Source organism: Coturnix japonica, chromosome Z (genome assembly GCF_054131305.1).
Source record: "Coturnix japonica strain WE chromosome Z, WE-NBRP24, whole genome shotgun sequence".
Classification (NCBI taxonomy): Eukaryota; Metazoa; Chordata; class Aves; order Galliformes; family Phasianidae; genus Coturnix; species Coturnix japonica.
In genome coordinates, this window is record NC_140702.1 from 12,305,218 (window position 1) to 12,427,113 (window position 121,896).

General features: G+C 42.3%; 1 protein-coding gene across 8 annotated transcripts; it reads left to right on the forward strand.

Annotated features, from left to right (window-relative positions):
* The first annotated feature begins 58,760 nt into the window (after nucleotides 1-58,760).
* On the forward strand, nucleotides 58,761-120,316 carry LPAR1 (lysophosphatidic acid receptor 1). 8 transcript variants are annotated; one of them, XM_085529266.1, is made up of 5 exons: nucleotides 59,623-59,690; nucleotides 69,004-69,061; nucleotides 81,446-81,614; nucleotides 92,612-93,359; nucleotides 117,223-120,316. In XM_085529266.1, the coding sequence occupies exons 3-5, from the start codon at nucleotides 81,555-81,557 to the stop codon at nucleotides 117,522-117,524; spliced, it is 1,110 nt and encodes a 369-aa protein (XP_085385392.1). In that variant the 5' UTR covers nucleotides 59,623-59,690; nucleotides 69,004-69,061; nucleotides 81,446-81,554; the 3' UTR covers nucleotides 117,525-120,316. The 8 variants fall into 8 exon arrangements, with proteins under 8 accessions (XP_015705364.1, XP_085385392.1, XP_085385393.1 ...); XM_085529267.1 differs by lacking the exon at nucleotides 69,004-69,061 and adding an exon at nucleotides 71,993-72,090; XM_015849877.3 differs by lacking the exons at nucleotides 59,623-59,690; nucleotides 69,004-69,061 and adding exons at nucleotides 70,878-70,977; nucleotides 71,993-72,090.
* The last annotated feature ends 1,580 nt before the right edge of the window (nucleotides 120,317-121,896 follow it).

Genomic DNA, 121,896 nt, shown 5'->3' on the forward strand with positions numbered 1-121,896 from the left:
TTACTGATAGTGTTACTTCACAAAACTCTCAATGTCTTTATGTTGAAAACCAGTAAAGATGGCCCCACAGTCCCATCTGACCTTCAGAATCCACGGGTTTTCCACCCTGCCTTCTGCAGCAAGTGCTGCTAGGCCAGTTCTAATGATTTGTAATTATCTTCTGCAGTGTACAATGGCTCGTTATGCGTGAGCCGAGGTCACAAAGCTCCCTTGGTGCATCCTCACACCCTGGTGCTGCGATGTCCCTCTCTGTGCCTTCCACCGAGGGCAGACAGAAGGAAACCCGTGGGCTGCTCCGACTCCTGCTGCCCAGATGGGATCCCTGTGCCAAAAGGCTGTGGGACAGAAGCTCTTTTTACTGAGGGGAAGCACGTGGTATTAACGAGATGTGCAGTAATGCATTTTCAGTTCCAAAGCTATTCCAGAGGGAGGTGCTTCAGGGATTAATGGAAAGCAAAACACTGGTTATCTTGTTAAAATTGCATTTATGCTACTTCTTATCAGGACTTAGAAATATGAAGGATACTGATGTTTCCAGGGTGAACAATATTTCATTCTGTGGCACGTTTGTGCTTGTAAATTCTGCTTGATAAAGTAGAAGGCAAAAGCTAACAAAAAGGTGAAAAGCTTTTGACTTAACCTTCAGGACCTCATTCTCATGTACTGGGGAGGGCTGAGAACATGCAAGAACGATGGAGTCCTCCTTTAGCAGAAGGGAAGGCACTGGGTAGTTTATTTGTAAAGCACAGGAGGTTTAGCCCTGCATTTCTGGAGTGCTCTGGAATTGTTCCCCAATTCTGGATCAGCCAAACAGAGAATGAAAGAGACTCACATCTCAACTGCCTGCAGATTTCTATCTTTTCCATGGGCAATTTCATATCCTCTGTAATACCAGGTCAGATAACATCTAAAAACATGCCCCAAAGCCTTCACACATTTTAGAGGACTTTTTCCCCCCCCCCCCCCCCCCATCCTTGCTACTGGCTTCAGGCTTCAATGTAGGGGAAAAAGATTTAAAAGAATATTATTATTAATTATATATATATATATATATATATATATATATATATATATATTATTTTTTGTAATTAAATATTTTACCAGTTTTCAAGTTGACTCTTCTGGAAGCATACAACTTGAAAATGTAGTACACAGGAATGTAGGGAGTATCCACTGCTCTTCTTCAAATAGTGTCCGAAGGAGAAATCTGACAAAAATCAACCTTTTCATGCAGATGGAAACAGTTTCGTTCTGTGAGAAGACACAGAGGCCCAAGGGCATTCTCAGTAACGGGAAAATTACTTGCAGTCGGTCAGACAAGCTGTCTGACTCAGGTAATCTACAGTTCATCGGGTCACTTGGTTGAAACTGAAGTCCAAGATGAGACGCTATGTTCAGATGAAGGGGATTGCGGTGGTTTTGTGTGCGTGCACATGCCTGCCTTTGTGCGCCTGTGAGAATCTGGGGTTATTTGCTGTACGTGTGCTAAGGTGTCTGCAAAGCTTTTGGACAGCAGCAGAGCAAAGTCAGGAACAAAGCGGACATTTCATTCATCAATTTACTTCATAGGGAGAAAAGAAAGGAAGGAGAAACTATGTCAAGAAAGAAGACACAGATGTTCTGCATTAAAAAACAAGGGAATTGGGTGAAATATCCCTTCAGCAGATGAACCAGCGTCAAAGTACCCAGCAGAGTGAGATTCAAATTCTTACTGATGATCAAAGTCACCAAATGCCTCTCCTGACAGAGGATGAGGTGTGTTCAGCATTCTTTTTGGTGGTCAACAGGTGATGTCCCAGCGTGTCCTAGTCAGCAAGCAGTCTCCTTGCCTTTGCTTGACTCAGTGAGAGGAGAAATTAAAACTGCTTGCTGATACCATAAGCACAAGCTGCAGTTCCCTGGTGTAAACCCAAGCTGTGTTAAGCTGTACCAGCGCACAACTGTAGATCATCCCTGTCTAGAGACAGTGAGAATCAGAAGCAAAGAAAAGGGAAGAGCTTTGTCCCTGTTGATGTCCTGTCCTGAGGTCTCTCAATGTCAGCTTGTCTAGTTGCACAGATACTGAGACAAAGAAAACTGCGTACATCCACTTTAAACGCCATATTAAGTTGTGCTGGAAAATACTGTCTCGTAGCAAGTCAGCAAAGCCATCTTTTACACCAAAAACAAATGACGCATTGTGTCCTCAGAAATGCCCAGTGCCACAACACACATCTAGCTGGTGCTGGGTTGTTATTCTCCCTGGTAGCAGATCACAGCACAGCACTGCGAATACACAGAGGGCAGGTTCTTAGTCTGAGTGACTTTTCTTACCTCTCTCCTCCAGTCTGGCAGTATCCCCATACTATTGCCTACAGGAACATTTGTTGATCTATGGTTAATGTCTACATATGCTTCTGATTGTCTTTTCCTCCTCCTCCTTCCCCATCTGTTACAAGCTGAGCCTTGTGTGCAGCTCGGAGAGCAGTGAGGTGAAGTAGAAGGCTGCCTTTGGGACCACTGAGTGTCTCCAGTTGGCTCTGGCTGTGGCCTGACTGAACAGTTCTTCAGACTTGATAACCTGTAGGCAAACTTTGCTCAGCACTTCTTCCTGGACAGGAGATCATCCACAGCAGGAGAAAGAAATATGTTTATAGCAATATCATTATCTTTTGAAGTACCTCCTTCCATCCCATAGCTAGAGAACCATGGGTGTATAAGCCCTAGCTTGCAGACCACAGGTGTGAGCATCACTGGGATTTCAGTACTGAGGCTGAGTATGGGGATTCTTGTCACACAGAGAGCTGGGATTTTGCTTCACCATGGCATCAGCAATAAGCAAAGATTTTAAGGACACAAGTGGCACTTTGTACTGTCTTACACCAACCATTTGTGTAGGGGTTCTTCTCTCCAGAAAGTAAAAAAGAAGCTTGGAGAGTGAAGCAAGATTTGCCCAGAAACCAAGTCCAACGGGAAATTATTCTGTGCTTAGAACAAGAGATAGAACAGTCACTAGAGTGGTGGTGGTGTCTTTGTGTGACCCATACTTTAAATTGTGAAAGTCACAAGGAGCAGCTGAAGAGTGAAGTGATGGATACTAAAATGCCATTTCCAGTCTTCATTTCTGCCACATTGGGACCATTGAGTTGTGATAGGCCCATTAGTAGCTGGTCCTCTTGTTGCACAGCCAGGATCCTACAAATGTTCTTTATGGCCAGGCCCACCACATCAAATGGGTTTGCTTGGATATAGCCTCCAACTGGAGCAGCACATCTCTGTACAGCTGGACCGGAAAATTCTGTGTTGAAAAGAACTTACTTGTATTTTAACAGCATTTTATAATATATTATAGAAACACCTGGGAGTCCCATCCAACATAAGTGCCTCACTGAATTGTTTGCATGGGTTGGAAGAGTCTGCCCTGTGGAGTTTAAAGCCTTTTTGCAAACAAGACAAAATGCACTGATCAGAGACCAGAAAACATTTCTCATAGTATCCTGATGGGAAAAATTTCATTTGATGTTTTGACTTCATTAGAAGCAAGGATATCAGTAAGTGTTCCTAATCCACATTACAAATTTTTTGAGTACTGTCAACCACCAATAACACAAGTTGGCTGGGAAGTTTCCCTGGGAGAAAGCAGCTGCTGAATGATATGAAATCATTATTATTTTTTATTTCTTCATTTTTGAATATATGTATATATCTGCTGACGTTTTTCCATGGGACTGAAATACCCAAATCAGAAATTTTACTCATTTACACTGAAGTAAGTCAAAGTGCATAATTTTTGCAAAGGCAAGAACTGCTGCAGCCTGCCCATAGGGATGAAGAAGTGTGAACAGGAGTGGTACAGAACACACAGAGCTTGCTGTGCCACTCACTCCTTTGCTGACACAGAATTACTAAGCACTGCTTTCCTTGCCAAGTGAAGCAGAGCTTCCAGACAGACCCACACAGGACCCATTATGGCATGTCAGCATCTGCTAGCAGTGACTGCATGGGATGTGCCTGATGCCTGTGGTCTGGGGTCAGCACCCCGGAGCTGCTTCTGTGCCACAGTAATACCAACTGGTACCAAAAGCTGGGATCTCTGAAGATGCCATAGATCTGTGATCCAAAAATGGATCCTCACGAATGGCCCCGTAAAACTTTTTATTATCTGAAGTGAAGCCATTGTAGAGTGGACAGAGCCAGAACTTATGGTGTTGTAGAATTGTGTCTCAATGTTAGAAGAGTAAAGTAAGAAGGTGGGTTGGTCTGAGCACCTGAAGTCTACCTGCAGCTTGGCAGTGTGTTTGAAGAGCTCACATATACCATGTGCAACTCATTTAGCATCAGCTGGAGTTACTTGGCCACAAGGAATGGAAGGAAGAAGAGAGGGAATAATATTTCCAGCTTTGGAAAAATTATCTCTGATTACTCAATTTGAGCCAAGTGATCAGGGGTAGGAAACATTCACATGAAGGAAAATGTCGTAGTCAGTTGCTTCAAACTATTACATTTACTCAGTGGTGAGTGGCAGCTGTTCAAAATTTGGGAAAATGTATAGACGTGGATGGCTGTTATCAGCTGAGTTAGAACCTGGAGCACAACTGATAATGGATTCAACCTTCTAATTTAAAACACAGCCCATCTTGTTTGGGATACTGACCTGCCTGTGCCTCTCCATCCTGTTTTTGTAGTTGATGAATTGCAAACAATGACTGGCTTTGCATAAAGCAACTGGAAATTGTGTTGAGCCAGACACAAGCAGATTACATGGATTTTGCTCCTTGAATTCCTGGCTCCCTGTGGTGACCACGGTAGCTGTTGTCAGCAGCATGACTTCGAAGTTCTCCATAGTTCCACAGAGCTGAGAGAAAATTAATACTGGAAAGGTCAGGTTACAACAACAAACGAACATTCAAATTCTGTTAAATAGAAGAGGCTGGGTCATTAAGAAAGACGGGCTGCTGTATTCAGTCTGAGGATGACATAAGGACCCAGGCTACATCTCATCTGTTGAATGCTGCCTTCCTTTACACTCCTAATGCTTTTTTTTTTTCTTGACAGTAGTAGGTAAGGTAGTTTTGGCAGTGCTAGTGTTGGCAGAGGCCTGTGAAAGTTAAGTGCAACTCATCTTCCTAAATAATAAAGGTGATAATATGCACTTGTTTATATATCACAAAGCAAGATGATGACATCTCAGTAGCAGGTTTTTGATAGTTTGTAGGAATTTGACAGCTGCTACACCAACAGAAAGCTTTCTGGTAGAAGTTGTTTGAACACCATGAAAGCCCTAAGGGGAAGCCCAGCTGGAGAAGGAGATGAACACTTTGTGTGGTGTGATCTCCTGCTAATCACATTGACCACTGTTCTCTTATTTTTCTTTCCAGCCATCTTTACCTCATCTCAAGTTTAACTTTCCACTTTGTCAGGTGCAGAATCTGTGTTGAGACAATCAGAAGTAGCTAGAAGCACTGGAGCTAATCTCCATCAGCATCCATCAATTGCTTGAATTCTATTAGAACTGTCGTACAGTTCCTGCCAGATGAAATGCCAGCATCAGCATGGGATACTGGTGTTATTCACGACTTGTCTGAAGAAAAGCCTGAAACTGATCTTAAGCCTTATTAGACGCATGAAAATCCAGGACACAAGATATCAACAGATAAAATGTGATTTCTGCTTATTTTTTTCTGGTCATGTGGGATGCTCAGAGCAGGTGTATGCTGATGACTCCCTCTCCAAGAGGGTGTGCAGAGTGAGTCACGCTTTTTCTCTTAACAAAGGCAGTAGTAAAACTCTCTTGCTTCTACCTTCTTCCTCTTTTCATGAAGCATGAATGGCGACACCCCTCTTTCAATCCAGATGAGGTGTAACAAGTTTAAAAGGTGCCACAGGATGAAAACAGCCATCCCACTATTCCCATCATGCAGTGAAGGGAAGTGCATGGCTGCATGCAACAAAATAGGGAAACCAATAAGTAAAGGGTACCCTGCTTGTTGAGAACATCTCTTACTCATGCTAAAATAATTTAGGTTGAAATGTTGGAGGATGGAATTGGAAATTTTCCCAAAAGTGAGACCTGTGGAAACAGCATTATTTTTGTCCACCTCTTTAATAGAAATTAAGTTCTTTCAGAGAAGCTGCTCTTACAGTGCATAATAGTACAGTACGTAGTTCTTGGCCTTCATTATTCAGGCCTGACATTGTGGTTTTAGGCAAAAATAAAAGCTGAGGACACAGTACAACAAGGGCTGCTCAAGAATTCAGATTTTAAAACAAACTCGCTTTGTCTGTCTCCAACTCCCCATTGTATTAGTAAATATTTTAAGCCCCTATTTGGCAAAAGACTTAAGGACGAGCCTAAAGAGCAGATATGTTTACTTCCCAGTAAAAGCCTCGTTGCTTTTTAGACTTGTTTACCGTTCAGTGTGGACATGACCACTGCCATGAGTGAGGGGCCTGAAAGCCTTTCCAAAACCTGGTGGAGTTAATTGAAGGGGTTATGGGACATTCACAGCTTTGAATCAGACCCTGTTCAAGGCAGCCTTGCTACCACCATTTGGAAACTCGCCAGGAGGAGACTTCGAACTCTGTAAGCAAATTGCAAGTGTCAAACAAATATTTTAGCATGAATGATTCGCCTGGCTCCAATCAAGGGTATGTTTCTATGAGAATGGCAGACCAGATCCTCATCTGTTTTTTATCAGACAGACTGCATGAACTTCAGAGGAGCTATTCATAACTAGAATAGCCAAAGGACCAGTCTATTACGTGCAATATTTCTGCTAGAATGAACTGCACTCCTGAGACTTCTTAACAGAGTAATCAATGGAAAACTGTCTTTTTGTGTGCAGATATGGACCAGTACCTACCTCGAATCAGTGCCCAGCACACAGCCCTGAACTCCAGATCATCCAAAATCTCTGAGCTTCTGTGTGGAGCTGGAGGCCTGAGTGGGGATTAGACTTCAGAAAGAGTTCTGTGCCTGCTGGGCTTTGCCATCTGATGATCCTAAAGAGGTGGAGCTAGACCAGAGCACAGGATTAGTGGAAAGCCCAGTCCTTGTATCCTACAAATCGATAAACAGATTACACTTTCTTTGCTATAGAGTCAATCCACTAGAGTGCAGGCTTTATCCGCAGCTGAAATAAAGAAACAATCAGGACCTGCTCCTGCTCCCCTGTTGCTTTCTGAGCAGCCCAGAATTGCTCCACCATCCTACCTGCATGGCACAGAGAAGTGGGAAACAGTATTCTCCAGGCTCCAGGGTGATGCTGTTGCCACTCATGTGCCAGAGGAGCAGCTTCAGTGTGCAGCCATAAGAAAGAAATAAAAAGAATTGAACTTCCAAATTCTGTTCAGTTTTCAAAAAAAACTATACTTTCAGAAAATAAAATAAAATAATAAAATAAAATAAATAAAATAAAATAAAATAAATAAAATAAAATAAAATAAAATAAAATAAAATAAAATAAAATAATAAAATAAAATAAAATAAATGTGGCACTGAGTGAGATGGCTTAGTGGGCATGGTGGTAATGGGTTAATGGTTGGATTAGATGATGTAAGTGCTCTTTCCCAACCTTAATGATTATATGATTCTATGAATTCTTTCTCTCCCTTCACTCTTTTAAGAAAACCTCCTGAGTAATGAAGCAAAGAGCACTGACATCCAAGGAGAGGGGCTGGGCATTGGGTAGAAAACACCTCCACCTCTCTTCCTTTCCTCTCCCCTCCATGTCCCTTTGACCTCCCTCTTCCCCCAGGATGAGCACCATGGCCTCATGTATGTTTTTCATTTAAACCACCTTCAAAGGAGCCATACTGAGCTTTCCTTGTGCCCTGTGCAGCAGTGCAGATGTGCAACCACCTCACCAACACACTGCCAGCACCTTGTGTCCCTGCACAGCACTGTAGCACTGCATTCCCAAGGTGAGTGCAATGCTTTTATTTGCAGCACCTCCTTTTATTTGGAGGTGTCCGCACCATATGCAAAGTGGGGATAGCTCCTGGTAGAACATGGGGTTGTATGTAGTCTCCTGGGTTTTTATGTAGGGTATCCTTATCCTGCTCCCATCATCCTTGAGATAAGGGGCAGATGCCCCCCCTGTGGGATTGCAACTAGACAATCTCCAGAGGTCCCTTCCAATCCCTAGAGTTTGGTGATTCTGTTTATATAAGGTTCTTGTTCCACCTACACTCACTGATGAAGCTCCACATGAATGGAGAGTCCATTTTAATCAGAAGTTGCCAGCTTCTGGTGTCGACATCTTGTTTTCCACGCAAAACCAATGAACAAGGTGCAAAGAACTGTGGGTGAAGGGCTGGAACAGGGCATGGTGGCACAACAGAGCTGCCTTGATGTCTGTGACAGCAGAAGTAATTTATCATAGGGCAATTTATGTAATTACGGGGTAATTTCATTTGAGAGCTATTTCCAAGAGCACTAAAATATTGGGGGGAAGAAATAAAAACATTTATCAGACACAAACACACTGGTTTTGTGAAATACAAGCCCCTGAAGAGATGATCTGCAAGAGGGCTGTGCCCAACTATTTGAATTTTATATCTTCTTTTTAATGTTCATGTACAGAATGCATGCAGGACATGGCTGAGCTGCCAGTCAGCTTCTTTGATTATTCCCCATTATCCTTATTTTCTGTACTTCCCAGGAGCTTACAAATCTTCCAGGTGTTCTTTGAGCTCTGTACCAACGGGCTGCACTATGGGGTTATTTTCAAGAGGGAGACATGGTTTCAGAGACAGGATTAATGAACTGCTTGCATCTACCTAATTTATATCATGAATTTCCCAACATTTTGTCTCCCAATGCAGATTAGTGGGTGCAGATGGCAGTACCTAGACATCAGCTTCCCAACCTACCTGAGTGGTAGCACTGAGACCTGGAGCTGGCAACTGTGAGTGCAGTGCTGCCTTTTACCTTACAAACCTCACCATGAGCAGGTGCCAGCGCATATCTGCTGTGTCAGAAGCTGCACACAAATGCAACATAATGCTGTCTTAAGTTGATCTAAAAGACCTTGAGAGTGCTGTAGGCCTCAGGTACCCACAGTGTTAGGATGAGTGTGTTGAAGGTTGCCTCCATGCACCTCCAGCTGCACTTGGTGCACTGACACAGCTGAGAACCTGCTAAAAATGCAACCTAGCATTTATCTCAGACTTAAAGCCTGCTGAAAATGGCAGTAAGAATATTTTTGCTTGCTGATTCTAGGGAGGTTTCCACGGTTAGAATACACATAAAAGTGTTTCATTGTTTAATTTTATTCTACATTTGGCCACAGAAGAGCGTAAAAAAGAGAAGGATATTAAAAGACTGCATATTGCTTTTTCAACTATCATTATTTTTATCACACGCTGTATCATTTCTGGCCAAGCCCATCTGGCTAACAATCGTGCAAAAGAAATGTCTTCTGGTATTCTGTCATAGAAATTCCATACATTGTCCAGTGGCTGCTCCTTAACTTTGGGACTTATGGTGCCATTTTCTGCATTACTGCTGCACACTTTTCCAGTGGAGACTCAGAAAAGTCAAGAGTTCTGTTTCCTCCACAAACACAAAGCTGATGTAGGGCTCTCCAAACTCCTGACCATGCTTGGGGAAAAGAGTAGGAAAGGAAGCAGAGTCAAAAGAGATGTGCTGGGTGTTGCATCTTTAGAAGATACTGTCCCCATTGGGAGACACAAATATAAATGGAAAAGCTAATGTATGGGAAGCCTGTGCTGCAGACAGATCTTTTTGTTTTACTTTTTTGAATGTAGGATGCCTGTTCTCTGACCCTTCCCACAACACGAGAATGGCTGCAAGAGGCTGAAAATGACCAGCAGGGCGTAAGTAGAAAGGTAAAAGAAGGATGTTAAAAAAAGAAAGAGGAAGGAGGGAAAGCCTGCCTCTATTTCAAAGCAAACTTCCCTCTGACATTGAGGAAAGGTTGGTGTGCCTGAGCATACTCTGTAATTTGCTGAAACTCATGTCCTGTAATTTAGCCACTAGGTGTGTTTGTATGGAAATAAAGAACTAAAAGCAATTCAGAGTATGTCAGGAAGTTGAAATGGGAGTATGCATTTCTTGGGACTCTTTGTTCAGTTGAAGAACCCTTAACCTGCTTGGGAATGTAGGCTTGGCAGAAAGCATTAGCAGAAAAAGGAAAAATTACTATTTTCCTTTCAGAGCTTCTCAGTCACAAGGGAGCTGTACTGGCAGTGTTAATGTACTGCTGTTTCAGAAGCTTGTTCAGGACCTGCACCAAAATGTGGTGACTGGAAAGCCATAAAAAGACAATTTTCAATCTAGGAATACTCACTAGGTGTACTGAGATATCCCTACCTTGTAGCAGGGTGTGTAGTCATTTGCCTGGGATTTTTGTTCATGGTGTTTTGTTGTTTTTTTTTTTTTTCTTCTTCAGAAGCAATTCTTATACTTCCTTATTAAACTTAATGTTTTTGGTGGGGCAGCCAGCTGACTTCCACCTCCTGTTGCAGTCAGGATGGAAACCAAGGCCATCATCTGCTCAAATCTGACACTGATTTTTTCAGAGCTTGGCAGTGTCTACAGTTGGCAGAGTTGTTGATCTGATATTTCTGTTGTGTGTATAGAACTTGTGAGCCAGATGCACACTGTGCAAGGTTCTTGGTAAAGCATGAAGCAAAAGTCAAGGCTAATAGATTATGATGGAAGTACTAGACAAGAAGCAAGAAACAGAAAGGGAAATATAGCAAGTCAGTGAGATTGCACTGGTCAGATCAGTGTGTAATGTTTACCTCTTCACCTTGTGTCCACTGACATTTCCATCTCAGTGCATCCACTGGTGCTGCAGGTGTCTGCGGACATGCTTAAGATTTAAAGTAATAATAACAAAATAATAAAATAAAATGATGTCACTTACAGTAGTCATTAGCATCCTGATCAATCTAGTCCATCCAGAGTGGGTAAGGCAGTTCATTTAAAGACAGTTGGCTTAAAGAGATCACCCAAACCAGAATCAAGCTTCGAGTGGCTTATTGTTTGAGGGGAAGTTGGTGTACTAATGCTGTGGAGACTTTCCAGTTATGTGTGTACACAGGCATGGCATGTTTAACCAAAAATAAAAGTGAAATTTTATTGTGACTGGAACTGTTCCTTCACTGATCACTTTTCCTGGTGATTATGAGAGGACAGTGTTAAAAAGCTGCAGCTTGTGGGAAGTTTTGAAGGATTTGAACCCAAAGCCCACTCAGTGTATCTGCTGAGACAGAAATAAACTGATTCTAAACAATTGTTAATATAGTTAAAACATTAGTCCAAAATTCATTGTTAATAGTTATTGTATGGTTTATAGACTCTGGTCCTTAGTATCATCAGTACAGTAGCCAATAGCTAATGAACAGCTGCTGTTGTTGTACTACCTGTTAATGCCATGGGAACATCTGTAAATAATAAAGCAATTTTACCATTTGGTCTGGAGCAAATATAGATATCTGTCACCTGATGAACTGGAATGGAATAGCCACTGCACTCCCAAGAATACGGACTAATGAAGACAACAGGTGAAGAGAAAACTGAAGTGATTCCATGAAGAAGCTCTTTTTGGCTGTTGTCCCTAATTTTCACAGCTTCCTAACATGCTGAAAGGCAATTAGCTGCTGCTGTGTACTTTCTGAAACCTGTGTTGACCCCCTGATCATCAAAGACACTTATCTCACATTTAACAGCTGAGGGTCACAGCTGTGGTCACTTGTCAGAGTTTTTGATCAGAGTTGTGGATGGACTGGAGTCTGTTGCAAGGTGACTGACAATCCTGAGCTCCTGCAGAAGGGGCAGACCTGGCAAGTGTTATGATCTGGGGTCTGGAGTCTGAGCACAGCCCTTAAAATGCAAGTTACAAGTACTTCTGTGCTAGCAACAGTGACTAATAACAGGAATTTGAAACTATAGATGTGGCAACACTGGGTGTTGCTCACCCTTACTTTCACACATAAGGATGAAAAAGGATTTATGCCCTTCAGAAGGCACAATAAGCATTACTGCATGCAAAACAAAACCAAAAATACTAGCGAAGGCTTTGATGAATACAGAGCTCTGAGGTCGTAGGGGATAGGAAGGAGCTTTCAAACTCAACAGCGCTGTGATTTAAGGGGGAACCACTTCAGTAGGTGTAGAGGAGATGATAATTTCTGGCAGATGTTAATGAAGTTAATCTGGGTACACTTTATGAGCAGGGTTCATGCAGGTAGCTAAGCTGGGGCTGGTGGTAGGATCTACATTTTTGTTGAGAAAATCAAGGCTCCATTCCCAAGATTGCTCAGCCATCTTGAGGCCAAGCTGCAGTGTCTCTGACTTCCTCAGGGAGACCTGGCTCAAATACTAAAATCCAAACTGCACTGAGTCATGTATCCTGGTCACATCCACACACCCATAGATGCAAAGGCCTGCCCTGAGTGCATTGTGAACTAAGCAGCTGCTCTTCCCTGCGAGCCCACAAGGAGCTTTCCTTTGTTGGTTGGCACCTTCCCCACGTTTCCTGGGGTTGAGAGGGGATTTGATTTACACTGAGATTCAAACTAAGCATATTGACATCAAAGAAACGGAAATCAGGCCCCAGTAAGTGGTTTATAAATGCAGCCTAAGTGTTTTGAATGAAAATAGTTACTTCAGTAAAGTTGGTGGGGTACTTCTGTCATCCTTATCATTTTTAGTTTCTGTCTCAAAAACACAGTGAAGTCACTGACACTGAAACCACTCTGGGGATCCTTAGAAAAGAAAGCTTTTATTCCTGAGTGAAGTCATTTTTATTTTTATTTTTTTTCAGGTTTTCCCATTCTTTTTTAGCATTAGAGGATAGTAACTTAACCCAGTGAGAAATGTACAGGCTATCTCAGAGAAATGCCCTGTGGGTTGTGCTGTACAACATCAGGAAAAGGATTCTCACTTCATGCACGATTTTTTCATCCCAGATGGAGAAGGCAAAGCTTGCTCTGCAGCCTTTGCAAACAGCCTGGAGACTGTTTCAGCCCACTGAACAGAGCTTATCCAGAGGCATCCAGTGAGGACCAGATGTCTGACTCATAAAGTACTTAGCTAAAATGACAAAGATATATTGGTTTGGTGGATGTTTCTTTTAGCAAATGTGCTCGTATCTTTAAGATGGCAATGACTAAATTTCCTTTCAAATCTGGAAGAACTATGTCTTTTTGTAGTGCTGGCACATCTACTGGCTGCACAGGATAGCATAAAATAAACAAAATGTTAGAAGAAAGAAAGAAGAAAAATCCAATGGCTTTTGGAATAAGCCTTTTGTGTTGCTGAGCATCTGAAACTTCTTGGAGCACGTGCGTATAAGCATCTTACACAAAAAGAGAAATAAGGCTTGAGTAAATATTTTGTACTGCAGTCTGCCCAAACGGAGTAATTGTTTGAAAGCCACTCTTTATTCAGGCTTGACTTTTACAAACAGATCTTAGACACCTGATCAGCTGAGCTACAACGGGATGTCAGCACTGCTGTCGCATCAGAACTCAGGCACTAGAGAGTATGAGAGAATTCCTGCACCTCAGTCCAATCTTGTCTTCTATCTGAATGTACCTGAAATGATTGTGTAATTTGGTGATGTCACCCTGTTATCAGTAAGGCCAGTAACAAAAATATAAAAATCCTGAAGGAAAATTTTATATTTGTATAAAATGAGGTAAAGATTGAAGTCCAAAATCATGGGGATTCTTGTTTCCCACTGAAATCTCAGTGAGCTGGTCCTTGATGTTTTATTCTATGTAGAGGAGCCTAAATGAAGCCTTCATGGTCAAGTGTGTACCAGGCTGACTGGCAGCCTTGAGGACAGATGTCTGCTGAACAGTGATCAACAGAGAGCCACACAGATACTTGGGTTTCTGTTTCATCCAATACCAGTGTCTTCATTTTTCACTCTTACCCAAAATTTATTTACAAAAGATTCTCCAAACAGAAAATAAAGAAAAGAAACCTTTTATCAGGCATCACTGAAAATCTTCCTTCTATCAGTGTAACTATTAAGAACTGCTTTTCTTTAACAGGAATAGGCATTACCACAACCTTTTTACTCTTATTGAATACAGCGGGTAAACTGTAACTCAAACATGAAGTAAGCTGAACTGAATAAATATCCTGCAAATTACTCTTCACAATGAGGGGTCTGTCTAAGCAAAAGCTTCTGTTATTTTCCAGACAATATAGAGAACTTTTTAGCACTGATACTAGAAAAAACATATTGCCCTGCCCAAATTCAAACATGAGCATGCTAAGTGTGGTAAATGAAAGTAAACCATGGGTGCTTTCCTTTCATTAGACTTTCTCCCTGACCTCTGGATGACAAGGGCATAGGAAAAGGAAGTAATTTTTCTTCTGTCCTGGGGGAAAGAACATTTGAAAGAGATTTCCTGTGACTGGACTACATCACCACACCAGTGCCTGTTCTGAAAATCTGGAAGACCACCTTTTCTGAGGATCGAATACAAAAGCATATTTGATTTTCCCCTCGCAGTAACTTGTGGCAGATTCACAAAAGCTATAGGTGAATATGGATGTTGACAATTTGAGAAGACGATACCTTTTCTACTTCAGTTTATATCAATTTATATTGTCACATGCACCACAAGAATAATATCTCTTGTGTGTTTGCAGTCGTTTTGAGCTGTGGCCTGTTTAGTTATGTCAAGGTCACGTGTCAGACCAATGTTCTCAGAGCTACAGATTCCCAGGGGCAGTTGGCTATGGCCAGCAATCCAGAGACTTGTGCTGGATCTCAGGACTTCTCTCTGTGGCACTGTAGTATCCACATATGGGCTATTTCATTGTCCAGATTTCTGACCAAGAAGGTCTTTCTGATATGTGGCAGAGCTTTCCTTTTGTTCCAGCTGGATGAATAGGGTGTCTCAGTCTTCTATCCTTGTCTTTTCACTTCATGCCAGTACTGTACAGAAACACCCACAAAGAGTATCACGGCTTACAAAAATGATTTATATGGGTCATATCAACATTATCATGTTTATGAGGGGTCCCACTCACACAAGGAGAAACACACTGAGCAAGATGGAATCCACAAGTAGGGGTACTGCAGATTAGCACATACTATGTTTGGGGCTGTTCCTTGAATGCGACCTAAGAGTACATTTGCATTTTGGGTTTCACCTTGTCATAATTTTCTGGAATTACTTTTTGGAGTTAGGAACGTATGGAGAAATGGGAAATTCAGAGTAGAGCACCTCCTTGTGCTGAGAGCTGGCATCATATTGGATTTACATTTTGTTTTTTAGAAAATCACCAGTATTATAGGATAATGACCAGGCATCCAAGTGGGATTTGGGCATCAAGAAATCAGTGATCACCTCTGATGTGGATATTCAAAGCAAGTTTCCAAATGAAGCTGAGGGAAAATAGGCATCAGTTACATGGCTACTTATAGATATTCTAATTTTAGTGGCTCATAAAGTAAGTCTAGGGTTATAATTAGGCTTCGAGAAGATAAGAACGGAGGTGATAAGAGTATTACAACTAGTGGAAAGTCGTGGTTTTGTCTTTGATGCTTATACTGAAGTTATGATCAAGAAAAGGGCACTAAAATTTAAAGCAAAAATGTGATTTAGAATTGCCAGATAATCTTGCATTGTTTCTGGTGGCTGTCATATCTGATTCCACAGCCTCCCTTAAATCTGAGTTTCATGGGTTTTATGTGTCTTAGATTGAAAGCTGTATTACATATTGGCTCAGGTAAATAAATGGGTAGAGGAATAAAGTCAAAGTAGATCACCAAATATGCTGAAGGATAGTATTATCATTATTTTCAAGACGTTTAAAGGTGAGGCTCACAGGTATCAGTAGGCTGGGGTTCAGATATATAATGATGATGGTGTTAGAATTATCTTCACAGTACATGAAGGCAGAAACCAGGAATGATATTCAGTTATGTCACTCAGCTCGAGTTTCATTTTCTAAAAGTCCTCAGCACTGGATGATATGGAGGTTTGGTTTTCGCAGATACACAAGGGCTATGATTAAGTCTGGAGTTAAGCTGGGAAACAAAAAATAGAAAGAAAAAAAAAAAAGAAAAATAGAAAGAAAAAAAAAAAAAAACCAGAAGAACCCAGCAGCCTAAGTTAGAACCTTGAGTGGCTTTCTGTATGTTTTTAGACCTAAGGTTTGTGGGATGGGTGAGGTTTGAGCTAAGGCTGTCTCTTAGATTATTGGTGATAACATTCTTAGAAAAAAAGGAAGGGAGAATATGAATGGCAACAAAAGCCACAATTGGAAATGCAAAGAGATGTGGTTGAGCTTGTGGATAGTATTTCTCCCTGACATACTGGCTTTGCTTATTTCATTCTCCTACTCTGAACCCTAACCCTGAATACTCAGCAACACCCTTGTAGCCTCTCCCCGGCTCCCTTGTGTTGCTTGTGGAGTGAACAGAATGCGAGTTATAGTGAAGGGCTGTGCCTTCCCAAGAGTTGCTGTGAGGCTGGTGTCATGCTAACCCGCAGCTCGAAGTGTGCCTTGAGATATACCCCTAGATTTGCAGTGGTGATGCTAGCTATCCCTATATATTTTCCAGTTTGCCGTTTTTTTCCAGCCCAAAATCTAACTCCATTTTCAGTAAGTACTGTGGATCCAGAGTCCAACAGAAAACTAGAAGAGAAAACTTAACCAGTTAATTTCTTAGGCTGACCATATGTTTGGAATATGCTCTTCACTACTGCACACCTCCAGTCAGGCTACTGCTGCTAGCCCAGGATCTTAGCTATAATTGTGTTCCATTTTACAAGCAATTGATCACAGGGTAAGGTGGTATTTATGCTGAACTTACTTATAAGCATAGCTCATATGTCTCTTGTGACCCTGACTGAAGTCTTTCCTAACCTCAAGCTATCCCTGTCCTGCTGTGTCTGAAGACTCTCAGGAAACCATAAGATGATCTTGCACTCAGGTCTCTTGCACATATGTGGTGCATATATTTTCCGATTCTCTCCAATCTTTCTTCCCATCACTGTATCATCTTAACCATAAACCAGATGCTAAAAGAGCCTCTTGATCTATAACACTTTATGGGCTGAAAGCAGTAAGGAGATTAACTTTTGTACTTTTCCATAATTCAGACTAATGATGCACTTTGGATTTCTAAGTCGAGCTGAACATTTTGTTTCGATTTCTGATCCTGTCTGCAAGCTCTCTATTCCAGCATTAACTTAAAGGTTTGTAAAATGACCCAAAGACAAGTGCTGAAGCAGTTTTTAAATAATTTCAACTATCTTCATTTGTGATACTCATTGGATTTTGGAATTTTGCTTTTTGTAGCAGTAAACTGACCTATAGCTCTCATACAGCTAGATACAGCTTTGTTCTTAAGACAGCTGGGAAATATAACAGGGAGCTATGTGGACATTAGTCCTCAAATTCTCATCATAGACTAGTTAACACATTCTTGCTGTCAGAGCTTTTTAATAAGCTGAACAATGTTCTGAACTCCAGACTTGATTTAATGGCAATGAAGTGTTGAGATCTCAGTGTTTTAAAGCAAGTACTGGGAAAAGCACTCACCTGAACCTGGTGGACCATGTCAGAAGCTTCTTAAAACCAAATAGCAATTCTGAACCTAAGATTTATCAAACTAATGTCAAATATAAAATTGAACTTCTAGCAGTTAGTCACAAATTTTCTACATCCAGACACTAGTCCCTGTCTGGATCTCACAACATTAACAGACCAGCATCTCACCAGATCTCACAACATCTCACCAGACCAGCATCGCTTGTCCTTAGGCCGGGAAGTCGCACACTGTATTGAGCAGGCTCTCTGCATCTCTGTGACAAGCCGCATTCCTGCCTGGATTACTCATACTCCGATGGCTGCTGGTTTTCTTCATGTGCACTCATTTGCAAGCACTTCAACAAGGGACACAAAGCTGTCCATAAAATTAGGTTACGTGTGTTGCTCTGTGAAGCCTTTGAGTTTGCCAAAACCCAGATTTTCTACCCCTCCCCCTTGCTGAAACCTGTGCTACCGTGCAATAATGATGACATTCATATACACAAATGTATCCTACGACATTTTTTCCTCTGGGATATGGAAGTGGTGTCCTTCAGGTTGACATTTAACTCATCACGGGCAGATGTTTCTTTCCACATTTAACTCAGTCTTCTATCAGCTCAGCTGTATGTGAAAACTCAACTCCATTTTAGACAGAATTCTATTTTTGTCTAGCGGCATCTCTTTCTTTCATCTTCTGGACTGAACATGAAGTGGATGTCAGGATCAGAGAGCAGATAAGAACTGACTCAAAACAGATGACAAATAGGCCAGCTGCTGAAGTTCAGCCAGGACCCCTGAGCTGGGACATTCAGCACTTTTCCACCACATGAACTGAGCATCATTCCAGTGCCTGGGACTGTGACAACCCTTGGGGAAAATCCTTCTGGTTCAGGGGGGAAAGAAAGGCTATTCCCTGAGGAAGGCTGATCTGAAAGGGAAGCCAGGGAAATATAAGCTTGTAAAAAGGATGTTGTTGGAATATTTCTGTTAGAAAGCTAAAGTCTATAGCACCACGATCCCCTGATAATGAGAGAACCCCAGGCAATTTGGACAAAAGCATTGCTACAGAAGTAGCGAAGTGGAAGGGGGGAAGTGAGGTGAGCAAGAGGGCAGACATAAGCCACCCACAGGAGCTTTCCCACTGGGTTGGAAGAGCAACTTCAAAACAACAGCATCCTTGCCATACTCAGCATTGATCCTGGTTTCACTAGAATTTGCATGTCAGTCAGATGCTCATGGGACACAAAACTTTTTTACACTCCACTTCGTGTTGCTGTCATCAGGCAGCAGGAAGATCAGAACAGATGCATGGAGGGAGCAGTAGGCCAGAAATTAAGACAAAAGTAGTTTTTTGCACTTATACAAGACAGAAAAACTCTGAGTCTACTTTTCTCTGACCTATCATGTACAACTTCTGTGCTCAGAATGATTAACATCACAAAATCATTTTTAAGAGGAACAGGACAGATCTTCTTCAGTGTTAGTTGTGCTCAACTGTAAGATGCATTCTTATGGTTGTGCAGTGAAGCCTCTCATTTTCTGGTTGGTGAGTGATTGTTCTGGAGTATCTTTTCTACAGTACAACCAGAAAAGGAATACAAACTGCGTAGCAAGCAGGTCCATGAGTGATTTATTCTTCCTTTTTGTGGCACAGCTTCCTAGCTTCAGGGACTACTGAATGAGCATACTGACAGGGTCTCCATTGTATGTGTATTGTGGGAACTCACAGCAGACTTTTTCACATGAGTCTGGGCCAGAGAACAATCACGAGCAGAATTCATCTTAAATCTAAGAAGATGATTGTATAGTCCCAAGAGAGAATCAGCTTCTTGAAAACTGAGCTGCAGTTTGGATCCCAGTTGTACAGGTGAAAACCCTCACAGCAACTCTCCAGTGACCAGATGAAGGTCAGCACTATCAGTTCAGTGCCACTCCTAAAGGAGGAGCATGCCTTCCCAGCAAAGCATGGCAGTGACTAAGCAGGAACTGCATCCCAAGAAATAGTCTGCTCTGAGTGCAATTTTAATAATAATAATGTTTTTTGCCTTCATGTATCAAATAGATTTCACAGAATCAGAGAATGGCATAGGTTGGAAGGGACCTCGAGGATCATGAATTTCCAACCTCCCTGCTACAGACAGGGCCACCGACCTCTACATTTATTATCAGACCAGGCTCCCCCATCCAGCCTGTCCCTGAACACCTCCAGGGATGGGACATCCACAGCCTGACTGGGCAGCTGTTCCAGCACCCCACCGCTCTTATACTGAAGAACTTGCCCCTGATGTTCAACCTAAATCTTCCCTCCTTCAACATGAAACTATTTCCCCTTCTCCTGTTGTTATCTGCCCCTTCAAAGAGTTGACTCCCCTCCTGTTTATAGGCTCCTTTTAAGTACTGAAAGGCCGCAATGAGGTCTTCCACAGCCTTCTCTTTTCCAAGCTGATCAAGCCCAGCTTCCTCACCCTGTTCTCATTGGAGAGGTGCTTCAGTTGTCTGATCATCTCTGTGACCCTCCTCTGGCCCTGACTCCAGACCTGGACGCAGTACTCCAGATGGAGCCTCACAAGGGTAGAATAGAGAGGGACAGTCGCCTCCCTGTCCCTGCTGGCCACCCCTCTCCTGATGGAGCCCAGGATACCATTTGCTTTGCGAACTGCAAGAGCACACTGCTGGCTCATGTTAAGATTTTCATCCACCAGGACCCCCAGGTCCTTCTCTGCAGGGTTACTCTCAAGGATTGCTCCTTGCAGTCTGTATGTATGCCTCAGATTCCTCTGGCCCAAGTGCAAAACCTTGCACTTTGCTGTGTTGAAACTCATTAGGCTCATCTGGGTCCACCTCTCAAGTCTGTTGAGGTCCTTCTGAATGGCATCCCTTCCTTCCACTGCATCAGACACATCACTCAGCTTGGTGTCATCAGCAAACTTGCTGGGGGTGCACTCAATTCCATCATCGAGGTTACTGATAAAGATGTTAAAGAGCACCAGTCCCAAGACAGACCCCTGGGGGATGCTGCTTGTTACCAGCCTCCACCTGGACATAGAACCATTGATCAGCACCCTCTCTCTGTAGCCTTTCAACCAAGTCCTCATTCACTGGGTGATCCACCCATCAAATCCACATCCCTCCAATTTGGAAATAAGGATGTGGTGGGAGACCATGTCAAAGGCCTTTCTTGAGTCCAGATAAATGACATTGGTCACCTTCCCTTTATCCACCAATACCATCACTCCATCATAGAAGGCTACCATATTAGTTAAGCATGACCTCCCCCCAGTGTCACTGTACTGGCTGTCTCAGATCACACTCTCATTCATCACATAATCAAGCATGTCATCCAGGAGGATCTGTTCCATGATCTTTCCAGGTACAGAGGTGACACTCACCAGCCTGTAGTTCCCTGGGTTCTCCTTGCTCCCTTTATTATAAATGGGAGTGATGTGACCCTTTCTCCAGTCATCTGGGACCTCACCTGACAGTCACAGCTTTTTGAATATGATGGAGAGCAGCTCAGCAATCACCTCAGCCAGCTCCTTCAGAACCCTGGGATGCACGCCATCTGGCCCTGTAGACTTGAATGCATTCTGTCTCATGAGGTGGTCTTGGACTTGCTCTGCCCTTACAGTGGGAAGGAATTTACTCCTCCAGTCCCCACCTAGAAGTTTAGGGATGCAGGGCTCAGGGACATGAAAAATATTAGAATCCTGTCTCCAGTGAAGACTGAGGCAAAGAACTCACTCAGTATTATCTCAGCCTTCACTTTGTCCATTGAGGCCAGTTCTCCTTTTACATTTACCGAAGGAGTGCACTTGTTTTGGCCTGTCTGTTTCAGCCAATGTACCTGTGGAATGTCTTCATATTGTTTTTCACATTCCTTGCCAAGTTCAGTTCTGCCTGTGCCTTGGCTTTCTTGATCCCATGTCCACAAGTCCAGACAGCATCTCTGTATTCCTCCCAGGTGATATGCCCCTGTTTCCAGAGCTTGTACGCACCTTTCTTTGCCCTCAGTTTCTCCCGCAGGTCCTTTTTCTGAGCCATGTCAGTTTCCTGCCTTCTCTGCTCACTTTCTTATTCAGAGGGACAGAGAGCTCTTGTGCTCTCAGAAAGGCACCCTTGAAGAGCAGCCAGCTCTCCTCAACATTTTTGTCTTTAAGGACAGCACCCCACGAGATCTTGGCCAATAATTCCTTGAACAGTTTGAAGTTTGCTCTTCCAAAGTACAGGGTCCTAACCCCTCTGGTAGGGGCAGCTCCAAATGAGATAACCTCAGTGATCTTCTTTTATAAGGTAGAAACAGTACTGCAAATTTCCTGTCTGACTATGTTAACCCTGCTCTGCCTCCACTATTGGCTATGTTGTCTGGGCATAATAAATTTCAACTACTGCAGCCCTGCTTCCTCTGTTGATGCTGAAGTTACAACAGGAATGAACTTGAGCTTGCATTTTCAGTAATATTTCTAAAATTTCCATATTATTTGGGCAGCTGGGACTGCAGGGATCATAATAGAAATCTCATTTTCTCATTGATAATTCTTTCTTAGCTTTCCTTTTCCAGGCAGGAGTTTGGGGTGGGGAACCATCTGGCAGGGCTGACCTGACTCACTCTGTCCAAAACATTGTAGAGGGAGAGCCAGGTACCTAAACAATACCTCTGCATACCTGAAATATCACTGCTATTGCTCTAGTTTGTCAGGCAGATAACTCCTCTGGCTCTGACATGTATGTGTGATCCTGGGAGAATCACACACTCCTTGCCTTTTGTCCTCAGTTCCTGTTTTGCAGAACTGGGCTTTGGTAGCCTCAGTGTTCTTTACTAAAGATGCTTAAAGATTTCTGTTCAACCATCACACAGCTATTCTTTCTCCCAGGAGATGCTTTTCCTTATCTCACAGATCTATGGCAAGGGTCATCCTCCCCTGCCTCCAAATATTAGACAACAGTAACTTGTTTTCTAAGAATGGAGGAGTCTGGAGGAAATGCTTGTGTGTTTCCTAGAAATCTGATAATGAGATTAGCTGCTAAGGATGAAAACACATATGGCCTTAGACATCGTTGTGGAATATCTCACGGATATTAAGCACAGCTGCTGACCCCAGATTTTATGTATTCAGAGCACTTCTTATGGGCCATAACCTTTCTTGGCAGTGGTTATGCAGGTTATCTTACAGTTCCTGTGTTGCTTACTAAAAGGCTGGATGTGTAATTAAAATAAAACCATAGATTCATGGAGAATAAAGCAATCTCATGAACACAGAACCTTGGGAATGTGGATGACCTTCCTCATCATCTTATGTCTCTTTTATTTGTTCAGAAATCTTACTGCTTAATGCTGTTTCATCTTGATATAATAGGAGATCTGCTTCTGATGTCAATGGGAACAATATCAAACCTCGTATTAGGAAGAGCAAGTTTTCAGGTAGAAAATATTTCTCACAGAATAACAAAGTTTTGTTGTTAGTGAGATTAGCCTTTAAAAGAAAAAATCAGGTTTTGAGCAAAGAATTATGGAATACAATTAAAATGTACTTGTTTGCTTCACTTCTCATTTTTGTTTTTTGTTTAGGCTGAGTATAACTCTGTGTTACTGCTCTGTGTCTAGATGTCATACAGGGAATGGTGGCTCAAAACAATGTCCATGGTTTCATCTTCAAAAACTGATAGCCATACCAGGAATGATACAGTCTTTCTAGGAGAAGACTGAAGAAACTTATTTGCTTTGAAGTTTGTGCTTTGGTACCTAAGCAGTGATTTTGAGAATGGCTGTAAGCATTAGGGTCTTCTTCCAAAACTATCCCAGAGAAAAAGATTGATCATTAGTCGTTTGCATCTGATAGCATGTGTCTGACATTGCATACACTCTTGAGTGCTGAAAATAGCCACAGCTCAGAACAGAGCTGTAACTTTGTACTTGGAAAGCCTGCTGGAGAGACCCTAAGGAAGGAATAGATGGAGGGAATAAAGCAAAATGTTCATGGGGAAAAGTACTAGACTAGAAAGAATCTCAGAAGTGGCGCAAAGAATGCATCAACTATGATGGAGATTTCAGAAGGAAGTGAGTTACAACATCTGCTCCAGCATTCTTTAGATAGTCTACATTATTTGAGAAGGGATACATTGAAAGTATTTATTTTAATTAAAAATAATAAGATTCCAGTGGGGAAAAAAAACTTACAGCATCAGCAAAATAAGGAAAAATATAGGGAGGAGGGAGTATGCCAAGACGAAGTTTAATATGCAGTATAGCCTAGGGCTTGTTTACATTCATGGAAGACTGAACAGAAGATAATGTAGTGTGTGTAATAGCTATTTTAAGTTTTTGTTCAATAGTGGGTTTGGAATAAAAAATAATCATAGAACATCCCAAGTTGGAAAGGACCCATAAGGATCATCAAGTCCAACATATGGAAATACAATAAGACTTTGAAGATAACATATCTAGGTGAACAACTGAATGCACTGAATTCTTTTTTTTTTTTTTTTTTACATTTGGGCCCCACTGCACACCAAGTGCACAGAAATACTCCATTCTGTTGCTATCAACTAAATCTTTGCTTATGCTAGGTGCTTCTGCACCCCTCAGAAGCTCAGGCCATTGCCACTGAACTCCTTTGCAAGGACCAGGTTTTCATATCAGATCCGTGAGTAGCAGTTCCCATTGGTTCTGCACACCACCCCATAAAGGCATTATTTCACTGATGGATACTGAGGGGATGGTTCTCATCCAGGCTGGTTCCTGGCCTTTGTAAAGACAGCAGGTATTATATCCCAGCTATCTGGATATGAGATATGTGATTTCAACCCATGTCCACACAGTTCAAATACCTCTAGTGTTTTACCATAGCGAACTGGTACAGCTAGTTGAATGAAGAGAAAGAAAACCTACTCCAGACTTCATCTCCAACTCACATAGAAGTCTTCAGTGCTCTTGGGGCTATTGTTTATCTTCTACTGAGGTGAGGATGATCATGGGATCAGATTTTGCAGAGCTCAATAATAATTTCTCACTCATGGGAAGGAGTGATCAACACTGTGACTCAAGAAAAGTCCCAGACCAGAAATCTCTATGACTGGAAGTGGATATGGAGCAAAGGATGCTTTCCACTGTATGGAAAACCCTAGGACCAAGTTTTTAAAACAATTGTTATTGAATATTGTATCAGTGTTCTGGAAGTTTGTGGCTCATAACTGGAGCCCAGTGTTGGACAATTCCTGTTTTATCTCATTCTGCAATATCCCCTGGCTACAGCTGAGCTATGCTAACTTTACTGGCTCTGGCTTGAGTCCAGGATCCAGCCATATACCTTTTCTTTCATGCTCGAGTGACACATAGCAGGCTGCTTGCATGGCCTGGAGTCTTCACTTCCACAGAGCCCATACTCATGAGGACAGGGATCTCTTCTGCTCCCAAGTAAGCCTACTCAAACCTCACAGCAGGGGTCTGGAAAACATCTCTTCCCTCTTCTCCATTAATTACTTAGAAGGAGACAGTGCTAGAACTAACAGCTTGAGGTAATCCACCTAATTCATACCTGGCCTGCACCATCATGATCTGTGTTTGAACTCAGAAGTTGCTAAGTCCTCTTTAAGTGGCACAGTTTGCGTGGAAGGCTGCAGTGATACTGGATGGTGTAGAGTGTAGAGTAGCTCTGGGCTCATGACATCAAAACTGCAGGGAAAAATGCAATCTGCAGGCTCAGTGAACTAAATTGAAACATCTTTGGAGACCAGCCCCACAAGAAGCATGTTGTACACAGTGGAGGGCATAGAAATGTGCAGTAGCATCATGAAAAGGACCTTTCAAACTGTGAGTGATTACAGATGATGCTGCTCAATGGCAGGTAAGACAGCATTCCAGTTAATAATCTCCAGAAGTCATCATCTCCCCACTTTTTCTCATAGGTCAAAGTGAAACCATAGTGAGATGCTGCCCATCTTACCAAGCATCCCAAATCCAGGAGATGGCTGAATTCATCTTAGGGGAAAGGACCTCGAGCAACCACTTTGGCCACTCTGTAGTGACTTCCCTTCTCTTCAATTTATGACTGTGAAGTACATAGCAATTACTTCTCTCACATTTTTTAGCTTTTCTCCACCACTGAGCAGTAGAAACTCTGGGGGGAAAAAAAAAGAAAAAAATGCATTTCCTGGAGCTTCATTCATGTTCATTCATTCAGTGTAGCCTCAAGCAAAAGGCTGAATGGGACACAGGATGAGCAAGATAAATGCAACTAATTGTTGGGGGGAAAAAAAAAACAGAGGAAAAGCCCATATCTATGCAAAAAATGATATCTCTCTTTCCACTATTAACCAGAATTTTGGAAATAACTTTTTAACCACTTTTGCATCTTCTGCATGTCATTCTGGAAGCACAATGACATCTGCAGTCTTGTGCTGCGGCTGGTGCCAAGTTCCAGAAACAGTTTAGCAGGCAGAGAGCGGTTCACAGGTGAGTGTTGTGCTCCAGAAAATGCAACAAACTAACTTTTGTGATGACAGGGTTGGGGTTGTATTGCCATTTTGATGCATCAATTTAACCAAGTTCATTTCTTGTTGTGTTGAAACAGGTTTAACTGCTTTGTGTGATGTTTAACTTTTGCTGAGTGTATCTAAATCAAGCCCTCAAAAGGATGCAGTCTTGGTTTGGATTAATTTTTTTGGACATGCCCTAAGAACTGCTGACTTTCCTGAAAAATGGTTTTATCAATTGAGTTGAGTTTTGATCGCCTGGTTGCTGGTTTGGCATGACATTGATATCTCCTGATTTTTCTTGTCACTAGTAGTTCATATTCATTGTTAGGTTCTGAAATCACAGAATTGCTGTAGTTATGTGTTCAAAATTATAGGATTTTTATTTATTTATTTATTTATTTATTTTTAGTGAATGTTGAATTTGGTGGTAAATTCCTTTGAAAGCTTTGGTTTACACAAGGACTATCATGATTATTTTGCTACTCAATGCCAGGTTTGCTGTTCCCTTAGCTCATTTGATCTTAATGAGGTCCACATTGCAAAAACCCCATGCAGTCTGTAGGGAATATATACAACCTTGCATGTTTATTTAATGTTGCTTATTTCGAGACCACTTAGGATGAGGAGAAAGAAGAAGGCTTGATTCCTGAATGTGCAAAAGTAAAGGCAGATACAAGCTGTGTCAGGAAATTAGGGGCACACTTGGAATTAATTAGTTTCTGTATTGCTTTGAGAATATTATATGCTGGGCTTGAGGAGCACTGCTGATGTCATCTGCCATGAAAGCACAGCTGGAGCACAGCATGAAGGCAGCAAATCCCTGAGATAGAATCACACTCTTGGTATTTAAGCCACAGCTAAGTGCAGTTTTCTGGGAAGTGATGCTGTCTTGCAGACAAGAAATTTGGTATGGAAGCTGAGCATCAGAACTGTCCCACAGGCAGGAAAGATTCCTGCCTGAAGGCAGGATAGCCTCCAGACTTAGTGTGGCACAGCCATCCACTGCGTCCCAAACACTTGTCCAATCCTGCACTAGATGGCCTGCTCAAAATGAGGCATGGAAGGTATTTCTCACATCATGGAGAAGTCTCACATACCTGACCAGAACAATTCCTGCAAAGCACTTGGAGCACTAGAGTGGAACTGACAGAAGAAACCCAATTTAGGAGTGGAAAGGGAAAGCTTTGACCAAAGCAACATCGTCCAGTCTTCCATAGTTCAGGTAGAACTGAACCAAGGAACACGGAGAAAGGTTTGGTTGAAATGCAGGCTGACCATATTCTAATTTTCCATGTGTTGTTGTAATGTAAACTTGGAAAAACAGAAGGAAGGAGCAAGTTTTAGGTCAGGCAGAGCTCAGTATAAATCAGAATTTAAAAGGGCATTAGTTCAATGCAAAACTATGACTTTTAACTGCAGAACAGTTTTTGCTGCTGCCAACTTACATACTATTGATGTACAATGTACACCTTCCCTTCCCCATTTGCTGTGATATGGCTGAACCCTTACTCACTGTCATGTCAAACCCATCACTGTAAGGCTGGAGTCCTTCTGACCTCAAGGACAACAAGAAGATCCTGGACAGGATGAAGTGGTCTTTGCATAAGTGGAGGCCATTTCTCCTCCCTTTTTGTTTGATGGAACTGCAACTGCCTTTACTGATATAGACAGAGCTTGGCCTTCCCTTCACCCTTTCCCTTTTGCAACAGAAAAGCATTTCATGTGCATTTTCCACTCAGTAAATGCACCATCTTCTTTCAGTTGAAATTTGGCTGGACTGCGAATTGTTTTGCTCTCTTTCCTACGCAGCTGGAAATGAAACCCTCTCCACTCTTTTGGGATGTGATGAAGAGTGGAGAGAGAGAGAGAGAGAAATAGAAGCTGTCAAGGAAAATGTTTGTTTCAGATAGAGTAATGTAAGGTGAAGTTAAACAAGGCAGTGTCACCTCCTCAAGGCTAAGCTGATGCTTGTATCAGCCCTGGGCTGGTGGGTAGCATCTGAAGGAGGGGAGAAGAAGTGAGAAATGTTCATCATTCAGGAAGATAAGTGACTGCTGACCATTGGTTTGGGCACAGGTCTGTGAAGAAGGCATGCTTTCTCAGAAAGAAATTATCCTGTTTTGTTATGAAAACTATGGCTGACCCCAGCGTATGTTCATCAGCCGTGGTGAAGTTGCATCTGGGTGTACCAGTGCAGTCCCTTTTGAACCTCCCTGGGAACATGGGAAAAATTACTGCCCCAAAAACCATCTGACATAACTGCAAGTGCTGAGGGCATGTCTCTTGAAGTGAAGCTGTCATGCACAAGGCTCCCACTGAACCACAGCTTGACACTGCAAACAGCTCAGAGCATGACTCAGCCCCATGACTCCTCCCTACTACCACCAGGACAGCAATTAGGGCTGCAGGAGAGGCTCTGCAAGCAGTGGTCATAGAGTCACCTTCTCCCCTGAGTTTCATGACTCTTGCAGAGCAGAAAAGGTCAGATTGTGAAGACAGAGAGGTTTTGTCTGGGTTTTGCTTTCAGAAAATGTACTGTGGTTTTCAGTCAGGCTTGAAGTTTTTCCACAAGTCATCCTGACAGCCTGCCTGCTGCCTACTTCCACTATGCTGCTCACTGCAGATATCAGCTTGAATGTGCGTTCTGCTACCACCTCAGGAAACCTAAGATTTCCTGCAAACAACTTACAAGCAGCTGCAATAATTGAGTGTGCACCTAAGGCCAGACCAGAGAGCAAGAAGCACTGGCCTAATTAAGCTGAAGATGTTTAGAGTGTTGCTAAGTGACACCAGTTGTGAAGCTTCATGAAGATTAATCACCTAGCTTCTAATTGCTCTGATATTCTTCATCTTCCCTGCAAGGAAATTAATCTCATCAAGGGCTGATAGAAAGAAGAGTGAGGGAAGGAAAGGAAAACAGGACTGAGTTTCTTTTAAAACAACAAATTGTAAAAAACATGTAGCTTTTGGAAATAATGATGCAATAATAAACAGAAAATTACTGAGATTCCAGGGAGCTCAACTTAGACTTTTAGATAGAAAACTGGTACTGCCTTCTGTTTGTCAGCATATTACATTTTTATCAAGACAACAATATAATAAACATAAAGGTGCTTTAATTTTAGTTTGATGTTAAATAGGAAAATGTAATACAACTGTTTGCTCATGCAGCAGATCTTTAGACTGGAGTTGTTCTGTTTGCAGCGAATACTTGCTTTGGGATTGCTACAAGTTCACAGTGCCTCCTAAAGTTGCTGGCATGCATGGCACACCAAGCAAAGGAAACCAAAACCCCTGCAAGTTTGAATCTGTGGATGATTACTTCACCCTAGAATGCCTCCGAACTAATTTTCCCTCTCTATTCAACAGCCAAATTTGCTTAGGCTAACTTTGTAGCACTATTCATAACTTCATCCACATTCTCCATTATTTTTTCCCAAACAGGTTTGCTTCCTTCTTTCCTAGAGCTCTCAAGAAAGGCTGTCTTGCAACAGCAGACAGGCTGGCATAACCACAAATCAATACAGTAATGCAGTGATAAGTATAACTTAGAGGAGAGCTGGCAGTCGGTGGTGAGTCTGTGATAGCAGGCTCCTGAATCCCACCTCAGCAAAAAAAGCAGAGGTACTCCTGTTAGTCACCAACATGTGACTGCCCCTCCTATCACTTAGGGACAGATGAAACCAATCCACACTGCATCACAGAATGTAGAAATGACAATGTGATTTTTTTAATTCTTTCCCCACGGTTTGCTGTCTTAAAATCTTCACAACAGAACTTCAGGCTTACAGGCTGCTTCAGTTCTTGTACTGTCACCCAAAATAGTGGTTTTACTGGTAAAACTACTTAGCAGTCACAAAAGCAGAAAATAAGCATGGTCACCCATGCACACGCAAGGAAATATTTTTATGCCAGTTAAGCGTGCTTCCAGTTTGCTGAGGCTGTACAAGTGTCACCAGACCCATTCCCAGCAGAGGGCAGAAACAGACATGAGGTTCACCAAGCACCAGTTTGAGGTACTTGCTTATTTTCCAAGATCAAGATTTCACATCTGAAGGAAATTTAAGACCATTCAGTACTGCTTTTGAGACTAAATTCAGAGTTTGCAGCATTTTTAATACTCACGTGGAAAATTCTGTATCCAAACATGACCAGCCATCAGGAATACTCAGTTCACAGTTTGAATTTGACCCATGTCACTTAAGCCTCCTTCAGCTTTACAGTTTCTCACTTCCAAAGATGTGAAAACTCATTCTGTTTTAAAGAATGCTTCTCATTATGCCTAGCACTCATTAAATTTCTTAGACTAAATGCCTTCATATGATCTGCAGAGCACACTGTTCTGTGTCAATTGTAAAGGCGGTGGCATTGGTGGCACATAGTGAGACTCATGAAAAGAAGGAGAAATTCTGTTTTATAATATAATGCTTATGCATAGCAGGTGATAACAGGAAAAAAGCATTTCTTCCAAATGGAGCATCCTAGAATGTGAAGTTAAAATATATACATGAGAACTTCTATCTTGGGTATGGGGTGTATTTTGAAAGCTCTCTCTTCTCTTTTCCCCTTTTGGACCTTTTTCCATGTATCCCTGCCACTGTGTTCTGCCTACTTTTGGTGTTTCTGTCAGCTTTGCATAAAAAGGACAACAAAGACCCATAGAAGATGCTAGTCTTACTTCTCCAGAAGTAGAAGATGATGGTTTCAGAGTTGCCAAGGAACCTCATGACGTAATTAATTTTCTCACACTGTTTCCTGAAAAATGTTTTTGCTATTATCTGTCTGGAAAATACAAAGGTGGAGAGGTAACTTGTAAGTCATATGTCAAAAAGCACAATCCTGTAAGCAGTTTATATCCCTAAAGATGATCATCATGTTTTAAATAGTGAATTGCTTTTCTCAGCATTATAGGCAATCAAGACACTCTATGGTGCTTGGTTTTACCTTCCTTGTGACCTCAGACTTGCAGGCTTCTTTTCATAAGAGCACACTCTTGTTTGAGACTGCCAAAATACAGGATAAAACTGTAACCCATGCATTTGCTTTAATTTGGTGGAAGCCTTGCTGTATCCATTTAGTTGTGGTAATGGTGGCTAATCACAAAACCATTAGCTGAATATTTTCAGCAGCCAAAGCAAAAAGAATATCTTCATACAGGAAAGAAAAAAATCTAAAATGTGATTTAGTGTCCCTCCCAAAATAAGGATTAAAACGTTTTTCTGTTCAGGAGTATATATTGGTTCCCTTGGGGAAAATAAGGAGGAAACATCACAACCTTCAGTACAAGTTATTTCTCTTTATTTACAGTAGCTTTTTGTTTCTTGCATTCACATAGCTACTTGCTGAGTATCAGCAGCTGCTATCACATCCATGTGTAAGAAGGGAACTACAATTCACTTCAGCACCTTGGAAGGAAGATCAGGAAGGAAGATGTTGTCCTTCAGCTGTGTTTCAACAGCCAAAAGCTGATTTCTGAAAACCACAATTGGCAGCAGGGTGTGGACTGAGGGCTGCCCCTTCTGAAGGATTTTGCAGCCCTGAGGAGAGCAGCCTTTTTGGAGAGAGCTGCAAAGGGAGAGGCAGGGAGGGGTCTGCCTCTCACATCACAGCCCTCCCATCTGCAGCCACAGCTCAGTAAATGAAACATCTGGTTTTACCACAAAAACTGCTTCCACCAGGTCAAGCAGTCACAGGCAAGCAGGGAGGAACAATTCACCCACACGAATTAACCTTTTTTTTCCTACTGGTCTGCACAACTGAGAGTGATGTTCAAGGTCACAGCTGCAAGCATGGCTGCCCTGAGAGAAGGGCCCACAGAAGCAACGTTTGCAGAAGAGCCGATAACTGGTGTGACCCGAGCCCCTGAGGGCTCCAGTGCACAAGGCTGCCTTGTGTGGTGTGAGGTCCTGCAGGGCGTGCAGCTCCGTGTGTGGGAAGTCCGTGCTGGGCTTGCAATAACCACAAGCAATTGCTGAGCCATACCTCATTTTGCAAATGAAAGCCATTTTTGTTCTCTGGTGTTAGTAAGCAAATGGGATGGCAGGTAATTTGATGGATGATGCAAAAACACTTGGAAACTCAAAATAGCTTACAGAGGCTGAGAAAACATGCAAAATTCATGGCCCTGGCAGTAAAAGAGAGTTACATGATCTTAGGTGTCCCCACCTACTGGACTTGAACTCTTACTTCCTTCCTTTTCTGATGAAAGTCAGATTTGCTTAGTATCCTACACATAATCATTTCTCTGCTTTGCACTCTGTGCTAACCTGGCCTGTCCAGAGCTACACTGCTGCCTTCTCCCCATGTTTCTCTGCTCCTACAGATGTGCTTCATCCAAAACCTGGTCCTTCTACAAGACGTGGATCTCCACACAAGCAGGAAGTTCATAAATGACTTCAGGATTTGTCCTGCACAGACATCTGGCAAGACTGTAGCGTGTCATTTCAGGCAGCAAGAGCAAGTGTGTACCCTCATTTTTGTTGTGACCGCCTGGTTTCTGGGACAATTAGTACTGCACTGAGGGCAATTGTGAGGGTGTGCTTCTTACAGTGCTGGAGTGAGCTTCAGTAGGGTCAGGCTTGATGACAGCAACCTCAAGATGTCTGAAATACCACAGGGATCCTCTAATGGGATTCAGGAATGCCTTCATCCTCATTTACTGACTACAACTGGAAAGACATATGATTTTAATTTTAGCTAGCTCTCTGTCATTTGAGAGGGATATTTACAAGAGAACAAACTGACAAGAGAACAGCTCTGCAGTTCATTGAGTGTGCATTTTTTTTAATGGCAATGTAAGTGGATTTGTGCCTCTATCAAACAACCCATGGAAGGTAGTCACTGGGCTAGGCACCCGATAGTCTTCATTATTTAGAACCAGATAAGCTGCTTTTCCTCTGATCATTTTGTTTGATCCTGTAACAGATACTTTATTTACTTACTAATTTATTCATTAGATCTTCCTTTTCCTGTTTTAACTGTTCTTATTTTAGAGTGCCACAGGATTCGAGGCAAAAGAAATAATATTTACATGTAGGATGGACAAATAAATAAATGGATACATACAGGAAAGTGTCCGCAGTGTTGCAAAGCTGAAGGTTTCTGAGTACGATAATGACAGCAAGAGATGAAGTAATTAAATCTGGTAGAAATAAGAGAAGGAGCCCAGCTTGGAAGAAATTAGTCTTATTGCATTAGCAGAACAAGTGTGGTGATGTGTCAGGAAGCCTGTAGAAACCCTCAGGGACAGTTCTGCATAGGAGTAACTCTTGGTGTTCAGAGAACCAAGGATACAAAATGCTTTGTGATTTCAACCTTGCTAACATCCTTTAGCAAGGCATGGAAAGGAAAGAGCCGAAGACCTATCAGACGTTTTCATATTTTACTTCATTTTATTATTTTAATGAGCTGTATTTTGTCTATGTAGCCAAAAGCTACAAAACCAATAAAGATTGTTTTTAAATAATGTGTTGAAAGCACCAGTCAGGTCCTTCACTGTAGGGGTTTCCAGGCTTTCAGTCAGATGGCTGTTGCATGTGTAAATACGGTACAGCTTGTTTGTTAGGAAATTGTTTTCTAAATAAATTCTAGATGTTCCAAACCTGACACTGGAGGAAGGCAGAACTCCAGGAAGAAGAGGCAACTCAGCCCTAAAAACTTACACCAGAGGAGGACAACTTGGGACAATGCCTCTGGCTGCTATCTTATTGTTTGTAAAATCTTTAAACTGCCCTTGTCTATTTTATTGTGAAGAATATCTTGAAACTGTGATTAGGAGAGAAGAATATAGCAGGAGGAGACTTTGTCCTTGTATCCATTTTATAACCCAGTGCTTTATTTAAAAAATAAATAAATAAGTAAATAAATGTAGGGATAAGGTGGGTTTTTTTTTCAATTGATCCTAAACTGTAAAACACTCTTTATTTATTCTCAAAGCCAGCCTTGTCAGCATGCAGGCCTTTCTTACTTTGTGTGTGCCCAGATAGAAGAGGGAAAAGAAGCATCTAGCTTCCTCCTGATGTTTTTGCAATCAAGCACATCCCCAGCCCAGGCTTAGTCACTGCAGCAAAACTTGACCTGATATATGCTCTTTCACTTCATGCTGCTGCACTAGTCCTGAGTATCCATGCAGCACCTGGAAAAGGTGACATGTCCACTGTGCGCCGACAAGAGTCTTGTCTGCATGGTGAAGTCCTACCTTAGGGATATGCATGTGACTCAAGGCAGGACTTTTGCCCCCAGGACCCTGCTCAGACCTGTGCAGGACATGCTGCATTGATGCATGAGAATTGTGCAGCAAGTGCCCACATAGTCATAGGAGCACTCAACCCCCATGTTGATAGACAACACAGTGCTCCATTCAGCTCAGCTAAGATGAAAATTATATTGGAAACTTCACAAAGATAGGGATAAACTCATTAACAGCTGCAAGATGCTTAGTGATATGATACCCAGTGTCATATCCCTGCCAAAAAAGAAGAGGCAAAATGTGAAAATTCTCCTTGACAAGTGACAACACTTCTGAGCTGGAATCTGTAATCCACTTGGGATGCTTGCTGTGTTACTGCTGTTTGTGTTTTTGTTTTAATGTGAAGGCTGATTTGTTCTCACAGGTGCATGTTTGCATTCAGGAATATACCTGTGTGTATATATTTGGGTCTTGTCCAGCCTGCAAGTACAGCAGTCATACTGGAGGCTTTGCTGCCTGCTTGCATGGTTTACTTTCACTTCACATTTAGGCAAATTTATCTTCCCAAACTGCTTCTGCAAAAGTCAACAGGGATGTCAGGGGTTATGTTAGCTCACGCTCTTTCAAAGCATTATTTGTCACAATGCAGCACAGAACAGATGGTTTCCTCTCCAAGTCCAATAGTGCTAAACATTGCCCAGGAAAAGATAGCAGGCTGACTGCATACAGGTTTCTATTTGCAATATTGGTAATGCTTCAGCCAGATAATGCCTTATCTCAGCAGTTAAACTGCTGTGTTGCCTGAACACCAACCACTGCTTAAATACCCAAAGACAAATCCACTCAAAGCTTTCAGCACGCAGCAGTGTTGGGATTAGCCATAGCTATTTGGTACCATCAATTGAAGGTAAAACCAGCAGCATCAGTTCTCATGATAATGATTGTCTGTGTGCATAGGGCTGGCAGTAAGACATATTCCTGCAGCAGTGAATTGGCTTGTCAAAGGAAAGCACAGTCTGAAAAAAGTGGAAAAGTTGGTTCTTTATGTTTCTTCCTATTGCTGGGGCCACTTTTGCCAGTTGTCCCTGTCATTCAAGCAGAGGAGCTCATGAGTCCCATGCAGCAGACATCTAGAATGAGGGGAGAGGGAGTGGCTGAAGGAACTGGGATTGCTTAGTCTGGCAAAGAGGAGGCACAGGGGATAATTTATCCCTCTCCACAGCTCTCAGAAAGGAGGCTGTAGTGAGCTGGAGGAGTCTCTTCTCCCAGGTAACAGAGATTACACAAGAAGCAGTGCCCTTAAGTTACACCAGGGGAGTTTCAGGTTGGATATTTGGAAAAATTCCTTCTCATGGGGGTGAAGCATTGACACAGATATCCCAGGGATGTGGGAGAGTCACTGTCCCTGGAAGCATTCAAGAGAAAGGTAGATGGGGCACTGAGAGATGTGGCTCAGAGGGCAAGGTGGGGGTGTGCTGGACTTGGTGGTCTTAGTAGTATTTTCCAAACTTAAAGACCCTATAATTCTATGAACTTTTGGCAATGGCATAAGCTTCCTAAGTAACCAGGGTAAAGCAATTTGAGTCTCAGAACAGTAGTACAGCATCTCACAGGAGTGCAGAATAAATCAAATCAGTGTTCAGGTGTACAGTGAAAATGTGAAGAGGCAAGAGTTACAGCAGGAGTGGTCATCATCCATGAGGGCAAAGTCACCAAAGTATGGCTGGATCAAAGAATTTGTGCAGCTGGAAAATATCATTTTGGGCACATGCCTGAAGATGTTAACTAGAACATTTGTAAAAGCTATTCCATGCATTGTCACAAGAACAGGGTTTATGGCTAAAGTATTACATTTATGGCTTCATAAAGTAGAAGTTCTACAGTAAGAATTAGGCTGATTGGATAATGGACCTCAAGTGAGGACTGTGTCTATGAAATATTTCAGGGAGAAAATGAGGAACATTGTTTAGAGTCTGTAAAAAGCACCCAGGAGCCTGAGGCTTGGAAACAGAGGAACAAGGAGAGCTCCTCAGTTACAACTGTCCATTGAACAAAGTTGTACTGATTTGGGTAAGCACTAAACACACACACATACACAAAGTGGGGTAAACACAGATCCATCCCTTCAAGGGATAAAAAGAAAGAAAGAAAGAAAGAAAGAAAGAAAGAAAGAAAGAAAGAAAGAAAGAAAGAAAGAAAGAAAGAAAGAAAGAAAGAAAGAAAGAAAGAAAGAAAGAAAGAAAGAAAGAAAGAAAGAAAGAAAGAAAGAAAGAAAGAAAGAAAGAAAGAAAGAAAGAAAGAAAGAAAGAAAGAAAAGAAAAGAAAAGAAAAGAAAAGAAAAGAAAAGAAAAGAAAAGAAAAGAAAAGAAAAGAAAAGAAAAGAAAAGAAAAGAAAAGAAAAGAAAAGAAAAAAGATGGAAAAAAAAAAGAAAAACTAAGCACAGTCACCTGTGATAACAAGAGTCAATAAAGGTGATTTAACAATGGAAAATCACCTCTCTGTCCTCAGTCTCATGGCATGCTGAGTTTCTTACTAGCAGGTACAGAGACCCCTGTATCCTTTCAGCAAGGGGGAAGGATACAGCTGTAGAAAGACTGGGAATCTTTCTTGATAGACCACTAGGAGTCTGAGTATTGAGGCTCAGTATATAAAACAATATTTCCTGACTATTTTTTTCATTAAATATTAGTGTTAAGTAACTGCATTAATTCCATTGTATTCACAAGTTGTATTTCCCAGTAAAGAATACCATTATTTAAGTTGCTGCTGGATGCTCTCCATGTCTGGAATGAAGTTTGTAGTTTGGAAAGGTGGGGGCTTTGAAACAACAGGAAGTGCCACAGCAAATGAGATCCAAATTAAGTTTATGTGAACAGTCACTATGTTTGACAGTGAAAAATGACAGAGTTAACTCCATACTCTGTCTCCATAACAAGCATAAATTCAGGAAAGTAAACATGGAGTAGGAATAAGCATGCCATTCAGGGGACACATAGAATGATCTTAGAAGAGTACAGTTGCAAGGTCTCTCAATAACAGTTAGGATCTGTAGTAGAAATTCCATTTGAAAGCTTCAACATTATATTAGGAGAGAATAAAATAAATGTATCATGCAGCTGCTTGACTTTAAGAAAGGAACTATATAAAATGAAGCTAACAGTAAAAACATCACAAAACATCAAAGGCATAAGGGTGAAAAAAAGGAACCACAGGGCCTTTAAAAATACCATTACAGACGTTGTGTGCTACAACACAAAAAGAAGACAAAAGAAACCTAATTCTTCACAGTTCACAGAAATCAAGGATCTAGCAGAACAAAAACATCAGCGTTTAATTAAAGATAAATAAATAAATTAATAAATAAGTGTTCTTGAAATGAAATGAACAGAATTGCTTAAGAATGCATTGGAACAAATTTGTGGATGGCAAGCCTATGAGCCACAGGGAAGTGCTGTCTAACACCCATGACAAAAGTGCTGCTAGGTTAGCGTAAGCTATATGAGCTGAAGAGCCCAGTCAGGCATGCATGCTTTTTCCAAACAATGTTTCCTTATTTTCTGGTTTTCAGGACCAAAACCCACTGATCTGAACAGGTAGCATATTCCTTAAATTCTTGCTTTACCCTAATTTAGCTTTCCCTTTTAGCTGAAATAATATCTACCAACTCTAACTGGAAAAACAAAAGGAAATAGGCTGTGGAGTTTTTTCAGTGTGGAATCGCATTCCAACAGCATAATAAATCTCATCCTGATAACCAAAAAGGCTGGGGTGAGAAAATTTGTTTCCTAAAGCAGAAGTTTAAGATACACAGTAACAGTGTATTTTTTAGACACTCCCTACCCGAAGATGTTTAGGACAAAAGATACGTACAGTTACTAAGAATCTTATTGTAGCTTTCTGTTCCCTAGTGTGGACAAGGATTAAGATTAGGGTGACAGCAAAGGTAGGGAGTGTATTCACTGGGGCTCTCTGAGCTGCCCTGAGCAAACTTAACATCTGATTGCTTTGTTGGTGGTAGAGTGGGAATGTCATTTTATGGGCATTATTGAGGCAAGCCTGAACCTTAACAAGATGCTGTAGTTTGATTTCATGCTTAATGTTTGCCAGGTGAAAGCAGAGTCCAGATTCATTCAAGATGGGGACAACAGCCACAGATCTTCTCAGTAATAAGATTAAGAAAGGATTTCCCTATTAGCCCCCAAAATTTAGTCCTGACTCAAGGCTGTGCATCTTGAGTGGGAGTGCAAAAAAACAACCCTAAATGCCAAGGGAAAACTGTGAGTACATTTGCAAGTGTAGGCCCCAGTAAAAGTAGACTTCTTGCCTAGGGGTCCCTAAAGCAGGACACTTAGAAACTTCATTCTTCAGGGTACCACTGTGACTTGTGTGATGGACATTTTCTGTTTAAGCAGAGTGGGATTGAAAGAGCTACAGAAGTGGAGAGGAGCAAGCAGTAAATTCAGTAAAACTGTTTTTAAATTCCAAGAGACAAGTTCCAATGGGTACTCCTGACAGAAGCCTAAGTCTAGGGTTAGTCCAGGTAGACTTAAATAGAGGCAGAAAAGCAATACTAGAGATGTCAAAGGCAGACAACTACCATTCATAGCATGTTCCCAGCTACTGTCAGAATGTACTTGTTTTTGACATAGTGGATTTGAATTTGAATTGTAAAAATTAAAGAAGATATTTTGAGAAATCCACAAGATTCAGCTGTGGCAGATTCCTTTATGGTGTATTTATGTTTGAGAAGGATCACAGTTTGCTGTGAGCCATTAAAGGAAGTGAAAACTCATGAAGTAACAAAGAGTTGTCTTAACTCACAATCTTCTTGTTAATAACATATATGGGACACAATGATTGTTGTGAAACATCTCTTGGACACACTCTGTGCTATGTGCATCATAAAGAGCATATCTGCTTGTCCTATTAGTCTCCATAGACCCTCACAGTACTTCTTAACTGCAAAGGGACTTACTCCAGAAGAACGAAATTTATCCCATAGTGAATTACATGGTTGATAATGGGAAAATGCTACAGAGCTTCACAGAGAAAAAAAAAAAAAATGGCAACATTCCCAAAAGACCTGGCTCTAATATTTGCTTTATTATTCCTAAATCTGTCTTCACCCTCCAAAGCAAACACGATTAAGATGGTTATGATGTGTCTGTACAGAATTTGCAAAGCAAAATGCTCTCAGTGGCCTCTGCCAATCTGTGACCTCAAAAGGTTGGCCTACCTTTACTCTTAGCTAAGAAATGAAAGCTCAGTTACACTTATCTCTGAGCCAAACTTGCTATTTTTGTAAGGGAAATGAAAGGAAAATCAAATCAACTCTGCATTAGTTGTATGTATCCTGGAGGGTGGGAATGAAAAGAAGATGCATTAACTACCTTTACTGTTAGCATGAGTGAAGATTGCTGGTATCCTCATCTTTAAATACCCGGGGAAACTGGATGGGCCAAATATTCCAATGTGGCTTGCTCAATATAGACTTTTAGTTTTGAACTTTATTTGGCTTAATTTTGTGTTTTGTTGTTTTGGTTTTTTAGCTTTTCTCCTCATGATACGTAGTGAATATGAGTTGGTCCATCCCCTTTATGTTTATTTCCTTTCATTTTTTCTTGATATTGAAGGAAAAATTTCCTCCAGAAATTAGGAAGGAATGGTTGTACTTTCATTTTAAGCAAGAGATTCCCTGACTGTTTGCCTCTGGAATCTACGCAAGCTTTGGTTTGTCCAAAGCTTTTTGGTGTTGTAGAAAATATTTCTGTTAAAAATATCTATCCAAAACATGCTGTGAAAGAGAATTAAAAAAGGTTTTTATTTTCTAAAGAACTCTTTTTTTCCCGTTCATTTTCTTTTCATCTCTTTGACAAAAGAGATCAATCCTATGTAGCAGTCACATTGATTCTTGGAGTCCCTCCTAAGCATCACTCAGCAGAAAGTCACATGGAAGTTGCTTTGAACTCTTTCCAGACCATAAAGATTAAGTTCTGCTCAAATGCTGACGTAACTTAGCAGGCAATGGTTTACTCCATATGTCTTGGGAGTTCTCTCACATCCATTTGTTCTGTGCAGAGTTTAATTGCAGAATTAATTTCTTTCTCTCGCAACAAAACAGTTAGAAGCTCACTTGTGTGACTTTAATCACGTGCTAAATGGAAACTATCTACTGAGTGTTTCCATTTAGCCTAGCATGAATCATTTCTCAGAGGTTGGTTCCACAAGGGTTTGAATTCAAGTAACACCCAGTAGATGAGGACAGAAGATTAAGATGGGAAGCCAGACTAGCATGGAAACAATCCTGTACTGTACTGTAATAAGAAAAATTGGTTTTGCAGAAATTTAAATAGCTTTCCTGAGAGGGATAATACAAAAGCTCATCCTCTCTATCCTGTTATCTCTTCACTTATATCTCACAATTTTTATTCTGCCTTCTGCTTCTTTGTTTCTTAAATCTTCTCCTTTTTAATTTACTTTTTAAAAATTTCCTTGTGGTCCTGCCTCGAACTGAGTAGTACTGCTCACTGTGTCTGTTCAATTGCCAGATAAAATTCATCTACGAAAAGCTTTTGGTATTAACAAAAGCAACATCATGTAAAATCATCTGATGTGACTTTAACTCCAGATCTTATTTCTTTACAGCTACATGAGCAGCAAAGAAATATATTATAAGCCATTAGTCATGAAGCTATTTAGTTGTGGTTTGTGAGTGAGTATATTTCCGAGGTGATTTCTGTACTAGCAGCATTCCCAGAACTCTCTATCTGAAGTTCCTTGGATAGAGGCTACAATTACATGCTCCTACTGTATCTCATACTCTGCAAGACTTTGACATGACTTTTGGAAGAAAAGAAGACAAAGAAGTAAAGATAAATTTGGACTCCTAATAGAAGTACAAATGAAATACTCTCAAAGGAGAAACCTTACATGATGTAAATATGGAATTCCCCCAACATTTTCTGAGCTTTTTGTGTCATTTCAAGCTGGGGATATGGAGACAGAAAAGGAAGTTATTTCTGTCAGATGGGAGCACTTTACACTTCCAGCCATATTATTTTGATAGAAAATCCTTAAAAAGAAGGTCATTTATATTCATTTATATTCTCTAACCAAGTCCTACAGGATGAAAAGATCTATTAAAGATCTTTGTGATTTATTGAATCAAACTCAAACATGATGAGCATGACTGTTATTTCAGGTTATACATAAATTGGTACTGAACTCAGAGACAAACCTTCTGCACTCACCTGTTGTCCAGTATTTAACAGTGAGATTTTAAATGGTGTGAAAAGCACTTGTGAAACTGTGGTTTGCCTTGCTTGTTACAGCTGATCTGCCTGAAATTCAGTGTTGAAGGCAACAGGCTCACTACATTCATGACCCTCTCATGTGGCACAGGTCTACTCTGTTCTGTATTTACTTGCATGAATCTTACATATTCTCACTGCTTTAAAGCTGTTAAAGGCCAAATTCACAATCACAGTTCCTACATCACATTTCCTACAAGTCATCTTGTCCCTTGCTGACCATTCATAGTATGAAGATTATTCCATCTTTCCTTTGCCTGGAATGTGACCTTACTCTGAAATATGAAAAATGTGTCACCTCCATTCCTTACTGTTCTGTTCCTGATCTGAACTTAGAGTCATGTCTGAATGCATTAGTGACAAAACTTATTTTTTGTTGGCTTTTATTCCAGCCTGCACTCAAAAGCCATCCGGGGTAACAGAGAAGGAGCCATCTTCAATTATTTTCTCTACTTTGCTGCACAATAGAAGTAGTGTACATTAGCCAAAGTTCTGTTACTTTGCTCATGAAATCAATCAGATTCATACCAAAGTGACTGCATCACTGAGACAAACAATATCCAGAGAAGCAGACTTCTAGATTTTTTGTGCATGAAAAAATTTGGGCTTGCTTTAGTCTTCCCTCTTCTGAGAATACTGAGACAATTTTGGCTAACATACATGCTCTTTAAAATACTATCCCTCTTAGTCGATGAAAGAAAGAAAAAGGAATGGCTGCTCTGCTGGAGGAAAATGGCATATGACATAAAGAAAGATGTGCAGCAATCTGTTTGTTACAACAGTTCTTCATGCTAATGACTGGCAGCCTCTCTCTAACCTTTCCAGCTTCTGACTGAATATAGTAAGTATTACTAAGGCACTTGGGCAGTTTTCATTTTTTATAGTGTCTTGGGAGTCCCATTTCAATCCAGTTATGGCACAGACTTTCAGAAGCAGCTGAGGTCATGTGATTATATAAGAAATGCATGTAACAGACATTTTAGTTCAGCTTGCAGTAGCTGTTCCCTTCAAGGTGAAGATCAAGGAAGAAAGAAGAGATTCCTTCTTCAAGCACAGGGTGAGCCAGAGAAGTCGAATAAATTATGTACACACTATGTTTAATACAGAGTCATGGGTGGCAGAGTATGGACTCCCATGATGCTGTTCACATGAAGGAAAAGCAGACAGGTTCCTTACGTGATTTCAGCTTGTTAACAGCAAGGCTTTCTTCATTGGAGAAACTGGGTATTGGAAGATACAAGGAGATGCTGAGAGATTCAGAACACATTCTAAGCAAGAATTTCCTTCCGCTGCTGACTGATTAAATACAATGGTTAAATCTGGCATCCCAACTGTACAGAGTTCTAAGGATTGCAGGGATTTAATTAAATTTGGGATAATAAGTTATACAACTGCAGTGCATGAGTGATGATTAGTCCCTGGCAAAAAGCAATGGTGCAAAACAGGAGGAGTTCCCCTTCTTTCTCTTTCTGCTGCCTAAGTTTCCACAAAGTGACAAAACTCAAAGCCAAGGAAATGTTCATTAAAAATACTGACTGCCTTTCCTTGTGATTCTACATTTATCTTTCTAAAGCCAGCCTGTGGCCTATGGCTGTTGGCAATGCAAGAGCTTTGCAGGTTGCTCCAGTGTGTGCAGAGCTTGCTCTCCTAAGCACAGCAGAATCTCTGCAGAGCCTGCTGTCTGCGTCACAACAATCTGATGGAAGAAAAACACCCAACACAGGAAAAAAAAAAAAAACAAAACAACCAAACCCTACATCCACATGTTCACCCACGTATTTCCCTGTTGCACCCTTTGAATATTGTGCTGGGAGTATCTGTAAATGCTTTCTGTCCATATTGTAGGAGGCAGCCTTGAATCAAAACCCATTGATTGAGAATCTCTCCCTGCTCCTGACTTAGGATCCAGTGATAGGCAGCATGAGGGGAAGGGTTCAGGTAACCTTTTCCTTCCTCTGTGGACCCTGGTATGATTCTCAATATGTGTGTAAGAACTTGGGTACTCCGGTGTACTGAAGCAATTGCAGAACGAGTAGGAAAACATGTGCATCATATCCCAAATCTGCTCTGGGGAACTACCAAAAAATCAGCCAGAGTAGGAGTGCATCCATCCCTATACTACCATGTAAGTTAAACAACTGAGCGGCAGTGAAGGTTGAGTGCCATGCTGTAGAGTGACCATGAAGGTATGAATGCTCACCTGCCAGTTGCTAGTGGTGAAAATATCAAGGAGGTCCATTAGGGTGTCCTCCATGAGAAGCAGTAGACTCCTACCTGCTTGTGATTGAGTGAAGCACACAGTGCAGTCAGCTAACAATAGCTGCAATGTAAATGTCATCTGGATCTGGTTTTATATTACAACTGAAAAATTAATCTGCTATGTGAATAAGGAGCAGTCACAGAACTCCCAGCAGAAGTAGCAACATGGGGTGTTCTGAGTCCTAGGTTGAATGTATCCAGCCTATCCTAAAGTGGCCTGGGGGGAAAAAAAGTGGACAGAAAGGGGTAACTTGCATGTGTTATTCTGGTGTTGGTCTCCTGCAGCTTTTTCCAGAGCCCTCCGAAAGTGTGCAGGAAGAAATTACTTCTGCACGTGTTGTGCAGTCAATTTACAGTTGCACAGTGGACTACATCCTTCAGATAAGTCCTGGACATGTCAAGTACATAAAAAGAGGTGTGATCATGGATCACAGCCCATGTAATGTAACAGCTGCCTTCCATTATCTGTCCAGAAAGCCTTGAGATTTCTTCTCTAAAGCATAGTTCTTTTTATCTCTTCCAAAGAACAATCTTTGGAGGCTCATGAGATCCACGCAGTCATGCAAAGACAGAGCCTTTACTTTTTTCCAGTGAAGTCCTGAAAACCTGGACCCTGTATGGCAGTTCGTTGCACACAGGGACATCTGCGCTGTCAGGAGTGGATTAGTGTCTTCTCATTAGCAGTGGTGGTGTTCAGTATGGGAACCTCTCTAGCTTTGCTTTCCCCTTAAATGCTGATTCTGTGCACTCTGAAGCTGTGGTCAGATATCTGTCCTCCCTGGGAAAAGACAGACTCTTGAGCAGGGTCTGTTGTGAAAGAACAAGGGGAAACTGCTTGAAACTAAAAGAGCAGAGATTTAGATTGGATATAAGAAAAAAAGTTTTTTTTCATAATAAGGGTGGTGAGGCATTGGCACAGGTTACCAGAGGGGTGGTGGAGTCTCTGTTCCTAGAGATATTCATGGTCAGGCTGGACCGGGTTCTGCAGCGTTTGAGGCATGGACTCAGATGAGAATGATCCAAATCATTTATTGCAAGTTCTCACATCCCTTATGTACCTTCACAAGTTGTTATTTTCTAACTTTCCCATCCACCCTTACAACTTTCCCAACCACCTTTACATGTCGACAAAGCATTCTACAAACACTTTTCAACTGTCCATGCAGGCTCACATCCAGTCAGAGCTGTGAGACCCTTCTTCTCCTTCCAGAGGTGTCCTTGGTTCTCATGCTGTTCATCTTGCTCCACAGCTGCTGCTCTGAACAACTTTTCTTGTATTCCCACAGGGTTCTGTGAAATACAGTGTCTCTATAGGTGTCTCTGTGCACTGCAAGAGATTTGGACTAGATGGTCTTTAAATGTTCCATCCAACTTCAACAGTTCTATGATTCTATGAACTATTGACAGTCCACATGCACTAGGATTTGTATTGTCCATGCATAAGCCCATAATCCATTCATGCAAGAGCTAGTATTAGTGGAAGAGAAATGCATCCACCTTTTATAGTAGTGTTCCTGCCAAATCACTGCTTACTCTTTCTCTAATACAGCACTTCACTTTATCCTTTCTTAGTGTTACTAATAATGGCAACCAAGTTTGTCAAGGACCAAAACATACATGACAGCAAAGATTTCTTGAAGTTATTCTGGGAGTTGTGAATACTGGGGATTTGTAAGCACACACCTCTGATGGACTTAGTAAACATGTCTGGTTTACAGAGAGCTGTTCTCAAAACTTTCCACCACTTCTTTTGTCCCATGGGGTCAAGCACTTCCAGGAAACTTTTCAGAATAAAAACAACTTGTAACTTATCTCCAGACATCTCCATTGCTGTGACCATGTGCTGGGGGCATTTTGACAGCAATTTTGTGTCTCCAGTGCAATAGTAGTTCTCTTTTTCCAGTTGAAGCTGATGAGCTCCACCACCATCATATTTTAAGTCACAGATGTCTCATGTCATTAATGTTATTGCTGAGACATTTTTGATTGCAGCTCTGTTGTCTTTCATCTTTGCAATTGCAGCTTTTGTTTCTGACATCTTTAGTGGACTGATATTAATGATATCTGGGTTAAGCTCCTATATTTCACAGGAGGTTTTGGTTTTGGTTTTGATTTTGTTTTTGTTTTGAAAGTTCTGTGACTTTTGCTTTATTTGTCTGTTATGCATTTTTTTCTACCCAAATCTGAGAATGTTTCCACCTTTGGTTTGATTGACCCATTTCTTCTCTTACAGTTTGTCATGTGGCACAAAGCTCCATGTTTTCCACCTTACTGCAGTTTCTGCCTCAATAACTAGATCTTCAGTATCTCTTCACATACCTTTTCTGCATTTCTTCTCTCAGACTGCTTCCAATTTTTTATTATTTTTCCTAGTGTTTTGCGTTTCTTTTTTTTTCTTTTTTTTTTTTAAAATGAGATTTTCTCAGTCAGTTTTCACGTCTCTCAGTTTCTCTCAGGACATCTAGTTGTCCTGCAAGCAGCTTGGGCTGTACTGTCTCTGAATAACATCAGCTTTTCTTTTAGTGTGTTTTTCCCCCTCCTGCCAAACACACCCCCTGGTAAAGGGGAATTTTTTTCTCAGCATCTTCTTTTCCAACGCATGTTCTGCCTTCTACTATATCTACTCTGCATTTTCCATTGCATTCCTCCTCCCTCTCTGAAGACGCAGACCCTGTTTCAGAAGAAAAGTTGGGGTCATAAAGGTGTACCTATCTAGGAGGTGGTTAGCACGTCATAGATCTTTTAGCTTCTGCTTTAAGCTAAATGGAGTGCATTAATGTCCTTTGTTATTGTAGGAACAAGATACAATGAATATTAATACTAGAAGGATCTGGTCAGGCATTTTCCACTGCTGTGCTCTGTGGAAAAGCTTCTGGAGGTCAACTTCAGGCAGGCTGGGGAGGGTGCGCATAGTCACGTAGTCATGTCAGGTTGGCATGCTATCCCTAGCACCCTTCAGCTGTATTTTGAAGGACCAAAGAGGGCAGGAGGGTCTGACCCTGGAAATTTATTTCTGTTTTTTATTTGCAGAAGGCAAGCTGCAGTGTTAGCTCAGCCCACTCCACTGTGCAAAACTGCTTAAAATAAAATCACATATTTCTGAGAACTGACTGTTCCTCTTATTGTGACTGTAGGAACAACAGTGCAACATGATCTCCTTTGTCATAGAAATTATAATGCCTTCTGGCTAAAAGACAGGAGTTCTGTTTCTGCTTAATGGCTCCTTCTGTCAACTTTTTGTGCTGAGTAGCGTCTTGCTCTGCAGTTTCTGCTCTTGAAACTAAAAGAGGAACCTCAGATTGAGGAAGCACCAAAGTAGTAGTCCCATTATTTTATTCCTAAAACTTTTGCTCAAAAAGTTGAACATTATTTGCAAACCTTAAAAAAAATAAAATAAAATAAAATAAAATAAAAAGAGAGAGAGAAAAGTAGAGAAAGAAAAACAAGGAAGAGAAAGAGGAGAAAAAGGAAGCAAAAAAAAGAAAGAAAAAAAGGAAGAATGGGGATGAGAAAGAGAGAAGAGAAAAAGAAAAAAAAAAAAGGAAAAAAAAAATTAAAGAGAGAAAAAAAAAAAAGAAAAAAACCCCAGAAACCAGAATGCAGAGCATTATGAATTTGTTCCATTAGGAACTCAGCAGGAAGGTGAAAAGTTTAAACAACTGAAAAAGAGAGGAATAGACAACAGTTGGAAATTGTGATGCAGATGCATATGTACAAAAACATTAATGGAGCATGTTGTCAAAGACACAATACTTCTAGTTCAGCCCTATATAAACAGGCACAGTTCCAGGGGAATAAACCAAGTTTCACCCACTTAAATTCTGAATACATCTTCATGTGTGTCTGCACATGCATAAGGAATCTAGGCTTGAGAAAAGAGGGATTTTACTTGCTCATGTTTTGATTTATGTCAAGCATACAATACTGCAGGCTTCATTTTTAAGGTTCATTTTTATATCCTTTAATCAGAGCTGAGCAAGTTTTGCAGAAGTCTACTTCCCGGGTTCTGGCACTTCTGATCTCCAGACTCCTGTTTCCGATTTTTAACTCCAACAGAAACTATTTCCACGTCTTGGAGCATACCACTAAATCTTCTTGATTTGATGATGAATGTAACTCTTCCTTCCCTCCTACTCCCTGCATTTCTTGATTATTTAGATTGCAATCTATAGAAACAATCAATTTCTTTTACAGCATATCTGTATCATATATATATCTGTCTATGCGCAGTACTAACATCCATGGGTAGAGACTGGGAGGAAGAAGAGAATTGCTAGAAGTGTTGCTAGAGTAGAAATAATTGCCAGATGCATCAGTAAGGGACTAGACTGCAGTGCAGGTTAATTGGGCAGCTAGTCAGAGATAGAGAGCCTTCTGACAGAGACAGGCACTTGAGTAGTCATGAGCTTTCCTGCAGGCTAATGCCCAATAAAAGGGAAGTGCTGCTCAGCTCAAGATTAAATAAAGGAGCAGGGGGGGATAATGACTTCCTGGTGGCTTTTCCATCCAGGACAAATACATGAATTTATTTATACATTTATTTGTTGTAAAGGAGAAATGTGTTTCTCTGGCTATGCTGATGATGTTCCATTCTGGCACCCTCAGTACTGGTTTTGCATATCCTTTGCTAGCCTCTCAAAGACACAGGAAGATGTTCATGCATAGAGACCATCCCAAAGAACTTAACAATGCTCAGAATGACAGAGAAGTACACTCTCTTCTGAAGTGCTCATCTTAGAGGAGGTTCTCACGTATGGGAATAAAAGGCCATTTGATTAAAAAGACAACTTAGTGGTGCTGCTCCCTGATTTCTGCAGTGCAGAGCAGACTGAAAGGAGGAGATAGCCTGTGCCCTTGAACTAAATGGAAACTTTGCCTGTTTTTCAGATAACATTGCTTGCAAGATGAAACAGTGAAACCCATGCAGACAAAAGGTCTTTTTTAATTTTATTAGGCCAGATACTCATTTAAGCAAGATTCAGTTTTCTTCCTGCCTATCCATAAATTGCTACTTTATAATCTCAGAGCAGCACACAGCCTTCCCAGACTCCTGCTGCCAGTTCCTGCACTCCATGCAAGTCCACCAAATTCATCTCCTCAGCACAATATTCATAAAGGAAGATATCTAAAAGGGGTTGATTGCTGGGCCCACAAACCCCCATCCAAGTGACCCCCCAACAATTGTCTACGTGGGGCAGAGGTGGGGGATGTGTAAAGTTAGTCTGCAGGCAGGGAGGGATTCTTGATGGATTCCAGCTGTGCTTATTCAATGGTTTCCTGGCTTTCCACAGCCATCACATCTGCTGCTGTACCACAGAGTGGCCCCCAGCTGCTGTTGGATCATTCTCTCAGCCCTGCCCAGGCACTAAGTCACATTTGGAGATCAGTCTCCTTGTGCCACACAGGCCCAGGCTTCATGTCCTCGCTCTTCTCCCCAGGTGCAGGGGCTGTCTCCTGCACTGCTAGATGTCAGATGCAGTGTATCCATCAGCAGCAAGAAAAGAGGCAATTCTGGTGACCTTGATGTCATCATGGAGCACCTGCACACGTCTGTAGCATCATGGCAGGGTTGTGCAACTTAAGCAAAATCTGGTCAACATCTGCATTGACAGGAGTATATAACAAGGTATGTGGCCTGTAGCAATGGCACTTAATGCCAGTGGGCTTCTTGTGCCACTTGAAGCTCAAACCCAGGACTTACATGTAACCAGCAAACCAAGATCTACAGGGTGGCAGTGTTTCAACAGCACTGACATGTTTTTATTATAACGCCCATGGGTTCCACTCAAAGCAGACATTACTTTGTCAAAACAGTCTCTGAGCCAAAGAATTTACAGTGTCTGCTGTTGCTGTCACCAGGTTTTGTATGGATGCTTTTAAATAGAGCATTTGAAAGGAAAGTGGAAGGCACTATATCCTTTGCTAACTGCAGAAATTAATTTCAGAGTTTTTTCCAAGCTCCACTCTGTACCCCAACCCAAAGAGGCTCTGTTCTCAGCTATAGCTCCTGTAAGTCCTCTGTCCCTTACTCTTCCAGCAGTCCAGGGCACTGGGACTGCACAGGTGTCCATCTCACAGGTGGATTCCAGAGCTGCACAAACCGTCCTCTTCCTCCACTTCTCCCCTAGTTTCCCCCACTTCCTCCACCACTCCTGTTTGCCAGGAGTTTCTATGGATGACAAAGTTTTTTAAAGACAGATCCTTTTACAGACAGACACTCACTAGTCACTCAAAGAGAATCGTCCTCTAACAACATCTATGCATGAGAAGAAGGGAAGTAAATTTATTGTTCTTGGTAGCCCCTGGGAGGCAGGATGGAAACCAACCAACCAGCATGGGAAGGGAAAAAGGAAGAAATATTCTCATACTAGGGACACTGAAATGAGCTCTTTGTGCTCTGTACAGGGAGTCCCTTACTCAGAGAGAAAACCTTGTACCCAGAATCCAGTATCATAAAGCCAATAAATCTTTAGCATCACAAAAGCCAACCTCCTGAGTCACTAGAAAGCAGTGCAAGGAAGTCCTGCTGCCTTTTATTCTTAAATTTCATCCTGGGGAGCATGAGTATTTGTTCTGCAGAATGAGCAGCATAAGGAGTGCTGCAATTTGAGGAGCTACACTGTGCACAGCTCCTGCTTGATTGACTGACCAAAAGAGCATCTGGAAACCACTCGCCCCAAGTCACAATGAACACATTGCTCCAGCCTTCCTGGGAATGTGCTGAAATATGAGGGTATGCTGCTAGTTTGAAGATGAGGGATTCTGCTGTATCATACTCCTTTCAAGTTCTAATGGGAGTCACATGCTGTGCTACCTTGGCATGCAGACAGTTATGTAGACCTCTTCATTTAAAGCTACTTAAGTCACTCTAGCCCTCTCCTGACGCTGAGAACTTGAACTTGACCTCAGATATTAACTCATCACTGTCTACACAAACAGTTTTGTTTGTTTGTTTGTGGGGTTTTTTTGGAGCAGGAACTGATTTCTGGAGCTTACAAAAGAGAGGAATGTTACTGTGTGAATAACTCTACAGAGGTTTTCTCATTAGGTATCTGGTCTCCACAAAATGTAACCTTCCACTGACTGCAGTAAGTAGAAGTTTGAATGAATCATATGGGATGAGAATAGGTCACAGCTCAAAAGGCAAGAAAGAGCAACAGGGCTGAGAGTATTATTTTTAATGCAACAAATTTAGAAGCTATTCTACCAGTGTTCATGAAGCTGCAGTAAGTCACAGTATTCAAACTTACGTTGCACACTATACAGATCATTAGTTTTTTTAATGTAAAGACTATGCACTGTACCAGTCCTTTCATAAAGAGAATTTTTAAGCATTTTGCCATAGCATTTTTACAAAGTTTTATAACCTTATTACCTATTCAGCACTCCATACAGATTTTCAGCAGTTTCCTATTCACTTCCTGGGGAGTATGCACAGTGGATTTATTTGGAATCCGGTATTTCCTAAGCTTGCAATCAGTTTCCTCTTCATAAAGGGTAAGTAGTTACCTCCTTTATGATGTTCTGTACTCTGAAACGAGAGCATGGATACAAAACACTTAAGTCCTGGAAGTGGCCACTTTTTCCTGCACACCAAGTGGGGAAGCACAGTTGGTCTGGTAAAGGAAAACAACTAAATTCATTTACACAATACTTATGGGGCCAGGTACTTTCCTGCTCTGGGTTGTAAAGAAGACCTGCTGCCATTTACCTGTGTTCTCCCTCAGCTAGGAAGAACCCATATTAACAGGTGGGTTTCACTTTGGTCACCTGGCTATTCACAGCCCTTTAACGTGCCTTGAAGAAGGGAAAATTGGCCCCTAGCATAAAGGAATTCCTTTATTGTCTTTGCAGTCTGATATTTTCCTAACAATGTCAAGCACAGATTTCTTGCTGTGTATCAGAACATAAGATACATCACTGGGATGGTAGATCAGCAACCACAGAGCAAGGTACAGCTTTCATTTTGCCTGAAAAGGAGGTGGACATCTGATCCTTTTATGAACCTTGTCATGTAGATGCCAGCTGAATGGAAAGAGGCACGATGAACGTCTGTTTCCAGTGATTCAATCATTATGCAACCTGAGTCAGGATTTGCTTCTGTTACCATAATATTGTGTTAAAGCCCTGGCTTAAAGCATACATCCTGACTTGGTAGCCCTTGGTAAAAAGGAGTCAGGATGGGCCAGATTTTTAAAGCCTCTACTCAGAGTACCTTAAGCATGTGGTCACAAGCACGTGCCATTCAGAGTTAGCGCTCTCAGTATATAATGCTGAGCAGCCTTGCACCTTGGCCTACCTAATCCGACCCAACCTCAGTGTTCCACAGCTGTCATGAGAACTTTTGCTGAGAAGGGAAAAAAGCTAAAAAACTAAGTGTAACTGTGAAGGCTCTAGATGCTAAACCCCAGGCTTCTGTTTGAGCATTTTAATAACGCATGATTTATATCTCCACCTTTCTGTGGAGTAGATGCTTCTATGTTCTCATTAAACTTCACAGGGCTCATGGATCCACCTCAAAGAGGGGGAAATATATTTCCTTTTAGCCTTCATGCACAGCTGCTGAGATGGAGACTGAATTTTGGCTCAGATTCTTCCATGAACAGGTTTCCAGGACAGTTTGAATAGATCTACCTCCCATGGTATGTTTATAATTATCCTGCTGCCTCTTTTCATGGTATTCATTTAATGAAATGCTTGAGCGGTGTATGTTCTCCATTACACTGTACCATCAAATAAACCAAAATCTCACATTTTTAAAATTACCATTATTCAACTGACATTAAACCCAAACACACAATTGCCGATCAGTCTCCTAACTCCTATTGGGGAAAATAAATAAAAGGCCTATTTTAATCACTCATTGTTGAATTTCTAATTGTTAATTCAGACCCCAAACTAGTGGGTGTCTTTCTCTATTCTGCTGTCTTGAATAGCAGTAGTAGGCAAAACCATACAGTACAGCCTGTTTCTAATTACACCCTCATATTTCCTCTTAATGAACAAAAAATCTCCATTCTGCACATTGCCTGTTAACCCCTGGAAAGGTCAGTGCTTTGCTCCTGTAATGCAAAGCACTTTTTTCCTTTTTACTTAACATAGCTACTGACTTCTAGAAGGGAGGATATTTCTTGCTCAGGCTCATGCAGAATCAAACTTTTCATTCAACTCTGATATTTGAAAACTCAGTCTGACCTCTCGTGCAACATGTGCCACATAATATGCCTTTTAAACACATTGTTTGTGCGTAAAACTGGTGACTGATAAAGACTGTTTTCCATTAAAAAATGTATCCACCTATTCTGGACTTGAAGGTCTTACACCATTGTAGAATAAGACCTTTAATTCAAACATTCAGTCCTGTACAACATGATATCCATTACTTCCATCAACAAAACTATAGCAACCATCAACCTGGTGGGCTTTTTCCTTTCCTTTCTGTCATGAAGTTAAAATGAACAAACAAAACAATTTAATGTCAGGAAAACTCAACTTTATTTTGTTTCTATTTAGCATGCTTCTAATTAGTGGTTTAGGTATTGAAAAATAAGAACAGGCAAAAAAAAACCAACACAACAAACCTCATAGACATTTTGCTTCTGATCTACCTCCTCCTTTCATGCAGCAAGGGGTGGCATAGGGCAATAGTGTGTGGGGAGTCCTAGGCTTTCAGTCTTCTCATTTCTCAGCTCCTTCACAGGTCCCCTTGGTTGTCCCTGCTCCTGAAAACAAAACTGAAAACCATGAGGAGATGTGGCCCTGCATTTGTTTCATGGCACAATTCAAAAGTGGAAAATTGAGCTGTTTCAGGTTTCTATCAGTGCTGAAGAGGTTACAATTGGAATGAAAAGTCTCCATTAAATTATGATGGAAATTAATGAAACTGCCTCAATTCTTTGGACAATTTCTTCTTGGTAAAGGAAAGAAGAACTGGACATCCAAATATCACAGTGAGAGCCACTAAATTTCTGATAGCTGCTTGGAAAAACCAGAGGTGACAAGGAAGGAACAAGTGCTCATCTCTTAAAACTATGGGGCAAGGCTTCCATTGAGCTTAAAATAGTTTGAGTGGTTAAAGTCTGTTCCCCAGCTCCATTGACATTAAGCAAATACTTTCTACTTGTTTATCACTGTTGCCCTTACTCTGCCTACCTTGCAAAGGCAGCACAAAGGAACATCAAGAACATTTGCAAACAAATGCTGCAAACATTATATGTAGGTTTGTAAATGCCAGCAGTGATTCAGCCCTAAATGACAACAGATTGCAGTAGCAGCCAGGCCTTAATAATTAACTCAGGAGGCCGAGCTGACCTCAAGTCATTCCTCTGTGTGAGGCAGAGAGGGGATATTTTACAGAACGTGCAGGCCAGCCTGATAGCAGGGCAGGGTGGGTGACACCACCCCCACCAGCAACCGTCAGAGCAGATGTAAGGGTGCAGTGTGGGTTATAGAATCACAGAATCATATAATTGCTCAGGTTGGAAAAGACCTTAACAATCAAGTCCAACCACAACCTACCGTTACTACCCTAACTCTAACAACACTCTGCTAAATCATGTCCCCGAGCACCACGTCCAAACAGTTTTTAAACATATCCAGAGACGGTGATTCAACCACCTCCCTGGGGAGCCTATTCCAGTGCTCAACAACCCTTTCCATAAAGAAGTATTCCTGACATCCATCCTAAACATACCCTGGCACAACTTGAGGCCTTTGGTCACCTGTCACCAGTGAGCAGAGATCAGCCCTGCTCTCGCTGTAAGCACCTTTCAGGTATTTGAAGAAAGCAATAAGGTCTCCCCTCAGCCTCCTTTTCCCCAGACAAAACAGCCTCAGTTCCTTCAAGTCTCTCTTCATAGTGCATATTCTTCAAGCCCTTCACAAGCCTCATTGCCCTTCTTTGGTCCTGCTCCAGTACCTCCATGTCCTTTCTGTACTGAGGTGCCCGAGACAACATTTGAAGAAGTGGCATGGAAGGAAAAGAAGAAATGACACAGCTGGCTTTACCATTGGCAGTAGGGACTGCAGCCCCTCCAGGATCTCCAAAGCAAGCATACAGCACAAACCTGGATTTGGTAAGAAGCCTTTACATGCAGCAAACCTATTATTTAGATTTCTTTTCCCCTTTTTCCAAGCTCCCCATCCATAAGCTGTGCTCACACTTGGGGGTCAGAGATGAGCTACCGAGGACAGAGAAATGCATAGGTTTTTCTGTGGCAGTGAACGGCCTCAGAGCCACAGTAAAGCTGCATCTAGCATGGAGCTGAGTGCTGGAGCAGAGAGCAAGCTTACAGGGGAGATGTAAGCCAGAAAAAGGAATGCGCCCATGGTAACAGACCCAAGGAGTGAGCTCCTGGACTGGCCATTCAATAAACCTGGAGGCTGTTTGTTTTGTTAATTGGAATGATTTTTAATGAAGGGAGTGTATGCTCTGGGAGAGGACTGTATCTCCCAGAGCCTGACATCATTCCTCTATTTTCATATATCTGGAAGGAGTTACTCCCTAAATACACATCCATTATTCTTTTTTTCTTTTTTTCTTTTTTATTTTGTTGTTGTTGTTGTTGTCCAGAACATTCATCACCAGGTAACCCTGCTGACTCAAACAGAGCATCACCTGGAATGAATTTACCTGTGCCTGGGAAGAATACACTGTGCATGAATCCTACATACATTATTTAAATGGCAGCACTAAGGAAACAGCCTGACTGCCAGAGGTGTTGCACACCTGCGGGCCCCATTTGAAGTTGGTGAAAAGTGGAGGCTGAGAGACATCTCCTCTTCTGCGTTCTGAGAACTGAACAATTTATCGGGAGGTTATTGAAGGTTTCTAATGGTGCAATCAAATCATTATAAGCAAAAAGCTACAAAACCAAATTCAGAACAATGAAAGCATCAGTTCATTAATGGAACAGTTCCAGCCATCTGGCATTCATATGTTCAGTGCTGAGGCTGTTATTGTGCAGACATAAATGACCCAATCTTACCTTCAAGCAAAAACTTTCATTAACTGAATATACCCGAATTCTTCACAGTTCAGCTAATATTGCAAGTTCTATCCTGTGTTTTGGGGGTCTTTCTTTATCCATTTTGTCCTCTTAATGCTCCAGCCCTAAGCATCTCCTCTGGGGAGTGTGTTCCCCATCCCACTATGGGAAAAGCACCATTTGGAAAACTGTTAGTGATTCTTGGTTGCCAAAGCTCTGGAAGAAAGAGAAGGGAGTAAATGATATTTACAATAAATACTGTTGCTCAACTGAAACGTAGGAGGGAATTTTTCACCTGCATTTTTTTTCTTTTTTTTTTTTTTTTTTTAAATTTTTTCCTCCAAATGCTCCAGTAACCATGCACTGACCTGACCTTTAAACAGATCAGACTGGTGTGTGAGACTATGTACGGTACAGAGCCATCCATCAGACTTTTCGAAGCATTTTTTTATTGTCCTCTTAAGGAGGATGGCATCCCACTTACTGGTGGGACAGCATCATTCACTGCCAAGCAAAAGCGCAGAGGGGGATAAACCATGCATTTGGGGCTCTTCCTGTGTTAGCTGATGGGCTATGTGGCTAACAAGATTTTATATGCAGTGCTGAGTCATGGTACTGCAAGAGTTAGCAGTGAATATTCCAGTGATACACTGAGCTCTTTTGCCTGTCTGCTATTAACTTGCCCAAAGCATCCTGCGCGCCCTAGTGCAATCATTTCACAGCTAACCAGATGGCACATGAGGCAGGGCAAACCCTTTCCCTTTCCACCAAGAGCTGGACACCTGGATGGGTTCTGCTCTCCTGCCTGGCAGTGGGTTGCTCCAAATGTCCTGATGCCATGGAGGTGGTGCAGGATGGGCAGAAAGACTTCTCCCTAAGGCAAAGTTTGGCTTTTAGGTGCAATAGTTATGTTAACATTCCAGCAGACAGCTATGCTGCAGGAGGACCAGGATGAGCTCAGGTCTCAGCAGCACAAGACTGGGAGGAAGACTTGGCATGCTTTTCGATGGAGCACTTTCCAGGCTTCAGAGTTCCTGGCTCATGGAAAGCTGCATGCAGCACCTCTGAAAGCATAACATGAGGCTGCATGGGGCTGAACCAGGGCAGAAGTGAAGTGATGTGAAGATGCCACACATTGGAATAGAGCTGATTTCTGCAAGACTTCAGTCTTTCTAATGTTGCTCAGAAGAGCAGCACACTGTGAGATAATGTTGTCATTTGTTCCAGCTCCTCTGCACCCTCTTCAAACACCTGTGAGCACTGGGGTTCTGGAATTAAATATACAATAAATGAATGATGTGTCAGACTCCAGAGAGCATATATATTCTGCACACATTGCTGTAGATGCTCTTCATAATGTGCAATGCACAATGCAGTGTTATAGAATACTGGAATATTTTTCAAAGCTGTTTTGAAATGTGTGGCCTTGTGAGGCCATTTCATCCCATGAATTAAAAGTGTGCATTAAAAATACAGATTCGTATAAATCCCATTGATTTAGAAGGGACTTTTAAACGCCATCCAGTCCTACTCCCCTGCAATGAACAGGGACACCTACAGCTCCATCAGGTGCTCAGAGCCCGTCCAGCCTGACCTTGAGAGTCTCCAGGGACATGGCATCCATCACCTCTCTGGGCAACCTGTACCTGTTCTCCTGTTATTCCTATCTCAGAGACACTGACCTTCACTTTTTATTTGTCACTAAGATACCAATAATTACGGTCGCAGACAACACTTCCTTCAAAGCATCCATTGCACTACGAGATGCAACATATTTCCAACTTGGAATGAAATTATCCATCATGAGAAGAACTCCATGGTGTGCTGCACAGGGAAGTGCCAGAGCGAAGAGATGTCTTAAATGTAAATTCCCCAAATTTTTATTTTTTAATTAAAAACACCAGAGGTGCTTTCCAGGCCCGGACTGAATTGGAATGAGATACGTAACCTTTCAGGGCCTGTATGACTAATCCTGCAGATGCTCAGTTCAAACTGTATGAACGCTGAGAATTAAATGTAAATAGATCAATGTGTGTATGCGTTCAGCATATTTACGATTTGAATCAATTCACAAAATCAGGCACATGGAACTTATGTGGTTTGTTCTGGAAACAGACGCTTTTTCCAGACTGAAGGATGTGGAAACTGTTTCCCTATCTAATGCAATTCGGTACATCTGTATGTGATTAGAGGAATGGGCTGCAGACTGCCGAGCGGCAGAGCCAAGCCTCGTGGAAGTTACATTCATTGAACCCCATTGGGCCACGTGATCTTCTCATCTCTATTTGCTTGTTTCTAAGACTTACTGAAGATTGCCTTCATTTTCCATTCAGAAAATGAGAATTAGTTACTTGTATTAATTACCCAGGCCCTATATGGGTAACGAGTTGCTGTTTCAGGGCTCAGCAAGGCTGCATGAAGTTCCTAACAGAAGTCAAAGCAACTAGAAAGATCACAGAACTACAGAATCAGTAAGGGCGGAAAAGATCTCTAATGTCTACCCGTCCCCACCATGCCCCCTAACCATGTCCCTCTGTGCCACACCTGTACATTTCATGAACATCTCCAAGTCTCGTCACTTCTGTGAACTAAGAAATACTCTTTTTTCTTTTAATGTATGCCCTCATTTTGCTTTCCTGTAATTCCATCTCACTTGCAGGGCAGCCTTTTCCCACCAGCATAGCTAGGACTGCTGTTTTTCTGCACTAACCAGAGTCACTACTGACCAGCAAAGCTGTGTGACCATCCCATTGTTTTCATGGAAGAAGTGGAGATATCCAATACACAGAAGCAGTAGCTCTTTCCATTAAAGCACCATCATACCTGCACACATCCCACTCTACAGCCAAGGAAAAGCTTTTTATTTACAAAAAGTATATTGCCACAGCATTGCAGTAATGATATTTATGTTCTGAAGACCTGCTTTGCCTACGGTAGCCATGTGAGTGACCCCAGTTCTTCCCCATGGGACACCTAAGCAGTCTGAGCTGGGGGACACCTGAACAATTTGAGCTGTGGTCCAGACAGGATGCTGCCTGTGCACAGCTATCAACAGCTATTCCAGTACATGGTGTGTAGATGCTAAGCCAGTATTAGAGCATGTGACAGAATATCCTTCCTGGGCTCACTGGCCAACACTTGGTAGCTTGTCTTGAACACAGAGAAAGAAATCTGCTGGTGCCTGATTTCCTGGGAAGCACAGGGAGTGCTTTAAATGGGCTGGGTCGTTCGTTAGAATCTTCAAGGGATGCTGGAGGTGCAGCCAGCACGTTTAGCTGTTAGTAATCACTCTAAGAAGTCTTTCAAAGAGCGTGTGGAAACACTGAGCCGTTTCAGCCACAGAGCACTGAACCTCAGCAGCATACTCTGCCTTTGCACTAGACGCATGCACATGCAAGAGTGGCCTCTAGATGCTACTGCAATCCAACTAAATCGGACCTTATTGGACAACTCATGAGGAAAAGAGAAGAAAAAAAGAAGTCACTTGAACCTGTTTTTCTATACAGAAACAACTCCTCCAAGCCTGGAAAAGTACCCATCCTGCAACCCCGTCCCTTTCCAACTGCACGGCTTCGCTTATCCTGCGGACCGGCTCAGCTTGAAAGCGTTGTTCCCAAACTCTTGCTGCAGACACCGGCGGGAGCTCCGGGCACTTCTGCAGGAGGGTTATCCCGCTCTCTCCGGGCCCATCCGCACACCACTCCGCGGCCCTCATTCCAGGTAGCTGAGTGCATCACCGCCGCGCAGCTCGGGGGGCTGCGGCGGGGCGGGCGGGGGTCCGCGGGGCCGCACCTGGCTCCAACCCGGCGGGGGCGGGCGGAGCGGAGGCAGAGCGTCCCGTCCCTCCCCGTCCCTCCTCCTCCTTCTCCTCCTCCTCCTCCCTCCCTGCGGGCCGGCGGCGGCGGAGCCGCGCTCCCTCCAGCCGCGCCCGCGGAGCCCCGCGCAGCCCCCGCAGGTAAGCGCCCGCCGCCCTGCCCTCTCCGGGGTGCCGCTACCGCCTCTGCATCCTCGGTGCCTTTTTCTCCCTCCGCTCGCGGTTGATTTTGTGTTTCGGACAGTGGATTAAACGTCGGTGAGTGCGTGGAAAGCGAGCCGTTCCTGCGGGACGAGCGTCTCCGGGGCTGGCCCAGAGGGAGTAATGGGCACTTGTTGGATTGAGGGGCACTAACACTGCTGCAATTGTTCGGTTACATAGGGCCCGTCCTGTTCTGTTTTAGCTTTTTTTTTTTTTTTCCCCTATTCCCCCCCCGCCTCCCCTCCACCGTTGAGTCCCTCTGGATCTGGTTGTACCAAGTTAAGGCAGTGGAAGAAGTACGAGCTAAACATGGTTGCCACCTCTCCCTCCTGACTCCCTCAGTCCTTCGGACGATGTTCCCGTGGAGGTGGGATGGGAGCTGCCCTCGCGGCCCCGCGCAGAGGTGCGGGACGGGAGAGGATGGATGGCAAACGCAGCGGTAGGGAGTGCCGGGGGGTGGAGGGGAGCGCTGGGACAAAGCCTCCTGCAAACTGCAGTGAGGGGGAGGTGGAACCAGGGGGACCCGCTTCGTTCCTCGCTCTTTTTAGAGACCTGTGGAGGGAAAACTCAGAAAAAAACCTTCCTTTGAGAGCATATGAAAGTCTTCTGTACAGCACTTGAGCAGGAAAATGTGGGAATGTCTAATATATATATATATATATATACACTTTTTTTCTTGCGGATTTCTAGTTGAAACAAGCTCACAGCTCTCTGGTTTCTCCTGCATTTAAGTAGTCTGTGAATAAATTAGAAACCTCTCTAATCCCCACTTCTTTCTCTTAATTTTTTTGTTGTTTTTGGGGTTTTTCTTTTTTTTTTTTTTTTTTTTTTTTTTTGTTTTGGTTTTTTGTTTTACTGATGCATTTTTCTTCTTGTTTTCTGAGGATTCAAGGCAGAGCCTCCAAAGGCAGCCGGCACTCCCCAAATGCCGGGGCAACAGGGCAGCTTCAGCCTTCAACTGCTGGAAGCTGTTGCTCCTGTATCTTTTCAAAGAAAGGCTCTGGCATGCAAAGTCAGGTTTGGTGCGCTGTACCATTTGGTCTGAAGTGAGTCACTCTCAGGTCTGAGAGTCGTGTTTCAGTCTGGCAGCCATGCAGCCTCATTACTCCTGTGTTAGGATGGGCAGAGTAGTATTAAAACAATATGTGCTGGCAGTTTCAGCCATGGACTGAAGCAGTATTCTGCCTGCAGAGGTGCAGCTGGAGCTCTGTCCTGCAGCACGGGCTGTAGGCGTGCCATGCACTTCTCCTTAACTGATGAGTGCTCAGAAGGTAGCTTGGTATGTGTTGGTTTTACCATTGTTTTTATTATATCCAGCTACTTAAAATCAGATGCTGTCCTTTAGAAAAGATTGGCACCATCCCATCCTCTGCATTTCTACATGTGGTTGTTCTGTCTTTGCATCTGCAAATAACTGAGCAAGTATTATTCAGGAATTATGGGGAATAGTTTTGTGCTGCTCTTATCACTCCCTACTGCAGGTTGCACAGCTTGGACCCTTGGCTGCTGCCATAAACCTTGTTCTGGGAAGTTACTGGTAACTGCTGCCTTGAGTGGGGAAAAAGTACTGACTGGTGTCTGCTTTCTTTCCCTCTCTTCAAAACAAATACTGAGAATGGAATGATTAAACAGCCCTTGAGACGAAACACATGTGCAGTGCAAAACTGAAGTAATGCTAGACTGTGTGCCCAGCTTCAGTATGTGAACTGGATGTGTGAGCAGCAGGCAATCCTCACCCTGTGAGCGAAGATACTTCTGGCCACACGGCTTTCACCAGTAACTCTGGGAGAATGTGTTGTAACTGAAGCGTAATTCATTTTTTCTAAGAAGTGGGATAAAATTAAAATCATTTTCTTGGTCTTCTGCTAAATGTCACAAAGACAGTGTGTGGGGAATTGGGGAAGGGGTGCTGGGGAAAGTGTTTTGCTCAGGAGCTGAATCTTTGGTAGGATCTTTGGCAGGGTCAGATTTTACATTGCTGTGATGAACCATTAATAACACCTTAATGAATAGTTAATTGTTTTTCCATAGCCTCTCTGTATTGGGCCTGCTTTGTCTGGTATTCAAGGGTTTAAACTGAAAAGAAAGCATTTCTTCCCAGTATCTTTTGTCACTGGGAGACCAGCACCACCCAACTTCAAGAACCCAGCAACTTTGGTGGTCAGCTGGCTTTGAGCACCTCTAGGTGGTGACCTGCTAGCAACTTGTGAGCACCATCAGAGTGCCATTTGCTGGAGGGGAGAGCAGCCATATTGCTGGGTTGTAGTTCTGTCACTGATGAGATGGTCCAAGAAGGGACCTACAAGACACTGAGAACAGGAACAGGTCGTACTGCAAAGTTATTGTCCTCATTGCTGAGAATAAACTGGAATCTGATATGTTTGTGGGAATTCCCCATCTTTTTGCAAAGAAACATTGTATATGTGTACCACTGTTTTACTGAAAGGAACACAGAGTAAACAGTATTTGATCCCTGCATCTCCTTGAGTTGTTTGTGAATTAGTTCTTTTTATGCAGTGTATTATTTTACTGCTTCTTCCTGCACAATTAGATACATACATTTTTTTTTAATTATTTTTTTAATTTTTTTTGGACATTAGTAGGAGTAGGAGATGAACAGATGAACTTCAAAACAGAAATGTGATTGTAAAAGACAAACACAACACTGGAGTTACTGAAAGAGAACTGTAATGGATTTTTGTGTTTCTTTTGGGTTTCTTCTTCAGATTATGTGCCCATTCACTTATTGTGAATGACTGATGGTGACAATGGCTTGAAATGGTAATGATTATGTGTGTGTGCAGCTTTGCTTTCCCATGCATCACTAGGTGATACCATCGCCTGCCTTTGGGGCTGAACTCAAACATTTTGCATTTTGTCTGAGTATCCTTCATAGCTCACTTCATCAATGGACCATTGATATCAGTGATGTACAATGAACACCTTTGGATCAGACCCAAGGCTGATGTGTTGCTCTGACAGAACTATGCAATTAGTCCCAGCACAGGGGAAAACTCAGCCTGGGGAAGAAGAGCAGCTTCTCTGTTTACATTTCAGGGAACTTGAATTTTGGTTTCTCTTTGTTTTGTCTTCCAAGCTTAATTGTCATAAAACAAGTAGAAGCTTTGCCTGCTCGTTCCTGTTCTTTCACTGCTGTCCTGAGGGAAGTGAGAGTGAACTTCAGAAAGAGGTTGGATGCCTTGTTCTGCTTGTAGAACAGATAGAATCGTTAAGGTTGGAATAGACCTCAGAGATCATCTGGTTGAACCATCAACCCATCACACCATGCCCACTAACCATGTCTCTCAGTGCGAATATACAGGTTTGTTGAGCACCTCTAGGCAAAGTGACTTCACAGTTATTTATGAAGCTAGAGAGAATTCTCAGGAAGGTCTGTCTTTGTATATCCAGACCCCTCTGCTCTCACCCTTCCCATACACTCAAGCTGTTCAGCCTGGCTTGCAAATCCTTGGTCACTGTTTAGCTGAAGGTTGCATTTAAGATTAATTTAGTCTTAGTCTTAAATGAGTGGTGCCTTTTACTCCTGAAAACATAGGTTCCATTTGTGCAATGCCTATCGCTGGTGACAAAAAGAGCCTGTTTGGTGCCAGATTGAGTAGTGGGAGTGCAACCACATCCCATGTGGCCACCCTGTGACCATTGGAAGAGACCTTCTGAGGTGGTTTGCACGCACATTTCTGCATAGAGGAACAATAGCCCTGCTTAGAGTAGTGTAAAGTCTTCAGCATTTCCTGACAGGCACAGCCTGGAGTGGTTTGTTAAACACATTTTTCTGAGTCCTACCTTATACATTCGACTGGATTCGGCTTCTTGAGTCAGATAATGTCAGCAATTATGTTAGTGCACACAAAGGGAAGAGTGCTGGTGCTTTTACCTTTGGGCAAGGAATTTCTTTTTACAAACAAAATGAATGCTCCCAGCAGATGCCAGCAGCCATGGATGCCACTGTGGGCAAGGTGTGCGTGCCTGTGCCAGAAGCATGGTGGTAGCTAACCACTGGTGCTTTGATCCTGGCATCCACAAGGATCATGGCCAGCAGACCTGGGTGGTGACAGGCTGTGGAGCCGGCTGCTGAGAGGCAGTGGGTCAGCAGGAGTAGTGCCTCCAGATGTGCATGGGGAAGGCTGCATCTCCCTGGGGATAAGGTGGGGTTTGTGCCATGGGCACTGTACTGGAGGCAACTGCATTGTAGTTCTGTGCCAGCTCTTATTTTCTTCTTATTATTTTTTTAATGTTACTTTAACTTGAGAGGCATTGGAACTACATTTTATTTATTTATTTATTTATTTTTTGTCTTCCGTGTGGCATAAGCTAGGTAAAATACAGTGTTTTCACCTTCTGTTTAAAAATACAAAGGTGCCGAGTATGCAAGACTAATACTGTCTCTGTTTTTGCTTCTGACTTCGGGTAGCAGGCAAACCTCTGCTGAAGTCAGGTTTTTGAACAGAGATGATGAGTTTGATTGTCGTGCATGAAGTTCATCTCTCCAAAATACACCATCATAGGCGAGGCCTAAGCACCATTTTGCCTTTTCCTTAGGAATTTGTGTGCTGTAGTGACCCCTGAGTAGGGTGAATTTCACAGGCACCCTCCAGACAGTACGCTGTTTCTTTGCCAGATAGAAAATGTATTGCACACTGTAGTGCTTGCAGGAGCAAGCAAAAAAAAGTATTGGATTGACATCAAAGGCAAGATCTATCTGTACAAAATGCTGGAAATTTTTAGAGTGGTAAAAGCCTGGCGAAGGAAATACATACTGTTTTTCATTGTAAGCCCCTCTCCCTACTTCCCTGCCTCCTCCCCCTCTTTTTAGGGAGTGTGTGTCAATACAAAATGGTGCCAGCGCATTATTTATGGCAGCAGTTTCCAGAGACTTTTCTTAGAAGTTATTTGGCCATTTGGAGATGATTGTTCTCAGCCTGGATGGAAAAATGTATGTATAACTAGGGCAGTTTCCTTTTTCTTGTCATGAAGAAGCTAGCTACAGCTCTGTTTAAAAAATATATTAAAAAACCAAACAGTTGGATGAGTACTGAATGTTCGCTGCGTAGAGAAATTTATATCTTCTTTCAGTGAGTAAGTGATTATTTAAGAGTGCTGAGCTTAACATGAACTCCTTCGAAGACCTACTGGTTTCTGAGAAGTCCAGGAAACGTGGTACAGATCACATCCATTTGCCACGTAGTTGGCTGTATTTTGGGCTGGTATTTACAGGAGAGGAGAAGAACTGCTAACATGCCATGGGAAATAGTCATGTACCTTGCAAGTGCAATCACTGCTGTTCTTTCTGTTGCAGTGGGATTTTGGGAAAGGTTCCATATGGATGGATTTCTCTGAATGTGGTGTTGGTCTCCAAGTCTGTTGGGTGCAGAGCACAGTGACTCTCCTGGGATGTTAGGGAATGGAGAAGCAAATGGTCAGATGTGCTGTGGGTCGGCATCTCCCACCAAGCAGTTACATCAGGCAGAGGTCAGTGTGCCCCTAAAAGCTGCCTTCTCACCCTGACACCATGGCAGTCATCACTGTGGTTAACACATTGTATTCCTTTGGTTCTCAGGACTGCATCAGGTGCTCACCAACCTGCACAGACACATCCATTTTCTTTATCTGATCTCTCACCACACAGTTGTGATGCAATTTGCCCAGCCTGAAGAAGGCTCTGGGGAGACTTCACTGTGGCCTTTCAATACTTAAAAGGAGCTTATAATCAGCTTATAATCACTTTTATCAACAGTGCAGCTAGTAGAAGTCAACTGCATGCACTGGATGCCTTCTACTGCCATTTCTGTGCATATTGCACCAGGTATGTTTCCCGTGACTCCCCAGAGAGAGCAGGTCTGTAGCTTTACAAGGTATGTACAGTTGTGAGATGAGCTGTGGTGCAGAGGTGTTGCTTTGATGTGGTAATGTGGCTGCAGTGTAGGGTGTAGAGGGACAGTTTGGCTATGCTTCCTCAGGTTGTGCTTAAAGGATTCAGTTTTTTAGTACCTTTCTGTTGTCTGCTGCTAGTTTAAACATATAAAACTAATGATTAAGGTGCAAAAGTATTTGGGAAATTGCTAAGGGAATGGACCAGAATAGATTCAGACTGCGGACAATAAGCGTGTAAATCCTAAAGGAAGGTCTTGCACATTGAATTCCATACTAATGCCACATTTATTATGAATATTGTACTTGGAGGAAGGTATCTTTGCAAATGTGTATACAGCTCCACTTATGGTGGGACTGACTGGGACTGACAGGTTTTTGGCAATTTATTGGTACTAGAGAACATCTTCAGAGTCCTCAGAGTTCACATCGGAACATCCCGAGACATTCCTGTCCTGTCAGAAGAAACCAGGCCAAGGTACAAAGAACATATTGTCCTCTGTGCCACAGCAACACCTGGGACCTGCTGAGAGTCACATTTAAGTAGGTGTTTGCCAACCACAGAATCTTTAGATGCAGTCAAGGAGTGAAGGTTTGGCTTTTGGTGTGGGGTTCTGGGGACATTCAGCAGTTTCTGTCCATGGTAAAAGTCAGGATGATGGTTAAAAATGATCTGAAATATTGCTACACTTTTGCAAATACAAAGTTGGACTGGTCTATTGTTTTCCTCAGAGAGTGCAGCAGCAGGGTAGCCAGCTTCATGAAAATGGGTGTCTGGTTAGATATCCAGTTTTCAGGAATTGAACATAGCATAGTAGATGGGACATACAGTACTTGAAAGATATGTCTGTAACTGCAGAGCTCAGTGGTCACCGCTTCTGCTTGCTTTTCCTCCTCGAATGCTGCAGACAGGCTGTGTTGGACCAGCCCTGAGCACAGTGTCTGTGTGGGGCTTTGAGAGCTGTCCCAAACGTGTCTGGCCACATGCCAGTTTCATTTTGCTCTTCCTTGGATGGAACTGATAAGAACTTTGCCTTAGAACATAGCGCATCCCCTCACAGAAAGCATATGAACTAGAGATGACTCTTGGAGTCAGTCCTGTTGTTGCCCTCATCTTTCAGCTTCTTGTTGACAGTGTTGTAGCATCCTCATTCAAATGCCCCGTGCGGCTGAGGCTTGAAGCTGGCTGAGGCTGCAGGATATTACTGTGATCAAAGCAATTCAGGTAATTAGTGAATAGGCTTTAAATGTGTCTCTAGAAACCATTGCGTTTTTACAAATACTTGATAAGAAGTGCATAGTTTGCCACCTGGTTCTCCAAGAAGTGCCATATGTTTCTGTTCCTCGCTCAGGTTGCATGAGTTTCACAACCAAAAGCTTCCTGAGAGGCTCAGCCTGGAGAAGACTGTACTGGGAGAGCTGTGTGAGCTGATGACAACCTGATGACAGGAGCAATCACATGGTTGCAGAGCACACAGAAATGCCTTAAAACTAATAAGTCTCAACAAACTCTCCTGCTGCTGTCCTGTATGTTTGCTTCCTTCACATCTCCTCCATGAAATCTCTTAGGAGCAGAAAATTTTTGTGATGATGCTCTGATTGAGGGATTTGGTTGACTTTTTTTATTTAGTTCTATCTAAATTTTTCTTAATGCTCTGTAAGGACTGTGTGAAGGCACACTTGTCAGAGTGGCACAAACTTCAGGAAGGGCTTTGGCACCACAGCTGCACTGGCTGCTTCATGCTCAGGCATCTTCAGGTACGCAGGGAAGGAGAGGGGAAATGCCATCCTCTTTAGGAGCTGCAAGGCCAGGTGGTGGCACGTATCTCCCCCTCCATTTCTGCGTGGGGTTTGATTAGATTCCCTGTCTGCCCCCCCTCACCCCGTGACACTGCAGAAGGGACTCTTGCTGATATAAGCCACGTCTCCACTAGAGGGGGGTGCCAGTATAGCTATACCATATAGCCTTGAGGACTTGGCCATTTTCTCTGCTTTAGGCTTCCTGGCAGTTGTTCTTGCCCCTTGGGCAAGTAGGGCATCATTGGAACAACCAGTGGTGCTATCTGTGAATCTGGCCAAGGGGCAAGTACTGGGTTTTTCCATAGTGGTGTAATTTGCATGAGGTTGGCCAATCTGGGATTGAGAGTGTTCCTCAGAGCCAGGGCCTCCCACTGGGCTTGGTACAGTGAACACCCACTGTGGGATGCCCAAACGTTCTGGCATGTGGGCAGATGGTGGCACATCCACCCCTCAGTTTAGGGACTCCTTAGTTAATGTGTATCATCACAGAAAGTTCTCTGGTAGTGCTTTATGGTTCATAGTTTAATAGCTGTTGGAACAAGGCCTTGCAGTGTTCATTTCAGTGTTTGTACTCTTGCTAATGTCAATTCCAATGAGAAAGTTTGAGGCAAACAACTGTTCTACTACATAATTCTGAGGATTTTATCCTCTTTTGTTCCTTAAGAGGTGTGCAAAAGCAGTGTATCTGAAAAACAGTAAGACAGCAAGACTGTGTAGTAGTCCTTGGACACTAACTTTTCTCTCATCACATATAAGTGCTAAAAGTATTCTCTTTGTGTTGTTGTTGTTGTTGTTGTTGTTTTGCATTGACTGCATTCTGCCTCCTGGCTCTTTTCTCTTGAATTCTCCAGACATTCTGACCAAAGTATATTTTTCCTGTTGGGCAGCATGTGTTCAGAAGACCTGGTCAGAGAAACTGTGTAATCACTCAAGAATGGTGTGAATTTACAACAGCCTACTTAATTCACGTGACCTGTTCTATGCGCTGAAAGCTAAACACAATTTAGAGTTAATCCCAGTTGATTCTTAAAGCGAATTAGTCAAGCTGTGCGCTAAGCCTCTGTGTTTACCTGTGTATTCAGATAGGCAACAGCCTGAGCTGCATTAAACCTCACTTGATAACTGGGAGGGGAAGGGTCGGAGGGGCAGGTGATTAAATGTTGGTGTATCCTTCTAGGGCATGTTTCAGAACTGATTTGTGTTTATAAATCTTGAATTTGTGGAATGATGAGCATGAGCTACCTGAGGCCAAAACCCAATGCTTTGCTGTAGCTCTCCACTAAATACCTCTGACAGCTGCTACTCCTGGGACAGTGGTGGGGGGAGCACGCTGTTTCCTGATGATCCCCAAAAGCTGTCCCTCAAAAACTGCAGCAAGTTGAGGTGGGGTGGTGATGGGGAGTATGATGTGGGACAAAGTCCCTTTGATCCCCACCAGAAAAATAGTGGCCAGCCCCATTTTTGCATCACAGGCTCACAGATTCCTATTGCCTATTGTTAGGAGCACACACCAGCAGCTTGCATGGCGGGCAAGAAGTAATTACCTTTCATTTGTCAACATTAGGATTTCTGTTGTCTTGAGCTCCTGGGTTCGCTGCTACTCCATTGTGGCAAGATCAAAGGTAAGATCTTATTTCTGGGTCACTGCTGTCCATCAGATAAGATTGTTTGTGGCCTTGGGGAAAAAAAGCAGTGACGTGAGAACAGGGAATTTAAACCCCACCATTAAGATATTTCTTTCTCGTTGTCAATTCTTAGTTCTTTTAAACTTCATTCGGCTTAGCTGTGCAAAATGCAGTGCTGCAGAAATTGCCACGATAAATTGCCATTATAAGTCAATTGAACTGATGCTGATGTTAGGAACAATTTTCTGGAGCAGCATGACTGCTATTTCTACTTTGTTTTGTGTGATTGATGAACAGTTGCTGTGCCAGCATTGGTGCTGGCCTCAGCCACAAAGAGCCAGTGCCTTGCTGTCTTCAGTGTACTATTCTGTGTGGAGTGGTGGGCAAGTTTCTGTTCCAGATACACTTAATTAACCTCCTGCTTAAGACCACTGCTCGGGGTTCGTGCAAATCTGTATTAAGATGGTACATTTGTAATTTGGGGTTTGGGATTTGGCACACTTAATTGTGGACTTTTTTGGCTTCAGCATTTCTAGATTATTGCATTTTGTGGTCATTCATTCTGTCTAAAGACTGAACATCTGTTTTGTGGAAGTGAGGCAGGGGAAGTATTTGCTTTAACTTCTCCCCCCCCCTCCCCCCCCAAAAGCTGTTTAGGGAATTGTGACATTCTGTTATCATCCAGATGTTTTTTATCCAGTGAAAAGGATATTGCCTTAACTTCTAAACACAAACTTGTTTCAGAGGAATGCCAGACTAGTACTTCTCTTTCGTGTTTTAAACAAGGGATGGGTCATGTCAGGTGGGGTTAGCGGATGGAGCCTATGTTGTTGTTTCATTAAAGTGTTGTATCATATTACACTGTGTTGGTTTTTTGTTGTTTTTTTTTTTGCTACTTTTCCTGCTGTGGAGTGATAGCTGGAGAAAGGCATCATAGCATTATATGGTGATGTATACCTTGATATAAGTGTCTTTGCCTGACATCAGCATCCCAATTACTGAGCAAAACAGGGATGGGAGTTCTCTCATAGAGAAATTCTCCCAATTACCTGTGTAAGGCTGTGCCCCCACTTGGCTCAGCAGTGTGAAGGATGCTGCTTACTGTCCAAATGAATAGTTTCAGTGGGCTCCTTGCTCGGTAGTGGTTGTAACTGTTTATGAGGAAGAAAACAAAAGCATGCAACACATTATTCCTTTTTCACACCTCCACCCCTAATGATGCTGGTGACAGCTGGTGATGCATCATAAATGATGAGCTATCCATGCTGACTTTGAACTTTTCTCCCTGCTACTTAAACTCTTCACACGTCTGTTGGTAAGAATACTCCACTTTGAAAGAGTTTAAGAAACTGCTCGGAAATGGCTTATTTTAGAAGCATTTGTTTCTTTAGAAGTCATTACTATGAAAGTGCAGATTATGAAAACACTGTCATATGACAGCAGCTTCCTTGTGGTTGTGCTCTGAGAGAGCATCCACGTTGTAGTCAGTTGTTTACATCAGCCAGAGCAGATTGGTGTTACTTTCCAGCAGTCAATGTCTACTCACATTTTTCTCTTGTTTCCTAGTGGTCCTTTTATGAAGCTTATTTTAGAGTCATGAGATAATGTTGAGATTCAGTAGTGGCATGGGTTGGTAACTCTGGAGTTTTCCCAGTCTGCATTGGATGGATTTGAATGATGGAAATCAGAAAATCTCTTTCAGGGATATTTTGTTGCCCCAGACAACTGCTTCTTGCAGCTGATGATGCTGTGCTCACTACCTGTGCTTTAAGGAGCATTTTTGGATGGTAGGTTTTTCTGCTCATGTCTTCAACAGATCATTATGGTGAAGAAGCACCTAATGTAGACAAAGAAACCTGCACATGCGTGCTGCCAGCCCCGGACATTGAGGCAGATGCACTCTCAGCACTGAGGTGAGAGCAGGAGGAGGCTCTGCAGCCTGGCTGAGTAGCAAACTAGATGCCATCTCTAATCAGTCTTCAACTTGCAGACATTAATGGAAGCCATAGGGAGAAGTAGCCCTGCTGGTGGATAATGACTGAAATAAGTCTAGAAGTTCTGGGTAATAAGGTGAAGGCAGCTGGCGTGCTGGCTTTAAGGGGGAACTGCAAGAAAACAGACCAAATAAGAAAACTGAAGAAGCCATGCAGAAGTTTTTTAAACTTTTCAGGCAAAGTTCAGAAGAAGCATTTCAGAGAAGTGGAAGCTTCGAGAAAAGATGAAGTACAGTTTTGGATTCAGAAACAAGAAGAAAATGCTGTCCAAGAGATGGGTGTAGAACAGAAATAATCTGAACGTAATCAGGAGAGGAAGCTGAGTGAATTGTGCTGGATGGTGCAAACTGACCTCGGTCAGGGACATACAAAAAAGACTCTTAAAAGAGTGCCTAAGCAAACAAGGCAGAAGTCCTGCCTAATTGTAGAAATGGTTTCAAAGCCTTCAGACTGTAACAGAGTGAGAAACCGTCCTGTGTTTAGTGGGGAAAAGGAGCACAACTGGGTTGTGGACAGTGTGGTAATGGCACCTTTAGTGAAAATGATGAAATTTGGGTAGAGAAGGAAGATTGCCTCTTGGGTTTCTTTAAGCTCATCTGAGCAGTGCACAGAGAAGCTTGATGTGCTGCTGCATGCCTTGTGGATTAGCCTGCAGCTGATGTGAGTCCAGTTTTTACCATAATTGACAAGATTTAGGGAGAGCACATTTATGATTTCACATGTTTTGAAGCCAAATACTGTGGGTTTGTCCTTTCAAAATGTGTTTTCTATTTATTAGTGAAATTCAGCATTTGCTTTTGATTTCAGAAGTCAGAATAGTAAAGATGCAAGTCCCTTAGAATATCCAGAGGCAAAGGAGTTAATTAATTTGGACACAAAAAAACTGAAAGGCCAAGAAAATTCTTTTTTTCTTTTTTTCCTTTTTTAAAATTAGATACAGCAGTGTTTAGTTTCCTGCCTTCATGATGAGATGTTTATGTGCCTTAGAGAAGACCTTTAAAGTGTGCCTCTTACTGCCTCTGACACAGGGAGGTAAGATGTTTGTTTTTCTCTCTTCAAGATGTTCGTGGCCATTTCCATTAATCTGAAAGCAAATGTCAGGGAGGGCCCAACAAGGATCCATTCTGCCTCTATCAACGCTGCAGTGACATCTCCCAGCCATCCCCTCAAATTCCTTTTACCATGAGTAACCACAGCAGCAGGAAATTGTGTGGGTATGCATAGCAGAACAAGTGGGGTCAGAGCTGTCTTCAGCCCGGCTGGACCTGTAGCAAACGCCTGGGAAGTGGGAGTCTGCCTGCCTGCCACTGAACTTCATGGGCACAGGATCAGACTCTTGGCTTGCCAGAATAAAGAACAGCCAAAAACAAGAACAAAAACCTAAAACTGAATAGCTTGCAATTTCAGGAGTAATGTACTCTCTGAAGACCCTTCCTGGTGGCCACAGCAAGACATCTGGAGGTCCCTTCTGCAGATCAGCATTAGGGTAGCTGAGGGAGAAAGGCAGAAGAGCGCAGGTTAATTACAGACGCTTGAACTGTCTGCCCTTTGGTGGAACCCAGTGCATAGCTGTGGTCAGCCTGACTTTGTCATCTTCAAAGGGCTATGAGGCATGGTGACAGTCAAGCCAGATTGGCATATGGAAAAGATTTCCCTGCAAGATAAAAGCTTCAGGGTAGTGTACAGACTGATGAAACTTCTGCATTGCAAATTTGTGGAAAGAAAATGTTTTCTTTCTCTTATGTATTTAGATTGATTTTTGATGGGTTTTGGGGTTTTGAGGGGAATGGGGAGAGACTCTGATCTTGCTTCAGTGGGATGATGGGGAAGGTTTATCTCCTGACCCACATGTTCATTACATGAGCAGATGATTTTTTGGAGGGAGTGCCTCTGCACGGTGCTACTCTTTTTCTTCTGTAAACGAGTGAAGTGTGTAGAAAAGGAGTAACACAGGAGTTTTGCTGCTTTGTGGTGAAGAAGGGGCAGTCTTACGCAGATCATCTCTGTCTCTGCAAACCTTCTGAGGCTGCTTGGTGAGAGTGCACGGGCTCCACCTGGCACACCTCTCTGCAATCTCTGCCCAGCTCTTAGCTGGCTGCGTTATGCCATGGAAAGATTTAGCAGCCGCCTGCAGCAATCATATCATTAATTCTGGAGGCCAGCACAATGATCTCCCCCTGTTTAGCCACAGAGCCCCTATTCAAAGAGGCTTGACTGATGTCATTTTTTCTGAAGCACGGGCTGGGCTGCGAGTGCAAGCAATGTAGTTTTGAGATCTTCTGTTGATTGTTGTGTTGTGAAAGGCTCCTGCTGACTGCAAGGGCAGTTTTTTTTTAGTAGCTTGAATCAATTTTCTTTCCAGCATCTGCTGAAAATTTCATCTTTTTCCTGATATAAGGAAAGAGTAATATCTGTATTATTCTCCTGAACGTGAAAGACTGAGACAGTCTAAGTCTCAGTGTAAGTCTCTTCTAGCTGCAAGCAGGCTGCAGGCTTGTGCAGCGGCCTGAAGCTCTCCTCTCAGTCAGGCAATCTGTGAGGTGGTGTACAGCAAATACACATCCTGGTGACAGCTAAGATGTGGTTGTGCAGGCATTATGCGGAATCTATACTGTGGTTGACAAAAGGCAATCAAAGCAAACGCCATACAAGCACAGAAATAGATGTATTAGGTAGAGGAGACCTCAGCAAAAACAAAACCACCAGTTTTCTGGGAAGGATTGAATTGCTTTCAAGACAACAGTTGAAGAGTCTTCACTCTACAGACAGAGCAGCAGCAATGTAAACAGGTAAAAATATATCTGCATTGACATGTTCAGTGCCTGGGCTAGGCCCAAACTTGTAGGAGCTTCTGTCCTTCTGCTTTTTCAGCTGCTGCTACAAGCGCTTAGATTGAGTAAGTCTGAACCAGATGATGCCCACAGGAGAAGAGGTGTGTTTCTGAGCAGCTGGAGGAGGGGACCTCCATTCTTGTGACCCAGGCTGGCAGTATTCCTCAGCAGTCTGGGCAGCATGGGTGCTGAAGGCCTCTCGTTGGAGGCCATGCTTCCTTCCACAGGGGCTATGCTGGTCCCCCTGTGACAGCTCTTCAACAGGAGGATGCCAGGGGCATCCTGTGCCCATTCCTGGAGCCCTGGTCATGCCCCTCCAGTTTGCTGGAGCTGACAGACCCTGAAGACATTCAGTATCCGGCTGATCCGAGCACCTGATGGAGCTGTAGGTATCCCTCCCTGTTCATTGCAAGGGGTTGGACTAGATGGCCTTTAAGATTCCCTTCCAACTCAAACAATTCTATATTTCTATGTCTCTCTGATTGCAAAACCCCATTGCTTTATTGTATTACCAAAGAGGAGAAAGAAAGCACTACCCCATTCTGCCTTTCAGTCTCAAGACTCCATTGAAACTGCCAGATTATTACTAACAAGTTGTTTCTTGATGACAGTGAAATACAGCATTATTCTTGTTGCATATCTCCCTCCCTTACTTCCTCTCAGCCTCCTCCTTTCCCTTTTAAGTCTTAATGGTATTTTACTTAGCTGCTTTCTGTTTTGTCTATTCTGTTGTGTTGGGAAAATAAATCTCTTTTTTAATAATTGCTCTGGAAATGTTTGCACACAAACAATGCATTATTTCACTGGTAGGAACATTCTGGAAACAGACATGATCTGGGTGAAAGTTGATGCTAGTGGATTAACCCAATCATGCTGCAGAAAAATGCATTTCATCTCTTAAATTGCACCTGGAGATAAATGGCTTTCAATGCCCAAGTGAATTAAACATTCATTGCCAAAAATAAATGGTTTCTTTTTCCACTGTGATCTGATGGAAAAATGTTCCTGGGCATGGATTAATTTCCAGTTGCCATTTGGGCAGCGTATGTATGGCATTTTGGGGATGGGCTGTTATTTACATAAGCATCTTGAAGTCTGTTATTAGTGCCTGCGAAACAGTTTTTACCTCTTGTACAAACTGATAGCCTAACAGCAGCATGGCAAACTTTGCCATCTTTCCTGTGAGGGACTTGGTTGCTTTGTCAGCATGTTATGAGTAGTTCTTTACATCTGTAGTCTGTTCTAGGTCTTCTCAAGATGAAAACTTTGACCAAGTGCTTAGGGCTAGTTTTAATTTCAGTGACATGAGCTCTTGCTAGTGGGAAAGAGACTGCGATGTACATTTCATGATCCATTTTTTGCAGTAGAGATTGCCCATCATTGTGCCTGAATGTTTCCATATGTTAGGTAATTGCAACAGAACACATTTCTAGGCAGTGAAGTTGGACTTAGAAATGTCCAATAGAGCAGCTTTGTCCCTTTTGTTTTGCACTCCCACTTCCAGACTCCCACGACCCCTCAGTAAAACCTTGCAAATCCACTTCCACAGTGATTGCATTCATTTGGAAGTTCTCTGTATGAATGGGTGAGATTTGGTAGCTCTGCTACTCTTTAAAGTAACCTGTCCACTGACAAGAAGTGACAAACAGAAGAAGCAGTAACTCATGCCATTTGATGGCACTGGATCTGAAGATGTGCTGAATGGTTGCAAGTATTGCTATGGCATACTCAGTGCATATGTATGTATGTGATGTCAGAACTAGATACTTGCCTTCCATGCTGTTAGTGAGAAACTCATTTTTTACTCTGTCAGTGTAATTTCTGATTCACTGATATTAAGCCAGTTTAGCCAGCATCATTACTAGAATTACTCTGATACTTACTGCTATAGTAATGAGTGGTGGATCCAAAGACCAACTTTATCCTGCTTGCTGGAAAAAGATATCAGGAGAACAGGCCGAGCTGGTGTCAACCAGGTTGCAAAAACTGATTTAAAACATGTATTCTATTGCATGCATAGCAAGCAGAGCCTGACAGGTATGGTTAATTTTGATCTGGCTTCAAAACCACCAACATCTGCTGAGGGTAGAGCAGGAGAGATCCCTCCACTTTTAATCACCAAGCAAGTAAGCTAACGTGGGTCATGAGAGGTTATATTCATTTGCAGATGAAACACATTCTGAAGCAGAAGGAGAAGACAGAATTGGGAGGAAATTGCATTGTGGAGATCATAACCACTTGCATGAATTTGGCTTGTCAGTGTGCTTTGGTGGGCCATTCGTTGAAGCTTCCCATCTCTTACGGAGCTCATTCTGCTTTGTTGTTTGAAGAGTTTGAAGAGAAGTTTGAAGGAGCTGGGCTTGTTCAGGTTGTTTATCTTGGAGAAGACAAGGCTCTGGGGAGATTTAATTGTGACCTTCCAGTGCCTGAAGAGAGTTACAGGCAGGAGGGAGACCGACTTTATACACAGTCTGGTAGTGATAGAAGTGGGGGTGGCTTTAAACTAAAAGAGTTGAGGTTTAGGTGAGATGTTAGGATAAAATTCTTCACTCAGAGGGTGGTGAGGCCCTGGCAGAGATGTGGGAGCCCGTCCCAGGAGGAGCTCCAGGCCTGGTTGGATGGGCCCTGTTCTAACCTGACCTGCTGGGTGGCAACCAGCCCTGAAGCAGGCAGTTGAAACTGGCTGATCTTTGAGATCACTTCCAGCCAAAGCCATTCTGTGGTTCTGTAATAAGTTCAAAAAGTTACCGTGAATTTCTGAATAATTTTAAGGAACAAAAGTACATTGATGTAAATAGAATCTCTGTGTCTGCTGTTCCAAGTGCCAATGTCAGAGGTAGTAAAGGCCCAAAATAACAAGGACTTAAAAGAGGGAATAACTTTATTTTAGGCAAGGGATCTAATACCTTACAACGTGCAAAAGAAAGCCCAAATTTTTGCAGTAGTTCCTAGCAATCGCTGTAGTAAAGGAAAGAATAACAGTACAGTGTCTTCTCTTTTCTTAGAAGCATGAAATTGAAATGAAATTTCTGCCTTTCATTTTTACTTAATATGCCAGAGAGTATATCTATACTTGTTCTTTTGTTAGTTGAGTAAAATTGCTGAAGAGGGAGGCAACAACTCTACGAGTCCATAGTGGGTAACAAAAGATTCATGTTTGCATTGTAAAAGCATTCTCCCTCTCCTTCTGTATTTTATTTTTTTTCAGAGGAAAAGATATTTTTAAAACTGAAAGACAGAAGGCTGGAAGAGTTGACTTACTACTGGCAATTCTGTCTATATGAGACAGAGATCACAAGCCCTCCATAGACTAAAGCGGGCAGTGAAGTATTAAGTGTGGTAGTATCAAGCCAAGCCTGTTGGTGCAAATACGTTGTGCAAAGATTTGGCTCAGTCTGTTGGATATGAAGACCCTGCAGAGTGAAGGGAGCAGCATGACCTATCTCTTCCCTAGATGCTTTCCCTGAAAGTGCATGAGTGGCAGAGCTTCCTTGTGAGGTGGATCGTGCTATTGCCATCACTTTCACAAGTACAGTGAAGCAGTAGATAGTTAGGTGATCGTTACAGCCCTTCCCTGCACCAGGTTTCTGTGTTTTCTTGCTTTCTAAGGCTGCCACGGGAGAGCCATGCTTTTATTTGTGTATTGAACATGCTCAAGCTAACAGGCAAGATTTGTTTGGCAAAGGAGGTGAGTGGTGCCAGATGATGGCTCTTTGGATGGCAAGTCAGAGGATGCCATGTGAAATGTGGTATGTCTCTGGAGTGACATCTGGAAGAGGAACTCCATGTATCAGATATTTTTCTAATCTTGCCTTTCTAAAATGTGCTTCAATTTTTTGTTTTATTTTCCTTGACTTTCCTAGCCATCTGGGGTCAATTAGTACTTAAAACTGTCCTCTTTACAACCGCAAGTTAGGCTTTTATTCACTAGAGATGGACAGGGAGAGTAGCTCTGTTTAGCTGAGCCAAAAACAGTAGCTTCAAGATCATGCTGAATCAGCATCTCTTCAGTCACCTAAACCAGAAACTTGAAGTCTGTAGAGAGAGGCAGCGGTACGAAGGGATGGTGTGATGATAGGTGTCAAGGCTGAACAACTGTAACGGTGCCAAAAGTCTGATATGAACCGACACAGGAGGCAGACTCAAAGTCTGAAAACACAGCTGGCTTTTTTGAAGGTCTTTGCAAAAATAGGATAATTATTTTTGTCATTGCAATGGGTCTTTCAGAAGTAGTTCCATCAGTGTTTTTCTGCTATTTAACTGCATTTCTCCTAACTGCTTGAAGTAATGATAGAACTATGTTGCTTCTCTTTCCTGCTTTCTTAGATGGGTGATCCAGAAATGATGATATTTAATCATAATGTGTTTAAAAACCACATTTCATTTGGTGGGATGGATGGTCCACATGTTAGATAGGTGCTACTCTCTCAAGTGTCAGCAACTTTTCAGAGTTACCCCATAACACAGTGTGTTACCATAAATGAATTTCTAAATGTTGCATTTATGGTGAAATTCTGCTTGTTGGAGTTCAGTAACTTTCATTTCACTAATTGTAAATAAGTGTTGAATGTCTTTCCCCACTCGGTAGTTCTCTCAGTGGTACCAGCTAAGACAGCAGCACCTATCAAGGGAAGACATCACAGACTGTTGCATGCAATGCTTCCAGTTCCAGTGTTTGGGAATGATATGTGGGAAGCTGTTACCAGATTTGGGGATTTTCTTTCAGTCTTGTAGGCAGTAAGCCATCAAAACCTCATTAGTAAGAAGCCACTCCTGTGCTTTTGTGTTTCGGACTTCCTTTTTAGTGGAGATTACATTTTTTGCCACAATGCTCCGGAGTGGAGTTCATTGGGAGATCCTGTTGCCTTTATTTGCAGTTCTTGAAAAACACAAGGCTGAACCCAGAGCTCACACGGGTATTAAGTTAGAAGCCACCTTTGTTTGCTGTGAAAGCAGAGTCCCCTTTGCATCTTGTTACTGCTGAAGGAGCTGGGGTGGGCTGGGGGCACGGGGAGAGTCCTTTGTCCACTTTCAGCAGGAATGCTTTTAGGAGCGTAACCTTTTGGCAGGAAGTCCTCATTGCTGCCTACCTTATGCTCAGGAGGTCGAACAACTCCAGTATGGTTCAAAAGCAGTGTGACCCCATCCTTCATGCTCTCTGTCCCCTTCCATCTGCCCACTCTTACCTGTTTATAGGCTTTGTTGGCTGGGCAGAGACGAAGAAGCAACCAGTTTATTGGCATGAGTGGCATTCAGGATATCAGGGTGAATCCTGATTTGCTCTAATCTTTTGCATCCTGCATTTTTATTTTTTTTTTAACTGTACTGCTTGGAGGCACCTTTTGCCATGCAAGATGTGTGCAGAAGAACCCTCATTTTCCTGCCTAAGGGAGGGATCAGTGCAGTGCATGCAGTGAAAATGCAGCCGGGTGGGTGCACAAAATGGTCACACCAAAGTGTTTTTCACTGGTCCTGTGTTTTCAGTTTCCTGGAGAGATGATGAAGTGACTGCAGACATGTTTTCCTTTCGTCTGTGTTGAGGTACTTGGGGCCTAATACAAGATAGGGCTTTCTCTGTTCTTGGTGTACTACCTGGAGCCAGTTAAAGGCTAAACAGGTTTAAGATTATTACTTTTTTTCACTTTTTCTCCTCTGTCTTGTGGTGATCCCTAATAAAAAATAATTATATCATCAAGCAGAATTCTGAGCATATACCTGATTTTGTTCAAGATAGTCCTTTCTGAAGTCTGCATGTGGTGTGTTTTGTTCTCCAGTTTGCAAGAGTGACAATGTTTCAGGAGCAAGAAAGGAGAATGTAGGAATGAACAGTGAGCTGCTGTAAGGCGTAGGCAGGCTCATTGCTACTCTTCAGCATGTTTTAAGAAGGATAGAAACAGAGGTCTAAAGAGGTGTTATTCAAGTTAGATTTGTGACAGTATCTCGCAGCTGATGACCCTGAGGCTGTTGATGGAGTTTTACTGGAAATCTTCTTGGTCAAATAGCAAAAATTCCCTAAGTCAGAATGGCAGCAGTTTCAAGTTGACATTGTAGTGATGTTTCTTTCATCTCTCACACACTGTGGAAAAATCAGTGAATTTCAAATCAGAGAAAAACTCTGATTTGAAGTGGAAATGGGAAACCTGAAAGATCTGCCATGTGGTTCTTTGATTTCCAGTGAAGCTTTTCTTGGAGAAATGCTAAATCTCCATTTTCTGTCCTCTGTATGAGCACGGTACTAAAAATTTGGAGCAAGGAGTGGAAAGAATGAAAGGCTGCTAGTAAGAGATGAGTAAGAAGGAATAGGGGTCACTGGAAAGCTATATAAAGAGGGGAAAAATGATCCTAGAGCTTGGAAGATGAGCCAGGCAGCTACAAGTGATGTCAGGCATGCTGGGATGTGTTGAAATGTGAAGCAGGCATTTGAAGATAATGCTTTTTGAGAAGGAGGAGTAATTTCCAGAATGGTACGTGAAGGCTGAGTTGGGAGTCGGGCACACAGAAAGACAAAATCAATTCAGAAGAGCACGTGTAGTGCAGCTTACCTGCTCCATCCTGGCTGTGTAAGTATGGGCTGGCTTTGAGAAAAGGGACCAAAGGCCAGGAAAGCTGCTAGCTTTGGCTGTGTGCTTGCACCATGGTCTGAGATTGAAAAATACCGGTTAGATCAGGGGTCATTTTAGGTGTATCTGATGAAGGCTGAGAACGCTTTGCGGGGGTGGTTTGCCACTGTGACTTACACAGTAGGAAGTGGTAGATGCTATGAGCAATAGGTCTTTCTCCAAAATCCTTTTTGGTGGCTAGTCTGTGGGCTGTATTGTGTACATCTTGCATAACTGTGGAAAAAAATTAATGGCTGCAGTAGCATAAGCCTGGAATTTTTAAGTGGGCTTGATTTCATGGCAATTTGCAGTTTTCTACCCTTTTGTTTGGTTTCCTTTGCACATAGGAATAGAAACGTAGGCTGAAGCTGATCTAAGCCTTGATAAACATGATAGCTAAGAAGAAAACTGTTTGTTTTGTTGTATCATCTGATCAGCCTTTATGCATCAACTCAGTATATTCACGTGCAGTATGTATCTGCCAGAAAGAATAAGTGTAGTTGAAACTCACCTACAATAAGTTTGTCATAATCCTGAAGTCGAAGAACATTTGTGATCACTGAAGTGTAAGACAATAACAGTTGAGAACCCGAGGGTAATCCTCTGCAAGGTTTTCCTGTTGTTCTTCTCAGTGGGGAAAAAATGTGACTGTGGCTGTAGCGCTCTCAAGTGACCATCTGTCTTTAGAAATGCGTGCAGGGTCTGCACATTACTCTTCTTGCTGTGTGCAGTTTCTGTGAGTTCTAGTTAGTGTGGTCAAGTGAATTATTTTGCTGTTCTGGACCAAATTACTTGGTGCCCTTTGAAATTCCTCCTGCGAGTCTATTGTAAATGGCCATGTGAGCCAGCTGGGTTGTGCAAACTCCCAGACTAGTTTTGCAGCAACTGAGGGGCTTGGGTGTTGACTGCATACCCAGCTCTCATCTTATTCTTAACCATATTTTTTCTTCTTGCCAGGAGCAAATGCCAGCATGACTAGGATCTGAGGAGGCATCTCCGTATTCCTACCAGAAGTTTGTGGCTGCAGAGGAGGGGTGCAAGGACAACGGGAACATTTTGAGCTAAAATGGATATCCCCACCGATTTGGTTCCGTCCTCCATGATGTCACAGCCTGAGGTGATTGAGGTGAGGAGATCACAATGAAATTCAAACAGCTAAGCTGCCTGAACTTTTTTATTTCTCTATTGAATCCCTGCATTTTTTTTTTATTTTTATTTTTTTCCCTCTCTCACAGTTTTGAGTCATTGAGGGAATTTTCCCTGAAACGTTGTATGAAAGACACTCATCATTTGCTAAGAATGTTGTTATACTTTGAGGTATGGCACTGTGTTATACTGCTATTTGTAGAAGAAAAGATACAGCATATTATGATCTTTACTGTTTCCATGTAGGTGTTCCCTGCCATGTGGTTTGATTTCACTGTGCGTAATGAATACAGAGTAGAAGAAGGTCACAATGGGGTTCAGTTGGAATAAAACCACGGGAAATTTCAGGTTCAGTTCTCTTATTAGGAGAGCTACGGTTTTAAGCCAAAACCAGCAATAAAATTAATAATATACTTACAATTACTAACAATTACTAATCTTACTTTCATGAGTCAAAGTGCGTGCTTAAGACTTGATATTTATAAATACCTAAGTGATTTCTTCAGCTCCATGCACTGAACGCCACGTACTTGTTCCTGCTTGTGAAGTAAATATTACAAACAGAAAAGAAGATGTTAGGTCCAATGAAGGTTTCATCTTGGAAAGTCCCTTTGACTTGAGACCCAGGTGCCTGTTGGAACTTAAAACTTTTAAGGGTATATACTTTACTGAACATGAAACACAGCTGGTTAAGTTGGGTGATACCATCAGAAAATCAGCAATCTGAGGTTTCTTTTCCTTTTTTTTTTTTTTTTTTTTTCCCTTTTGCTAAAGATCTTTTGACCTGGGAGAACTGAATCTCTTAGCAGTGAGCACCAAGGAATGCAGCAGTCTGCAGAGATCTCTGGACCTCTGTGAAGCTGCAAAAAAACTTACTAATGGGTGGTGGAGCTGAACCCAAGACTTTTTTTAGGGGGAATTCTTTGTGCTCCTTTTCTTCCTGGATTTCAGATGAAGAACTAGTACATTTCAAAACTATTTTTGTTGCTTTTCAAGTCTGTGTTAGTGTCAGAGAAGGGTTTTGTCTCTTTGCTAGCAGGTCAGTACACCTGGCAGGAAAGAGATTCTGCATGGCTGTGTTGCAGGGTGCTTGGCCACTGATGGACTCTTCTGCCTTCCTGGAGAAAGGCTTCCCCAGACCATCCCCTGCATGCTCTGAAAGGCACTTGCACCACTGTCTCCATGGATTCTCCCTTCAGAAGCTTCTTGGTGTGTAAGAAGTGTGTGCAACTGTTCAGAAGTTGCTGTTCAGTATAAATGCCTTCTTGAGGAGAAAATAAGGTCAAATGTGGTGTAGGAATGAGTGGGAGAAAAGCTATCACTTTTAAAGGGTTTGATTGAAAATGGCATTCTAAACTACAGTTCTGTTGCATGTACCATAAATGCACACTTTAGCAGTATGTGCAGGGACATTCTGCTGAGCATATCATGCACAGGATCTGGATCTCTAGACCAAAGACAAGAGGCAAGAAGATTATACTGGACATTGGCTGGTAACGCAGATGTGTTTAGTTGGAAATACTAGTGAGAGGTGGTTAGTCAGACTGACTGATCTTAGAGGTCCTTTCCAACCTTGGAGATTCTATGATTCTGTGGCTCTTCCTTCCACGTCTGGGTTTTAGAGGCCATACTTCCATAGGATGTGAATTGGGAGCAAAAACAAAATGGCAACAGGTAGCAAAGGAAAGATTGTTATCTTGGTGTGGGTTGTAAAATTGTATTCTCTGAACCTGTTACTGTAAAAGCAGATTCCAGTTTCACAGATGATATCCACATGGGAAGGTTTAAGTGCATGTGTGAATTCCCCACAGCTTTCAGTAAGCCATGCTGGATATGATGGTTACAGGACTACAACCTCTGCAAAGGAGAAATGTCTCCAAAAAGCCAGCCTGGAGACTTGTGTTGCTGAGGGCAAGGAACAGTTTTTTAACAGAAAAGGACACTGTAACGCATCTTAAAGGGAAGATCATTAGGTGGAATTACTGAGATGAAGCAGTTTCCTAGTGAGTGGGCTTGCCTTTAGCATTTGTGCTAAATGAGCATTAAAATGAGCTTTGGTTATTGTTTAGGAAAAAATACATCTGTTAGAATACCGTTTTTTTGTTTGTTTGTTTTTGGTTTTTTTTCTGCAGCACATTATTTTTCCTTTTAAAACTAAGTTGATACCATAGTCAGCTGCAGAAGACATTTAGGGTCTAATGTTTTAAAGATTAAAAAAATAGAACAACTTGGAAGTAGCTTTGCATGCTTTCTACGTGAGCTAGATGGCATCTCATTTATTATTAAGAAAGAAAAAGAAAAAAGTTTTTTGCTACTTTACTTCAATGTTTCTTTTTTATTTTTATTTTATCTTTTAGCATTAAATCTTTTCTTCAGTGTTACCAAGATAGTTGGTTTCCTTTCATCTGAACACTTTAGCATTATAAATAAGTACAAATGTACTTGTCACAGAAACAAATGCTCCTTTGATTGTCATCAGCCATTTAAGTGCACTAGGACAAGCAAGAATAGGCTGTTACCATGCCAGATAATCCCAGAGACCTCAGCGGTGCTTTTTGTAGTCCAAAGCCCACTTAGACAGGTTTTGGCTTAGGCTTGATCCTACAGATGCTTGTGGTGACATCGCAATGGGGAAATTTTTGCTAATTTAATTGAAATCTGTATCTGTTGATAATTTAATTGAAATCTGAGTCAACAAAAAGGCTCAGATTTAGGAAAGGTTTTTGAAAGTTGCTCCTTAATACCAGGTGTAACATTGCTACTACTTTCTTATTGCCAGTCTGTCAGCACAAGAAGGGACTTAGATGCATCTCTACAAACCTCTGCTGAAGCAACACTTGTTTTCCACAGTAACCTCTCTTGATATCCTCCCACACACTGATCTCTCTGAAGCTCTGCTCCAACCTTCTTTCCCCCTCCAGCATTCACCAGAGATAAGGACTTAAGGCTTCTTGGCCATGTTTAACTGTGAAGGATTTCAAGGTCATTTGACTGACTGCAGCTGAGATGTGGAATAGAAAATGGTCCTGGGACAGCACTCCTGATATATCAAACAAGTCAATTAAAAGAAAAATTGCCATATTTAACAGTCTTTTTTTTTTTTTTTTTTTTTTTGGTGATGGAGTTTTCTTGTAAGGCTGAATCTATTTGCAAGCAAGACACAAGCTGTTCTGTTCCTTAAGAGACAGAAAAATTACAAAACTCTACATTTTTTTAAGTTTCAGGATTATTTTTTTTTATTTTATTTTTCTGCAAATCTGACAACTTCATGCTTCAGCTTCATATGTGCAAAAAGATACAGAAACCTGACTAGTCTGATAGTGCAGCAAAGCAGAAAGTTAAAGGAGGCTGCAGGAAACATTTAATATCCCCGAGGGCTTTGCATTTTGCAAAGAGGAAACACAACAAGTGGTGATCTAAACAGAGCAATTTACTCTGTGGAGTGATTAGTATCTTCTTTTCTTGTGAACGGCATGAGATGAACTCTGCTATAAAAGCTTTGAAGATGAAATGAAGTGAGCCTTACTTGTTTAATGAAATAGAGACTTCCAGCAGTGCTTCAGAAATGCTTAAAACAAGAAAACAACAAAATTCATCACTCTCTCTTTGCTTTTGCCAGCAGTGGATTCTACCAGCCAAACGCTAGAAGTAAATGAATACATTTAAATAACCGCCTTGCAGCTGTTCCAAAGAGAAACCCATAGCAGATTCCATTATAGTGTCCTTTCATGGCTGCGTGGTTACCAGAGCCAAAAACCACTTCTTCCACTCAGTGCCACTGAATACTTCTTTATTTTCCTTTCCTTTTGTTGAAATTAGAGTTGAAGAAGTTTAAGCTATCCATGCCACAGAATGGTCATCCTCAGCAGCTTTTTCCTCTTTACACTGGTGCCTAAGAACAGGCTCCTGTGGGTTGGCACAGCTGTCATCACCCATTTCCACAGCAAAACCCAGCATGTTTCATATTTTGCATTTGCTGCCCAAATTTCTGCAGATGGTACAGGCACTGCATTTCTCTTCACTTCAAAGTGACTAAACAGATTAACCTCCGTACCAAAACAGACCTCTGGGGGTGGTGATTAAGGCAAATGAGAGGACAAAAAGGAAATGGTCAGACAGGAAGAAGCAAAGAGTTTGTGATTAGTGATACACCTACCCAAAACTATTCGATGTATATTTCAAGAAAATATATATATATATTTGCAGCAGTAAATGCAAGACAATCTTGTTCCCATTTTGAAATCTTGGTTTCCAGCCCACAGTGAAATGTGCAGGTCTCGTTAACATAATTCTGAATAAGCATTTTGTTTGTAGGCTAACCTCTCCCAAGTGCTAGCATTACTGGTTTGCTCTGTGAGGAGCGATGGAAGGTGTGCCCTGGAGATGCAAACAGCCTCAGTCTCCTCCAGAATTTTTTCAGCATAAAAGACCAGTCTTTCAGCTGCTGGAGCCAAAAGCTCATCCCCAGCTTGAATGTAGAGCACCAAATTGGGCCTGAGGGATGCACGCTATGTTTCATTATGCATGGGAACTCAGTTGGGATGTTGGAGGAGTGGGTTTTGTGGAGGCTTGTTCAGTTTGTTTCTTGTTTTGTTCTGTTTTGTTTTGTTCTGTTTTCCCTCTGGTTTATTCCCCTTTGAAGGTTTCTAAGGCATCACACATGGAGCAAAAGCCCTTTCCTCCTGGGGCTGGGTAGGCCTGTCCTGAGCTGCCCTTGATGCAGGAATAACTAAGCAGGTCAGATGTTGGCTGCGATGATCAAGTTCAGGAAAGCTCCTCCAGAAAAGAGTGAAACTCAAGGAGCTTCACAAAACCCCTTTACATAGTGTGCATGGAACATTTAGCCTCAACATTCTGCAAGACATACTCAATCTTGCCTTCCCAATTAGTGTGTTTTTGCTCTATCTCTGCATTGTAGTGATGGCATCTCTTTCAGAGGCGCTTGGAAGGCAGCATCAGGGCAGCAGAGAAGTGCTGAGTGGTCTGGGAGAAAGTAATCAATGCTCAAAGCCATTGAGCTAATGGAAGGGGGGGAAAGTGGTGATGTGGAACTCCACCCTGTATCAATTGGTTCTGAGTTCGAAAATATTCATCAGAGCATGTAGGTACAGCTTGGAAAGGATGCAGCTTATCTGAAAACATTGGGTCTGTGGGAAAGGAACAATGAAACAGCAGGGCCTAAATTACATGATATGTTGCTGGAGCGATGGCTTCACTCTCTGTCTTCTGTTGGATAATTTTTTCCAGTTCGGTTAGCTTTTTAGTTTCCTAAATCTACTTATGCAGTGAAAGGAGTTGTATTTGCATATGCATGCTTCTTTCATTAGCTGAAGAAAAGGCAGAAGTTTGAATCAAGAGAGCTAGCAATCTGTGGGCCTGCTGGAAAAGTGTTTCTCACCATCACTGCTCTGAACTAATGAGAAACCATGTTTGAATGGCATGAGTCCTGATCTGTCTATCCTGAAAAGTTGTACTGTTGAGTCTGTGCATTTCAGGCTGGATAGTCAGCTTCCAGAGGAAAAGAATTTTTAGCTTCTGCTGGACTTCAAGCTCTTGCCTGTTCTGTTTTTTCAGTCCTCAAAAGCTATTTTTGACCTTGATTTTGTAGTAATCACAGTGAATAAGCACTAAAGAAAGTCAACACCCTTCTTGGTTTTATAGTCAATCTGTGGAGGTTGTTGTAATCATAGCTTCCATCAGGATCTGTGTCACTTGTGAATTATACCTTCCAGCAACAAAACTGCTTCTTTTTCCAGTGTTGCTGGGTCTCTTTGGTGCCATGAGTGCTTAGATAGGTTAGGTTACCCTTTGCAGGTGCAAGCTGCTGGTTAGCCCAGGACTTGTACTACCTGCAACATCTATTAGATCTGAAACTCAGCAGTAGAATCAACAACAAAAGTGTTCTTAAGATGTTGCCACAGTGTCTGTGTATTATTTTTTTCTTAATCACGTCACAGCAGAATTAAAGGGATCTCCTTGCAAACTGATTGATTTTCTCCTACTTTTTCAGCTGTGAGAAATGAAAAATGTTTCTAGTGAAACAAGGAAGTGGCTTGCTGTGACTGAACCGCCAAATCTAACATTCAGATTTTATTCCAGTCTGTCACACAATTAATACAGTTCTAGAACGGGTATGTGAAGTTCTACTGTGTCTTGGTGGTAGAGTATTACTTCATTTTACAGACATAAATAATTGCATAAGGCTATGATGAATCAGTACCCTTGTCTCAAGAGTTTCTTGATTTTGACATGTTGGGTTAATGGCCCCTATCAAACTCTTCTTTTACCCTTAAAGGAAATACCTTTCTTTTTATCCCTTTACTTTCGAACCTCTTGTTACCTTTGCATTCTCAACAGGTTTTGCTTTGCATTAGATAGTGGAGAGATTTTTCTTGCAAATTGGATTTTTTTTCCTCATCTGTTACAACTTTACTTTTATAAAGTCCATGGTTTAGCAATTGCAGCTTGAGAAATTATTCACATATTGATTCAATTATTCCTAAATGTACTCTTCTGTGCTTCCTTTAAAGATATTCTTAATTGATACCCTTTTTGTGGATTTTGAAATTGGCAGTTTCCCCAAGTTTTTCTGTTCTAGCCTTCCTGGTATGTCGGTAAATTTCAGAGTATTTAGCTAAATTTATAGCATACTATTGCTTCTCTCTTCAGTGCTTTCTGTTCTAAAGATAGAGCTGTAAGCCACCTATTGCTATTTTGGAGTACTAACTCACCATTCCCAATTCTGCTTTTCCTCTGAAATGTTTTCTGGGTTTCTGGATAACACTGAGAATGATAAATATTATTTTTGGGATCCAAGGGCAACTACCTCAGAATTAAAAGCTCATCCTGTATAAGATGAGTCTCCACTGAGTCTCATAAACTTCAAGGAGATTGCATGCAAGTTGAATGACTTCTGCAAATTTGAGGTCTCTGGCTTTCACTTGGCATATCATACTATGCAGATCTGTCATCTTCCTCAGGCTTCCTTGCCAGATAAGTGGCTTTTCATCTTCTCATTGTGTTCTAGGTAAGAAAACAGCAGTGTGTCAAGGTTAATTCTGTATGAGGGGAAAGGAGAGAAGCAGACTGCATTTGGAAGGGTTAAAATATTTTAAAGTGTTCGCTTGGATATGGAAACATTTTTGTGGCTTCCAAGTTTTAAAGGCTCTGTAAAAGTCAGACCTTAGTATTCTAAGAATGTTCATCTCTCTTTCTCTCGGCAAGAAACAAGTGTGCCCATCTTCTTGGTGGGGGGAAGTCTTTTGGGGTTTTTCCTTCATAAGTGAATTAAGGAACTTTGCAAACTCTCAGATTGTGGGGGTTTATAAGCTGATCATCTGCCCTTCAGGCACCTTGTACTGACTTAATTTGGACAGCATCAGTCAGTGTATCTTGCACCCTACCCATCACCAGGTGCACAGCCCTCCCCACTTGGGCTGCCACTCACCACCAAGCTCCCTTCTCACCTTTCTGCTCTGGGCAGCCAATGACTTCTCCACTCCAGTCTCTTCTGTAAGAGGTGAAGGTGACAAAGAGCTGCTCACCCAAGAACATCCCATGAGCAAGACTGCCCCATGCTTTAGTCCAGTTCCTTACCTCACTCTTTCAGTTGTGCTGAGGGGGCCAGGGAAGCAGAAGGCTGGATCAAGCACCAAACACTGGAGATGAAGTCACATCACAAGTTTTCTTCTCAGTCTTCCCACTACTTGCCCTAGTAACATGGCTGTGAACCATCACAGGAGAGGAGCTGAGGGGACGCAAGTAGCAGACAGTGGCTGGAGGTGCCAGTGCCAAGGCAGTATTCTCACCAGGTGAATAGGTGTTGTCTGTAGAAGCAGGGTGAGTTTTATTTATTAAGTGCTGGTGCCAGATTTCCTGTTCTGTGTGTGCTGTGTTGTGGTTGCGACTGGGTTTTGTGTTTTTAAAAGACTTAACCCCATGTACTCAGGATTTTCTTCTTTGACTTGGGACAACTGTGTCTCAAGTATTAAATCAACCTCTTCTGTTTAGAGGAGGCTTTGATTTCAGCCTGCTGTTACTCCATTTTCCTTTATCTATCTAGTTGGTTTATAATTCAGATGTTTTCCTGCACAGATGTGTCTTTGGGGTTTAGTTAACGTAGGCAATTTGCAGCTCTGTTTGTTTTAAACTTCTGTTGAGATATATTAAGTGGATGAGGTAAATCTGGGGGCACTGTACATCTGGCTTACCCAGGCAATGAAACACACTGAGTGAAACTTCAGGAAATTAAAATATAAACTTCCCTGCCCCTTTTCCTGCAGGGACAGGAGAGGGGCTGGGTCTGCCTGCTTGCATGTGCAGTTGTAGGATGTTAACACTTTCAGTACTCAGGGGTACATTGTATTTCCTTTTACTCAAGCCTTTGCCTCCAGACAGCAGCATCACACATAAATGGGATGCCTTGGGATCTCTGTATGCTTGTGACCTGTAAGGTCAAAACTTTCCTGTCGGATATCTGCTGGCATCTGAGAAAGCTGATCATCTGGAAGTCCCCTGTCTGAACTTTGGTCAGCGACCAACATGTTCTTTATTACTCCCACAAACGGACCCATTTATTACAGTACCTGGAAACTCCACTTGTGGACATAAATCAGCTCCCAGTTCAAATCTCAGAAGCAAGCACCTGCACAACCAAGATCCTGATACACGACTCTTTCCCCTGGGACTGAAAAGACTGCTCTTAAAGGAAGATTCCAAGTTTTAGATTATCATAGCCTGAACACAAAACTTCTTTCAGAATCCTTTACACCAGCAGAGCATTTTGTTCAGCCTTCAAAATGAGAGAAGAAAAAGGTCAGCATCATGTTGTTAATCCAGGGTTATTCAGGCACTGTCCTGTTTTCAAACCTAACAGGGCTCAGTCTGTGACATTTTACATACTCGTATGTGCACTGCACTTGTTCATCCCTGGCTTGGCATTCTGTGAATGAAACAAATGCACTTGGTGCGTGTTACAGTGAGCCTTGTCTTGTTTCACATTTCATATGAGGAGAGCAGGATGGGTACTGCAATATCAGGGCAGTATTTCGAAGTCTAAGCCCATATGCAAAATGCAATTGAAGCAAGGGAGAAAGGAGAGGAGTACCTACCACTTTTCAATTTTCTGCAGTTAAATTGTGCGTTCTGCCAGGTGTTTTTTGCCTCTCTCAGCAGGAGCAACAGCAGAGCGAAAATTGTCAAGTATGGGCAGCAGCCAGCTGCAAGAAAAATTTAGATCAATAAACACATGGACAAAGAGAGAATTTATTCAGGATAACAAACATTCACTAGAGTTTGGAGTCCTGACCTCCTCTGCAATTGAAATTGCAAGACTGCATCCAAATATTCCTATAGAGGGCAAAAACCAGGCCATTCACATAATTAATGCAGATGTTGGCAAGCTTTTATAAGGGCCACTAATTCATTCCTATGACTTCCTCCCTCCCTCAAGGCTTCTTATACTTGACCTGTTATTACCACACAGTCCTTAAGCAAAGAATTAAAGCCAGATGTCTCTAAGTCTCCCTTTGTTAAGCATGCTTTGTAAATCAGTTTTTCTGGGCAGTGGAGAAATTCTATATGAGAACTTTTAAAATTTCTTAAATAATTAAGGCTGAAGGGTTTTTAACCTAAGAGTTGATGTATCCTAGAGGAGCAATTTAAGTTTTATAGTCAGTGTGCTGAGAAGTACTATTTACTCTAGTTCTTAATTATCCTGGGTTTGCAAACGCTTCTGATCAATGTTTAGGTTAGAATTAAAATCATTTTTAGAAAAAACTTTGTCTGTTGCACAGATCTAGCTGTTATGTAAAGCATTTGGGTTATGGGTGGAAGGGTTTGTACACCGCTTCCTTGGAATTAGCTTAGTTGTGCTGACAAATAGGTGAAACTAAAGAGAAATGGCTTTGAGTAATTCTAAGGAAATCTTTCATCAGATACTACTTTAACTGGAGCGCAATTACTAATGCTGTTTCCTAATTGTGTACATTTTTAGTTTCAACCTGAAGGTTGTTTAAGCTTGAAGCGTTTCCTTCAGAATGGTTGGAATAGTCCAAAACTTGAGTGTTTTTTTTGTTTGTTTGTTTCTTTCTTTGCATGTTTTAATGGGAAGAAATTCTTACATTTTGATGTTGATCTGTTATTTTTTGGGATGTAATACCTGCTTTCTTGATAAAACTCCTCTATTTCTGCATTGAGAAAAATAAAAATGAATTTCAATGAGTGGAGTTTTGACAGAAGTAAAACCAAAGACAGTTCTCCTGAGTTTCTTCAGCTGGAGACACAAACTTCTTGTTGGTTTTCTTTTTATTACCATTTCATCCCTGAGATCATTCTGATAAACCACTGATCCTTGATAAACAAGGATCCCATATGTTAGTCCAAAGAGTTTCTTTCTGTGAGATTTGCCTTTTGGGAATTGCACTTTGAGTAACTGATGATAATAGAACAAGAAGAAATGTCCCTGATGGAGATCTGAGTGAAACAAATCCTCCTGGGAAGTGCAGTAACTTTTCTTTCTCTTTGAGGAACTTGTCATATATCACAGCTACAGACAATGCTTTTATGCACTCGTAACATAAACAAAGTGTTCTGTCACAGAGTTAATTTCTTTTAATTATGAATTGTATGCCTGTCTCACTAAGTGAGTTTTTCAGCAGGTCTGCCTGGACAGAAGCTCTAATGTTTATTATGTAATTTACAACTATGTCAGAAATCATGCTCATTCCCAGAGCAGATGGAAGTATTTCTGGTTGTTTCTAATCTGGTTGCAGTTACTAGACTCCTCAGAGCAATCGTTTGTGATTTGTGGAATGCTGTTTGTTCTGGAAAAGTAAATTTGTTCAGAAGCATGTTCTCTTTCTGCCTCCACTGCCTCTCCCTGCTCTCTGTGCATGCCTTGTCCATTGGGGCAATCATATGTTTTCAGTTCTGATGTCGTTCTTTTTCTCTCTTTCCCCACCCCCCCTCTTCTTGCAGTCCACAGCCATGAGTGAACCACAGTGCTACTACAATGAAACCATTGCCTTCTTTTATAACCGAAGTGGAAAATATCTAGCCACTGAATGGAACACTGTCAGCAAGCTCGTAATGGGCTTGGGGATTACCGTCTGCATCTTCATCATGCTGGCCAACCTCTTGGTTATGGTGGCTATTTATGTCAACCGCCGATTCCACTTTCCTATTTATTACTTAATGGCCAACTTAGCTGCTGCGGACTTTTTTGCAGGGCTGGCCTACTTTTACTTAATGTTTAACACAGGACCTAATACTAGAAGACTGACTGTAAGCACCTGGCTTCTCCGTCAGGGTCTCATTGACACTAGCCTGACAGCCTCTGTGGCCAATCTGTTGGCCATTGCTATCGAGCGGCACATTACAGTCTTTCGCATGCAGCTACATACTCGGATGAGCAACCGGCGAGTGGTGGTGGTAATTGTTGTTATCTGGACTATGGCCATCGTAATGGGTGCCATACCAAGTGTCGGATGGAACTGTATTTGTGATATCACTCACTGCTCCAACATGGCACCGCTCTATAGTGACTCCTACCTGGTCTTCTGGGCTATTTTCAACCTGGTCACTTTTGTGGTCATGGTGGTCCTATATGCTCATATCTTTGGGTATGTCCGCCAAAGGACTATGAGAATGTCCAGACACAGTTCTGGACCTCGCAGGAATCGGGACACCATGATGAGCCTCCTGAAGACTGTGGTCATTGTGCTTGGTAAGTGTTTACTTTGTCCCCTCTACCTTATCCCCTTTGTTTCTTACCAGGTGATTGCAGTAATGCATGTCCAGCTTCTGGGAGGTCAGCATCATTTGGAAGATGGTAGAAGAGGTAGGGGCAATAAGAAGCCCCATCATTCATTACTGTGTGGGTATTATCCAGCTTTTATGAAAAAGAATATCAGAGATGTGGTCACCCAGCAGTGTAGATGAAACTGATGAAAATAACAGGACCTTGACACCTAGGGGCTTTGTGGAGCAATGCAAGTTTAAAACCTGCTCTAACAGCTTGTTATGGGCTCTGTTCACCTACTGACATGGGAAGATGCCAGATGAGGAGGTTCCATTATACACTGAAATACCTCTTCTTTCCTTTTGCCACCCTAAAAGTGATGTATGTATTACAGCAGTATTTTGTGTCTGAAATAAAAGAAGGAGCTACCGGCTCTTGTTGAAAGGATGCTCAACAAGGAGTAATTGCCTATAATCTGAACACAGGAAGTTCCATACTAACATGTGGAAGAATTTCTTTACGGTAAGGATGGAACACTGAAACACACTGCCCAGAGAGGCTGTGCAGTCTCCTTCTCTGGAGATATCCAAGACCTGCCTGGATACCTATCTGAGTGACCGACTGTAGGGTACCTGCCTTAGCAGGGGGATTGGACTCAGTGATCTCTTGAGGTCTCTTGAAACCCCTACAGTTCTATGATTCTGTGATTTCACGTGTTAAACAAGACTTTATGTACAGTAAGCTAACGTCTCTGCTGAATGGTTTGGGAAAGATATCACATGAGGTATTGGTACAGTTCTCTGGAGGTCCCTAATGTTCAGGGCTTGAAAAATGAGGAGATAGAAAGCAAATATTGTAATGCACTTTAAGTCTAAAGGTTTCTGTCTTTTTGGACAAGTGTATTTGATTTGATCTTAGATTCTCTGCCACCTTAAAGCTCATCCTGGATGGCAGGTATCACTTCCTGGTGATTTTCCTTGCAGTTCCTTTTGTTCTTTGTTGCAGCTGATGATGTTGAGCTGCAGGAAGGTAGTTTCCTGTTTTGAATTAATTGCTGTTCATACACCATTGAAGTATTTCCTCTGAGGAAAAGGATTCCTTCAGGCTTAAAAAAAAAATGAGTGGGGGACAGTAAGCACTGATATCAGTAAAATGCATTCTGGCAGGAATAAATAAATACAATGAGACTGATTAGACAGCAAGCTGTAGTTATTGCATAGCATGTGTGGGAATAGATGGCAGTGTAAGTAGTGGCTGCATTCTTCTCTGTTCTTCTCTGGTTAAATAATATTCACCAGACTGAGGGTGACTCCAGTTTAAGTGCTACTGGAGATAAGCAATATGTCTGATTCCACATGTAGATTCTTTCAGGTAAAATGTGTTAGTACTGAAGGTAGTACATGTAATGTTTTCCATAAAATTCAAAAAGGGCCTTATTTTCTATCCCTAAATTCAGTGTTGTACTTTGCGGTAGCTCCTTTGCTAATCCACATAAGACGCCATTTATAGTGAGAGACAATGGGTTCTTTTATGAAATCTCAAAGAAAAATGAATCTCCAAGCGGTTTGGTTGCACAAACCAAAGTCACAGAGCTAACAATTAAAACCATGCCTTCACCTTGCTATTGCCTCTTAGCTGCAAAATGAAGATGGGGGCAACCACAGAGACTGCAGAGGTTGAATGTTTGTACATCAGGGCGTTTAGCAGATGACCAGCTTAGCCATGAGAAAAGCTCATTACTCACCACCAGCACACGAGTCCTGTCCCACATCTAATAATCACCTCCAGTGGAAGTATGCTTTGTGGCTCTGAACAGTTAGAAGTGCTGGCTAGGTAAAGCCTGCTCTCAGAGGATACTTGAAGCAACCCCTGATGCACTGGTGTTCTTGTGCTGCTTGGAGTCTGCTTGCAAATCTGGTTTACAGTTTTCTCAGGCAACAGACTGAATTCCCAAATGTGGTATTTCCCAACCACGTCCTTCCAAAGACTCTACAGTGGCAGAGTTTGTTTCTGCTTTGTCAAAGTCAATAAAGGTGGGTGGATCTCCAGGGCTGCCTGCAGCAGTGTGCTGAATGTTTATCTTGTGACCTCTGCTTTTTTCTGCATCAGTGAGCCTCAGTAACAGAGAGGAAAAGACCCCCTGCCATCTTTAATGATGCAGAGGAGGCTAATACATCACACAGGAGGCAGACACCACCTTCTTCTGAAGGTAGAGAGAGGAAATGCAGTGTGTGAGCAGCTCTGATCACAGCTGAGTGGGGAAGGAGCTGGAGTGATTCCCACCATGGGACCCCAGAGATCTGAGGGAGGCCCGGATCTGGGTACACCTGTGAGCACAGGCAGGTGGACAGGCATCATACAAGCACACACATCCTTGCTTTCAGGACCTTTGTTAGAATGCTTGCACTGAGTGCCATGTCCATGGCTGTGCACAAGAGGCCGATTGTGCATCAGGAGCAGTCGGGGTCTGGCACCCAGCATCATTCCAGGGTGCCGAGTCCTAGGAACGCATCAGAGGCACAGAACAGCTTTTTTTTTTTTTTTTTTTTCCTCCCCCTTTTTCTTCCTTTTTTGCTTGTTGTTGTGTGTTGGCTTTTCTTTTCCTTTTTTTTTTTTTTTTTTTTTTTTTCCTCGAGTGAAATATTTTAAACAGAAGGAAGTGATTTCATAGTTGAGCCCCTTTTTTTTCCCTTCTAACAAGGCAGCTTTTGAAATCTTGTGAATGTAGCAAGGAACATAAAGCTCTCTCTCTAGAGCCTGCATTTCCCTGCACTCTGGGGCAAAGGCAGGGCTGATCTGTACACCACACACAGCCACAAAGCAGAGTCTGGCTTGGCTTGCAACTCAGTGGCACTTTGCATTTCACCACTATCATTTGTTACCTTTAAATGAGCAATCAAATGAACAAGCAGAAACCCTGTGGATGCAATAGCCGAAAGCTGGTATCACCCCTTCTGCCCTCCCAGTTTTTGTGTTTCATTAAAGACAACTCTAAGCTGCTTTTTTGTGGTGGCAGACACCACCAATGAATTCCAGAGCTCCAGGCTGATAAACGAGCTCTGCTTTAGCTTTCCATGACCTGAAAGGAGACATGAAAGGTGAAGTGTTTTTAGACGTTTTTATGAACTTTTTTTAGTAGGTAAGTATCAGTATAGATCACAAGTCCTGATCAGCCTGTATGGTCTCCTGCCTTACTTACAGCTTTTCATAAGGTAAATAACTCTTCCTTATTCTTCCATACATCTCTTTGGGCAGTCTTCTGTATCTAGATGGTTGCCTCTGTCTGAGAACCTTTCTTTTGGCACCATTATGGTACAAAAGAGATTATTAAGGCCAAAACCAACCCACAAAGCTGAACCTGGTGTGTGGTCCCTGTGCAGAATGTTTAAAATTGTGCAGTGGTTTTGTCCATCCTTTCTTAGTAATTAGTCAGTAGCTCTCCATGAGACGGGGTGGGAGGTTGCTGTCGGTGAGATAATGATACTAAAGTTTTATAACTAAATTTTAAGTAATAATACCAACAGCTCTTCCTCAGTCAGTCCCACCAGTTAGCCTTATTTCACAGTGGTGTTTGGCCAAAACCAGGGATGCCTGTTGGGCTGAGCAGCACAGCTCTGCCCTGACACAGGAAGAAAAAACAAAGAATTCTTCACTGCTCACCCTCTAAGTTCCTGGGAACTGAGAATACACTTTAGGCCTTCACTGACTATAAGACTATCTGCTTTGCTTGTAGGGATGTGATTTAATCTGCAAAATTTGGAAACTAATGTGAGCAAAAATTAAAAAAAAATAAAGTGGAGGTTCCTTTTGTCTAAACTACTTTGATTTAAAGGAACCTTTGAAGACAGTCCCTTGCCTTTCTATATTGAAGCAATAAATGCAATAAATACATCTGGAAGTTCAGTGTAAACATCTGGAAGGGTGGAACTGCTCAGTAACAGCTTTTTTTTTCTGACCCTTCTTTCTGACACAGTTAAGAATTGCATGAGAGATCTTATTTATTTTCTTACTTACTTTTACTTACTTACTTATTTACTTTTTCTTTGTATTTTTGCAGCTTTTCTTTCGGTTAGGTACCAGATAGGGATATAAAGCTGCAAACAACTACAGTAATTTCAACATACTGTAGACAGGCAACCAAGGCAAATAAAATACAGTACTGATAACCTTTCTGTCTGATTGACTGATTGAAACTCTGGAGTTCTTTGAAAGTATGTTTTTAAAAGATGTTTTCAGTATTGTTGCTGTCTCTCCTGGCATGCATTCTACATCTTTTTCCACTTCCTCCCCCATAGTATAACTCCTGCATAGTTCTTCAAGCAGCATGACTTCTAAATTGTCAGTAGAAAATGAAAAGAACAATAACTAGTGCTACAGCCTGAATGAAAGCACTCCAGGTTTCAACAGGGGGATGCCTTTATTTCAATACCTCTCATGCAACGTCAGGTGACTAACAGATGTTGCCTGTCTTCATTAGATCCTGAACCTTAAGGCTTTGACATACCTAACCTTTATTAAATATGTTTCGCCCATTGCCAAGTGGTCCTGTGTTGATATCAAGATGATATTGTAAAGACAGGACGTGGTCATGGCTTTGCTTGACTTTCAGCAGATCTTCCCTGCCCATGGAAGGTTACTGTTAGGGTTCAAAGTGAACATTAGCTGTGGTAGCATATGCTGCTTATAGAAGGATGCTTCCAAGAGGCTGGGGTTGAACTCTGAGCCCTGCAACTAGAAGGGAACAACCTGACTCTCCATCTTCTCCTTGAGGAGATGTGCTGGCAGGAAGACAGACAGTCTTTAGCAGCTTTTTTCAGCTGGCCATGAGCCTGTCATCTTCGCTGAAAACATCCTTCTACAAAGTATTGGTGACCCTGTTTGAAGAAATCAGCTGCATCCAGTTGTTTTTTTCACTAATCCTGTGTGTTCTGGGGAGAGCTGAGGTATTGAGGTCTGGCCAGCATGAGGACATTTCCCATCTTCTCTGAAAGAGAGGGAATGTGAAGCCATAAATACCAGGTTACCCTGTGGCCAGCACGGGGTCTCATTCAGAGTTACCACCCAGACTGACCCCTGCATCACAGTAATGTCGCTTGTGTATTGATGTAGTGCTGGTGGAAAAACAGGGCAATAAACTCTGGGGCTGGCGCTTGTAATACGAACCTGAGCATCAATGACTTTCTGTTCTAACACACAGAGTGCAGTTATGCACAGTCCCAGTGTTTTTAGATAAGTGTATTATATATATATATATATACATATATTTCTTTTCTATCCTAACGATATTTCGATGTTGGAATTAAAGAAAAAAAAAAAAAGTGTACCTTCAACTTGCACATAGGTGAGGGAAAATAGCAGTCTTTAGATTATTGCTGATATTCATTGCACTGTGTAATTGTGAAGTTACTGTGGTTTAATGCCGACGAAAATTAAAATCTCCATGCTGTTTGTTATCCAGAAGAAAAGCAGGTTACCAGTTATTATATTCTTACATGTAAGTGTCCATATTCTTATTTTCTTGATACAGCTCTCTTGCTGTATTAACTAGATACCACATAGTTCCATTAAGGGATGAATACCTTTTATGAAGATCTAATTAAAAATCAGGGGGATGGGTTTCTGCTCTCAGTTGAAGTACTGGAAGTGTGAAAACTTGCTAAGACTCTAAGTTGCATTGCATGCATCAATACATATAATGTAGACTTGATGTTTTTTTTTCTAGTTTTCTTGCTTTTTCTATGCTGCTAGAAACATCAATACTCTGTGTGCTCTCTGACACTTAACAAGTCTCTCTCAATCTCATTTGCTGGTCAATTTTACTGCTGTATTTACTCCTGTAAACATACTCCAGCTGATCTTATCAGACTATGCCTTGTAGCCCCAGGCCAAATAACTTCTCAGCGCTGCTTGGCAGGTGAAGGTACTGGAAAGAGAAGTAAAGAAACGTGGCATGCAGAAATTACACCATGGACTGTTTCTTTGTGCGACAAACCTCCTGACTGGCTTCCCTTTTCAAAACAAGCCCGTGCAAGCTCTCGCTCCCAAAGGAGAATTTTTTGGTGCCTCGGAAGCAGGCAGTTCTTTCTGTGAACCCGGAGCCCGACGGGGTGTGTTGGAAGTTTGGTTCATAATGTTTTCTTTAATTTCTTCCCTAACTCTCCCAACTGAATTTACTACATCCTTAGCTAAAGCGGATATGTCCTTGGTAACTGTCTTTTCTCTAAAGTATTCCAGGTATCCCTCTGTAATTCATCACTTCACCCTGGGGAAACCATTTGAAACTTTTCCCCTTCTTTTCCCCCTCAGTTAAGAATAAGTATTATTTATTTTCATTTGGGATCCTTTGAAACTGTGCTTTGAGGAACTTCCATCATTTCCCAAGGCAGGAATGTGGTTTTATTTTATTTTATTTTTGAGGGGGAAAAATCTCTCTAGTAAATCCATTCCTTTACACATGATGGAAACGAGACCTTGTTTAATAAAAGTCTTTCCCCTGACTTCACTATAATTTAGTACCTTTCGGGGAAGAAATAAATTTAAAGGGCAAACGAGAGCTCTCTGGGTTCCTCTAAGAATGGCCAGAGACAAATAAAACCTGAGTAGTTCAAGGCTTACACCCATGTTATTTTTTATTTAAAAATAAAAGTGAAATAAAAAGTCTTGTAATTTCTTGCACTGGTTGTTTCTTGTTTCCAAAAGTCTTTAAAAATAAATTTCAAAAACAGATTTTCTTCTTGGAAGGCCAAAGGAATTGTTTTTTATCTTAATTATGAATGACAGCATTTCTGGAACAGAAGATGGGAATCCATCCATTAGAAGGGTGACAGTCAAGCATAGAGTAAATCGTTTTGTAGTGTGAGGAGATCTGGAGTACAGTACAAGTCTGGCCACTGGCTTGCATTTTCATCTTCAAGATGGCATTTGTGTATGGGTGGAAACTGCTGAAGTGCTAAGCCAAGAGAGAGAAAGGCCAAATTTACAGCTAGACCTCAGTTTAGGGCTGCATGCACAAAAATGCCAGCTGTTAACTTGTCACATTGCAAAACCATACTCAGCAAGGCTCTGAAGGACTGTTTGTTTGGAGTGGTGGAAAACATTTTGAACAAGAGGCTGTTTTGTGGGAGAAGAGAAGGGTGCTGCTTCGTTCCTCACAGGCAATAGGAGCAAGAACTGTGGGTTCTGAAAACAGAAAAAGAGAATTTTCTGCCTGAAATTATCCCTGCCTCTGTAGTTTATATGGCTCGTAACATCAAAATATATAATTGTTTCCAGTAGGAATGCATGTGGAGACATCTAAGATGCATCATCTTCCCTCTTCCTGGCTTGTGGGTAGTGACTGCAGCCTTCAGACAACAGCCTTTGTGCCTCCCTGCTTGCAGTCTCCACATGAGAAACGTGTTAAAGGAGAAGGCCTGTTGTGTTGGGTTTTTTTTGTCAATGCATGCATTTTGAAGCTGAATGTGAATGACAAATGTGATTGGAGCACTTCTGTTTCTGGCATTACTAGCAGGACAGCTTCCTGTTTCATACAGCTGTGGATGCCATCAGTGAGCTCACAGATGGACGTGTGTTTTTTTGTTTCAGACAAAAGTCTGCTTTTTTAATTTATGTTTTCAGCCATTCCATGAGTAAGGTTCAGTCATGCACTTGCAGACTTGTTGCACTTCTTTAATGGTGAAAGTAATGACAACAGCAGAAAATCTTCGTGCTGTCTGCAGGTCTCATTCTGAAACCCTTCATGCTGGAACCCTTCCATTTGTCTCAGCCTGAAAAAGAAAAATAAACCCTCTTTCTGTAACTTCAGGTTGTTAGAGAGATACAGATGGAAAATGCGGGTGCTTGCAGAGGAGCAGGTGGTCATTCCTGCTGCATCGTGGCTGGGGCCATGACCTGGCTGGTGGCAAGCGTGGTGTTGGCCTGGGTCTGGGCATTTACTTGCCCCTCCTCCTCCTCTCCACTCCCCATAGCTACTCTATCGGAAATCCTGAACTCATTGGGAGTTTGGCTTCCCTCGAAATTTACTATCTTGTTTATTTTAATTGCTTTGCACACGGAGAAAGGTCAAAAAGCATAATTAGTGCAAGCTAGGAGGAAAACCTGGAGAGCAGTTAAAGGGACTCTGAGCTGGTATGGAAGGTCACAGGGCTTCAGAAGGGTTGACATCATTTGTTAAGTCTGATGTGTTTCTTTTCCACTCTGAAGTGTTGTCGGTGGTGGGAAACTGTTCTCAGTAATGAGGTGCTCAAACTCAGGGACCTTCCACAAGGGGTGGTGCTTGATGTCCAGAGGGCATCTGCTGCAGTGTGCTGGAGCAGTAACCTTTTGATGCCAATGCTGGAAGCCTAGAGGGTTATTTGGAACAACTAAACCAACAAAACCACACTTCCAGTAACACAATTAGGGAACTGAGGAGGAACATGGCTGTTGGTCTTTGTTGTGTTGGACTAAGGGATGTCTCTCTAGGTCTTTCTGCTTCAATAAATGACTTTGTATATTAGTATGCTTTTGCAAATATGGCTGTGGATTTACGAGGACAGTAAAGTTTTTTTAAATATCTCCTTTTGTGAAAGAGGAAGTGTTCCCCTGAAGGAGAGGGAGAGAATTTAGCTGTTACAAGCAAGAAAAGCTGCCAAGCTGACGCATTTATCTCCTTTTCATGGAAATTGTTTCCTATGACCCTGGACTCAGTGCCTCCCTTGTTCACCTAAAAGTGTCTCTGGGAGCTGTTTCCTATTTTCTGATACTGCTGTAGCAACAAGAAGAAGTTGTTCTTACATATGGTATTGATAAATCTCTTCTCCCCTTGTTTGAAGTTGCCTCTATGTGCCCACTTTCTGCTTTTCTAGAAGTACGAGGAGTAACAAAGAGTTGATTTTTTTTTTTTCCCAGCAGAAGCTGTGTGTATAGAAAGAAAAAAAGCTGCATAAATCTATGGTGTATTTGTAGAAGAGTTGCTGCACCCTTCTGTTAAACAAACTAAAAATGAAATTCTAGTCCTTAAAAGGAAAAGAAAGGATACTTAAAGAAAAAAAACAAAAGATATTAAGTGGTTTTGGATATGTAACTGGATGCCTTGAGTTGTATGGGTTGTTTATTTTTTAAGTTGTTATCTCTTGTTAATCATCAAAATAAAGCTATTTAATGACTCATTTTCTATCATAACTGCATCCAACTCCTTTTAGAGGAGATGGCACTGGACACTCTGCTCATACACCCAATGTGATGCAGTTGTACCAGCACTGGGGACCCACTGTCACCTGCCAGTCCATGCACACACACATGTCAGTCAATTCCCAGTAGCTGTGCAAAAGAGCATCTGCATAGTTACTGGAGAACCATTTCATTTCAGTCAAAGCGAGCAGTTGAAGAGCAGCCTGGATTTGATTTCTCTCTTCAGCTGGCAGCAGGATGAGAAACAAAGAGGGTCTGATAGCATTATTACAAAGCCAATGTTGTTGTGCTTGTTAGTCATCAGCTGCAATGCCTGTGTTTGTTACAGGTGGATTACTGCTAGTAGGGAAATGTATTTCTTTCTATGTATAATAAGAAAGTGCCACCTTAAGTGATGTGGAAGGTAGCCCTTTCTCTCAGTTAATTGGGAAAAGGGCTACATAGAGGTTTTCTGAAAAGCCTCGTGGATGGGGCAAGGCACAGGCTGAGGGAGCCAAAGCACGACTCTTCTACAAGCAAAAAGGCATGGTGACTGTTGCTGGAGCTGTGAGTGACATGGCAGAAAGCTGCACCAGTCTAAAAATCAATGTTGTTTTATCCCCAGTACATAATTAGGATGCAAAGAACTGTACCAGTACAACAGTATTGCCCAGCATAGGCAGCGTGCCTCGCATTGCTAAGACACAGCATTCTTTCACATGTTTATGTGGTTGTGGAGGTTTTAATAGAATGTATTTTGTTGTTTGGTTTGTAGTTTCTGGCTTGGTTTCTTTTTCTACAGCTCTTTCTGTGGCAGATGATTGGAGTACAGCAGTTGTGTCTCTCTCCTGACTCTTCAGTTTAGGCTTTGATGCTCTAAACATGAGCATTTGGGACTGCTCCCATGCAGACACATTCAATGCAAACCAGCACTTGGCCCAGGAGATCCCTGCCTTTGTTGTGTGTATGCCCAAGGAAACAGAAGTGTAAGGATTGCATAGAACAAAACCAAAAAACATTAAGACTTATTTTTTCCCTTTTCATCTAACAAAAAATATTATATTTTTATTTTCTGATGGGTGGTATCTGAAACAATGGCAATGTAGAGGGATATCTGGTTCTGCAATTTATGAATCAAAGAAGTTCTCTGTTTTGTACTGATGTTATCCAGCCTCCACTACACAGCAGCTCGTTTGCATCCCAATGCACACAAAAGAAGCTTCTGTATATTGCTTGTAGTTCTTATTTAAACTACCTTTTAAGCTTTCCGAACTCACATTAACCATTTGTAACTTGGAAACTTTGCCCTTCCCACTCCTTGGAGGAGCAGAAGAGAGCAGTTGAAGAGACTGCAAGCTACTCTTCCATCTTAGGGCAGGAGGTGACTGTGGTATGTAGTGCTCTGGCTGAGATGTTCAGCTGCTGCAGCCTCTATGCAAGAACAAGAAATCTCTTCTTTTCAACCTTTAAAGAAGTTAGAAAGGTCAGTGTGTGCATTTTGGGTAGTTGAGTGCTATGCCTCCATGTGTGTGCCTGCAGCTTCACTGGAAGCATATGATTTGACAGCTGAGTCTATTTATAGTGAGTGTTTATATGTAATTTAGAATAGCAAAAGGTTTGCTTGGTCAGTGCTCTTCTGATGCAGCCCCCAAGCACGTGCTATCATAAAGCCTCAGTGTCCATTTGGTAACTGCAAATTAAACTTCTAAGTGCCCCTTCATGGCAGGTGTGAGTGTTGGTGTGAAAGAGTTTTGCACTGGGGCAGGTGTAAAACCTCAAAGCCGAGGAAGTTACCTTTGAAAGAATGTCATCAGCCTGGCTTCCATAAACCAGCTGCAGTGCAGGCTGAGAATAAATTGGTGTTTTTTACAATGCTTGGCATAGTTTCTAGGAGCTGTGTGATGTTTTTATGAAGATTTATGCATCTATTTCAACAAAGCTTTCTTTTGTAGTATGGAACAGTGGAATTTATTCATTGTTTCTGAAAAAGCTGATGATTTTCTAGTTACTATTTTAATATAAGTACCTGTTATGTAGTGTAGTGGAACAGGGAGCATAGTGAGCTGGCCTTTCACTGGCCTTCTCTGAGCCACAGGTGCTGTTCTGACTTGGATCCACTTGCCTTCAACAGCAGAGCGTGTTGCAGCTCATCATCCTTCATATTGCCATTTTCTGTCTTGAAAAGGTAAAAATGAAGGGAGTGTGTATTAGCTAACAGGTTTTGTAGCTTATATAGGCCATGTGGGTTAAAACATCCCCATTAAGGGTAATCAGCGTTAATCTTTGTTCAACCAAAGATGCATGAAGAGAGTTGTCATAGAACATCACAGAATGAGTTGGGTTGGAAAGGACCTGAAAGCCCACTCAGCTCCAACTTATATCCATATCCATACCTTCATATCATTCCTGTCAGGGCTGCTCTCACTGAATTCTTCTCCCAGTCTCTATTCATATCTGGAGTCACCTCCACCCACATGCAGAATTTTGCATGTGGCCTTGTTGAACCTCAGTAGGTTCCTGAGGGCCCATTCCTCAAGATAGTCCACATCCCTCTGAATGGATTCCTTGTGTTGGTTTTGAAGATATTCAGTTTCTTTCCATGTAGAGTGAGGAGGCATCCATCTAGACAAATAAAGCCAGAGGTTTTCCTTTTTCACGTTTTCAGGGGGTATTCTTCATGTCTTGTGTTTTACACAGCCACTGGCATCCTATCTCATGTTTTATTCAGTGTGTATTAAAAACAGATTTATTTAAACAATGAGAAGATCTGAACAAACTGCTCAGGAGCATGCACTGAGGATTTAACCTCTTGCATTTCCTTCATGGATATGGATCTTAATTTTACAAGTGAGTGTGGGTTTATTTCTCTGTGTGTAGGGGAGCACCACCTGGGTGGGAGGACCACCTTTGCATGTCCAGCCGAGTAGGTGAGTGGTGGCTCGAAGCATCTGAATTCAGTTATATTGCCTATGGACTGCTGGTACTTGTGGTCCATTACAGCTAGTTGCTACTCTCTGTCTGCAGCTCTTTCTCTGGTGAACACATTACCCCCAGTTCATACAGCGGAACAGATCTTGCAAGATGTCAGCTATGAGATGCCTCCATTGCATAATTTCATTGCTAAGTGGGAATTTCCCCAAAATTAACTAAAATGAACATAGAAAATTATATATTTGCCAAAATTTTTTCTAGAGAAGCTCTGACATCTTTGTGCTGCTATTGCTTGCTAATAGGAAAGAGGAACATGTGCTGGGTGTGGCAGTTTTACTGAATATCTCTTCAACAGAAACCACAGCAGACAAAAAGTAAGCATAAGAAAGTTTCTGATGCTTTGTTATTTTATTGTTAAGAGAGCAGCCTTATTAAGATGTGTGGAGAAGGCACTAGTATTGCCTAAAGAGCTAAACATACTTGATGTTGCATGTGCTCTGTAAATCTGTGAATCCGTCTCCTCTACTTCCATGCCATGGACTGACTGGTTTAAAATAAATAAATGAATAAATAAATCTGCGTACTTGGAAGCATGTTTTCATAGTTTAAAGACCTCTGTCTGCAGTGCTCCAGGAAAAAGAAAGAAAATGCAAAGTGCTAGGAAAAGTCAGGCACATTGCCAGCACTTTAAAGAGCTGTTATAAAAGGGTTTTTAGGGTTAGAGATAGGTTCAAAAACTTCCTGAGCCAGCACAAGAGATACCAGTGACAGAAACATCCGAAAATGTTTCATCATTTCATAGCTCCCCTCACAGTTGAATGGTTCTGGGGTGGAGGTGGAGGGGGCTCACATTACGTTATTTCCATTGCTGGGAGATGAAGGGCATGTACATGGATTAGACATGGTGCTCAGTGCCGTGGAGGTCACTGTAAATATAATTGCTCCCAGTAGAAATTAGCTAAGAGTTGTAGCAAGGAATGATTTGTTCAGCAGATTTGTACTTCTGAATATTCAGCACAGGAAGAAGACAGCTCATGGTGAGAAGGCAGCCAGGGCCACCAGGAGCCTTGCATCATGTCCACAAGGCTGATGGGAGCTGCAGCAGGGCACCCCTGCTCACTCCTCTCCTGAGTTGGCCTTTTGGCGAATGTTCCTTAGTACTTCTTTTTATTGTGACACATTTTGAAGGAAAGTGAGGTCAGCTCTGACTGGCTCACTTCAGTGTGTTACTGAACAGTTCAAGATTTTTCTTATCTGAAGTAGGAAAAAAAGCTGTTTGTTTCACGTAGAGCACCAGAAGTACTTCTTGGATGCAGTTACTTTGCTGAGCAGAAAGATTTTGCAAGCAGTTTGCTTACAGTGTATTTATTCATTTCCTTTCTTTTTCCCCCAAAAAAATCCTGCACAGAGGGCCTTGAAGGTCTCCCATTTAACCCATGATGCTTCCTGTGTGCTTTATAGGCAATCCCACAACTATCTGCTATAAAGAACTGTAGAAATCTTGCAAACTCATACATCAGTGTGTCCATCCCAAAGCTATCAGATGTAAGCACTGGCACAGGTTGCCCAAAGAGGTGGTGGATGCCCCATCCCTGCAGGCACTCAAGGTTGGGCTGGTCTGGGCTCTGGGTACCAGAGGTGTCTTTTTTAATCCCAGTGGCTCCATTCTGCTTTTTGTGCTACTCCACTAAGTTAGTGCCTCACTTGCCAGTAGCTGAATGCCAAATTCTGCAGCTGCTGGAGGTAGTCCAGCTGAACAAAGTGTTTATGTGTTGGCAACAACCTTGATGCTCCACTTCCTCTTTCATCAGGGACTATCAGCAGATGTATGCTGGCTGGATTTTCTGGTTTGCAACCTGTATCCTTGATCACAACCCTGTATTGTTGCAAGGAGAAGGATGCATAGTAACAACTACTTTTGAAAACCTCACAGCAGTTCCTTTTGATACCAAGAACTTGTTTTGATAATGTCACAGAACATTCTTGTTCCTTTCCACGAAGAAAGCATGGAGGTGCCTTTTATCTTCTCCTAGAGACCTTTTATGGCTGTTTTCATAGTTGCTCTTGGAGCTATGACATATTTGATGGGTGGTGCCCTGACTCTATGCTGTCTCATTTCTTTGCAGCAATTCCAAAATCCTTTATCTAGAACCTCTTCTGGCTTAGAGATCCACACAGGGCATCATAGGCATAGCATGCAGGACTAGTAGGAAGGATCAGGAGGATATAAGGCCTGTCCTTAGCATGCAAAACAAGGTAGGCTTGCTTTTTGGATACCAATCTTTTTCATAGTCTTCTTTCAGTCTCAGGATTTCCATGCAGGAACAGATTTTTTTCATGGGTATCATCTGCTCCTGACACCCAGTGGTGTGTCCTGCATGCTCACACATCTGAGATTAGTGGTCACTTTAAAAAAGGACAGTACTGCCCAACTATACCTGATAATGGTGTGAATTACCACTTCCTCACAGGGTAGACAGGGGTCGAATTTAAAGAACTCTTGGATGAAGGTGGCTGGGAACCAGATAAATTGTGCCATGGAAAGTTAAGCAGCACTCTGTCACAATATAGTTTCTCTTTCATGAGTAGTGGGAATGAATGAAATGAAAGAGAAGACCTTGTGCAATTATCATTTTGTTCTTTTTCATCATAGTTATTCTTTTTATCATAGCCAAAATCTGCAGTCTTTTATGGGGACAATGAAGCAAGCAGTTTGCCAGAGGTTAATGCAGTCACATCCCCAGGAACACATGGATTGATTGTGCATCCTTCAGTGTGGTATAATGGTGCTCTTTTTTTGTGGTTTCAGAAGCTATTTATACAGAAATCTTTGAGCCACAGTGACGCAGGATATGGCACTAACATAGTAGCTGAAAGGCAAGTGCTATTCTTGGATATTTCAAGGTGCTGTACTTTGCCTACCAGGGGTTAATTTAGACCAGGAGAGCACTGCTCCTGAAAAAGTGAGGACACAGGAATGAGACCAGTGGTTTGAATCAAACTCACATCAACAGTAAGTAAACAAATGTGAGGAAACTCAGAGTACTCATCTCTGATCCAACCCAGGAGCAGTATTAATGACCCTTTTTGGGGATGAGGCTGGGACCGCCTCTTTCATTGCAATAAGAGGTGTTTGATGTGTTCTTCCCTTGCTTTGATTTTTGCCTGCCCCTTCTGGCTTTATAACATAATGCAGAGCTGTGCAAAGCATCTCTTCGGCAGTGGCCATGTTCCCATCAATAACAGCTGAGAGAGAGGACTGACTGAAGAAGCATGCTCTTTTTCAGTTTAAGGCATGTTTTGGCAGTGTGATTCTCAAAGCTATGAGTTGAAATAAAGGCTAAATTTTATCAGGGTGGTGTTCTGGGTTTGCCTGAAAAGTTTTAATCAATATCGATGCTGTGAGGGCATGGACAATGGAAGTTACAAAGAAGCTGCCTCTGGACTTCAGGTATTTACCAGTAGCAGCGAAACATTTCCAGGCCTGTTCACTGTATGTCCCATTTTAAGAATGGGAAATGCTGTGTTTTCTGCAGTAAAATTACATGCTGCAGGATAGCAAATATCCTTCTGATGGAAAAACAAAAACACTTCTTAACTGTGCACTGTTGCAGTGCTTCCTTCTTCTTGATAATACTTTTAATGAGTCCTGAGACTGGCTTCACTGCAGTTGACAAAACACTAATCTTCCTCCTCTCTGATACCCAGGACATAAGTTACAGTATAATGTGATCTTGTCCAGATAGCAAACATTGGATGTTCAAAAGGAAACCAGAGGCATCCATGAGAGCCTCCTTTTAAATCATATCTCATCTTCAGAGCAGAAATATGAGCCAAAAGCTGTGCTTTCTGCCCATGTTATCAGCCTCATCTGGACAGGTTTAAATGAGCACAGATAGAATTAAGTGCTGAGACCTGGAATCTGGCTGTCTGATAAGCTGTCAGCATATACTCACCACAAGTAGAATCTGGGTAGTTAATCACTCAGTGGTTCCCTTGTGCAGAGCAATGCCATTTCTCTCTGCTGTCCCACAGCTTTTTCCTCCCTCTGTTTTATTGCTGCTATTTGTGGATGTGTCAGCTGCTGTCTGATAGCAGGGGCAGTGTCATTTCAGTGTGGACGATCTCCCTGTACTGCTTTGGTGACAGGCTGGTGGGTGTTGGGATTCTATGATGTGGTGGTACCCCAAGGTTGCTGCTGCTCTCAGGCAGTGTCTTATTTTGTTAGCATTCATACAGACAGCAGGAGGTCTATTTTGGACCTAACAAATCCAGAACAATTAATTTTCCAGGAGGACTTACACCGGAGTCTCTGGAGTCTTCTTAACCACCCCGTTGTCCACATTACCCTGGAGCTGTGCCCTTAGTTTTGCACAGCTGTCATGGTGGATTATGCTTCTAAAAGCTGTGTTGCAAGTAACTGGACTTAACACAGTTGCCTCAAGGGACGTGTGCCGCACCTTAACCAGCCAGCTATCGTCGTATAAGTTCACTATGGCTCTATCGAGAGAAAGCACACGCAGATTTCTGGCAGTTGATTATATAATGCTGTCATTTCAAGTGTCTCTGCCCTTTTGTAGCACTTTGTCCTATTCACAGTCTGGTACTAGCAAGGGAGAAGCAGTTTTTATTCCTATTAAGGAAATAGATAGAAGTTAATATGTCTCTTCTAATATAACTGGTTTCATGTTATGTAAGATCAAAGCAGGCCTTTGCACATTAAGTTGCATCCACCCATGCTTCATTTGGAAACTTGTGTTGCAACTGGACCCCATCCAAACATAATACCAGGAGTGCTTAATGTCCTTAACAACAAAAGAAAACACAATTAAACTATCTCTCCTAGCAGTGTTGTTTAAAATCTACCAGTTAAAGTGTATTATCTTAGTGTAACGTTGTGACCATCACTGGGAAAATACCAGAATACAGTGAGCTAATGGATTTCCAAAAGAAAAGTACAGGATACAGGTTTGGATTTTTTTTTTTCAACATCACTGAGAAATATTTTTCTATGCTTAAAACCTGTGGGTACAGGAACAAAGGAACACTCCTGCTAAATATACCTTGCAGGCACAGTAGGAACAGAGCCTGGCCTGCATGTGCCAGCTGTCCTACCTGAGGTGACCTCTGGCCATTAGCCTTCTCACTTACCTTGCCACCGTGTTCACTGCAGGTATGGGGCTTTTGGCATCTTTCATGGAGATATGGATGGACATGAGGAATGTTTCCCACACCTGGTGTGGAAGACCTATGAGCTGCTTGTTGGTCACCTCTGCTTCAGGATGCCTGATGCCAGAGCTTTGATTCTGACCAGAGCAGCTGTTTTCTGGTGAGAAACCCTCACCAGGTCCCCATGTCAGGGGCCTTAAAAGCCCTGCCCAGGTCCTCTTGCCTCTGACCCATCTGCCCCCAATCTGGTGAATCATGAGCAACCATCAAGTCATGACTTCATGCCGCTAAAGAGGAGGCAGAATTTGAGCTAGGTGGTGTAAGCAGGACAACTCGTGTGGGCTGAAAGGTGATTTCTTGTTAGTAATTTTCTCCACAGCTCTGCTGCCTGCTTTTCTTTGTCCTGTGTCACCATGACCAAGGGGCACCAGTGATATTTGCCCGAGGAGCCTGCCATCAGCAGGACTTCTGTACTCCTGTTCCTGCGAAGCTACTGCCACTGGCTTGGGACTGCATGAGCATTTCTGCCTGTTATAAAGCATTAAGTCTCTCATAGAACACTGGAAGTTGAAAAAGACACTCCAGTTTCCTCTGTGTGTCAGGTTTTTGGCAACAGTGGAACTCCACAGGGACTACTGTTTGTCTTTACGCAGAGATAAATATTCAAATTGCTTTGGCAACAGCTGGGCCTTTATTCAGAGATTAGCTTCACATATCTTTATGAATTTAAAAATCAGTTGGGATCCTGACCATTGACACTTAATGACTTCCTGTTTTTGTCTAAGATGCATTTTTTATGGCTAAATGGCTTTGTTTTGTCTTCCGTGAGGGAAAAACGAGAGGGCTGTCTCTCTTCTGTAGTCATTAGATCAGTGGCAATATCCATTTTTTCTTAACAGCCTAAAGATTTGAGGGATTCAAATGGATACGGATAGACTTTTGTTTTCAGAAAGCATCTTGAATGTGCTTTCTTTGGAAGATGTCCTTTAAAACAAAAACATACATTTGAAATGAGGGGATACTCAAACACCTTTGGTTTGCACCCATCATTTGAAAAATAGCCCCAGTCTCCTCCATTTGCATTAGTTTTCTCCTGCAGAGATGTCAACCAAAGATTGTTTTTCTGTGGCCGGATCAGCTGGCCAGTGATCAGCAAACTCAATTCACAGCAGGCAAAGAATGACACCATGCAAGTGCTAACGTGGTACAGAGTTCACTGAGTACCCATGAAGTGAATCAGCCAGTTCTGCTGCTGCCCATGTCTCCTTTTTCTCTTCAGCATGTTTTACTTTGATATTGGTCATCCTCAGGTTTTTCTGTCTGTTGTCATTTTGGACTTAGAAATTTCAGACATTGACAAGTCTGACAGGGACCTGGAGACTTGCTATGCAAGCTGGCAGGAGGAGGAAGACTGAAAGATGTCAGCCACCCCAAAAGCAGAAAGACATAATGGAGATAGGGACTGCAGATGGAACTATACCAGCCACTGGTGTTTTCTGTCCATGCATTTCCATGCTGCAAGACAGTTAAGGATACTACTGGGGGTGTTACATAGCATTTATTGTCAGTATTTCATGAGTCGCTGTGTTGAGTCAGGTGTATCTTCTGTGTGCAAGTAAGAATCCCATGGGTGTACATAATCCTTACCCAGTGCTCTTTCCATCAGCAACTACAAATAATAACAAAAGTATGTTTTCATTCACCAAGAACCATAAGCTATATTGTAGTAATGTTGTGGCAAATCAAGGACAGTGATGTCAGACTCGAATTAGAAGAATGACGCCTACACTCTGTGTGCTTGAAGCACGATGAATGGTCTTTGCAGGTCCTTTGCATTGATAATAATTCAGCATTCATTTTGCATTTAATTCCGTAATATTTCTATCTGGAGGGAAACAATGCATAGCTATAAATAAGCTCTATGTCACACAGTATTTATCTCTATTCATGCTATGCACATGAGGGTATGCAGTATGATAAGGAGGCTTATTGATACAGATTACAGATGGGGAGGGCATAAAGAAGTGCAGTTGTACTGCAGATGATGAGCAAGCGGCTGTCCCTGCTGAGGGTGTGATTGTGTGGGGATGTGGAAAATGCCAGGCATTTCTGAAGCCCTTGGTGGCTGAAGCTTTGTTAAGCAGAGCTAGGGCTCTCTGCTTCTGTGTTTGCTTTCAATCAGCAAGGCAGCTGCAACACCAGCTTTCCTCTGCACCTTCCCAGAGGTGGCAGATGCTGCACTGCGGGCAGGCCACCACTTGCCTGCAGCTTGTTTTGGATGCAACAATTTGTTTTTCTTTCGCTGTGCTTTCCTCACCTTCCATCTTCCTCTCCCAGCCACCCGCAAGCCATCTGTGCTGCTGGATTCATCATGGCAAGACCCTGCTCCCTGTTGGTGACCAGCGATGATGCTCAGTGTCCTCCTGGTCCTGGTGGGAGAGGTGGTGTGGCTGCCCAGGTGCACTCTGAGACCAGGGTTTGAAGAGCTCTGTGAGATGGGCCCTTTCCATATTTCCCTACCTCTCTAAAACAGGCCTTCTCCATATCTCTCTCTCCTCCACATCTCTGCACGAGGAGCCAGCAGGCTGCTTGAAGCCATGTGGGAAAGCAGCAGAGCCTGGGTGCACACCCACAGGGGTGGAGGAGGGCTCACAGGAGGGACACGCAGTGGTTTAGGATGAAGAAAATGAGCGTTTCAGGAGAGGGATGTAGTTTTGATGGCAAGAGCTTGAGGTTGACCTCCCTCACCTTCCTTGCATCTCTGTCTGCCTCATTGCTTTCTGCTTGAAATGGCCTTTTCTCCTCCTTCACGAGAAGCAGCCTGATGGGCAGAGGAGCAGCTGCCAGGCTGCGAGCAGAGCGGTGTGTGACTTGGCAGGAGCAGAGGCGCTCCTTTTATTTCACTATTGTGAGCAAGAGGAAAATGAGCGTTCATGGAACAAACACTGTCTTATGCCATTCAAAGCAAAAAGACAGAGAGAAGAGAAAAAAAAAAAGAAAAAAAAAAAAAAGTAGTGCTGCTTAAGAAATGCTTCGTCTGCTGATGTATGAAGTTGCAAGAGCAGCTATCCTGCCTGGTGCCTGGGAGGTGACCACATGAGGGCCCTCACTGCCAGGGCTGGATTGTGTTCACTGCTACCACAGGGACATCAATGCGGGGCACTTGGCTGTGCAAGGAGTATGGGGCCTGGACCTGGGGATGGGACAAGGTTAGTTCTGATCTATCCTTCAGCTCACTGAAAAACAAAGAGAAGATACTTAAGACAAGCTGGCAATGTTTTTCCTTGCTCTTCAATATCCTTACCATGATGTCCAATCTTCCCTCCAGTTATTTTGGCTTCTCAGGAGAGGAATTCATATTTGCTTTGTTTCTTAACAAGTTTTTGCAAATGCAGGCATCAGTGTAAGAGAGTCTGCCCTGTCATAGCCATGCACCCCAGGATGACCAGGCATCAGGGCTCCTCAGCCCCTCTGGGACATAATGTCTACACTTCATTTATGCCTATAGGTCTCTCCTAGTGTTGTGGTAGGACAATGACGTGTCCACACAGATGGTCAGATTTGATTCTTTGAATGCAGGTGATCTTCGTATGTCATTGTAGTGTGGGCTTCACTACATCTGTGCCACATAGAAATAGGACCTGCAAGTAGCTTGAGCTGTCAGCAGTGCTCCTGAGCAGAAGAATGTATCAACACTTTAAATTATGATGAAACCCTTTCAGTATGTAGACAGCAGGAAACATTCAGAACTCATTGTTTTATTGAACGTGATATTTTTAAGTATTCAGTGTTTGTGAAATCAGTGCACAGCTCATTTCAGGAAAGGGAAGAATTTAACCTCACTTTCAGCTTGTAGCTCTTTGCTTTGACAAGAACTCCAAGTAAGAAGCTGAAAAAATAAATTTCAAGCTTTTTCATTCCAGGGAAAGAATTCCACTTTTAACAGATGACGTCTGAAGTAATGGGAGCCTGGCATTTTTATTTCCTCATTCAAACATGCCCTCACCTTGTGTGATGCTGTCCAGTATTTTCCAGGGTTCTGACAGTTAAATAACAAGCAAGAAAACCCGAGTCATTGTTTCTGTCACCGTTTGCAAGCGCTTCTTCACTTAATAAGCCTCAGGAGCCATTAGCATGGTGGAAAGTTGTGCTAGGAAAATCCCATGGGCTAAAGAAAAACAAAACCCGCTAGACTGAATGGGGCTGGCTTCCATAGATTTGCTTCCCAATACCAAATGGGCCATCTGCTCAGAAGTGTGGAACTTGCTGTGCTTGCCCAAAGGTCAGTCTTGGATGTTGTGTGGAAGAAGCCAGTTCAAAACTCAGGGATTTACCTCTGATGTGTGAAGCCAGGTAGTTCTTCATAAACAGTGCAGTTTCTGAGACCTAGCCAAGACACTGTGGAGCTCAGGGTTTCCAGGGCTCCACCTGAGATCAGACTTCAGGCAAAAGTGTCAGGGCTTTTCCACTGCCATATGGCATATTTAATTTCTCAACAAAAGATTGGAAATGAAACAACAACTAAAAAAAAGATCAAGAAATTGTTGGAAAATTGGAAGCTTTCTGTTGCAACTTTGAGCAGCCTTAGGAGAACTTTCCTGTCAGCTCCATTGTTCCCACATTGGACTTTCTGCTGCAGGCCAGGTGAGGATGCTGTCATCATTCTTTGCTCTTGACTGGAGATCCCATGACTGGTAGTGTTCCCGTCTCTGTTGTTATTCTCTTGAGGCAGTCTGTAGTGAAGAAAATACATGCTCAAGCTGTAACAAAGTCCACCATTGCCTTGCTGGCTAGGAGTGTGAGTACAGCACACATCACTTCTACAGTGAGTAGTTTAGTTTGCAGGATTTGCTCAGTTTCTGCAGGAACCAGCCCAGCAGAGCTGCTCTGCATGGAGGGCAGCCTCTGAACCAATTGGGTAACGTGCACTTAAAGAGATGCAGTTTTCTGCTCTTGAGGGAATAGATGTGAGGAAGGAACAAAAGAATAAAGTCCTTGGCCATGGCTTCACATACTTTTTTTCTAGGGTTGCTGGAATCCAAAAGACCTGCAGACAATAGCTGTGAAGTGGATTCATGTGTCTGATGCCACCTCAGCGTGGGAGAATTTCAGCCCTCTTCTGTAGATTTACTGGCAGACCCTAACAAAGTCATTTGGCAGAAGAAGTCAGGGCTTTGTACCGGCAGCTGGCAGCTCGCCTCCAGATACTTTCCCTGTTTGAGTGTTGCTGGCCAGCAAAACGATAGGCATTGAGGGGCACTGTGCCACTGCTGTTTGCAAGCAAGCTCAGTTTGAAGTTGCTTTTTGGTGTGTTGAAAGCCTGTCTGTGCTTTTCTGGTTGGCACCCTGTGTCTGTAGCACAGCACACCCTGCAAAGCTGTTTGGAAACCGCTTTCCTGCTTGTGAGGCTGGTGTGTCCAAAGGGATAGGTGTCACACTGCACCTTCTTGGTGAGCACAGCGAATAGATGGACTGAGATCAGTCATCCCACAGAACATACTGCTGCCAAAAAGAAGGAGGTGGTGTGTTAGCACATACCACAGTGACACAGGAACCCACTGTGAGCAGCGCTGGCTGGGTAGTGTTGGGAAGCCCCTATGGCAGCTCCTGCGCTGAGCCCTCTGGCTGATGATAAAGCTTCAGTTCCTACCTCCACCAAGCATGTCAGCCTGCAGAATCTCAGGAGCACCATCTTTGCTCTGACATGATTGTTGTGCAAGGGCTTCCCCATGGTGTTTGTATTCTAAACATCCTTAACCTTGGAATAAGCTTTGCCATTCACTCCTGGAAAAATTCAAGACATTCTGATTTCATTTCTGCATTGAACTCAGAATTATACTCTGGGCTTTGTCCCTGTCAGAGCTTTACAAAGTAGGGAAGGGAGGGGGAAGCATTTTAATCAGGGTAAGGCTCTTTGGCATTTACCCTATTGAAGCCTGAGGAGCCACTGAATTTCTGCTGAATGGAGCCCTAAGAAAAGATCTGTTGAAGGACGACATTTCAGTGCAAGAAGGATGTTTAGGACTTTCCATTACATAATGGGACTGAAGTGGATTGACATGACCCAGGCTTTTTTTTTCTCTTGAGAATTGCTGCCTGCACCACTTTTTCTGTTACTTCTGCTTCAGTCACAGCAATCACAAAATGGCTTTCTTTGTTACTAGCTAGAGAAGTAAATTACAGCATTGTTTCTGCTGATCACTAGATTGATTAGTCATAGGTCTCTAGCAAAATAAGAAGGTGTTCCTCATCATTAATGTTAAATGCAAGTGTATGTGCTAAGCAGGAAACAAATGGTGAGAGTGGAGAAGCACCTTGCTTGTGTGATGTTCTGCTCATAACTATTTCTGGGTCTCTGAAAGGCAGCCATCTCATCAGGTCAGTGAAGAAATAGCAAGAGAAAGATACTCTTGAAAATGAAAACTAAATTCCACCACTTCCACTTGGATTGCTGTAGAATCCTGGAATGGCTTGGGTTGGAAGGGACCTCAAAGATCACCCAGTTCCAAGTCCCTGCAGTCGATAGGGCTTCTGACCGCTGGATCCTCATGGTGTGTGACCAGTTCTGTTGTGTTTTGTCTTCTCTTTTTCCCTCTAGGTGCTTTCATAATCTGCTGGACCCCAGGTCTAGTCTTGCTTCTCCTCGATGTGTGCTGCCCACAGTGCAATGTCTTGGCCTACGAGAAGTTCTTCCTGCTCCTGGCAGAGTTCAACTCCGCCATGAACCCCATCATCTACTCCTACCGGGACAAGGAGATGAGTGCGACCTTCAAGCAGATCCTCTGCTGCCAGCGCAGTGAGAGCGCCAACGGCCCCACCGAAGGCTCTGACCGCTCGGCCTCCTCTCTCAACCACACCATCCTGGCCGGCGTCCACAGCAACGACCACTCGGTGGTGTAAAGGCCCTGCCGGCTGCCCCTCCGACAGAGCTGCCCTGGGGAGGTAACCCACTCACAAGATTTTCTCAAACACTAATGGACCACAAGTGCTTCTTTTCCAGTGAGCCCAGTGCGACACTGTGCCGGCATCGCCGTGCTGTGAGACCTTTGCCTTCTGCTTGTGGAAGTGGAAAGCAGAGACCTTGCAGCAGAGCTGGCTTCTGGGGAGCATCGCTGAGACTTTATTGGCCCTTGCAGCACCTTGGTGCCACTCTGAATAAACTGATTAATTAAGCTTATACCTGCTTCACTGCATTTACATGTAGCCACTTAGTCTTTTTAAAAAGGGAGTAAAGGGGATAAAAGTATGCCTTTCATTTAATAGACATGTAATATTTATCACCATCAGCATGCTTTTGATGAACATTTTCTGTGCAGGGAGTAAAACCGGGCTGTAGTCTTCATATCTTTAGCCACACTGCCATAACAACAGTAAAAGCAAAAGTATTTTTTTCTAATACAGGCAACAGGAAGATGATGGGAACTGACTCTCCTTACCTTCGTTACTGGTGTTAGAAAGCATGCATGTTCTGTGTGTATGCGCATTGTTCTAATTATGGGGGGAAAAAAGCTCGTTGTAAAGTCTGCAGGAAAGTAGAAAAGTGTAGACTGTATTCCAGTGTTTGTTTAGATTATGAAATAAACAGTACTCTAGTCACAAGGTATTTAATGTTCTTCTTTGAAGTGTGGTATGAAATGTGTAACATGTGAGCGGTCCCAGGTTTTTCAGGGTCAAGTTTTTAAAGCAGGACACATCTCTAGGCCTACAGTCATGTTGGTAGGCCTTAAAATTTTATTATTTTTTTTTTGCTGTCCAAATGCATTTTGTGCTTATGATGGAAGGGAATTAGATTTTTAACGAGGAAAAAAGCATATTGTTTAAGATACTTGTAATTAGAAACAAAGCAACTTCTGTGTCTTGCACTTAAAAATGTTTATGGGGCGTCTTTTAGTTTATTTACCTTACATTTCAAAAGCAGTGGGCTACTAGGAACCAAGGTACAACTCTATTTTGTAAAGACCAAATATTTAGTAGTCTTTTGCAAATAGATGAACTTTTCTATGTATTATAGCCACACTTGCACATTGTTATGAAAAGCTAAGCTAACAGATGGATTTCTTTTTTGTATGTGGCTGTTTCAAACAGAAATGCCACTAACATGAATGTCACTTCCCAAGAATCAAAGGTGTTAGTCAGAATTCCTTGACAGAAATAAACAGAAGCAATGATGGGATAAAGAACATGGGACCTTTCCCTGAGAAATTATGTTCTTCTAACAATGTAAAATATATCAATGGTAAATTCCTAGGGGGAAAAAAAAAAAAAAAGAAAAAAAAAAAGAAAAAAAAAAGAAAAAAGAAAAATATGAGAAAAATCTGAGGTGTATCTGTCAGTGTAATGTATTGGATGGAATGTAATGTAAGGCACAATATTCTCCCATGTGGGCCAGGAAGAAATGGAGAGGATCAGCTTATCACAGAGTAGAGTTTTTAGCATCACTGTTTAAAATCACGGGGGGAAAAGAAATTGCTTCAAAAAAGCAAGATGGAGGGAAATCTGACTCCACTGGATAAAGTGAGAGCTTTGCCACTGCTTTCAGTAAAATTCACTTGTACTTTTGAGCCAAATTTGTATGGACAGTATTGAAGATGTGAGGAGAGGGGACAGAAGAAGCACAGTCTTCCAGCTGACTGAGGTATCCTATGTGGTGCTTCCTTTGGACAAAGCAGAGGTCTTTTTCTGACTGTATAAGAGCAAGTGAATCTGAAGGTCGATTTGTGTTTTGTTCACATGACTGTACTGAGAAAGAGAACAGGCAGAATGAGCTTTTTCATTTAAAAGCATCTGCTTGGTAAGCACAAGTGTTTCATGGTGCCTGCATTGATGGGCGGGCTAGTGCAGGTAGGCAGAAGAAAGGAGAGGGTAAAAGTGTCTCCACAGAGAGGGGGCATCTGAGAAACATATTTTTTTTGTTGTTTCAAGAGTGCTCCCTGGATCCAAAGATTGCACTCTTTCATGTCCCTTCCTTCCACACAAAAGAGGAGCATCACACACACTGTGTTTTGGGTTGAGGTTTCTCTTTTCCCATTGTCCTTTTAACTGCTGTTTGCATGTTCTTTTCAGAGTGAGTTGGGAGGGTGATGTTGAGAAACAGCAGTTTCATTCACCACAGTTTTCTGTGCTGAAAGTGTGTGGTGGTTTTGGGGAAGCAGCGGCTGAATAATGTAACCAAGAGCATGATTGCTTATGATGTGCTGCTGGGTCCCAAGAGCTCATGTGAAGATGGATACCCAGGAAGGCTTTTCTGTCCTCATCACAACTGCAACAGGTGGCAGATGCTGCCAGGTACATCAGTCAGACCTTCTCCAATGAGACTCTCTGTTATTCAAGAAGCTGGACCTGATCTTCTGGATTCTTAACAGCAGATAAAATTCACTTGTGGGATAGATTAACCTGGGAGCACTTCTGGCAGCACGTGGCTTTTTCTTGTAGACAGTGAAGTACGATGCTTTAGATCAAAGGCAACGAGATGCAGAAGTTTCTTCTAAGATTCCACTACAGGGACTAACTGAGCATGTGGCTGCTGTTTAAGGATTTAATTAGTGCTTTGTTTTATTGACATGATCTCCCTATATCCTTGAGAAATCTGATCTGTGGATTGTTTCTTTGCAAGCTAATGAAATTAAAGCTGCTGTGAGCAAAGAAAATAAAATCAAGAGCTTGGAGCAGAAGGATTTTTGCTCTCTCCTTTAGAGTGGCTCCCATGCCATTTGGTTTCGTCTCTGTTTTTTGGTGTTTTGTTTTTTTTTTTTTAACTTCTCTATTCAGGTTTTACCATCTTCATTATGCAGATGTAGAGTTCACTGACTGCTATGTGAGAACATGGTTCAAAGTACTTGGAAAAAAATTGTTCCACTTATTTTTCTTATCTCCAATCCTGCGAAGTGTTTTAGAAGACTTCTTAAAATACCAGCAGTCCTCCCACAGTCATTAAAATTCTTGTGTTGCTGGCTGCCTCTGGCCCAAGTAAATCCTCTGGAAGTTCAAATGTAAAAGTGTTTGTTTCAGCAGTTGTAGCAGTAGGAGTTGGGTATTAACTGCAAAATGGCTGATGAAGTCACTTGCAGGTCAGAGAAAATGTCTTTTTCCTATTTCTTTTATCGAGTAGCAGCACAAGTCTGGAAAGTAATAGAAAAGATTGCCCTTTATTGAGGGATTATTAACTAAGATTTTAATTCCTTATTGCTATCACATCTGCTCTTACAGTCTGGGTGACAGACTGTTTTATGGAGCTGTTAGTCACAGCATTTACATGAAAAGTTGAGAACATTCTGTAGTTGCCACAGTGAATTTCTTGTCAACCCTTTTGTTGTTCCACGTTCTCTGGGATATGTTGGTAGCTTCATTCTGGCTGCTGATTAGGATGCTGAAAGCTGGGTGCATAACTGACACAAGTAGAAAAGGCAAACCATTAAAGAGCTTCAGGGCTTCCTAAAACCAACCCCACCTGTCCATAATGCACCAGGAACTGGGTTATTTAAATAGCTGCCCCAGGGACAGCTCTTTAACTCTGTCCTCCCCACGTGGTGAATGCTGCTGTGGCATTACCGTAAAAAGCTGCCAGCAAAAGCTTGCCCTGGTTCAGCAGGCATGCAATAAATGTTCTTGTTGCAATCTAAGTCTGGGTGATTTGCGTGTCCGAGACAAGAATATATTTTTATCACTGAGGTCTTAGTTTTGCTTCCCTTCCCAAGTAACTTGCCAGTGTCAGTTTAAGTTTCTCCCCATATATCGTGTGTAAGTATGGAAGTTCAGGTAGCTCCAAGGACTAGATCTTTTGGGCTGTATATCCATGGACCCCGCCACATCCAGTCCAGGTCACAGGAGCAATCTGCCACGGAAAGCTCAAAGCAGCCCAGCTTAGAAAGCAAGTTATACAGCTTCTTCTGACCTTCCCATTGTCTCAGAAGTATGCTAGCAGATCCCAGGCTTAGCTACTATGAACCAGCTGGAGTTTCTCTCTGCAAAGCTGTCACCACCAGCCCTGTACATCCTCATTGCTGTAATTGCCTATATACTAAAACCACGCTGGAATTAAAGAGGACACCATCAACTGGAGAGACTTTGATACAAACACTACTACTCTGTTTTTTATTTATGGGGAAGTCACGAAGGCTGTAGTGAAAGTTGATGCCAAAGTTGAGCATTAAGGTCGTTTCTCTAGGGCATAGCCTCCACTTTATTTTGAGGCATGACTTTGTCCCACAGTATCTCTTGGTACTTCAGGTCCCTGAGATGGGTTAGGGTTCACAGAGGCCTGAAATAACTGTTA

Excerpts from the sequence above, each read along its gene's own strand:
- LPAR1 (XM_015849878.3), top strand. The coding sequence starts at position 81,555 with ATGGATATCCCCACCGATTTGGTTCCGTCCTCCATGATGTCACAGCCT. Across the intron at positions 81,615-92,611 it reads CACAGCCTGAGGTGATTGAG|TCCACAGCCATGAGTGAACC; the intron begins GTGAGGAGATCA and ends CTCTTCTTGCAG. Across the intron at positions 93,360-117,222 it reads GACTGTGGTCATTGTGCTTG|GTGCTTTCATAATCTGCTGG; the intron begins GTAAGTGTTTAC and ends TTTTCCCTCTAG.